The sequence below is a fragment of the Salvelinus alpinus genome, chromosome 5, assembly GCF_045679555.1.
Source record: "Salvelinus alpinus chromosome 5, SLU_Salpinus.1, whole genome shotgun sequence".
Classification (NCBI taxonomy): Eukaryota; Metazoa; Chordata; class Actinopteri; order Salmoniformes; family Salmonidae; genus Salvelinus; species Salvelinus alpinus.
The window spans coordinates 2538863-2660758 of record NC_092090.1 but is presented as its reverse complement, the minus strand read 5'-3'; the positions used below and the strand labels follow the sequence as shown (position 1 = coordinate 2660758).

The following is a 121896-nucleotide window of genomic DNA, read 5'->3' as shown; positions in this document are numbered from 1 at the left end:
CCTTTACCCTATGGGCCCTGGTCAACAGTAGTGCACCCTTTACCCTATGGGCCCTGGTCAACAGTAGTGTACCCTTTACCCTATAGGCCCTGGTCAATAGTAGTGTACCCTTTACCCTATGGGCCCTGGTCAATAGTAGTGTACCCTTTACCCTATGGGCCCTGGTCAATAGTAGTGCACGAAAGAGGGAATAGGATGCTGTTTGAGACACTGGCCTGATGGTCATGTATGTGCCTCCTTTAGTAAACGCTAAAGTTAAAAAACGTCATATTGTACAAGAACAACAATTCATGTTGATTGTAAATATGTTTATTCCGCTACCTGAGCTGGTTGTTTTGACTGTGATAATGATGGTGTGTTTTGTCAGGTTGTTTTTCTATTGTGTTGACGTCCACAACGTCCCTACAGTACAAGGGTCCTGTTATAGCTGCTAGCTGGTAACATTGGATAGAGAAGTGGGTCTGTGTCCGTCATAAATGCCTCCCTATTGAACTGCACTACTTTTGACCAGGGCCCTATGGGGTAGTGGTCAAAAGGTAGTGCACTATGTAGGTAACAAGGTGCATGTTGGGATGCATCCTCAATCTGTCCTGCTCCACAGAGGTCAGAGGTCAGTCGGGATCCATTCCAACTGAAGGTCAATTCAGGAAATAAACTGAAATTCCAATTCAATAATTTAAATTATTTCTAAAATAAACTGAAAATGAGAACCTTATTTATTTCCATCTTTTAATTAGGAATCAGATGGTGTTAGAGTGGAGGGAGGTTTCCCCATCTTTTAATTAGGAATCAGATGGTGTTAGAGTGGAGGGAGGTTTCCCCATCTTTTAATTAGGAATCAGATGGTGTTAGAGTGGAGGGAGGTTTCCCCATCTTTTAATTAGGAATCAGATGGTGTTAGAGTGGAGGGAGGTTTCCCCATCTTTTAATTAGGAATCAGATGGTGTTAGAGTGGAGGGAGGTTTCCCCATCTTTTAATTAGGAATCAGATGGTGTTAGAGTGGAGGGAGGTTTCCCCATCTTTTAATTAGGAATCAGATGGTGTTAGAGTGGAGGGAGGTTTCCCCATCTTTTAATTAGGAATCAGATGGTGTTAGAGTGGAGGGAGGTTTCCCCATCTTTTAATTAGGAATCAGATGGTGTTAGAGTGGAGGGAGGTTTCCCCATCTTTTAATTAGGAATCAGATGGTGTTAGAGTGGAGGGAGGTTTCCCCATCTTTTAATTAGGAATCAGATGGTGTTAGAGTGGAGGGAGGTTTCCCCATCTTTTAATTAGGAATCAGATGGTGTTAGAGTGGAGGGAGGTTTCCCCATCTTTTAATTAGGAATCAGATGGTGTTAGAGTGGAGGGAGGTTTCCCCATCTTTTAATTAGGAATCAGATGGTGTTAGAGTGGAGGGAGGTTTCCCCATCTTTTAATTAGGAATCAGATGGTGTTAGAGTGGAGGGAGGTTTCCCCATCTTTTAATTAGGAATCAGATGGTGTTAGAGTGGAGGGAGGTTTCCCCATATTTTAATTAGGAATCAGATGGTGTTAGAGTGGAGGGAGGTTTCCCCATCTTTTAATTAGGAATCAGATGGTGTTAGAGTGGAGGGAGGTTTCCCCATCTTTTAATTAGGAATCAGATGGTGTTAGAGTGGAGGGAGGTTTCCCCATCTTTTAATTAGGAATCAGATGGTGTTAGAGTGAAGGGAGGTTTCCCCATCTTTTAATTAGGAATCAGATGGTGTTAGAGTGGAGGGAGGTTTCCCCATCTTTTAATTAGGAATCAGATGGTGTTAGAGTGGAGGGGGTTTCCCCATCTTTTAATTAGGAATCAGATGGTGTTAGAGTGGAGGGGGTTTCCCCATCTTTTAATTAGGAATCAGATGGTGTTAGAGTGGAGGGAGGTTTCCCCATCTTTTAATTAGGAATCAGATGGTGTTAGAGTGGAGGGAGGTTTCCCCATCTTTTAATTAGGAATCAGATGGTGTTAGAGTGGAGGGGGGTTTCCCCATCTTTTAATTAGGAATCAGATGGTGTTAGAGTGGAGGGAGGTTTCCCCATCTTTTAATTAGGAATCAGATGGTGTTAGAGTGGAGGGAGGTTTCCCCATCTTTTAATTAGGAATCAGATTGTGTTAGAGTGGAGGGAGGTTTCCCCATCTTTTAATTAGGAATCAGATGGTGTTAGAGTGGAGGGAGGTTTCCCCATCTTTTAATTAGGAATCAGATGGTGTTAGAGTGGAGGGAGGTTTCCCCATCTTTTAATTAGGAATCAGATGGTGTTAGAGTGGAGGGAGGTTTCCCCATCTTTTAATTAGGAATCAGATGGTGTTAGAGTGGAGGGAGGTTTCCCCATCTTTTAATTAGGAATCAGATGGTGTTAGAGTGGAGGGAGGTTTCCCCATCTTTTAATTAGGAATCAGATGGTGTTAGAGTGGAGGGAGGTTTCCCCATCTTTTAATTAGGAATCAGATGGTGTTAGAGTGGAGGGAGGTTTCCCCACCTTTTAATTAGGAATCAGATGGTGTTAGAGTGGAGGGAGGTTTCCCCATCTTTTAATTAGGAATCAGATGGTGTTAGAGTGGAGGGAGGTTTCCCCATCTTTTAATTAGGAATCAGATGCTGTTAGAGTGGAGGGAGGTTTCCCCATCTTTTAATTAGGAATCAGATGGTGTTAGAGTGGAGGGAGGTTTCCCCATCTTTTAATTAGGAATCAGATGGTGTTAGAGTGGAGGGAGGTTTCCCCATATTTTAATTAGGAATCAGATGGTGTTAGAGTGGAGGGAGGTTTCCCCATCTTTTAATTAGGAATCAGATGGTGTTAGAGTGGAGGAGGTGTCCCCATCTTTTAATTAGGAATCAGATGGTGTTAGAGTGGAGGGAGGTTTCCCCATCTTTTAATTAGGAATCAGATGGTGTTAGAGTGGAGGAGGTGTCCCCATCTTTTAATTAGGAATCAGATGGTGTTAGGGTGGAGGGAGGTTTCCCCATCTTTTAATTAGGAATCAGATGGTGTTAGAGTGGAGGGAGGTTTCCCCATCTTTTAATTAGGAATCAGATGGTGTTAGAGTGGAGGAGGTTTCCCCATCTTTTAATTAGGAATCCGATGGTGTTAGAGTGGAGGAGGTTTCCCCATCTTTTAATTAGGAATCAGATGGTGTTAGAGTGGAGGAGGTTTCCCCATCTTTTAATTAGGAATCAGATGGTGTTAGAGTGGAGGAGGTTTCCCCATCTTTTAATTAGGGATCAGATGGTGTTAGAGTGGAGGGAGGTGTCCCCATCTTTTAATTAGGAATCAGATGGTGTTAGAGTGGAGGAGGTTTCCCCATCTTTTAATTAGGAATCAGATGGTGTTAGAGTGGAGGGAGGTTTCCCCATCTTTTAATTAGGAATCAGATGGTGTTAGAGTGGAGGGAGGTTTCCCCATCTTTTAATTAGGAATCAGATGGTGTTAGAGTGGAGGGAGGTTTCCCCATCTTTTAATTAGGAATCAGATGGTGTTAGAGTGGAGGGAGGTTTCCCCATCTTTTAATTAGGAATCAGATGGTGTTAGAGTGGAGGGAGGTTTCCCCATCTTTTAATTAGGAATCAGATGGTGTTAGAGTGGAGGGGGGTTTCCCCATCTTTTAATTAGGAATCAGATGGTGTTAGAGTGGAGGGAGGTTTCCCCATCTTTTAATTAGGAATCAGATGGTGTTAGAGTGGAGGGAGGTTTCCCCATCTTTTAATTAGGAATCAGATGGTGTTAGAGTGGAGGGAGGTTTCCCCATCTTTTAATTAGGAATCAGATGGTGTTAGAGTGGAGGGAGGTTTCCCCATCTTTTAATTAGGAATCAGATGGTGTTAGAGTGGAGGGGGTTTCCCCATCTTTTAATTAGGAATCAGATGGTGTTAGAGTGGAGGAGGTTTCCCCATCTTTTAATTAGGAATCAGATGGTGTTAGAGTGGAGGGAGATTTCCCCATCTTTTAATTAGGAATCAGATGGTGTTAGAGTGGAGGGAGGTTTCCCCATCTTTTAATTAGGAATCAGATGGTGTTAGAGTGGAGGGAGGTTTCCCCATCTTTTAATTAGGAATCAGATGGTGTTAGAGTGGAGGGAGGTTTCCCCATCTTTTAATTAGGAATCAGATGGTGTTAGAGTGGAGGGAGGTTTCCCCATCTTTTAATTAGGAATCAGATGGTGTTAGAGTGGAGGAGGTTTCCCCATCTTTTAATTAGGAATCAGATGGTGTTAGAGTGGAGGAGGTTTCCCCATCTTTTAATTAGGAATCAGATGGTGTTAGAGTGGAGGGAGGTTTCCCCATCTTTTAATTAGGAATCAGATGGTGTTAGAGTGGAGGGGGTTTCCCCATCTTTTAATTAGGAATCAGATGGTGTTAGAGTGGAGGAGGTTTCCCCATCTTTTAATTAGGAATCAGATGGTGTTAGAGTGGAGGGAGGTTTCCCCATCTTTTAATTAGGAATCAGATGGTGTTAGAGTGGAGGGAGGTTTCCCCATCTTTTAATTAGGAATCAGATGGTGTTAGAGTGGAGGTGGTGTCCCCATCTTTTAATTAGGAATCAGATGGTGTTAGAGTGGAGGGAGGTTTCCCCATCTTTTAATTAGGAATCAGATGGTGTTAGAGTGGAGGAGGTGTCCCCATCTTTTAATTAGGAATCAGATGGTGTTAGAGTGGAGGGAGGTTTCCCCATCTTTTAATTAGGAATCAGATGGTGTTAGAGTGGAGGAGGTGTCCCCATCTTTTAATTAGGAATCAGATGGTGTTAGAGTGGAGGGAGGTTTCCCCATCTTTTAATTAGGAATCAGATGGTGTTAGAGTGGAGGAGGTTTCCCCATATTTTAATTAGGAATCAGATGGTGTTAGAGTGGAGGGGGTTTCCCCATCTTTTAATTAGGAATCAGATGGTGTTAGAGTGGAGGAGGTTTCCCCATCTTTTAATTAGGAATCAGATGGTGTTAGAGTGGAGGGAGGTTTCCCCATCTTTTAATTAGGAATCAGATGGTGTTAGAGTGGAGGGAGGTTTCCCCATCTTTTAATTAGGAATCAGATGGTGTTAGAGTGGAGGAGGTGTCCCCATCTTTTAATTAGGAATCAGATGGTGTTAGAGTGGAGGGAGGTTTCCCCATCTTTTAATTAGGAATCAGATGGTGTTAGAGTGGAGGAGGTGTCCCCATCTTTTAATTAGGAATCAGATGGTGTTAGAGTGGAGGGAGGTTTCCCCATCTTTTAATTAGGAATCAGATGGTGTTAGAGTGGAGGAGGTGTCCCCATCTTTTAATTAGGAATCAGATGGTGTTAGAGTGGAGGGAGGTTTCCCCATCTTTTAATTAGGAATCAGATGGTGTTAGAGTGGAGGAGGTTTCCCCATCTTTTAATTAGGAATCAGATGGTGTTAGAGTGGAGGAGGTTTCCCCATATTTTAATTAGGAATCAGATGGTGTTAGAGTGGAGGAGGTTTCCCCATCTTTTAATTAGGAATCAGATGGTGTTAGAGTGGAGGAGGTTTCCCCATCTTTTAATTAGGAATCAGATGGTGTTAGAGTGGAGGGAGGTGTCCCCATCTTTTAATTAGGAATCAGATGGTGTTAGAGTGGAGGGAGGTTTCCCCATCTTTTAATTAGGAATCAGATGGTGTTAGAGTGGAGGGAGGTTTCCCCATCTTTTAATTAGGAATCAGATGGTGTTAGAGTGGAGGAGGTTTCCCCATCTTTTAATTAGGAATCAGATGGTGTTAGAGTGGAGGGAGGTTTCCCCATCTTTTAATTAGGAATCAGATGGTGTTAGAGTGGAGGAGGTGTCCCCATCTTTTAATTAGGAATCAGATGGTGTTAGGGTGGAGGGAGGTTTCCCCATCTTTTAATTAGGAATCAGATGGTGTTAGAGTGGAGGGAGGTTTCCCCATCTTTTAATTAGGAATCAGATGGTGTTAGAGTGGAGGAGGTTTCCCCATCTTTTAATTAGGAATCAGATGGTGTTAGAGTGGAGGAGGTTTCCCCATCTTTTAATTAGGAATCAGATGGTGTTAGAGTGGAGGAGGTTTCCCCATCTTTTAATTAGGAATCAGATGGTGTTAGAGTGGAGGAGGTTTCCCCATCTTTTAATTAGGAATCAGATGGTGTTAGAGTGGAGGGAGGTGTCCCCATCTTTTAATTAGGAATCAGATGGTGTTAGAGTGGAGGGAGGTTTCCCCATCTTTTAATTAGGAATCAGATGGTGTTAGTGGAGGGAGGTTTCCCCATCTTTTAATTAGGAATCAGATGGTGTTAGAGTGGAGGGAGGTTTCCCCATCTTTTAATTAGGAATCAGATGGTGTTAGAGTGGAGGAGGTTTCCCCATCTTTTAATTAGGAATCAGATGGTGTTAGAGTGGAGGGAGGTTTCCCCATCTTTTAATTAGGAATCAGATGGTGTTAGAGTGGAGGGAGGTTTCCCCATCTTTTAATTAGGAATCAGATGGTGTTAGAGTGGAGGGAGGTTTCCCCATCTTTTAATTAGGAATCAGATGGTGTTAGAGTGGAGGGAGGTTTCCCCATCTTTTAATTAGGAATCAGATGGTGTTAGAGTGGAGGGAGGTTTCCCCATCTTTTAATTAGGAATCAGATGGTGTTAGAGTGGAGGGGGGTTTCCCCATCTTTTAATTAGGAATCAGATGGTGTTAGAGTGGAGGGAGGTTTCCCCATCTTTTAATTAGGAATCAGATGGTGTTAGAGTGGAGGGAGGTTTCCCCATCTTTTAATTAGGAATCAGATGGTGTTAGAGTGGAGGGAGGTTTCCCCATCTTTTAATTAGGAATCAGATGGTGTTAGAGTGGAGGGGGTTTCCCCATCTTTTAATTAGGAATCAGATGGTGTTAGAGTGGAGGAGGTTTCCCCATATTTTAATTAGGAATCAGATGGTGTTAGAGTGGAGGGAGATTTCCCCATCTTTTAATTAGGAATCAGATGGTGTTAGAGTGGAGGGAGGTTTCCCCATCTTTTAATTAGGAATCAGATGGTGTTAGAGTGGAAGAGGTTTCCCCATCTTTTAATTAGGAATCAGATGGTGTTAGAGTGGAGGGAGGTTTCCCCATCTTTTAATTAGGAATCAGATGGTGCTAGAGTGGAGGGAGGTTTCCCCATCTTTTAATTAGGAATCAGATGGTGTTAGAGTGGAGGGAGGTTTCCCCATCTTTTAATTAGGAATCAGATGGTGTTAGAGTGGAGGGAGGTTTCCCCATCTTTTAATTAGGAATCAGATGGTGTTAGAGTGGAGGGAGGTTTCCCCATCTTTTAATTAGGAATCAGATGGTGTTAGAGTGGAGGAGGTTTCCCCATCTTTTAATTAGGAATCAGATGGTGTTAGAGTGGAGGAGGTTTCCCCATCTTTTAATTAGGAATCAGATGGTGTTAGAGTGGAGGGAGGTTTCCCCATCTTTTAATTAGGAATCAGATGGTGTTAGAGTGGAGGGAGGTTCCCCCATCTTTTAATTAGGAATCAGATGGTGTTAGAGTGGAGGGAGGTTTCCCCATCTTTTAATTAGGAATCAGATGGTGTTAGAGTGGAGGGGGTTTCCCCATCTTTTAATTAGGAATCAGATGGTGTTAGAGTGGAGGAGGTTTCCCCATCTTTTAATTAGGAATCAGATGGTGTTAGAGTGGAGGGAGGTTTCCCCATCTTTTAATTAGGAATCAGATGGTGTTAGAGTGGAGGGAGGTTTCTCCATCTTTTAATTAGGAATCAGATGGTGTTAGAGTGGAGGAGGTGTCCCCATCTTTTAATTAGGAATCAGATGGTGTTAGAGTGGAGGGAGGTTTCCCCATCTTTTAATTAGGAATCAGATGGTGTTAGAGTGGAGGAGGTGTCCCCATCTTTTAATTAGGAATCAGATGGTGTTAGAGTGGAGGGAGGTTTCCCCATCTTTTAATTAGGAATCAGATGGTGTTAGAGTGGAGGAGGTGTCCCCATCTTTTAATTAGGAATCAGATGGTGTTAGAGTGGAGGGAGGTTTCCCCATCTTTTAATTAGGAATCAGATGGTGTTAGAGTGGAGGAGGTGTCCCCATCTTTTAATTAGGAATCAGATGGTGTTAGAGTGGAGGGAGGTGTCCCCATCTTTTAATTAGGAATCAGATGGTGTTAGAGTGGAGGGAGGTTTCCCCATCTTTTAATTAGGAATCAGATGGTGTTAGAGTGGAGGGAGGTTTCCCCATCTTTTAATTAGGAATCAGATGGTGTTAGAGTGGAGGGAGGTTTCCCCATCTTTTAATTAGGAATCAGATGGTGTTAGAGTGGAGGAGGTTTCCCCATCTTTTAATTAGGAATCAGATGGTGTTAGAGTGGAGGGAGGTTTCCCCATCTTTTAATTAGGAATCAGATGGTGTTAGAGTGGAGGGAGGTTTCCCCATCTTTTAATTAGGAATCAGATGGTGTTAGAGTGGAGGGAGGTTTCCCCATCTTTTAATTAGGAATCAGATGGTGTTAGAGTGGAGGAGGTTTCCCCATCTTTTAATTAGGAATCAGATGGTGTTAGAGTGGAGGGAGGTTTCCCCATCTTTTAATTAGGAATCAGATGGTGTTAGAGTGGAGGGAGGTTTCCCCATCTTTTAATTAGGAATCAGATGGTGTTAGAGTGGAGGGAGGTTTCCCCATCTTTTAATTAGGAATCAGATGGTGTTAGAGTGGAGGGGGGTTTCCCCATCTTTTAATTAGGAATCAGATGGTGTTAGAGTGGAGGGAGGTTTCCCCATCTTTTAATTAGGAATCAGATGGTGTTAGAGTGGAGGGAGGTTTCCCCATATTTTAATTAGGAATCAGATGGTGTTAGAGTGGAGGGAGGTTTCCCCATCTTTTAATTAGGAATCAGATGGTGTTAGAGTGGAGGGAGGTTTCCCCATCTTTTAATTAGGAATCAGATGGTGTTAGAGTGGAGGGGGTTTCCCCATCTTTTAATTAGGAATCAGATGGTGTTAGAGTGGAGGGAAGTTCCCCCATCTTTTAATTAGGAATCAGATGGTGTTAGAGTGGAGGGGGTTTCCCCATCTTTTAATTAGGAATCAGATGGTGTTAGAGTGGAGGAGGTTTCCCCATCTTTTAATTAGGAATCAGATGGTGTTAGAGTGGAGGGAGGTTTCCCCATCTTTTAATTAGGAATCAGATGGTGTTAGAGTGGAGGGAGGTTTCCCCATCTTTTAATTAGGAATCAGATGGTGTTAGAGTGGAGGGAGGTTTCCCCATCTTTTAATTAGGAATCAGATGGTGTTAGAGTGGAGGAGGTTTCCCCATCTTTTAATTAGGAATCAGATGGTGTTAGAGTGGAGGGAGGTTTCCCCATCTTTTAATTAGGAATCAGATGGTGTTAGAGTGGAGGGAGGTTCCCCCATCTTTTAATTAGGAATCAGATGGTGTTAGAGTGGAGGGAGGTTTCCCCATCTTTTAATTAGGAATCAGATGGTGTTAGAGTGGAGGAGGTTTCCCCATCTTTTAATTAGGAATCAGATGGTGTTAGAGTGGAGGGAGGTTTCCCCATCTTTTAATTAGGAATCAGATGGTGTTAGAGTGGAGGAGGTTTCCCCATCTTTTAATTAGGAATCAGATGGTGTTAGAGTGGAGGGAGTTTTCCCCATCTTTTAATTAGGAATCAGATGGTGTTAGAGTGGAGGGGGGTTTCCCCATCTTTTAATTAGGAATCAGATGGTGTTAGAGTGGAGGGAGGTTTCCCCATCTTTTAATTAGGAATCAGATGGTGTTAGAGTGGAGGGAGGTTTCCCCATCTTTTAATTAGGAATCAGATGGTGTTAGAGTGGAGGGAGGTTTCCCCATCTTTTAATTAGGAATCAGATGGTGTTAGAGTGGAGGGAGGTTTCCCCATCTTTTAATTAGGAATCAGATGGTGTTAGAGTGGAGGAGGTTTCCCCATCTTTTAATTAGGAATCAGATGGTGTTAGAGTGGAGGGAGGTTTCCCCATCTTTTAATTAGGAATCAGATGGTGTTAGAGTGGAGGAGGTTTCCCCATCTTTTAATTAGGAATCAGATGGTGTTAGAGTGGAGGGAGGTTTCCCCATCTTTTAATTAGGAATCAGATGGTGTTAGAGTGGAGGGAGGTTTCCCCATCTTTTAATTAGGAATCAGATGGTGTTAGAGTGGAGGGAGGTTTCCCCATCTTTTAATTAGGAATCAGATGGTGTTAGAGTGGAGGGAGGTTTCCCCATCTTTTAATTAGGAATCAGATGGTGTTAGAGTGGAGGAGGTTTCCCCATCTTTTAATTAGGAATCAGATGGTGTTAGAGTGGAGGGAGGTTTCCCCATCTTTTAATTAGGAATCAGATGGTGTTAGAGTGGAGGGAGGTTTCCCCATCTTTTAATTAGGAATCAGATGGTGTTAGAGTGGAGGGAGGTTCCCCCATCTTTTAATTAGGAATCAGAAGGTGTTAGAGTGGAGGGAGGTTCCCCCATCTTTTAATTAGGAATCAGATGGTGTTAGAGTGGAGGGAGGTTTCCCCATCTTTTAATTAGGAATCAGATGGTGTTAGAGTGGAGGGAGGTTTCCCCATCTTTTAATTAGGAATCAGATGGTGTTAGAGTGGAGGGAGGTTTCCCCATCTTTTAATTAGGAATCAGATGGTGTTAGAGTGGAGGGAGGTTTCCCCATCTTTTAATTAGGAATCAGATGGTGTTAGAGTGGAGGGAGGTTCCCCCATCTTTTAATTAGGAATCAGATGGTGTTAGAGTGGAGGGAGGTTCCCCCATCTTTTAATTAGGAATCAGATGGTGTTAGAGTGGAGGGAGGTTTCCCCATCTTTTAATTAGGAATCAGATGGTGTTAGAGTGGAGGGAGGTTCCCCCATCTTTTAATTAGGAATCAGATGGTGTTAGAGTGGAGGGAGGTTTCCCCATCTTTTAATTAGGAATCAGATGGTGTTAGAGTGGAGGGAGGTTTCCCCATCTTTTAATTAGGAATCAGATGGTGTTAGAGTGGAGGGAGGTTTCCCCATCTTTTAATTAGGAATCAGATGGTGTTAGAGTGGAGGGAGGTTTCCCCATCTTTTAATTAGGAATCAGATGGTGTTAGAGTGGAGGAGGTTTCCCCATCTTTTAATTAGGAATCAGATGGTGTTAGAGTGGAGGGGGGTTTCCCCATCTTTTAATTAGGAATCAGATGGTGTTAGAGTGGAGGGAGGTTTCCCCATCTTTTAATTAGGAATCAGATGGTGTTAGAGTGGAGGAGGTTTCCCCATCTTTTAATTAGGAATCAGATGGTGTTAGAGTGGAGGGAGGTTTCCCCATCTTTTAATTAGGAATCAGATGGTGTTAGAGTGGAGGAGGTTTCCCCATCTTTTAATTAGGAATCAGATGGTGTTAGAGTGGAGGAGGTTTCCCCATCTTTTAATTAGGAATCAGATGGTGTTAGACTGGAGGGGGGTTTCAGAAAGGTTTTTCCATCTTTTAATTAGGAATCAGATGGTGTTAGACTGGAGGGGGTTTTCAGAAAGGTTTTTCCATCTTTTAATTAGGAATCAGATGGTGTTAGAGTGGAGGGAGGTTTCCCCATCTTTTAATTAGGAATCAGATGGTGTTAGAGTGGAGGGAGAATTTCCCCATCTTTTAATTAGGAATCAGATGGTGTTAGAGTGGAGGAGGTTTTCAGAGAGGTTTTTCCATCTTTTAATTAGGAATCAGATGGTGTTAGACTGGAGGGGGTTTTCAGAAAGGTTTTTCCATCTTTTAATTAGGAATCAGATGGTGTTAGAGTGGAGGGAGGTTTCCCCATCTTTTAATTAGGAATCAGATGGTGTTAGAGTGGAGGGAGGTTTCCCCATCTTTTAATTAGGAATCAGATGGTGTTAGAGTGGAGGGAGGTTTCCCCATCTTTTAATTAGGAATCAGATGGTGTTAGAGTGGAGGGAGGTTTCCCCATCTTTTAATTAGGAATCAGATGGTGTTAGAGTGGAGGGAGTTTTCAGAAAGGTTTTTCCATCTTTTAATTAGGAATCAGATGGTGTTAGAGTGGAGGGGGTTTTCAGAAAGGTTTCCCCATCTTTTAATTAGGAATCAGATGGTGTTAGAGTGGAGGGAGGTTTCAGAAATGTTTTTCCATCTTTTAATTAGGAATCAGATGGTGTTAGAGTGGAGGGAGTTTTCAGAAAGGTTTTTCCATCTTTTAATTAGGAATCAGATGGTGTTAGAGTGGAGGGGGTTTTCAGAAAGGTTTCCCCATCTTTTAATTAGGAATCAGATGGTGTTAGAGTGGAGGGAGGTGTTTTCTCTGTTGATGCTGTCGTCTAGATGATCTGCTGTATCCAGTTTAAATGAATCCATGTTACAGCGCATGTTGACGGACCACCGAGACACCACCTGTGCTAATTAGATATCTAGCATGCGCCTAACACCTGTGTGTAATGGAAGCAGGCCGCCAGAAAACATGTTGTCACTGAAATATACTGTCGGCTGCAACTGGGATAGAGCTGCTCAAAGCAGTGTACAGCAGTAGTGTAAAAAGTACTCAATTGTCATACTTGAGTAAAAGTAAAGATGCCTTAATAGAAAATGACTCAAGTAAAAGTGAAAGTCACACAGTGAAATACTACTTGAGTAAAAGTATTTGGTTTTAAATATACATAAGTATAAAAAGTAAATATAATTGCTAAAATATACTTAAGTATCAAAAGTAAAAGTATAAATCATTTTAAATTATTTCATTTTAAGCAAACCAGACGGCAGCATTTTCTTGTTTTTTAAATTTATTTTACAGACATAATTTACAAACTAAGCATGTGTGTTTAGTGAGTCCACCAGATCAGAGGCAGTAGGGAGGACCATGTTCTCTTGATAAGTGTGTAAATTAGTCCATTTTTCCTGTCCTGCTAAGCATTCAAAATGTACTTGTGGGTGTCAAGGAAAATGTATGGTGTAAAAATTACATTTTCTTTCGGGAATGTAGTGACGTAAAAGTTGTAAAAATATAAATAAAGTACAGATGCCCTGAAATGTTTTCCTGAAGCTCTTTACACCACTGGTGTACAGGAAATGTGTATTTTGGATTTGTGAAATTATTTCGATGTGATTTGAAAGTAAAGGGGTTTATGTTTCTAGAACTGTATCGCATTTGAGAATCTGATTCATGTTTAGGGGGAGTTTTGTTTTCCAGAGCCAGTCTACCTCTGAACATAACATAAGGGCCTTGGACACTAAAGAGTAACATTAGGCCCCTTAAGAGGTCATCTTGGCCTAGAACTGGCCCTGTTGTCAATCTGGCACCACCGTCCTCCACATCTCAACCCTGGAACAGCGTGAAACGAGGGGAGAGTCTGGACACAGAGGACACACACCTCTCATGGAGGGCCCGTGTGAGACCGTTTGGACAGCATGAGAGGGACACCAAGCACCCCTGCTCTCCGGGAGCCAGAGGACCTTCCTACTGCGTCAGCAACACTTGGACGCCCCGCTCTATTCATTGAAAACTAACGTTTGTCCTTCCTCCTGTCTGTTTTTGTCGCTTTGAAGTGAGACTTCTTTGAAACAGACTGATGATGATGATGATGACCAGTTTTTGTAATTTTCTTTGTGTATAAAGTTATGGATCTGCTGTTATAGTTTTTGTTCAGATTATGCCACGATGTAATATTGAGATTTTACATCGTGCTTTTTTTTTGCTGTACAGATGAACATTTGTCAATTTAATAAAATTGTCTGCAGATTTTTACATCGTGGTGTGTCCTCATGTTGGGTATTTCAGAATGACTGTTGGTGTCATGCGATAGAAAAGCAATGTATTTCCAACAGATGTTTTTTTATTGAAGACAAATGGATAAGAGCAGTCTCTCCTTTCCTCATAACTGGCACAATATTGATGTATCGAAACAAATAACAAATGTGGACATTTTATGACATGTTACTAGTACAGTAATGACCAGTGACGTTTCGTGAAGATCCTGTTCACGCAGCGGCGATGGGATCGTAAACATTACCTCCGTTCCGCCAGCAAGAATAAGTGAGACCTTGCAAGAATAATGCCCTGACCTTGGCAATTTTCCTTCAAAATAAATGTCCCGCAATGAAGATGCTGACAATTATAAAAAGGTCGAAATTAGTTACTGTTTATGGAGAAATGTCAGCAGATTTAAAATGTTGTTTAACAATATAAAAAAAGAGCATATGGCAAAACTAATATAGCACTGACTTTATTGTTAGCAGCATTAAAAGTAATGATTACTAAATAGTTATCATGGTAACAGTAAAACCAAAAATATTTAATGCTACAATTAGTAATAATATAATATTATTGGTATAATTGTAATGAACTTTAGGTAACACTTTGAAATCCCATTGGTAATTAGCCTATTTGCATTGCACCATGTTCAGTACGTTTTTCATATTGGATATTTAATTTATTTTTATTTAACTAGACAAGTCAGTTTTAAGAACAAATTCTTATTTACAATGATGGCCTACCCCAACATTGCAAAACAGTTTGTTTTAATCAATTATTTGGTGACGTGAATATATTTAGTGTAGTTTTATCTAAAAAGAATAACTTTTTAAATGTTTTATAAATTCACTGAGGAGGTCCTCCTCTTCCTCATCTGAGGGGCCTCCACTGTTGGATCGACATGTACGACAGTGTGTTCCAGTTCCTGCCAATATCCAGCGACTTCACACAGCCATTGAAGAGGAGTGGCACAACATTCCACAGGTCTCAATCAACAGCCTTATTAACTCTATGCAGTGGAGATGTGTTGCGGTGCTCGAGGCAAACGGTGGTCACACCAGATACTGACTGGTTTTCACACCAGATACTGACTGGTTTTCATGAGGTAAACGGTGGTCACACCAGATACTGACTGGTTTTCACGAGGCAAACGGTGGTCACACCAGATACTGACTGGTTTTCACGAGGCAAACGGTGGTCACACCAGATACTGACTGGTTTTCACGAGGCAAACGGTGGTCACACCAGATACTGACTGGTTTTCACGAGGTAAACGGTGGTCACACCAGATACTGACTGGTTTTAGACAGTGGTGATTTTAACATGTAGATCTTGGTGGGGCAAAATCAACATTGTTTTTAATGAATGCCAGCAAAGCTGCTACACAACACTAAACAATACATGCCAGCAAAGCTGCTACACAACACTAAACAATACATGCCAGCAAAGCTGCTACACAACACTAAACAATACATGCCAGCAAAGCTACTACACAACACTAAACAATACATGCCAGCAAAGCTACTACACAACACTAAACAATACATGCCAGCAAAGCTACTACACAACACTAAACAATACATGCCAGCAAAGCTACTACACAACACTAAACAATACATGCATTTCACTATAACAGTGACAAACGGTGCCCACAAACTGTTAGTGCCTACATAAAGCTGTCCCAACAGCAGAGCTTTCTTTTCAGCCCCATGCAGTGAATCCTTACCACCTCTACACCTGGCTATCAGCGGAGCTTTGTCTGGCAGCGAAACAGTTCATTCAGCCTCATTTACTGACTTTTTAAAAAACATAGCTGATATGGCTGACTTGCTTAAACAAATGTGGTTTCTACTGACAATTCATATGTACAAACTATGGCATAAGGGTACGATGAGCGGATAAGAGGCCATCCGTAATTTCGATTAAGACAATGAGCGAGCTAGGACGGACGTAGTCAATATAGCTATTTGTTCAGCACTTTTGAAATGTACAGGGACAGAATTCAGAACATGGGCCGTTCTTACAGTATTCTCCCTGTACACCGAGTCAGAATAGTAGGATAAATAAAGGGGGCATATAAGTAGACAATGAAAGCTCTTACAATACTCGATGATGACATTTCTCTAAACAGGCTACGTGTGCACCACCAAGTCAGAACAGTAGGCTAACTTATGAGTGGGAAGGGACATATCTCCCTGGCATATTACATAAATTTATGCAGCAGAATAGAATATATTTTTGGACTCATCTTGTTGTGCTGTGCTCACTTGAACAGGAAGGTGGCGCAGCGGTTCTTCTTGTGGGCAAATTTTGTCATCAAAGTCGGGCCTGCTCCAGATTTATGGTGCTTTCAAAACAACTGGGAACTAAACAAATATAAAAGGTGGAATCATGACGTCAGTGATCTTCAGGTCGGAGCTCTAGAAAGAGGCCCAAGTTCCCGAATTAGAATTCCGAGTTGAATTCAAAGCGTATTTTCCTAGTCGGAGCTCCGACCTGGCTGACCCACCACCACAGAAAGCACTAAGCTAGGCTGAAAGACCTGCATTTTGGAGATGCCTTACTCAAGAAGCAACCGTGTTTGTATGCGGCTTTATTAACTCACATTTTTTTTATTTATTTTTTTACATTGTTTGCAAACTGATATGTGACATGTATTAATGTAAAAAATAACATGAAAAAGAGACAATAATTATTTTATTTTTTTGCTAAACAGGTGGGTCTCAAAACAGGTGAGGCTCACCTGCTCTGAATGACAGGCCGCCACAGGGTATATGTGACCAATAGATGCATATCTGTATTCCCAGTCATGTGAAATCCATAGATTAGGGTCTAATGAATTTATTTCAATTGACTGATTTCCTTACATGAACTGTAACTCAGTAGAATGGTTTAAATTGTTCCGTTTATATTTTTGTTCAGTGTATATTCATAATTGTGCACATTTTCGTCATAATTATTAATTTACAAAGTATACTGGACGAAACTATTATTCTGAACGATTAAAAAAAATCCGCGACACGGAAGTAGTTCGTTTTTCTTGCCGGTGTCACGGCGGTGTAAATAAACAATGCCGTTTGTTTGGCCGTAGAGGGTCTGGCTGGAACATTCTGCTGTCATCGAAGCGCAGGACTGAAATCTGCTGCAAGACAAATAGAGATATCATTACTTTTTGAGTGGAGTGAGTCGGTGAGTTTGCTACCTAGAGTATGGGACAAATGTCACAGAAAAACAGTTAGCCAGTGCGCAGCTAGCTAGCCAACAACGACAATGCTAACAAGCATTATCATTAGCTAGACGAATGTCAGAAGAAGCAGGCCGCTAGCGTATTACCAATGCAAAGACGTTTGGATCGGGGTGTTCTCCTTGGGGCCAAGGTCGAACACAAGCAAACTTCAGATTTACATTTTGGCATTAGCAAGAAGTGATAGGAGTTCAAGTTGTCATTGAGCCAGCTGATCAACTAACGTTAGCTAAAGTTCGCTAGCTAGCTGTAGCTTGTTTGAAAGACAGTACGAAAGTTAACTGTGGTAGCTGGTACCCAAGTCTGCATGCTTGCTAATGTGATCCTCCAGACCTGTTGTCTTGTGATCCTCCAGGCCTGTTGTGTTGTGATCCTCCAGGCCTGTTGTGTTGTGATCCTCCAGGCCTGTTGTGTTGTGATCCTCCAGGCCTGTTGTGTTGTGATCCTCCAGGCCTGTTGTGTTGTGATCCTCCAGGCCTGTTGTGTTGTGATCCTCCAGACCTGTTGTGTTGTGATCCTCCAGGCCTGTTGTGTTGTGATCCTCCTGGCCTGTTGTGTTGTGACCCTCCAGGCCTGTTGTGTTGTGATCCTCCAGGCCTGTTGTGTTGTGATCCTCCAGGCCTGTTGTGTTGTGATCCTCCAGACCTGTTGTGTTGTGATCCTCCAGGCCTGTTGTGTTGTGATCCTCCTGGCCTGTTGTGTTGTGACCCTCCAGGCCTGTTGTGTTGTGATCCTCCAGGCCTGTTGTGTTGTGATCCTCCAGGCCTGTTGTGATCCTCCTGGCCTGTTGTGTTGTGATCCTCCTGGCCTGTTGTGTTGTGATCCTCCTGGCCTGTTGTGTTGTGATCCTCCTGGCCTGTTGTGTTGTGATCCTCCTGGCCTGTTGTGTTGTGATCCTCCTGGCCTGTTGTGTTCTGACCCTCCAGTCCTGTTGTGTTCTGATTCTCCAGGTTCCTCCAAGCCATGCACTGCAGCTGCGTATGGAGCTCCAGGACTCTGTCCCCTGCCCTGCTCCCTAGGCTACTGTCCCATGCAGGATGCTGGGCTCCGGGGACCAGGCCTAGGGGTATCTGGAGCTCCCCCCGGAGCCTGGCCTCGGCTGTAGAGACCACGCAGCCCATCCCCCTGCCCAGCCAAGCCCGCGTGGTGATCTGTGGAGGGGGCATCGTAGGGACGTCTGTGGCCTATCACCTGGCCAAGCTGGGCTGGACTGAGATCGTACTATTGGAGCAGGGAAGGTAGGAGAGGCTAAATGATGTGGTCTGTGGACAAGAGGGGGGGTGCATGTTTCCATAACACTTTATTTGTGGGTAGGTGGACAATATGTCATGATTTGATGAGGTCATTGTTTTACTGGGCTTGTCAGGTGATGGGAGACCAATACAGTAAAAGACTAGCCTACGAGGCCTTATTGTAATCAATGATGACATCTAGGAAGCAGAAGGAAGCACAGTCTTATGTCTCGTTATTCACCCTGCTGGGTTGTGATCCTCTGTCTGTGTTAGGCAGGGGGGAAAGTAGATGGTATTTAGTCTCAAATAAATAATGAAACATGTTCCACTTGGTTTAAATAATGCAAAAACACAGTGTTGGAGAAGAAAATAAAAGTGCAATATGTGCCATGTAAAAAAGCTAACGTTTCAGTTCCTTGCTCAGAACATGAGAACATATGAAAGCTGGTGGTTCCTTTTAACATGAGTCTTCAATATTCCCAGGTAAGAAGTTTTAGGTTATAGTTATTATAGGAATTAAAGGACTATTTCTCTCTCTAAAGCTTTTGTATTTCATATACCTTTGACTATTGGATGTTCTTATAGGCACTATAGTATTGCCAGCCTAATCTCGGGAGTTGATAGGCTTGAAGTCATAAACAGCGCTGTGCTTGCGAAAAGCTGCTGGCAAATGCAGGAACGTGCTGTTTGAATGAATGCTTACGAGCCTGCTGGTGCCTACCACCGCTCAGTCAGACTGCTCTATCAAATCATAGACTTAATTATAACATAATAACACACAGAAATACGAGCCTTAGGTCATTAATATGGTCGAATCCGGAAACTATCATCTCGAAAACAAAACGTTTATTCTTTCAGTGAAATACGGAACCGTTCCGTATTTTATCCAACGGGTGGCATCCATAAGTCTAAATATTCCTGTTACATTGCACAACCTTCAATGTTATGTCATAATTATGTACAATTCTGGTAAATTAATTACGGTCTTTGTTAGGAAGAAATGGTCATCACATATTTCACAACGAGCCAGGCGGCCCAAACTGCTGCATATACCCTGACACTGCTTGCACTGAACGCAAGAGAAGTGACACATTTTTCCTAGTTAAAAGAAATTCATGTTAGCAGGCAATATTAACTAAATATGCAGGTTTAAAAATATATACTTGTGTATTGATTTTAAGAAAGGCATTGATGTTTATGGTTAGGTAGACATTGGTGCAACGATTGTGCTTTTTTCACAAATGCGCTTTTTAAATCACCCATTTGGCGAAGTAGGCTGTGATTCGATGATAAATTAACAGGCACCGCATCGATTATATGCTACGCAGGACAAGCTAGATAAACTCTAATATCATCAACCATGTGTAGTTAACTAGTGATTATGTTAAGATTGATTGTTTTTTTTATAAGTTTAATGCTAGCTAGCAACTTACCTTGGCTCCTTGCACCACTCGCGTAACAGGTGGTCAGCCTGCCACGCAGTCTCCTCGTGGAGTGCAATGTAATCGGCGTCCAAAAATGCAGATTACTGATTTGTTATGAAAACTTGAAATTGACCCTAATTAATCGGCCATGCCGACCTCTAGTGTGTATAAACTGGACTTTCCGGTGGTAATTTAGTTGTGTACCTAACCATGTTGTCATCTCTCTGTGTGCTAGGCTAGGTGCTGTACCTAACCATGTTGTCATGTCTCTGTGTGCTAGGCTAGGTGCTGTACCTAACCATGTTGTCCTCATCTCTCTGTGTGCTAGGCTAGGTGCTGTACCTAACCATGTTGTCATGTCTCTGTGTGCTAGGCTAGGTGCTGTACCTAACCATGTTGTCATGTCTCTGTGTGCTAGGCTAGGTGCTGTACCTAACCATGTTGTCATGTCTCTGTGTGCTAGGCTGTGTGCTGTACCTAACCATGTTGTCATGTCTCTGTGTGCTAGGCTAGGTGCTGTACCTAACCATGTTGTCCTCATCTCTCTGTGTGCTAGGCTAGGTGCTGTACCTAACCATGTTGTCATGTCTCTGTGTGCTAGGCTGTGTGCTGTACCTAACCATGTTGTCATGTCTCTGTGTGCTAGGCTAGGTGCTGTACCTAACCATGTTGTCATGTCTCTGTGTGCTAGGCTAGTTGTGTACCTAACCATGTTGTCATGTCTCTGTGTGCTAGGCTAGGTGCTGTACCTAACCATGTTGTCATGTCTCTGTGTGCTAGGCTAGTTGTGTACCTAACCATGTTGTCATGTCTCTGTGTGCTAGGCTAGGTGCTGTACCTAACCATGTTGTCATGTCTCTGTGTGCTAGGCTAGTTGTGTACCTAACCATGTCCTCATGTCTCTGTGTGCTAGGCTAGGTGCTGTACCTAACCATGTTGTCATGTCTCTGTGTGCTAGGCTAGGTGCTGTACCTAACCATGTTGTCCTCATCTCTCTGTGTGCTAGGCTAGGTGCTGTACCTAACCATGTTGTCATGTCTCTGTGTGCTAGGCTAGGTGCTGTACCTAACCATGTTGTCATGTCTCTGTGTGCTAGGCTAGGTGCTGTACCTAACCATGTTGTCCTCATGTCTCTGTGTGCTAGGCTAGGTGCTGTACCTAACCATGTTGTCCTCATGTCTCTGTGTGCTAGGCTAGGTGCTGTACCTAACCATGTTGTCATGTCTCTGTGTGCTAGGCTAGGTGCTGTACCTAACCATGTTGTCCTCATGTCTCTGTGTGCTAGGCTAGGTGCTGTACCTAACCATGTTGTCATGTCTCTCTGTGCTAGGCTAGGTGCTGTACCTAACCATGTTGTCATGTCTCTGTGTGCTAGGCTAGGTGCTGTACCTAACCATGTTGTCATGTCTCTGTGTGCTAGGCTAGGTGCTGTACCTAACCATGTTGTCATGTCTCTGTGTGCTAGGCTAGGTGCTGTACCTAACCATGTTGTCCTCATGTCTCTGTGTGCTAGGCTAGGTGCTGTACCTAACCATGTTGTCATGTCTCTGTGTGCTAGGCTAGGTGCTGTACCTAACCATGTTGTCATGTCTCTGTGTGCTAGGCTAGGTGCTGTACCTAACCATGTTGTCCTCATGTCTCTGTGTGCTAGGCTAGGTGCTGTACCTAACCATGTTGTCATGTCTCTGTGTGCTAGGCTAGGTGCTGTACCTAACCATGTTGTCCTCATGTCTCTGTGTGCTAGGCTAGGTGCTGTACCTAACCATGTTGTCATGTCTCTGTGTGCTAGGCTAGGTGCTGTACCTAACCATGTTGTCATGTCTCTGTGTGCTAGGCTAGGTGCTGTACCTAACCATGTCCTCATGTCTCTGTGTGCTAGGCTAGGTGCTGTACCTAACCATGTTGTCATCTCTCTGTGTGCTAGGCTAGGTGCTGTACCTAACCATGTTGTCCTCATGTCTCTGTGTGCTAGGCTAGGTGCTGTACCTAACCATGTTGTCATGTCTCTGTGTGCTAGGCTAGGTGCTGTACCTAACCATGTTGTCATGTCTCTGTGTGCTAGGCTAGGTGCTGTACCTAACCATGTTGTCATGTCTCTGTGTGCTAGGCTAGGTGCTGTACCTAACCATGTTGTCCTCATCTCTCTGTGTGCTAGGCTAGGTGCTGTACCTAACCATGTTGTCATGTCTCTGTGTGCTAGGCTGTGTGCTGTACCTAACCATGTTGTCATGTCTCTGTGTGCTAGGCTAGGTGCTGTACCTAACCATGTTGTCATGTCTCTGTGTGCTAGGCTAGGTGCTGTACCTAACCATGTTGTCCTCATCTCTCTGTGTGCTAGGCTAGGTGCTGTACCTAACCATGTTGTCATGTCTCTGTGTGCTAGGCTAGGTGCTGTACCTAACCATGTCCTCATGTCTCTGTGTGCTAGGCTAGGTGCTGTACCTAACCATGTTGTCATGTCTCTGTGTGCTAGGCTAGGTGCTGTACCTAACCATGTTGTCATGTCTCTGTGTGCTAGGCTAGGTGCTGTACCTAACCATGTTGTCCTCATCTCTCTGTGTGCTAGGCTAGGTGCTGTACCTAACCATGTTGTCATCTCTCTGTGTGCTAGGCTAGGTGCTGTACCTAACCATGTTGTCATGTCTCTGTGTGCTAGGCTAGGTGCTGTACCTAACCATGTTGTCCTCTCTGTGTGCTAGGCTAGGTGCTGTACCTAACCATGTTGTCATGTCTCTGTGTGCTAGGCTAGGTGCTGTACCTAACCATGTTGTCATGTCTCTGTGTGCTAGGCTAGGTGCTGTACCTAACCATGTCCTCATGTCTCTGTGTGCTAGGCTAGGTGCTGGCACCACCAGGCTGTGTGCTGGGATCGTCAGCGTGGCCAAGCCCATCTCCATTGAGTGTAAAATGGCTGACTACTCCAACTCCCTGTATGAACACCTGGAGGAGGAGACTGGGGTCAAGACAGGTGGGATGAACTTCTACACTATGACTAGCCTGAGTTCCACTCCCTTTGTGCTAACATGCCTACAGTATGACTCTAGCCTGGTTTCCAATCCATTTGTGCTAACATGCCTACAGTATGACTCTAGCCTGGTTTCCACTCCATGTGTGCTAACATGCCTACAGTATGACTCTAGCCTGGTTTCCGCTCCATGTGTGCTAACATGCCTACAGTATGACTCTAGCCTGGTTTCCGCTCCATTTGTGCTAACATGCCTACAGTATGACTCTAGCCTGGTTTCCGCTCCATTTGTGCTAACATGCCTACAGTATGACTCTAGCCTGGTTTCCACTCCATGTGTGCTAACATGCCTACAGTATGACTCTAGCCTGGTTTCCGCTCCATGTGTGCTAACATGCCTACAGTATGACTCTAGCCTGGTTTCCACTCCATTTGTGCTAACATGCCTACAGTATGACTCTAGCCTGGTTTCCACTCCATTTGTGCTGACATGCCTACAGTATGACTCTAGCCTGGTTTCCGCTCCATTTGTGCTAACATGCCTACAGTATGACTCTAGCCTGAGTTCCACTCCATTTGTGCTAACATGCTAACTCGTTATCAGTGAATGTCTCTGGAAGCAGGTTAGTATGACTACTGCTCCCTGCAATACAGGTCCACTCTGTTTCAACGTACCTAAGAAACAGATTTACCAGTGGTATTTAGCCTTGTGTGAGAACAGATTTACCAGTGGTATTTAGTCTGGTGTAGAAACAGATTTACCAGTGGTATTTAGTCTGGTGTAGAAAACAGATTTACCAGTGGTATTTAGTCTGGTGTAGAAAACAGATTTACCAGTGGTATTTAGTCTGGTGTAGAAACAGATTGACCAGTGGTATTTAGTCTGGTGTAGAAACAGATTGACCAGTGGTATTTAGTCTGGTGTGAAAAAACAGATTTACCAGTGGTATTTAGTCTGGTGTAGAAAACAGATTTACCAGTGGTATTTAGTCTGGTGTAGAAAACAGATTTACCAGTGGTATTTAGTCTGGTGTAGAAACAGATTGACCAGTGGTATTTAGTCTGGTGTAGAAACAGATTGACCAGTGGTATTTAGTCTGGTGAAGAAACAGATTGACCAGTGGTATTTAGTCTGGTGAGAAAACAGATTGACCAGTGGTATTTAGTCTGGTGAAAACAGATTGACCAGTGGTATTTAGTCTGGTGAAGAAACAGATTGACCAGTGGTATTTAGTCTGGTGAAAAAACAGATTTACCAGTGGTATTTAGTCTGGTGTAGAAACAGATTGACCAGTGGTATTTAGTCTGGTGTAGAAACAGATTGACCAGTGGTATTTAGTCTGGTGTGAAAAAACAGATTTACCAGTGGTATTTAGTCTGGTGTAGAAACAGATTGACCAGTGGTATTTAGTCTGGTGTAGAAAACAGATTGACCAGTGGTATTTAGTCTGGTGTAGAAACAGATTGACCAGTGGTATTTAGTCTGGTGTGAAAAAACAGATTTACCAGTGGTATTTAGTCTGGTGTGAAAAAACAGATTTACCAGTGGTATTTAGTCTGGTGTAGAAAACAGATTTACCAGTGGTATTTAGTCTGGTGTAGAAACAGATTTACCAGTGGTATTTAGTCTGGTGTAGAAAACAGATTGACCAGTGGTATTTAGTCTGGTGAGAAAACAGATTGACCAGTGGTATTTAGTCTGGTGAGAAAACAGATTGACCAGTGGTATTTAGTCTGGTGAGAAAACAGATTGACCAGTGGTATTTAGTCTGGTGAGAAAACAGATTGACCAGTGGTATTTAGTCTGGTGAGAAAACAGATTTACCAGTGGTATTTAGTCTGGTGTAGAAAACAGATTTACCAGTGGTATTTAGTCTGGTGAGAAAACAACAGATTTACCAGTGGTATTTAGTCTTGTGTAGAAAACAGATTGACCAGTGGTATTTAGTCTTGTGAGAAAACAGATTTACCAGTGGTATTTAGTCTGGTGAGAAAACAACAGATTGACCAGTGGTATTTAGTCTTGTGCCAACGTCCAGAGAGTATGGCAGGGCGTTGCCTTGTGTGGTTTAACATGAGATGACTCGTGACCTGGCAGTCCTGATGTGTGTGTGTTCCAGGCTACGTGAAAACAGGCTCTCTATGCCTGGCCCAGAATCAGGACCGTTTCCTCTCCCTGAAGCGCCTGGCATCCAGGCTGAAGTAAGTCCCTCCATTCTCTTCCCTTCCCTCCCTGACCCTGCCTCCCCTCTGGTCTGAATTATAGCTCAGTACTCTCTGGTCCAGTCTCTCCCTGACCTCTCCTCCCTTCCTTCCTCCTATCTCTCCTCTCTCTCCTCCCTCCCTTCCTCCTCTCTCCTCCCTCCCTTCCTCTCTCTCCTCCCTCCCTTCCTCTCTCTCCTCTCTCCCTTCATCTCTCTCCTCCCTCCCTTCCTCTCTCCTCCCTCCCTTCCTCTCTCCTCCCTCCCTTCCTCTCTCCTCCCTCCCTTCCTCCTCTCTCTCCTCCCTCCCTCCCTTCCTCTCTCTCCTCTCCTTCCTCCTCTCTCTCCTTCCTCCTCTCTCTCCTTCCTCCCTTCCTCTCTCTCCTCTCACCTCCTCTCTCTCCTTCCTCCTCTCTCTCCTCCTCCCTCCCTTCCCCCTCTCTCCTCCTCCTCTCTCTCAGTGTGATGGGGATCCCCTGTAACGTGATCAAACCCAAAGAGGTGTCCAAGCTCCACCCCCTGGTGAATATTCATGACCTGGTGGGGGCGCTCCACCTGCCGGGGGATGCCGTGGTGTCACCGCCTGACGTTAACCACGCCCTCGCCACGGCGGCAGCCGCACACGGTGAGACAGTAAAACCAGGGATGGACTATTGTTAGGCCCTCGCCACGGCAGCAGCCGGACACGGTGAGACAGTAAAACCAGGGATGAACTATTGTTAGGCCCTCGCCACGGCAGCAGCCGGACACGGTGAGACAGTAAAACCAGGGATGGACTATTGTTAGACTTGTAAACCAAAAATTCCCAGGTTTCCCAGAAATCCTGATTGGATGATTCCAGATTTCCTGCTTGTTCCGTCCTGATTGGGGGATTTTCCAACCAGGATTTCTGGAAAAACTGTGAATTTGAGGAAAAATCCTGCAGTTTCTGCAAGCCGAACTGTAGTGGAGGTTTCAATAGGAAGTTACAACCATGTGGTATCGCCATCAGCTAGGATTTAATGAAACCAGAAAGCAAGGCTTCTGGAGGGAAGGGCCAAGGTGTGTCCTGCCAAGGTGTGGCCTGCCAAGGTGTGGCCTGCCAAGGTGTGGCCTGCCAAGGGCCAAGGTGTGGCCTGCCAAGGGCCAAGGTGTGGCCTGCCAAGGGCCAAGGTGTGGCCTGCCAAGGTGTGGCCTGCCAGGGTGTGGCCTGCCAGGGTGTGGCCTGCCAGGGTGTGGCCTGCCAGGGTGTGGCCTGCCAAGGTGTGGCCTGCCAAGGTGTGGCCTGCCAAGGGCCAAGGTGTGGCCTGCCAAGGGCCAAGGTGTGGCCTGCCAAGGGCCAAGGTGTGGCCTGCCAAGGTGTGGCCTGCCAAGGGCCAAGGTGTGGCCTGCCAAGGTGTGGCCTGCCAAGGTGTGGCCTGCCAAGGGCCAAGGTGTGGCCTGCCAAGGTGTGGCCTGCCAAGGTGTGGCCTGCCAAGGGCCAAGGTGTGGCCTGCCAAGGTGTGGCCTGCCAAGGGCCAAGGTGTGGCCTGCCAAGGTGTGGCCTGCCAAGGTGTGGCCTGCCAAGGGCCAAGGTGTGGCCTGCCAAGGTGTGGCCTGCCAAGGTGTGGCCTGCCAAGGGCCAAGGTGTGGCCTGCCAAGGGCCAAGGTGTGGCCTGCCAAGGGCCAAGGTGTGGCCTGCCAAGGGCCAAGGTGTGGCCTGCCAAGGTGTGGCCTGCCAAGGGCCAAGGTGTGGCCTGCCAAGGTGTGGCCTGCCAAGGGCCAAGGTGTGGCCTGCCAAGGGCCAAGGTGTGGCCTGCCAAGGTGTGGCCTGCCAAGGTGTGGCCTGCCAAGGTGTGTCCTGCCAAGGGCCAAGGTGTGGCCTGCCAAGGTGTGGCCTGCCAAGGTGTGGCCTGCCAAGGGCCAAGGTGTGGCCTGCCAAGGTGTGGCCTGCCAAGGTGTGGCCTGCCAAGGGCCAAGGTGTGGCCTGCCAAGGGCCAAGGTGTGGCCTGCCAAGGGCCAAGGTGTGGCCTGCCAAGGTGTGGCCTGCCAAGGGCCAAGGTGTGGCCTGCCAAGGTGTGGCCTGCCAAGGGCCAAGGTGTGGCCTGCCAAGGGCCAAGGTGTGGCCTGCCAAGGTGTGGCCTGCCAAGGGCCAAGGTGTGGCCTGCCAAGGTGTGGCCTGCCAAGGTGTGGCCTGCCAAGGTGTGGCCTGCCAAGGTGTGGCCTGCCAAGGGCCAAGGTGTGGCCTGCCAAGGTTTGCCTGCCAAGGTGTGGCCTGCCAAGCAGAGTGAGGTAGTCTCTTTGGCTAATTTGACATCCTGCTCCTCTAATCAAACTGGCGGTGAACTGATGATAGTGTTTGTAATGTCTGATCACATTGTGCCGTTCTACATGAATACAGGTACAGTTGAAGTCGGAAGTTTACATACACTCAGGTTGGAGTCATTAAAACTCGTTTTTCAACCACTCCACAAATGTCTTGTTAACATTGGCAAGTCGGTTAGGACATCTACTTTGTACATGACACAAGTAATTTTTCCAACAATTGTTTACAGACAGATTATTTCATTTATAATTCACTGTATCACAATTCCAGTGGGTCAGAAGTTTACACACACTAAGTTGACTGTGCCTTTAAACAGCTTGGAAAAATCCAGAAAATGATGTCATGGCTTTAGAAGCTTCTGAAAGGCTAATTGACATTGTTTGAGTCAATTGGAGGTGTAGCTGTGGATGTATTTCAAGGCCTACATTTAAACTCAGTGCCTCTTTGCTTGACATCATTGGACATTCAAATGAAATCAGCCAAGACCTCAGGAAAAAAAATTGTAGACATCCACAAGTCTGGTTCATTATTGGGAGCAATTTACAAATGCCTTAAGGTACCACGTTCATCTGTACAAACAATAGTACGCAAGTATAAACACCATGGGACCACGCAGCCGTCATACCACTCAGGAAGGAGACGCGTTCTGTCTCCTAGAGTACGTACTAGTGCAAATCAATCCCAGAACAACAGCAAAGGACCTTGTGATGACGCTGGAGGAAACAGGTACAAAAGTATCTATATCCACAGTAAAACGAGTCCTATATTGACATAACCTGAAAGGCCGCTCAGCAAGGAAGAAGCCACTGCTCCAAAACCACCATAAAAAAGCCAGACTACGGTTTGCAACTGCACATGGGGACAAAGATAGTACTTTTTGGGGAAATGTCCTCTGGTCTGATGAAACAAAAATAGAACTGTTTGGCCATAATGACCAACGTTATGTTTGGAGGAAAAAGGGGGATGCTTGCAAGCCGAAGAACACCATCCCAACCGTGAAGCACGGGGGTGGCAGCATCATGTTGTAGGGGTGCTTTGCTGCAGGAGGGACTGGTGCACTTTACAAAATAGATGGCATCATGAGGCAGGAAAATTATGTGGATATATTGAAGCAACATCTCAAGACATCAGTCAGGTAGTTAAAGCTTGGTCGTAAATGGGTCTTCCAAATGGACAATGACCTCAAGCATACTTCCAAAGTTGTGGCAAAATGGCTTAAGGACAACAAAGTCATGGTATTGGAGTGGCCATCACAAAGCCCTGACCTCAATCCTATAGAACATTTGTGGGCAGAACTGAAAAAGCGTGAGCGATCAAGGAGGCCTACAAACCTGACTCAGTTACACCAGCTCTGTCAGGAGGAATGGGCCAAAATTCACCCAACTTATTGTGGGAAGCTTGTGGAAGGCTCCCTGAAACGTTTGACCCAAGTTAAACTATTTAAAGGCAATGCTACCAAATACTAATTGAGTGAATGTAAACTTCTGACCCACTGGGAATGTGCTGAAATAAATCATTCTCTCTACTATTATTCTGACATTTCACATTCTTAAAATAAAGTGGTGATCCTAACTGACCTAAAACAGGGACCTTTTACTAGGATTAAATGTCAGGAATTGTGAAAAACTTAGTTTAAATGTATTTGGTTAAGGTGTATGTAAACTTCCCTCTCCAACTGTCTGCCATGTTCCCCAGGAGTCCAGATCCACGAGCGCACCACAGTTAACCATGTGATGATGGAGAAGGGACACGTGACCGCGGTGGAGACGGACAGAGGAGCCATCGAGTGTGAATACTTTGTCAACTGTGCAGGACAGGTGTGTGTGTGTGTGTGTGTGTGTGTGTGTGTGTGTGTGTGTGTGTGTGTGTGTGTGTGTGTGTGTGTGTGTGTAAATGACATGGGGTCTCTCCCTCCACTAGTCTATAGGCAGTTAACACTGTACTAGACAGCTCTCTTCAGTCCAACTGATCTAGGTCAGCGGAGTCAATCACCACCTTCCGGAGACACCTGAAACCCCACCTCTTTAAGGAATACCTAGGATAGGATAAAGTAATCCTTCTAACCCCCCCCCCCCTTAGAGTTAGATGCACTATTGTATAGTGGTTGTTCCACTGGATATCATAAGGTGAATGCACCAATTTGTAAGTCGCTCTGGATAAGAGCGTCTGCTAAATGACTTAAATGTAAATGTAAATCTATAAGGTTTCATGACGTGTTATGAATGATAGGATGTGTCCTATTTAGTGCACTAGAATATGGAACCATTTGGGATGGACACATTCTGTATATGAAGTGTTGTAACTATCTGTCTCTGAGGTTACTAATCTACAGACTCTAGAAGTGTTCATATCATAGTGGGTTATGAATGCTATATGATGTGTTATAACTGTCCTATGTATGTTCTACAGTGGGCGTATGAGCTGGGCCAGGCCAGTGAGACCAAGGTTTCTGTTCCTCTACATGGATGTGAACACTTCTACCTGCTGTCCAAACCTCTAGCAGAACCTCTACAGCCCAGAACCCCAGGTGAGACTACCTCCTCTCAGAGCCTCTACAGCCCAGCACCCCAGGTGAGACTACCTCCTCTACAGCCCAGCACCCCAGGTGAGACTACCTCTATAGCCCAGCACCCCAGGTGAGACTACCTCCTCTACCGCCCAGCACCCCAGGTGAGACTACCTCCTCTACCGCCCAGCACCCCAGGTGAGACTACCTCCTCTACCGCCCAGCACCCCAGGTGAGACTACCTCCTCTAGCAGAGCCTCTACAGCCCAGCACCCCAGGTGAGACTACCTCCTCTCAGAGCCTCTACAGCCCAGCACCCCAGGTGAGACTACCTCCTCTCAGAGCCTCTACAGCCCAGCACCCCAGGTGAGACTACCTCCTCTCAGAGCCTCTACAGCCCAGAACCCCAGGTGAGACTACCTCCTCTCAGCCCAGCACCCCAGGTGAGACTACCTCCTCTCAGAGCCTCTACAGCCCAGCACCCCAGGTGAGACTACCTCCTCTCAGATCCTCTACCGCCCAGCACCCCAGGTGAGACTACCTCCTCTCAGAGCCTCTACAGCCCAGCACCCCAGGTGAGACTACCTCCTCTACCGCCCAGCACCCCAGGTGAGACTACCTCCTCTACCGCCCAGCACCCCAGGTGAGACTACCTCCTCTCAGAACCTCTACAGCCCAGAACCCCAGGTGAGACTACCTCCTCTCAGAACCTCTACAGCCCAGCACCCCAGGTGAGACTACCTCTATAGCCCAGAACCCCAGGTGAGACTACCTCCTCTCAGAGCCTCTACAGCCCAGCACCCCAGGTGAGACTACCTCCTCTCAGAGCCTCTACAGCCCAGCACCCCAGGTGAGAGTACCTCCTCTCAGAGCCTCTACAGCCCAGAACCCCAGGTGAGACTACCTCCTCTCAGAGCCTCTACAGCCCAGCACCCCAGGTGAGACTACCTCCTCTCAGCCCAGCACCCCAGGTGAGACTACCTCCTCTCAGAGCCTCTACAGCCCAGCACCCCAGGTGAGACTACCTCCTCTCAGAGCCTCTACAGCCCAGCACCCCAGGTGAGACTACCTCCTCTACCGCCCAGCACCCCAGGTGAGACTACCTCCTCTACAGCCCAGCACCCCAGGTGAGACTACCTCCTCTACCGCCCAGCACCCCAGGTGAGACTACCTCCTCTACCGCCCAGCACCCCAGGTGAGACTACCTCCTCTCAGAGCCTCTACAGCCCAGCACCCCAGGTGAGACTACCTCCTCTCAGAGCCTCTACAGCCCAGCACCCCAGGTGAGACTACCTCCTCTCAGAGCCTCTACAGCCCAGCACCCCAGGTGAGACTACCTCCTCTCAGAGCCTCTACAGCCCAGAACCCCAGGTGAGACTACCTCCTCTCAGGCCAGCACCCCAGGTGAGACTACCTCCTCTCAGAGCCTCTACAGCCCAGCACCCCAGGTGAGACTACCTCCTCTCAGAGCCTCTACAGCCCAGCACCCCAGGTGAGACTACCTCCTCTCAGAACCTCTACAGCCCAGCACCCCAGGTGAGACTACCTCCTCTCAGAGCCTCTACAGCCCAGCACCCCAGGTGAGACTACCTCCTCTCAGAACCTCTACAGCCCAGAACCCCAGGTGAGACTACCTCCTCTCAGAACCTCTACAGCCCAGCACCCCAGGTGAGACTACCTCCTCTCAGAACCTCTACAGCCCAGAACCCCAGGTGAGACTACCTCCTCTCAGAGCCTCTACAGCCCAGCACGCCAGGTGAGACTACCTCCTCTCAGAGCCTCTACAGCCCAGCACCCCAGGTGAGACTACCTCCTCTCAGAACCTCTACAGCCCAGAACCCCAGGTGAGACTACCTCCTCTCAGATCCTCTACAGCCCAGCACCCCAGGTGAGACTACCTCCTCTCAGAGCCTCTACAGCCCAGCACCCCAGGTGAGACTACCTCTATAGCCCAGAACCCCAGGTGAGACTACCTCTATAGCCCAGAACCCCAGGTGAGACTACCTCCTCTCAGAACCTCTACAGCCCAGCACCCCAGGTGAGACTACCTCTTCTCAGCCCAGCATGCGGCTGTCGCTGTCAGGCGAAAAAACCTTTCCAAGCCAAACCTTCATATCATAACCGCTACACACAGCCTACATCGTTGTCACCATATTAGCTAACGTCATAGCTAGTAAACATAGCTACTAGAACTAACGCGTTTAGTAAAACCGCTACAATCATGCAGTACAGTCAGTAAGCAGTTTAGCAGTTACACCGGCAGGCCCCAGTGGCAATACATTAATACAACCAAAAGCTTACCTTGACTTGGTGTTGGATAGTTCGTGTTGGATAGCCATAGACAGCTAGCTAACATAGTATCCCTCTTTGTTTGAGTAGGCTAATCTAGCTAGCTGCATTCGCTAGCTGTGAACGTGAAAAAAATACAGCAAAATATAGCTAGCTCTCTCTTGCTTTTCCTTCATTTTTGAAGAAATTTATTTGAAAACTGTTTAACTATTGTCTTTCTCTCTTTTGAGTCAACTACTCACCACATTTTATGCACTGCAGTGCTAGCTAGCTGTAGCTTATGCTTTCAGTACTAGATTCATTCTCTAATCCTTTGATTGGATGGACATCATGTCAGGTAAGGCTGCAAAAGCTCTGATAGGTTGGAGAACGTCCCCCGGAAGTTGTCATAATTACTGTGTAAGTCTATGGAAGGGGGTGAGAACCATGAGCCTCCTAGGTTTTGTATTGAAGTCAATGTGCCCAGAGGAGGACGGAAACTAGCTGTCCTCCGGCTACACCATGGTGCTGCTGAGGCTACTGTAGACCTTCATTGAAAAACAGTGTGTTTTAATCAATGATTTGGTAACATGCAAATATTTTTGTGTCGTTTTATCTAAACGGGATAACCATTTTTAATGTTTTACTATTTTATTTTTTATAAAATTCACTGAGGAGGGTGGTCCTCCCGTTCCTCCTCTGAGGAGACTCCAGTGGCCTGAACTCTGTCCTGTCTGGTGGTCAGGGTTAGACTGTGTTGTAGTCAGGGCTCTAACCAACCATATCCATGTGAGGTCAGGGGTCAGGGTTAGACTGTGTTGTAGTCAGGGCCCTAACCAACCATATCCATGTGAGGTCAGGGGTCAGGGTAAGACTGTGTTGTAGTCAGGGCTCTAACCAACCATATCCATGTGAGGTCAGGGTTAGACTGTGTTGTAGTCAGGGCCCTATCCAACCATATCCATGTGAGGTCAGGGGTCAGGGTTAGACTGTGTTGTAGTCAGGGCTCTAACCAACCATATCCATGTGAGGTCAGGGGTCAGGGTTAGACTGTGTTGTAGTCAGGGCCCTAACCAACCATATCCATGTGAGGTCAGGGGTCAGGGTTAGACTGTGTTGTAGTCAGGGCCCTATCCAACCATATCCATGTGAGGTCAGGGGTCAGGGTTAGACTGTGTTGTAGTCAGGGCCCTATCCAACCATATCCATGTGAGGTCAGGGGTCAGGGTTAGACTGTGTTGTAGTCAGGGCTCTAACCAACCATATCCATGTGAGGTCAGGAGTCAGGGTTAGACTGTGTTGTAGTCAGGGCCCTAACCAACCATATCCATGTGAGGTCATGGGTCAGGGTAAGACTGTGTTGTAGTCAGGGCTCTAACCAACCATATCCATGTGAGGTCAGGGGTCAGGGTTAGACTGTGTTGTAGTCAGGGCCCTATCCAACCATATCCATGTGAGGTCAGGAGTCAGGGTTAGACTGTGTTGTAGTTAGGGCTCTAACCAACCATATCCATGTGAGGTCAGGGGTCAGGGTTAGACTGTGTTGTAGTCAGGGCTCTAACCAACCATATCCATGTGAGGTCAGGGGTCAGGGTTAGACTGTGTTGTAGTCAGAGCTCTAACCAACCATATCCATGTGAGGTCAGGGGTCAGGGTTAGACTGTGTTGTAGTCAGAGCTCTAACCAACCATATCCATGTGAGGTCAGGGGTCAGGGTTAGACTGTGTTGTAGTCAGAGCTCTAACCAACCATATCCATGTGAGGTCAGGGGTCAGGGTTAGAATGTGTTGTAGTCAGGGCCCTATCCAACCATATCCATGTGAGGTCAGGGGTCAGGGTTATACTGTGTTGTAGTCAGGGCTCTAACCAACCATATCCATGTGAGGTCAGGAGTCAGGGTTAGACTGTGTTGTAGTCAGGGCTCTAACCAACCATATCCATGTGAGGTCAGGGGTCAGGGTTAGACTGTTGTAGTCAGAGCTCTAACCAACCATATCCATGTGAGGTCAGGGGTCAGGGTTAGACTGTGTTGTAGTCAGGGCCCTATCCAACCATATCCATGTGAGGTCAGGGGTCAGGCTTAGACTGTGTTGTAGTCAGGGCTCTAACCAACCATATCCATGTGAGGTCAGGGGTCAGGGTTAGACTGTGTTGTAGTCAGAGCTCTAACCAACCATATCCATGTGAGGTCAGGGGTCAGGGTCAGACTGTGTTGTAGTCAGAGCTCTAACCAACCATATCCATGTGAGGTCAGGAGTCAGGGTTAGACTGTGTTGTAGTCAGGACTCTAACTATCCATGTGAGGTCAGGGGTCAGGGTTAGACTGTGTTGTAGTCAGGGCTCTAACCAACCATATCCATGTGAGGTCAGGGGTCAGGGTTAGACTGTGTTGTAGTCAGAGCTCTAACCAACCATATCCATGTGAGGTCAGGGGTCAGGGTTAGACTGTGTTGTAGTCAGAGCTCTAACCAACCATATCCATGTGAGGTCAGGGGTCAGGGTTAGACTGTGTTGTAGTCAGGGCTCTAACCAACCATATCCATGTGAGGTCAGGGGTCAGGGTTAGACTGTGTTGAGGTCAGGGGTCAGGGTTAGACTGTGTTGTAACTGTGTATCTCTGTGTGTTCTCTCTAGTGGTGATAGATATGGACGGGAGGATCCATGTGAGGTCAGGGGTTAGACTGTGTTGTAACTGTGTGTCTCTGTGTGTTCTCTCTAGTGGTGATAGATATGGACGGGAGGATCCATGTGAGGTCAGGGGTCAGGGGTTAGACTGTGTTGTAACTGTGTATCTCTGTGTGTTCTCTCTAGTGGTGATAGATATGGACGGGAGGATCTATGTGAGGTCAGGGGTTAGACTGTGTTGTAACTGTGTATCTCTGTGTGTTCTCTCTAGTGGTGATAGATATGGACGGGAGGATCTATGTGAGGTCAGGGGTCAGGGGTTAGACTGTGTTGTAACTGTGTATCTCTGTGTGTTCTCTCTAGTGGTGATAGATATGGACGGGAGGATCAATGTGAGGTCAGGGGTCAGGGGTTAGACTGTGTTGTAACTGTGTCTCTAGTGGTGATAGATATGGACGGGAGGATCTATGTGAGGTCAGGGGTCAGGGGTTAGACTGTGTTGTAACTGTGTATCTCTGTGTGTTCTCTCTAGTGGTGATAGATATGGACGGGAGGATCTATGTGAGGTCAGGGGTTAGACTGTGTTGTAACTGTGTATCTCTGTGTGTTCTCTCTAGTGGTGATAGATATGGACGGGAGGATCTATGTGAGGTCAGGGGTCAGGGGTTAGACTGTGTTGTAACTGTGTGTCTCTGTGTTCTCTCTAGTGGTGATAGATATGGACGGGAGGATCTATGTGAGGTCAGGGGTCAGGGGTTAGACTGTGTTGTAACTGTGTATCTCTGTGTGTTCTCTCTAGTGGTGATAGATATGGACGGGAGGATCTATGTGAGGTCAGGGGTCAGGGGTTAGACTGTGTTGTAACTGTGTATCTCTGTGTTCTCTCTAGTGGTGATAGATATGGACGGGAGGATCTATGTGAGAGCTTGGCAGGGAGGGGTCCTGTCCGGAGGATTTGAGAAGAACCCTAAACCCATCTTCACCGAGGGACGGAACCAGCTGGAGATTCAGAACATGCAGGAGGACTGGGACCACTTCGGTAAGAGACGGGGGGATTTTTCTAGAATGGCACCCTATTCCGTTTATGTTGCCACGGCTACTGTAAAACATGGAGTCCATTTTAGCAGACGTTTTGTTTTCCAAAGCGACTTTGTGCTGTGAGTGCACACATTTGGGGCGGCAGCGTAGCCTCGTGGTTAGAGCGTTGGACTAGTAACCGAAAGGTTGTTAGATCGAATCCCCGAGCTGACAAGGTACAAATCTGTCGTTCTGCACCTGAACAAGGCAGTTTACCCACTGTTCCTAGGCTGTCATTGAAAATAAGAATTTGTTCTTAACTGACTTGCCTGGTTAAATGTTTCAATGTTTTTCCTGGTTAAATAAAGGCCCCAGTGGGAATCGAACCCATGATATTGGCACCACACTCTTACCAACTGAGACAGTATGGGGTGTCCACAGTGGGAATCGAACCCATGATGTTGGCACCACACTCTTACCAACTGAGACAGTATGGGTTGTCCCCAGTAGGAATCGAACCCATGATGTTGGCACCACACTCTCACCAACTGAGACAGTATGGGTTGTCCCCAGTGGGAATCAAACCCATGATGTTGGCGCCACACTCTTACCACTTGAGCCACACTTTTTAGTGTGGGTTGTCCACAGTGGGAATCGGACCCATGATGTTGGCACCACACTCTTACCAACTGAGACAGTATGGGGTGTCCACAGTGGGAATCGAACCCATGATGTTGGCACCACACTCTTACCAACTGAGACAGTATGGGTTGTCCCCAGTGGGAATCGAACCCATGATGTTGGCGCCACACTCTTACCAACTGAGACAGTATGGGTTGTCCCCAGTGGGAATCGAACCCATGATGTTGGCGCCACACTCTTACCAACTGAGACAGTATGGGTTGTCCCCAGTGGGAATCGAACCCATGATGTTGGCGGGTTGGAACCCATGATATTGGCACCACACTCTTACCATCTGAGACAGTATGGGTTGTCCCCAGTGGGAATCGAACACATGATGTTGGCGCCACACTCTTACCATCTGAGACAGTATGGGTTGTCCCCAGTGGGAATCGAACCCATGATGTTGGCGTCACACTCTTACCAACTGAGACAGTATGGGTTGTCCCCAGTGGGAATCAAACCCATGATGTTGGCAGGTTGTCCACAGTGGGAATCGGACCCATGATGTTGGCACCACACTCTTACCAACTGAGACAGTATGGGTTGTCCGCAGTGGGAATCGAACCCATGATGTTGGCACCACACTCTTACCAACTGAGACAGTATGGGTTGTCCCCAGTGGGAATCGAACCCATGATGTTAGCACCACACTCTCACCAACTGAGACAGTATGGGTTGTCCCCAATGGGAATCGAACCCAAGATGTTGGCGTCACACTCTTACCAACTGAGACAGTATGGGTTGTCCCCAGTGGGAATCGAACCCATGATGTTGGCGGGTTGGTGGGAATCGGACCCATGATGTTGGTGCCACACTCTTACCAACTGAGACAGTATGGGTTGTCCACAGTGGGAATCGAACCCATGATGTTGGCGCCACACAGGACCACGACTAGGGAATTAAGTGCCACTTCAGACTGAGCCCCTGAAGGACCAAATGAATCATGTAACTAGAGGAAGCATGTTGTTCTCTGGCTGGCGTCATGTTGGTGAGAAACAACCGCAGGGTCAAACACGGTTACATTTCAGCCATTCAGCAGACGCTCTTCTCCAGAGCCACTTACAGGAGCAGTCAGGATTAAGTGCCTTGCTTAAGGGCATGTCGGCATATTTTTGACCTGAGTCAGCTCAGGGATTCAAACCAGCAACCTTTTGATTACTGGCCCAACCTCTTAACCGCTAGGCTACCTGCCTCCCTTCAGATGTCACTGCTGTTTTCTGTTTATCGCTACTGTTTATACTGTGTTTATACTGGTTATGTACTGTGTTTATACTGGTTATGTACTGGTTATATACTGGTTATATACTGTGTTTATACTGGTTATGTACTGTGTTTATACTGTGTTTATACTGTGTTTATACTGTGTTTATACTGGTTATACTGTGTTTATACTGGTTATACTGTGTTTATACTGTGTTTATACTGGTTATACTGTGTTTATACTGGTTATACTGTGTTTATACTGTGTTTATACTGGTTATACTGTGTTTATACTGGTTATATACTGTGTTTATACTGGTTATACTGTGTTTATACTGGTTATATACTGTTTATACTGTGTTTATACTGGTTATATACTGTGTTTATACTGGTTATGTACTGTGTTTATACTGTGTTTATACTGGTTATGTACTGGTTATATACTGTGTTTATACTGGTTATATACTGGTTATGTACTGGTTATATACTGTGTTTATACTGGTTATATACTGTGTATATACTGGTTATATACTGTGTTTATACTGGTTATGTACTGGTTATATACTGGTTATGTACTGTGTTTATACTGTGTTTATACTGGTTATACTGTGTTTATACTGGTTATACTGGTTACATACTGTGTTTATACTGGTTATATACTGTGTTTATACTGGTTATGTACTGGTTATATACTGTGTTTATACTGGTTATGTACTGGTTATATACTGGTTATATACTGGTTATATACTGGTTATATACTGGTTATATACTGTGTATATACTGGTTATATACTGTGTTTATACTGGTTATGTACTGGTTATATACTGTGTTTATACTGGTTATATACTGGTTATGTACTGGTTATATACTGTGTTTATACTGGTTATATACTGTGTTTATACTGGTTATATACTGGTTATATACTGGTTATATACTGTGTTTATACTGGTTATGTACTGGTTATATACTGGTTATGTACTGTGTTTATACTGTGTTTATACTGGTTATACTGTGTTTATACTGGTTATACTGGTTACATACTGTGTTTATACTGGTTATATACTGTGTTTATACTGGTTATATACTGTGTTTATACTGGTTATATACTGGTTATATACTGTGTTTATACTGGTTATATACTGGTTATATACTGTGTTTATACTGGTTATGTACTGGTTATATACTGTGTTTATACTGGTTATATACTGGTTATGTACTGTGTTTATACTGTGTTTATACTGGTTATGTACTGGTTATATACTGTGTTTATACTGGTTATGTACTGGTTATATACTGTGTTTATACTGGTTACATACTGGTTACATACTGTGTTTATACTGGTTATATACTGTGTTTATACTGGTTATACTGTGTTTATACTGGTTATACTGTGTTTATACTGGTTATGTACTGGTTATATACTGTGTTTATACTGGTTATACTGTGTTTATACTGGTTATGTACTGTGTATATACTGTGTTTATACTGGTTACATACTGTGTTTATACTGGTTATATACTGGTTATATACTGTGTTTATACTGGTTATATACTGTGGTTATATACTGTGGTTATATACTGGTTATATACTGTGTTTATACGTGGTGGTTATATACTGTATTTATACTGGTTATATACTGTGTTTATACTAGGTGATTATTAACCATAGTAACTGACCGGTCCATAGTGTCTCTACCTAACCCCCCCTCTCTCACCCCCCCTCTCTCTTACCCCCCCTGTAGAACCCATGCTGTCAGCCCTGTTGAGGAGGATGCCAGAGCTAGAGGTGTTTCTCTCCCTAACCCCCCCCTCTCTCACCCCCCCTGTAGAACCCATGCTGTCAGCCCTGTTGAGGAGGATGCCAGAGCTAGAGGTGTTTCTCTCCCTAACCCCCCCCTCTCTCACCCCCCCTGTAGAACCCATGCTGTCAGCCCTGTTGAGGAGGATGCCAGAGCTAGAGGTGTTTCTCTCCCTAACCCCCCCTCTCTCACCCCCCCCTGTAGAACCCATGCTGTCAGCCCTGTTGAGGAGGATGCCAGAGCTAGAGGTGTTTCTCTCCCTAACCCCCCCTCTCTCACCCCCCCTGTAGAACCCATGCTGTCAGCCCTGTTGAGGAGGATGCCAGAGCTAGAGGTGTTTCTCTCCCTAACCCCCCCTCTCTCAACCCCCCCTGTAGAACCCATGCTGTCAGCCCTGTTGAGGAGGATGCCAGAGCTAGAGGTGTTTCTCTACCTAACCCCCCCCTCTCACCCTCCCCCCTGTAGAACCCATGCTGTCAGCCCTGTTGAGTAGGATGCCAGAGCTAGAGGTGTTTCTCTCCCTAACCCCCCCTCTCCCCCCCCCCCTATAGAACCCATGCTGTCAGCCCTGTTGAGGAGGATGCCAGAGATAGAGGTGTTTCTCTACCTAACCCCCCCTCTCTTACCCTCCCCCTGTAGAACCCATGCTGTCAGCCCTGTTGAGGAGGAGGCCAGAGCTAGAGGTGTTTCTCTCCCTAACCCCCCCTCTCTCACCCCCCCCTGTAGAACCCATGCTGTCAGCCCTGTTGAGGAGGATGCCAGAGCTAGAGGTGTTTCTCTCCCTAACCCCCCCTCTCTGACCCCCCCTGTAGAACCCATGCTGTCAGCCCTGTTGAGGAGGATGCCAGAGCTAGAGGTGTGTGAGATCCAGCAGCTGGTCAACTGTCCTGAGTCGTTCACCCCAGACATGCGCTGTCTGATGGGGGAGACACCGGGGGTGCACGGATACTTCGTCCTGGCTGGAATGAACGCCTCTGGCCTGGCCTTCGCTGGCGGAGCAGGAAAGTAAGAACGACATTACCAGTACATCTACTTTAGGGTTGACAGTGAGAACAGGACATTACCAGTACATCTACTTTAGGGTTGACAGTGAGAACAGGACATTACCAGTACATCTACTTTAGGGTTGACAGTGACAACAGGACATTACCAGTACATCTACTTTAGGGTTGACAGTGACAACAGGACATTACCAGTACATCTACTTTAGGGGTGACAGTGAGAACAGGACATTACCAGTACATCTACTTTAGGGTTGACAGTGAGAACAGGACATTACCAGTACATCTACTTTAGGGTTGACAGTGAGAACAGGACATTACCAGTACATCTACTTTAGGGTTGACAGTGAGAACAGGACATTACCAGTACATCTACTTTAGGGGTGACAGTGAGAACATGACATTACCAGTACATCTACTTTAGGGTTGACAGTGAGAACATGACATTACCAGTACATCTACTTTAGGGTTGACAGTGAGAACATGACATTACCAGTACATCTACTTTAGGGGTGACAGTGAGAACAGGACATTACCAGTACATCTACTTTAGGGTTGACAGTGAGAACAGGACATTACCAGTACATCTACTTTAGGGGTGACAGTGAGAACAGGACATTACCAGTACATCTACTTTAGGGTTGACAGTGAGAACAGGACATTACCAGTACATCTACTTTAGGGTTGACAGTGAGAACAGGACATTACCAGTACATCTACTTTAGGGGTGACAGTGAGAACATGACATTACCAGTACATCTACTTTAGGGTTGACAGTGAGAACATGACATTACCAGTACATCTACTTTAGGGGTGACAGTGAGAACAGGACATTACCAGTACATCTACTTTAGGGGTGACAGTGAGCACAGGACATTACCAGTACATCTACTTTAGGGTTGACAGTGAGAACAGGACATTACCAGTACATCTACTTTAGGGTTGACAGTGAGAACATGACATTACCAGTACATCTACTTTAGGGGTGACAGTGAGAACAGGACATTACCAGTACATCTACTTTAGGGGTGACAGTGAGAACAGGACATTACCAGTACATCTACTTTAGGGGTGACAGTGAGAACAGGACATTACCAGTACATCTACTTTAGGGTTGACAGTGAGAACAGGACATTACCAGTACATCTACTTTAGGGGTGACAGTGAGAACAGGACATTACCAGTACATCTACTTTAGGGGTGACAGTGAGAACAGGACATTACCAGTACATCTACTTTAGGGTTGACAGTGAGAACAGGACATTACCAGTACATCTACTTTAGGGGTGACAGTGAGAACATGACATTACCAGTACATCTACTTTAGGGTTGACAGTGAGAACAGGACATTACCAGTACATCTACTTTAGGGTTGACAGTGAGAACAGGACATTACCAGTACATCTACTTTAGGGGTGACAGTGAGAACATGACATTACCAGTACATCTACTTTAGGGTTGACAGTGAGAACATGACATTACCAGTACATCTACTTTAGGGGTGACAGTGAGAACAGGACATTACCAGTACATCTACTTTAGGGGTGACAGTGAGCACAGGACATTACCAGTACATCTACTTTAGGGTTGACAGTGAGAACAGGACATTACCAGTACATCTACTTTAGGGTTGACAGTGAGAACATGACATTACCAGTACATCTACTTTAGGGGTGACAGTGAGAACAGGACATTACCAGTACATCTACTTTAGGGGTGACAGTGAGAACAGGACATTACCAGTACATCTACTTTAGGGGTGACAGTGAGAACAGGACATTACCAGTACATCTACTTTAGGGGTGACAGTGAGAACAGGACATTACCAGTACATCTACTTTAGGGTTGACAGTGAGAACAGGACATTACCAGTACATCTACTTTAGGGGTGACAGTGAGAACAGGACATTACCAGTACATCTACTTTAGGGGTGACAGTGAGAACAGGACATTACCAGTACATCTACTTTAGGGTTGACAGTGAGAACAGGACATTACCAGTACATCTACTTTAGGGGTGACAGTGAGAACAGGACATTACCAGTACATCTACTTTAGGGGTGACAGTGAGAACAGGACATTACCAGTACATCTACTTTAGGGTTGACAGTGAGAACAGGACATTACCAGTACATCTACTTTAGGGTTGACAGTTATTAAACCACTGTTCTGACTGTCTTCAGGCAGAGTGGATGACCCACGGCTAACGTGTCTGTTAGGGTTAGAGGTTACAGTTCAGGGGTTAGGGTTAGAGGTTACCACTGTCCTGTCTGTTAGGGTTAGAGGTTACAGTTCAGGGGTTAGGGTTAGAGGTTACAACTGTCCTGTCTGTTAGGGTTAGAGGTTACAGTTCAGGGGTTAGGGGTTAGAGGTTACAGTTCAGGGGTTAGGGGTTAGAGGTTACACTGTCCTGTCTGTTAGGGTTAGAGGTTACAGTTCAGGGGTTAGAGGTTACAACTGTCCAGGTTACAGTTAGAGGTTACAGTTCAGGGGTTAGGGTTAGAGGTTACCACTGTCCTGTCTGTTAGGGTTAGAGGTTACAGTTCAGGGGTTAGGGTTAGTGTTGGGCTAAATGAACTGGATCAAACCAGTGTTTTCTGTCTTCAGGTACCTGGCAGAGTGGATGACGTATGGTTACCCCACGGCTAACGTGTGGCCGCTGGACATCAAACGCTTCGGAAACCTTCAGAGCAGCCGGACCTTCCTCCGACACAGGGTCATGGAGGTCATGCGTGAGTCCAGAGCAGAGCAACACAATCACACTTCCTGTTAGTAATGCTCCGACACAGGGTCATGGAGGTCATGCGTGAGTCCTGACCAGAGCAACACAATCACACTTCCTGTTAGTAATGCTCCGACACAGGGTCATGGAGGTCATGCGTGAGTCCTGACCAGAGCAACACAATCACACTTCCTGTTAGTAATGCTCCGACACAGGGTCATGGAGGTCATGCGTGAGTCCTGACCAGAGCAACACAATCACACTTCCTGTTAGTAATGCTCCGACACAGGGTCATGGAGGTCATGCGTGAGTCCTGAGCAGAGCAACACAATCACACTTCCTGTTAGTAATGCTCCGACACAGGGTCATGGAGGTCATGCGTGAGTCCAGACCAGAGCAACACAATCACACTTCCTGTTAGTAATGCTCCGACACAGGGTCATGGAGGTCATGCGTGAGTCCTGAGCAGAGCAACACAATCACACTTCCTGTTAGTAATGCTCCGACACAGGGTCATGGAGGTCATGCGTGAGTCCTGACCAGAGCAACACAATCACACTTCCTGTTAGTAATGCTCCGACACAGGGTCATGGAGGTCATGCGTGAGTCCTGACCAGAGCAACACAATCACACTTCCTGTTAGTAATGCTCCGACACAGGGTCATGGAGGTCATGCGTGAGTCCTGAGCAGAGCAACACAATCACACTTCCTGTTAGTAATGCTCCGACACAGGGTCATGGAGGTCATGCGTGAGTCCAGACCAGAGCAACACAATCACACTTCCTGTTAGTAATGCTCCGACACAGGGTCATGGAGGTCATGCGTGAGTCCAGACCAGAGCAACACAATCACACTTCCTGTTAGTAATGCTCCGACACAGGGTCATGGAGGTCATGCGTGAGTCCTGACCAGAGCAACACAATCACACTTCCTGTTAGTAATGCTCCGACACAGGGTCATGGAGGTCATGCGTGAGTCCTGACCAGAGCAACACAATCACACTTCCTGTTAGTAATGCACAGACTGAATGCTCAACTTCCTGCTTCGATCATATGGGTACACTCAAAATGGCCGCCAGTCCAGCCATTTACAGCAACATAGACTTGAATGTCCATTCTAGTAATTATATTTCTGTGATACTGACCACATGGGAGAACAGAGGTACAGACCAGGCTTGAATGATGACTCAAAGGGTTCTATGTCGTATAACATGTCTGACTGTCTGTCTGTCTGTCCCTCTGTCTGTCTGTCCCTCTCTCTGTGTCTGTCCCTCTGTCTGTCTGTCCCTCTCTCTGTGTCTGCCTGTCCCTCTCTCTCTCGGTTTCTGACTGTCTTTCTCTCGGTTTCTGACTGTCTCTCTCTCGGTTTCTGACTGTCTGTCTCTCTGTTTCTGACTGTCTGTCTCTCTGTGTCTGACTGTCTGTCTCTCTCTCTCGGTCTCTGACTGTCTGTCTCTCTCTCTTGGTTTCTGTCTCTCTCTCTCGGTTTCTGACTGTCTGTCTCTCTCTCTTGGTTTCTGACTGTCTCTCTCTGTGTCTGACTGTCTGCCCCTCTCCAGCCCTGCTGTATAACCTAAAGGTTCCTCGTTGGGACTTCCAGACGGGCAGGCAGCTGAGGACTTCTCCCCTGTACGACCGTCTGGACACACAGGGAGCCAGATGGATGGAGAAACACGGCTTTGAGAGGGCCAAGTACTTCATCCCCGCAGGGAAGGGTGAGGCGGACCACCCACACACACCACCCACACACACACACCACCCACACACACCACACACACACACCACACACACACACCACACACACACACCACACCACACACACCACACCACACACACACCACACACACCACACCACACCACACACACCACACACACCACACCACACCACACCACACACACACCACACCACACACCACCACACCACACACACCACACACACCACCACACCACACACACCACCACACCACACACACACCACACACACACCACACACACACCACACCACACACCACCACACCACACACCACACACCACACCACACCACACACCACCACACCACACCACACCACACACACCACACCACACCACACCACACCACACCACACACACCACACCACACACACCACACCACACACCACCACACCACACACACCACACACACCACCACACCACACACACCACCACACCACACACACACCACACACACACCACACCACACACCACCACACCACACACACCACCACACCACACCACACACCACACACCACACACCACCACACCACACCACACCACACACACCACACCACACCACACCACACCACACCACACCACACACACCACACCACACACACCACCCACACAGACTGTCTCTTAGCACTGTGTCTGTCTGGTTAGTTAAACAGTTATATCCTCTGTTCTCAGACCTGCTGTCTCTTAGCACTGTGTCTGTCTGGTTAGTTAAACAGTTATATCCTCTGTTCTCAGACCTGCTGTCTCTTAGCACTGTGTCTGTCTGTTAGTTAAACAGTTATATCCTCTGTTCTCAGACCTGCTGTCTCTTAGCACTGTGTCTGTCTGTTAGTTAAACAGTTATATCATCTGTTCTCAGACCTGCTGTCTCTTAGCACTGTGTCTGTCTGTTAGTTAAACAGTTATATCATCTGTTCTCAGACCTGCTGTCTCTTAGCACTGTGTCTGTCTGTTAGTTAAACAGTTATATCCTCTGTTCTCAGACCTGCTGTCTCTTAGCACTGTGTCTGTCTGTTAGTTAAACAGTTTTATAATCTGTTCTCAGACCTGCTGTCTCTTAGCACTGTGTCTGTCTGTTAGTTAAACAGTTATATCATCTGTTCTCAGACCTGCTGTCTCTTAGCACTGTGTCTGTCTGTTAGTTAAACAGTTATATCATCTGTTCTCAGACCTGCTGTCTCTTAGCACTGTGTCTGTCTGTTAGTTAAACAGTTCTATCATCTGTTCTCAGACCTGCTGTCTCTGGATGCCAGTAAGACGTTCTATAAGCCTGACTGGTTTGACATCGTGGGGTCGGAGGTGAAATGCTGCAAGGAGGCCGTCTGTGTCATCGACATGTCCTCCTTCACCAAGTTTGAGCTCACTGTGAGTGACCCCTGGAGAGGGGAGGGAGAGGAGGGGAAGTGAGGTATCAACTTCCTCCTATGATGGAAGCTGTAGGTGTCTGACCCCTGGAGAGGGGAGGGAGGGGAGGGGAGGGGAGTGAGGTATCAACTTCCTCCTATGATGGAAGCTGTAGGTGGCTGACCCCTGGAGAGGGGAGGGAGGGGAGGGGAAGTGAGGTATCAACTTCCTCCTATGATGGAAGCTGTAGGTGGCTGACCCCTGGAGAGGGGAGGGAGGGGAGGGGAAGTGAGGTAACAACTGACCCCTGGACCACAGAATGAAATAGAAAAAGGAATGTTATCTCTATGGCTAGACCACCCTCGGTCACAACTATAATGTGAATTACATTATCTCTATGGCTGGACCACCCTCGGTCACAGCTATAATGTGAATTACATTATCTCTATGGCTGGACCACCCTCGGTCACAGCTATAATGTGAATTACATTATCTCTATGGCTGGACCACCCTCGGTCACAGCTATAATGTGAATTACATTATCTCTATGGCTAGACCACCCTCGGTCACAGCTATAATGTGAATTACATTATCTCTATGGCTGGACCACCCTCGGTCACAGCTATAATGTGAATTACATTATCTCTATGGCTGGACCACCCTCGGTCACAGCTATAATGTGAATTACATTATCTCTATGGCTGGACCACCCTCGGTCACAGCTATAATGTGAATTACATTATCTCTATGGCTGGACCACCCTCGGTCACAGCTATAATGTGAATTACATTATCTCTATGGCTGGACCACCCTCGGTCACAGCTATAATGTGAATTACATTATCTCTATGGCTGGACCACCCTCGGTCACAGCTATAATGTGAATTACATTATCTCTATGGCTGGACCACCCTCGGTCACAGCTATAATGTGAATTACATTATCTCTATGGCTGGACCACCCTCGGTCACAGCTATAATGTGAATTACATTATCTCTATGGCTGGACCACCCTCGGTCACAGCTATAATGTGAATTACATTATCTCTATGGCTGGACCACCCTCGGTCACAGCTATAATGTGAATTACATTATCTCTATGGCTGGACCACCCTCGGTCACAGCTATAATGTGAATTACATTATCTCTATGGCTGGACCACCCTCGGTCACAGCTATAATGTGAATTACATTATCTCTATGGCTAGACCACCCTCGGTCACAGCTATAATGTGAATTACATTATCTCTATGGCTGGACCACCCTCGGTCACAGCTATAATGTGAATTACATTATCTCTATGGCTGGACCACCCTCGGTCACAGCTATAATGTGAATTACATTATCTCTATGGCTGGACCACCCTCGGTCACAGCTATAATGTGAATTACATTATCTCTATGGCTGGACCACCCTCGGTCACAGCTATAATGTGAATTACATTATCTCTATGGCTGGACCACCCTCGGTCACAGCTATAATGTGAATTACATTATCTCTATGGCTGGACCACCCTCGGTCACAGCTATAATGTGAATTACATTATCTCTATGGCTGGACCACCCTCGGTCACAGCTATAATGTGAATTACATTATCTCTATGGCTGGACCACCCTCGGTCACAGCTATAATGTGAATTACATTATCTCTATGGCTGGACCACCCTCGGTCACAGCTATAATGTGAATTACATTATCTCTCTGGCTGGACCACCCTCGGTCACAGCTATAATGTGAATTACATTATCTCTATGGCTGGACCACCCTCGGTCACAGCTATAATGTGAATTACATTATCTCTATGGCTGGACCACCCTCGGTCACAGCTATAATGTGAATTACATTATCTCTATGGCTGGACCACCCTCGGTCACTACTATAATGCGAATGCCATTATCTCTATGGCTGGACCACCCTCGGTCACAGCTATAATGTGAATTCCATTATCTCTATGGCTGGACCACCCTCGGTCACAGCTATAATGTGAATGCCATTATCTCTATGGCTGGACCACCCTCGGTCACTACTATAATGTGAATTCCATTATCTCTATGGCTGGACCACCCTCGGTCACTACTATAATGTGAATTCCATTATCTCTATGGCTGGACCACCCTCGGTCACAGCTATAATGTGAATTCCATTATCTCTATGGCCGGACCACCCTCGGTCACTACTTTTCTTTCTGTGCCAGTCTACAGACGACCAGGCGTTGGAGTTGCTGCAGCACCTCTGTGCCAATGACCTGGACGTGCCAGTGGGTCACATCGTTCATACGGGCATGCTGAACGAGAGGGGCGGATATGAGAACGACTGCAGCGTGGTCAGAGTCAAGAAGAACAGGTGAGAGATTAACCATTAACCTCTACGGACCCCCCTCCCGGATCCGGGATCATCCTCATCAGAAACGCTGACTAGCATAGCCTAGCCTAGCGCCACAGGGATATCATATAATATAATTTCATGAAATCACAAGTCCAATACAGCAAATGAAAGATAAACATCTTGTGAATCCAGCCAACATTTCCGATTTTTAAAATGTTTTACAGCGAAAACACAATATATATTTATGTTAGCTCACCACAATAGCCAAACACACAACGCCATTTTTTCACCGCAACGATAGCTTTCACAAAACCCACAAATAGAGATAAAATTAATCACTAACCTTTGAACAACTTCATCAGATGACAGTCTTATAACATCATGTTATACAATACATTTATGTTTTGTTCGAAAATGTGCATTTTTATAGCTACAAATCTGGGTTTTACAACGCAGCCATCATCACAAATAGGACCAAAAAATACATGTTGTTGCTGAAAAATACATGTTGTACAGCAAATGAAAGATACACTGGTTCTTAATGCAACCGCTGTGTTAGATTTAAAAAAATAACTTTAGTACAAAGCACAGCATGCAATAATCTGAGACAGCGCTCAGCCATTCTCCACCATGTTGGAGTCCAAAGAGTCCACAAAAATTCGAAATAACATCATAAATATTCTCTTACCTTTGATGAACTTTCATCAGAATGCAGTGCCAGGAATCCTAGTCCCACAATAAATCGTTGTTTTGTTTTAGAATGTCCATTACGTCTGTCGAATTAGCAACTTTGGCTAGCATAGTGGAGCTCACGTGTCCATGAAGAATTTACGCATGAACGAAAAATTCAAAAAGTCAAAATAAAAGTCGAATAAACTGGTCAAACTCAGTTGAGAATCCATCTTTAGGATGTTTTTAAGAAATACATCCAATAACGTCCCAGACGGAGCAAAACCTCGTGTCTACCAAACGAATTGCAACCACCCATATGACAAATCCTCGTGCGTCACCAGGTACTTCCAATATGGCTGACCTCTCACTCCAACGAGTCCCATCCGGTCCCAGAAAAGGCTAGAGACTTCATTCCACGTTCTACTGCTTGATGACATCTAGTGGAAGGCGTGTGAAGTGCATACAGATCCATAAATATAAGCCAATTGAATAGGCAAGGCCTTACACAGACCCATTTTCAGAATTTTCACTTCTTGTTTGGAAGTTTGCTGCCAAATGAGTTCTGTTTTACTCACAGATATAATTCAAACAGTTTTAGAAACTTCAGAGTGTTTTCTATCCAATAGTAATAATAATATGCATATCATATGATCTAGGACAGAGTACGAGGCCGTTTAAATTGGGAACGATTTTATCCAGAAGTGAAAATAGCGCCTCCTATTTCCTAGAGGTTTAAGGAGAACGACTGCAGAGTGGTCAGAGTCCAGAAGAACAGGTGAGAGCTTAGCCAGCTGTTCATAACTCCACCTGGGGGTAACTCCACCTGGGGGTGACTCCACCTGGGGGTGACTCCACCTGGGCGTGACTCCACCTGGGGGTAACTCCACCTGGGGGTGACTCCACCTCGGGTAACTCGTGTGATAACTCGTGTGAATGTCCTCTAAAAGAACAGGATAGAGACTAAACCACCTTGTCTTATGTCAGACACCTCCACATTCGTCTGCACTGTCTGTTGAGGGACGAGCGTCACGTAGGAGTGACGCCACCTGTCGCAAGACAACGTCTGGGGAGGCGACGGGTTAGTTCCTCATCTAAATGTTTTCATCTCTCTCCCTTCCTCTCTCTCCATCTCTCTCTTCCTCTCTCTCCATCTCTCTCTCTCTCTCTCTCTCCCTCTCTCTTCCTCTCCCTCTTCCTCTCTCCTCTCTCTCTCTCTCTCCCTCCCTCTCTCCCTTCCTCTCTCTCTCTCTCTCTCCCTTCCTCTCTCTCCATCTCTCCCTTCCTCTCTCTCCATCTCTCTCTCTCTCTCTCTCTCTCTCTCTCATCTCTCTCTCTCCATCTCTCTCCCTTCCTCTCCCTCTCTGTAGCTTCTTCATCATCTCTCCTACAGATCAGCAGGTCCACTGCTGGTCGTGGTTGAAGAAGCACATGCCCGACGACCCACAGCTCCACCTAGAGGACGTCAGCTGGAAGTACACTGGTGAGAACGATCGCTGCAGAACCTCAATCTTCCCCTCACTTCTATTTCTGTTCTGAACCCTTTTCCCCGCCTCCCTTCTACAGCGCTGAATCTTATTGGTCCGCGGGCGATGGACGTCCTAGGAGAACTATCGTATGTCTCCATGACTCCCGAACACTTCCCGTCCCTCTTCTGTAAGGTGAGGAACCGGTCCATCTTTAGACATGTTATGTAATAGTGAAGTGACCCCGTCTCATCACAAGGCTGGTCCATCTTTAGACATGTTATGTAATAGTGAAGTGGCCCCGTCTCATCACAAGGCCGGTCCATCTTTAGACATGTTATGTAATAGTGAAGTGGCCCCCGTCTCATCACAAGGCTGGTCCATCTTTAGACATGTTATGTAATAGTGAAGTGGCCCCGTCTCATCACAAGGCTGGTCCATCTTTAGACATGTTATGTAATAGTGAAGTGGCCCCGTCTCATCACAAGGCTGGTCCATCTTTAGACATGTTATGTAATAGTGAAGTGGCCCCGTCTCATCACAAGGCTGGTCCATCTTTAGACATGTTATGTAATAGTGAAGTGGTCCCGTCTCATCACAAGGCTGGTCCATCTTTAGACATGTTATGTAATAGTGAAGTGGCCCCGTCTCATCACAAGGCTGGTCCATCTTTAGACATGTTATGTAATAGTGAAGTGGTCCCGTCTCATCACAAGGCTGGTCCATCTTTAGACATGTTATGTAATAGTGAAGTGGCCCCCGTCTCATCACAAGGCTGGTCCATCTTTAGACATGTTATGTAATAGTGAAGTGGCCCCGTCTCATCACAAGGCTGGTCCATCTTTAGACATGTTATGTAATAGTGAAGTGGCCCAGTCTCATCACAAGGCTGGTCCATCTTTAGACATGTTATGTAATAGTGAAGTGGCCCCCGTCTCATCACAAGGCTGGTCCGTCTTTAGACATGTTATGTAATAGTGAAGTGGCCCCGTCTCATCACAAGGCTGGTCCATCTTTAGACATGTTATGTAATAGTGAAGTGGCCCCGTCTCATCACAAGGCTGGTCCATCTTTAGACATGTTATGTAATAGTGAAGTGGCCCCGTCTCATCACAAGGCTGGTCCATCTTTAGACATGTTATGTAATAGTGAAGTGGCCCCCGTCTCATCACAAGGCTGGTCCATCTTTAGACATGTTATGTAATAGTGAAGTGGCCCCGTCTCATCACAAGGCTGGTCCATCTTTAGACATGTTATGTAATAGTGAAGTGGCCCCGTCTCATCACAAGGCTGGTCCATCTTTAGACATGTTATGTAATAGTGAAGTGGCCCCGTCTCATCACAAGGCTGGTCCATCTTTAGACATGTTATGTAATAGTGAAGTGGTCCCCGTCTCATCACAAGGCTGGTCCATCTTTAGACATGTTATGTACTAGTGAAGTGGCCCCGTCTCATCACAAGGCTGGTCCATCTTTAGACATGTTATGTAATAGTGAAGTGGCCCCGTCTCATCACAAGGCTGGTCCATCTTTAGACATGTTATGTAATAGTGAAGTGGCCCCGTCTCATCACAAGGCTGGTCCATCTTTAGACATGTTATGTAATAGTGAAGTGGCCCCCGTCTCATCACAAGGCTGGTTCATCTTTAGACATGTTATGTAATAGTGAAGTGGCCCCGTCTCATCACAAGGCTGGTCCATCTTTAGACATGTTATGTAATAGTGAAGTGGCCCCGTCTCATCACAAGGCTGGTCCGTCTTTAGACATGTTATGTAATAGTGAAGTGGCCCCCGTCTCATCACAAGGCTGGTCCATCTTTAGACATGTTATGTAATAGTGAAGTGGCCCCCGTCTCATCACAAGGCTGGTCCATCTTTAGACATGTTATGTAATAGTGAAGTGGCCCCGTCTCATCACAAGGCTGGTCCATCTTTAGACATGTTATGTAATAGTGAAGTGGCCCCCGTCTCATCACAAGGCTGGTCCATCTTTAGACATGTTATGTAATAGTGAAGTGGCCCCCGTCTCATCACAAGGCTGGTCCATCTTTAGACATGTTGTGTAATAGTGAAGTGGCCCCCGTCTCATCACAAGGCTGGTCCATCTTTAGACATGTTATGTAATAGTGAAGTGGTCCCGTCTCATCACAAGGCTGGTCCATCTTTAGACATGTTATGTAATAGTGAAGTGGCCCCGTCTCATCACAAGGCTGGTCCATCTTTAGACATGTTATGTGATAGTGAAGTGGCCCCGTCTCATCACAAGGCTGGTCCATCTTTAGACATGTTATGTAATAGTGAAGTGGCCCCCGTCTCATCACAAGGCTGGTCCATCTTTAGACATGTTATGTAATAGTGAAGTGGCCCCCGTCTCATCACAAGGCTGGTCCATCTTTAGACATGTTATGTAATAGTGAAGTGGCCCCGTCTCATCACAAGGCTGGTCCATCTTTAGACATGTTATGTAATAGTGAAGTGGCCCCCGTCTCATCACAAGGCTGGTCCATCTTTAGACATGTTATGTACTAGTGAAGTGGCCCCCGTCTCATCACAAGGCTGGTCCATCTTTAGACATGTTATGTAATAGTGAAGTGGCCCCCGTCTCATCACAAGGCTGGTCCATCTTTAGACATGTTATGTGATAGTGAAGTGGCCCCAGTCTCATCACAAGGCTGGTCCATCTTTAGACATGTTATGTAATAGTGAAGTGGCCCCGTCTCATCACAAGGCTGGTCCATCTTTAGACATGTTATGTGATAGTGAAGTGGCCCCGTCTCATCACAAGGCTGGTCCATCTTTAGACATGTTATGTAATAGTGAAGTGGTCCCGTCTCATCACAAGGCTGGTCCATCTTTAGACATGTTATGTACTAGTGAAGTGGCCCCGTCTCATCACAAGGCTGGTCCATCTTTAGACATGTTATGTAATAGTGAAGTGGTCCCGTCTCATCACAAGGCCGGTCCATCTTTAGACATGTTATGTAATAGTGAAGTGGTCCCGTCTCATCACAAGGCTGGTCCATCTTTAGACATGTTATGTAATAGTGAAGTGGCCCCCGTCTCATCACAAGGCTGGTCCATCTTTAGACATGTTATGTAATAGTGAAGTGGTCCCGTCTCATCACAAGGCTGGTCCATCTTTAGACATGTTATGTAATAGTGAAGTGGCCCCGTCTCATCACAAGGCTGGTCCATCTTTAGACATGTTATGTAATAGTGAAGTGGCCCCGTCTCATCACAAGGCTGGTCCATCTTTAGACATGTTATGTAATAGTGAAGTGGCCCCGTCTCATCACAAGGCTGGTCCATCTTTAGACATGTTATGTAATAGTGAAGTGGCCCCCGTCTCATCACAAGGCTGGTCCATCTTTAGACATGTTATGTAATAGTGAAGTGGCCCCGTCTCATCACAAGGCTGGTCCATCTTTAGACATGTTATGTGATAGTGAAGTGGCCCCGTCTCATCACAAGGCTGGTCCATCTTTAGACATGTTATGTGATAGTGAAGTGGCCCCCGTCTCATCACAAGGCTGGTCCATCTTTAGACATGTTATGTAATAGTGAAGTGGCCCCGTCTCATCACAAGGCTGGTCCATCTTTAGACATGTTATGTAATAGTGAAGTGGCCCCGTCTCATCACAAGGCTGGTCCATCTTTAGACATGTTATGTAATAGTGAAGTGGCCCCCGTCTCATCACAAGGCTGGTCCATCTTTAGACATGTTATGTGATAGTGAAGTCGCCCCGTCTCATCACAAGGCTAAAGGTTGTGTATTGTTGTATTTCTGACCCTTGGTGTGTGTCAACAGGAAATGAGTGTGGGCTATGCCAATGGGATCCGAGTAATGAGTATGACCCATACAGGAGAGCCGGGCTTCATGCTTTACATACCTATAGAGGTGAGATACACACTATACTATATACTACTGGTTATATACTACTAGTCTACTATACACTACTAGTCTACTATACACTACTGGTTATATACTACTGGAATACACTATACTATATACTATACACTACTGGTTATACACTACTAGTCTACTACAGACTACTGGTCTACTATATACTACTAGTCTACTATACACTACCTGTTATATACTACTAGTCTACTATACACTACTAGTATGTCTCTGGACACAATCACACGCTGTATGTCTCTGAACACAATCACACGCTGTATGTCTCTGAACACAATCACACGCTGTATGTCTCTGGACACAATCACACGCTGTATGTCTCTGAACACAATCACACGCTGTATGTCTCTGAACACAATCACACGCTGTATGTCTCTGGACACAATCACACGCTGTATGTCTCTGGACACAATCACACGCTGTATGTCTCTGGACACAATCACACGCTGTATGTCTCTGAACACAATCACACGCTGTATGTCTCTGGACACAATCACACGCTGTATGTCTCTGAACACAATCACACGCTGTATGTCTCTGAACACAATCACACGCTGTATGTCTCTGGACACAATCACACGCTGTATGTCTCTGGACACAATCACACGCTGTATGTCTCTGGACACAATCACACGCTGTATGTCTCTGAACACAATCACACGCTGTATGTCTCTGGACACAATCACACGCTGTATGTCTCTGGACACAATCACACGCTGTATGTCTCTGAACACAATCACACGCTGTATGTCTCTGAACACAATCACACGCTGTATGTCTCTGAACACAATCACACGCTGTATGTCTCTGGACACAATCACACGCTGTATGTCTCTGGACACAATCACACGCTGTATGTCTCTGAACACAATCACACGCTGTATGTCTCTGAACACAATCACACGCTGTATGTCTCTGAACACAATCACACGCTGTATGTCTCTGAACACAATCACACGCTGTATGTCTCTGAACACAATCACACGCTGTATGTCTCTGAACACAATCACACGCTGTATGTCTCTGAACACAATCACACGCTGTATGTCTCTGAACACAATCACACGCTGTATGTCTCTGAACACAATCACACGCTGTATGTCTCTGAACACAATCACACGCTGTATGTCTCTGAACACAATCACACGCTGTATGTCTCTGAACACAATCACACGCTGTATGTCTCTGGACACAATCACACGCTGTATGTCTCTGAACACAATCACACGCTGTATGTCTCTGGACACAATCACACGCTGTATGTCTCTGAACACAATCACACGCTGTATGTCTCTGAACACAATCACACGCTGTATGTCTCTGAACACAATCACACGCTGTATGTCTCTGAACACAATCACACGCTGTATGTCTCTGAACACAATCACACGCTGTATGAGCTTCATCAGTAAATAGGATGTGTGTCTGAGTGGACATTTTGTTATCATATACAGTGTTATTGATACCTCCTCTCTCCCACCTCTCTCTGTTCCTCCCCCCTCCTGCCTTCTCTCCTTCTCTCACCCTCCTTTCTCCTCTCTCTCTCCCTTCTCTCTCCTTCCCCTCGCTCTTTCCCTCCCCCTCCCCCCTTCTCTCTCACCTCACCCTCCTCCCTCTCTCCCTCCCCCCACTTTTCTACTTCTCTCTCCCTCCCCCCTCACTCTCCCTCCCCCCCTCTCCCCTTGCTCTTTCCCTCCCCCTCCCCCTCTCCCCTTCTCTCTCCCTCCCTCCCTCCCCCCTCCCTCTCCTCTCTTCCTTCTCCTCTCTCCTTCCCCTCGCTCTTTCCCTCCCCCTTTCTCTCCCCTTCTCTCTCCCTCCCCCCTCCCTCTCCTCTCTTCCTCCCCCCTCCCTCTCCTCTCTCCCTTCTCCTCGCTCTTTCCCTCCCCCTTTCTCTCCCCTTCTCTCTCCCTCCCCCCTCCCTCTCCTCTCTCCCTCTCTCCCTCCCCCCTCCCTATCCTCTCTCCCTTCTCCTCTCTCCTTCCCCTCGCTCTTTCCCTCCCCTTCTCTCTCCCTCCCCCCTCCCTCTCCTCTCTCCCTCCCCCCTCCCTCTCCTCTCTCCTCTCTCCTTCCCCTCACTCTCTTTCCCCTCTCTCTCCCTCCCCCCTCCCTCTCCTCTCTCCCTCCCCCCTCCCTCTCCTCTCTCCCTCTCCTCTCTCCTTCCCCTCACTCTCTTTCCCCTCTCTCTCCCTCCCCTCCCCCCTCTCCTCTCCTCCTCCAGTATGCGCTCCATGTCTACAACGAGGTGATGTCAGTGGGTCAGAAGTACGGGATCCGTAACGCTGGGTACTACGCCCTGCGTTCTCTCCGAATAGAGAAGTTCTTTGCCTTCTGGGGTCAGGACCTGGATCCCTTCACCACTCCCCTGGAGTGTGGACGAGAGTTCAGGGTCAAGTTTGACACGGTACGACCCACAGACCCCAACATTTAGTCTGGTCTGAACAGGTCCTTAGTCCTGTACTGTGTTACTGATGAGGTCTGAACAGGTCCTTAGTCCTGTACTGTGTTACTGATGAGGTCTGGACAGGTCCTTAGTCCTGTACTGTGTTACTGATGAGGTCTGGACAGGTCCGTAGTCCTGTACTGTGTTACTGATGAGGTCTGAACAGGTCCTTAGTCCTGTACTGTGTTACTGATGAGGTCTGGACAGGTCCTTAGTCCTGTACTGTGTTACTGATGAGGTCTGAACAGGTTTTTAGTCCTGTACTGTGTTACTGATGAGGTCTGGACAGGTCCTTAGTCCTGTACTGTGTTACTGATGAGGTCTGAACAGGTCCTTAGTCCTGTACTGTGTTACTGATGAGGTCTGGACAGGTCCTTAGTCCTGTACTGTGTTACTGATGAGGTCTGGACAGGTCCTTAGTCCTGTACTGTGTTACTGATGAGGTCTGAACAGGTCCTTAGTCCTGTACTGTGTTACTGATGAGGTCTGGTTTATGTTTGGTCCTATCCCCTCCTCATCCTCTCTCTATCCCTTCCTCCTCTCTCTGTCCCCTCCTCCTCCTCCTCTCTCTCTCTCTCCTCCTCCTCCTCCTCCTCTCTCTCTATCCCCTCCTCCTCTCTATCTATCCCCTCCTCCTCTCTCTATCCCCTCCTCCTCTCTCTATCCCCTCCTCCTCCTCTCTCTGTCCCCTCCTCCTCCTCTCTCTGTCCCCTCCTCCTCCTCTCTCTGTCCCCTCCTCCTCTCTCTCTCTGTCCCCTCCTCCTCCTCTCTCTGTCCCCTCCTCCTCTCTCTCTCTGTCCCCTCCTCCTCTCTCTCGCTGTCCCCTCCTCCTCTCTCTCGCTGTCCCCTCCTCCTCTCTCTCGCTGTCCCCTCCTCCTCTCTCTCTCTATCCCCTCCTCCTCTCTCTCTCTGTCCCCTCCTCCTCTCTCTCTCTGTCCCCTCCTCCTCTCTCTCTCTGTCCCCTCCTCCTCTCTCTCTCTGTCCCCTCCTCCTCTCTCTCTCTGTCCCCTCCTCCTCTCTCTCTCTGTCCCCTCCTCCTCTCTCTCTGTCCCCTCCTCCAGGACATAGACTTCCTGGGTCGAGCGTCTCTGTTGCAGCAGCGTCAGGAGGGGGTGAGCCGTCGCTTCATCATGTTGGTCCTGGAGGATCACGACACAGAGCTGGACCTGTGGCCCTGGTGGGGAGAACCCATCTACAGGTTAGACAAGCAACCAGGCCAGCAACCGACCCGAAGGTTGCCTGTTCAAATCCCATGTCCGAGAGGGAAATATCTGGTCGGGACGGGGTGGGCCAGCAAGGGTTGCTGGCATCAGTAGCCTACATACCATTCATTACCTGTTGTTGTGCTCTTGAGCAAGGCACTTACCCCCTAAATGGTCTACTTCCCAGGGCTCTAAACCCCTAAATGGTCTACTTCCCAAGGCTCTTACCCCCTAAATGGTTTACTTCCCAAGGCTCTGAACCCCTAAATGGTCTACTTCCCAAGGCTCTTACCCCCTAAATGGTCTACTTCCCAAGGCTCTGAACCCCTAAACTACCCTAGCCTCTGTACCCCTAAACTACCCTAGCCTCTGTACCCCTAAACTACCCTAGCCTCTGTACCCCTAAACTGCCCTAGCCTCTGTACCCCTAAACTGCCCTAGCCTCTGTACCCCTAAACTACCCTAGCCTCTGTACCCCTAGACTACCCTAGCCTCTGTACCCCTAAACTACCCTAGCCTCTGTACCCCTAAACTACCCTAGCCTCTGTACCCCTAAACTACCCTAGCCTCTGTACCCCTAAACTACCCTAGCCTCTGTACCCCTAAACTACCCTAGCCTCTGAACCCCTAAACTACCCTAGCCTCTGTACCCCTAAACTACCCTAGCCTCTGTACCCCTAAACTACCCTCTGTACCCCTAAACTACCCTAGCCTCTGTACCCCTAAACTACCCTCTGTACCCCTAAACTACCCTAGCCTCTGTACCCCTAAACTACCCTCTGTACCCCTAAACTACCCTAGCCTCTGTACCCCTAAACTACCCTAGCCTCTGTACCCCTAAACTACCCTAGCCTCTGTACCCCTAAACTACCCTAGCCTCTGTACCCCTAAACTACCCTAGCCTCTGTACCCCTAAACTACCCTAGCCTCTGTACCCCTAAACTACCCTAGCCTCTGTACCCCTAAACTACCCTAGCCTCTGTACCCCTAAACTACCCTAGCCTCTGTACCCCTAAACTACCCTAGCCTCTGTACCCCTAAACTACCCTAGCCTCTGTACCCCTAAACTACCCTAGCCTCTGTACCCCTAAACTACCCTAGCCTCTGTACCCCTAAACTACCCTAGCCTCTGTACCCCTAAACTACCCTAGCCTCTGTACCCCTAAACTACCCTAGCCTCTGTACCCCTAAACTACCCTAGCCTCTGTACCCCTAAACTACCCTAGCCTCTGTACCCCTAAACTACCCTAGCCTCTGTACCCCTAAACTACCCTAGCCTCTGTACCCCTAAACTACCCTAGCCTCTGTACCCCTAAACTACCCTAGCCTCTGTACCCCTAAACTACCCTAGCCTCTGTACCCCTAAACTACCCTAGCCTCTGTACCCCTAAACTACCCTAGCCTCTGTACCCCTAAACTACCCTAGCCTCTGTACCCCTAAACTACCCTAGCCTCTGTACCCCTAAACTACCCTAGCCTCTGTACCCCTAAACTACCCTAGCCTCTGTACCCCTAAACTACCCTAGCCTCTGTACCCCTAAACTACCCTAGCCTCTGTACCCCTAAACTACCCTAGCCTCTGAAACCCTAAACTACCCTAGCCTCTGTACCCCTAAACTACCCTAGCCTCTGTACCCCTAAACTACCCTAGCCTCTGTACCCCTAAACTACCCTAGCCTCTGTACCCCTAAACTACCCTAGCCTCTGTACCCCTAAACTACCCTAGCCTCTGTACCCCTAAACTACCCTCTGTACCCCTAAACTACCCTCTGTACCCCTAAACTACCCTCTGTACCCCTAAACTACCCTCTGTACCCCTAAACTACCCTCTGTACCCCTAAACTACCCTAGCCTCTGTACCCCTAAACTACCCTCTGCACCCCTAAACTACCCTAGCCTCGGTACACCTAAACTACCCTAGCCTCGGTACACCTAAACTACCCTAGCCTCTGAACCCCTAAACTACCCTAGCCTCTGAACCCCTAAACTACCCTAGCCTCTGTACCCCTAAACTACCCTAGCCTCTGTACCCCCTAAACTACCCTAGCCTCGTAACCCCTAAACTACCCTAGCCTCGTAACCCCTAAACTACCCTAGCCTCTGTACCCCTAAACTACCCTAGCCTCTGTACCCCTAAACTACCCTAGCCTCTGTACCCCTAAACTACCCTAGCCTCTGTACACCTAAACTACCCTAGCCTCTGAACCCCTAGACTACCCTAGCCTCTGTACCCCTAGACTACCCTAGCCTCTGTACCCCTAGACTACCCTAGCCTCTGTACCCCTAGACTACCCTAGCCTCTGTACCCCTAAACTACCCTAGCCTCTGTACCCCTAAACTACCCTAGCCTCTGTACCCCTAAACTACCCTAGCCTCTGTACCCCTAAACTACACTACCCTCTGTACCCCTAAACTACCCTCTGTACCCCTAAACTACCCTCTGTACCCCTAAACTACCCTAGCCTCTGTACCCCTAAACTACCCTCTGCACCCCTAAACTACCCTAGCCTCGGTACACCTAAACTACCCTAGCCTCTGAACCCCTAAACTACCCTAGCCTCTGAACCCCTAAACTACCCTAGCCTCTGTACCCCTAAACTACCCTAGCCTCGTAACCCCTAAACTACCCTAGCCTCGTAACCCCTAAACTACCCTAGCCTCGTAACCCCTAAACTACCCTAGCCTCTGTACCCCTAAACTACCCTAGCCTCTGTACCCCTAAACTACCCTAGCCTCTGTACCCCTAAACTACCCTAGCCTCTGTACCCCTAAACTACCCTAGCCTCTGTACACCTAAACTACCCTAGCCTCTGAACCCCTAGACTACCCTAGCCTCTGTACCCCTAGACTACCCTAGCCTCTGTACCCCTAGACTACCCTAGCCTCTGTACCCCTAGACTACCCTAGCCTCTGTACCCCTAAACTACCCTAGCCTCTGTACCCCTAAACTACCCTAGCCTCTGTACCCCTAAACTACCCTAGCCTCTGTACCCCTAAACTACCCTAGCCTCTAAACCCCTAAACTACCCTAGCCTCTGCACCCCTAAACTACCCTCTAAACCCCTAAACTACCCTAGCCTCTGTACCCCTAAACTACCCTAGCCTCTTAACCCCTAAACTACCCTAGCCTCTGTACCCCTAAACTACCCTAGCCTCTGTACCCCTAAACTACCCTAGCCTCTGCACCCGTAAACTACCATCTAAACCCCTAAACTACCCTAGCCTCTGTACCCCTAAACTACCCTAGCCTCTGTACCCCTAAACTACCCTCTAAACCCCTAAACTACCCTAGCCTCTGTACCCCTAAACTACCCTAGCCTCTTAACCCCTAAACTACCCTCTAAACCCCTAAACTACCCTAGCCTCTAAACCCCTAAACCACCCTACCCTCTAAACCCCTAAACTACCCTAGCCTCTAAACCCCTAAACTACCCTAGCCTCTTAACCCCTAAACTACCCTAGCTTCTGTACCCCTAAACTACCCTAGCCTCTGTACCCCTAAACTACCCTAGCCTCTGTACCCCTAAACTACCCTAGCCTCTGTACCCCTAAACTACCCTAGCCTCTGTACCCCTAAACTACCCTAGCCTCTGTACCCCTAAACTACCCTAGCCTCTGTACCCCTAAACTACCCTAGCCTCTGTACCCCTAAACTACCCTAGCCTCTGTACCCCTAAACTACCCTAGCCTCTGTACCCCTAAACTACCCTAGCCTCTGTACCCCTAAACTACCCTAGCCTCTAAACCCCTAAACTACCCTAGCCTCTGTACCCCTAAACTACCCTAGCCTCTAAACCCCTAAACTACCCTAGCCTCTGTACCCCTAAACTACCCTAGCCTCTTAACCCCTAAACTACCCTCTGTACCCCTAAACTACCCTAGCCTCGTAACCCCTAAACTACCCTAGCCTCGTAACCCCTAAACTACCCTAGCCTCGTAACCCCTAAACTACCCTCTGTACCCCTAAACTACCCTCTGTACCCCTAAACTACCCTAGCCTCTGTACCCCCTAAACTACCCTAGCCTCGTAACCCCTAAACCCGCCCTAGCCTCGTAACCCCTAAACCCGCCCTAGCCTCGTAACCCCTAAACCCGCCCTAGCCTCGTAACCCCTAACCCCGCCCTAGCCTCGTAACCCCTAAACCCGCCCTAGCCTCGTAACCCCTAACCCCGCCCTAGCCTCGTAACCCCTAAACCCGCCCTAGCCTCTGTAACCCCTAAACCCGCCCTAGACTCGTAACCCCTAAACCCGCCCTAGCCTCGTAACCCCTAAACCCGCCCTGGCCTCGTAACCCCTAAACCCGCCCTAGCCTCGTAAACCCTAAACCCGTCCAGAGTGTGTCAGAGGGTTACAGGATCAATAAAGTTTTCTTTTCACCATCTAATGTCTCTCTCTCTCTCTCTCTCTCTCTCTCTCTCTCTCTCTCTCTCTCTCTCTCTCTCTCTCTCTCTCTGTCTCTCTCTCTGTCTCTCTCTCTGTCTCTCTCTCTCTCTCTCTCTCTGTCTCTCTGTGTCTCTCTCTCTCTCTCTCTCTGTGTCTCTCTCTCTCTCTCTCTCTCTCTCTCTCTCTCTCTCTCTCTCTCTCTCTCTCTCTCTGTGTCTCTCTCTCTCTCTCTGTGTCTCTCTCTCTCTCTCTGTGTCTCTCTCTCTCTCTCTGTGTCTCTCTCTCTGTGTCTCTCTCTCTCTCTCTCTCTCTCTCTCTCTGTCTCTCTCTCTCTCTCTCTGTGTCTCTCTCTCTCTCTCTGTGTCTCTCTCTCTGTGTCTCTCTCTCTCTCTCTGTGTCTCTCTCTCTGTGTCTCTCTCTCTCTCTCTCTCTGTGTCTCTCTCTCTCTCTCTGTGTCTCTCTCTCTGTGTCTCTCTCTCTCTCTCTGTGTCTCTCTCTCTCTTTCTTTTTCTCTCTTTTTCTCTCTGTCTGTCTCTTCAGGAATGGGGAGCTGTGTGGTACCACTACCTCCTCTGCCTACTCCTACACCCTGGAGAGACACGTGTGTCTGGGCTTTGTCTCGCCGCCCTCCCTGGACGGCTCCCCTGCCGCTGTGACCCCAGACTTCATCAACAGGGGAGACTACGAGGTGGATATAGCAGGGCAGAGATACCCAGCCAAGGCCAAGCTGTACCCCTTCAGCTCTCTGTTCGCCCAGCAGAGACGACGCAAAGATGAGATGGAGCTCAGTAACTTTCAGGGCAAATGAGGAGGAGGAAGATGGAGGAATCTAAGAAGAAGAGGGGTCTGTGTGAAGGGTGAACTCTCCAGAGATGACCCTTTAACCTTCTCTCGCTCCACTCTTCTGTTGCCGACCTGTTCTGGGCCTCTCGCTCCCACGCTGAGGTGGCGTACCGTGTTACGCACAATCCCCTGCCCCCCCATCTCTCTCCCCTTCTCTTTCAAAGTGCAATATCTACAAGATACCAAAAACTCCAGTTGTCTGTCTATCAGGACTGCCCCCCCCCCCCCCCCCCCCAAGGTCCAGAGTTGTCTGTCTATCAGGACTGCCCCCCCCCCCCCCCAAGGTCCAGAGTTGTCTGTCTATCAGGACTGCCCCCCCCCCCCCCCCCCCCCCCCCCAAGGTCCAGAGTTGTCTGTCTGTCAGGACTGCCCCCCCCCCCGAGGTCCAGAGTTGTCTGTCTATCAGGACTGCCCCCCCCCCCCGAGGTCCAGAGTTGTCTGTCTGTCAGGACTGCCCCCCCCCCCCCCCCGAGGTCCAGAGTTGTCTGTCTGTCAGGACTGCCCCCCCAAGGTCCAGAGTTGTCTGTCTGTCAGGACTGCCCCCCCAAGGTCCAGAGTTGTCTGTCTGTCAGGACTGCCCCCCCCCCCCGAGGTCCAGAGTTGTCTGTCTATCAGGACTGCCCCCCCCCCCCCCCCCCCCCGAGGTCCAGAGTTGTCTGTCTGTCAGGACTGCCCCCCCCCCCCGAGGTCCAGAGTTGTCTGTCTATCAGGACTGCCCCCCCCCCCCCCCGAGGTCCAGAGTTGTCTGTCTATCAGGACTGCCCCCCCCCCCCCCCCCCCAAGGTCCAGAGTTGTCTGTCTGTCAGGACTGCCCCCCCCCCCCCCCGAGGTCCAGAGTTGTCTGTCTATCAGGACTACCCCCCCCCCCGAGGTCCAGAGTTGTCTGTCTATCAGGACTGCCCCCCACCCCCCGAGGTCCAGAGTTGTCTGTCTGTCAGGACTGCCCCCCCCGAGGTCCAGAGTTGTCTGTCTGTCAGGACTGCCCCCCCAAGGTCCAGAGTTGTCTGTCTGTCAGGACTGCCCCCCCCCCCCCCCCGAGGTCCAGAGTTGTCTGTCTATCAGGACTACCCCCCCCCCCCGAGGTCCAGAGTTGTCTGTCTATCAGGACTGCCCCCCACCCCCCGAGGTCCAGAGTTGTCTGTCTGTCAGGACTGCCCCCCCCGAGGTCCAGAGTTGTCTGTCTGTCAGGACTGCCCCCCCAAGGTCCAGAGTTGTCTGTCTATCAGGACTGCCCCCCCCCCCCCCCCCCCCCGAGGTCCAGAGTTGTCTGTCTATCAGGACTGCCCCCCCCGAGGTCCAGAGTTCTGCCTCTCCGTGCGCCCCTCCCTCTACATATCACCCTACAGTACATGATAACCACATATTAACTGTCTATCTGAACCTTTTCAAGTGGTGTCCTGCGGTCTGAGTGAGTACGGTGGGGAGGACGCTAGTGGTTGAGGGGGATGGCGTGACGGAGACGGGAACATCCATGTTAAATACGGTGGGGAGGACGCTAGTGGTTGAGGGGGATGGCGTGACGGAGACGGGAACATCCATGTTAAATACGGTGGGGAGGACGCTAGTGGTTGAGGGGGATGGCGTGACGGAGACGGGAACATCCATGTTAAATACGGTGGGGAGGACGCTAGTGGTTGAGGGGGATGGCGTGACGGAGAAGGGAACATCCATGTTAAATACGGTGGGGAGGACGCTAGTGGTTGAGGGGGATGGCGTGACGGAGAAGGGAACATCCATGTTAAATACGGTGGGGAGGACGCTAGTGGTTGAGGGGGATGGCGTGACGGAGAAGGGAACATCCATGTTAAATACGGTGGGGAGGACGCTAGTGGTTGAGGGGGATGGCGTGACGGAGACGGGAACATCCATGTTAAATACGGTGGGGAGGACGCTAGTGGTTGAGGGGGATGGCGTGACGGAGAAGGGAACATCCATGTTAAATACGGTGGGGAGGACGCTAGTGGTTGAGGGGGATGGCGTGACGGAGACGGGAACATCCATGTTAAATTCCCTCTTATTGGTGGAAACCCGCTGCACTTTTGTCCAATGGGAGGCCTCGTTGTTGGTGGGTGATTTCCTATCCATCTCCCTCTGTGTAAAGAAAGGAGAAATGTTCAAAGGTTTTAAATAAACTGATGTATTTTTGTATAAGAGTGAACTTGTAAATATGTTGAAGCAGCCAAGAATAAAACTATCCAGCTATGATATGGACCCACATCTGATGAGTTGTACCACGTTTATCAGACTGAAACACTACAGAATAAAACTACCCAGCTATGATATGGACCCACATCTGATGAGTTGTACCACGTTTATCAGACTGAAACACTACAGAATAAAACTACCCAGCTATGATATGGACCCACATCTGATGAGTTGTACCACGTTTATCAGACTGAAACACTACAGAATAAAACTACCCAGCTATGATCTGGACCCACATCTGATGAGTTGTACCACGTTTATCAGACTGAAACACTACAGAATAAAACTACCCAGCTATGATATGGACCCACATCTGATGAGTTGTACCACGTTTATCAGACTGAAACACTACAGAATAAAACTATCCAGCTATGATATGGACCCACATCTGATGAGTTGTACCACGTTTATCAGACTGAAACACTACAGAATAAAACTACCCAGCTATGATATGGACCCACATCTGATGAGTTGTACCACGTTTATCAGACTGAAACACTACAGAATAAAACTACCCAGCTATGATATGGACCCACATCTGATGAGTTGTACCACGTTTATCAGACTGAAACACTACAGAATAAAACTATCCAGCTATGATATGGACCCACATCTGATGAGTTGTACCACGTTTATCAGACTGAAACACTACAGAATAAAACTACCCAGCTATGATCTGGACCCACATCTGATGAGTTGTACCACGTTTATCAGACTGAAACACTTTGTAGAGAATAAAACTATCCAGCTATGATATGGACCCACATCTGATGAGTTGTACCACGTTTATCAGACTGAAACACTACAGAATAAAACTATCCAGCTATGATATGGACCCACATCTGATGAGTTGTACCACGTTTATCAGACCGGAGAAACGTTGTTTAGTCTCTATGAGAGTTCCACATGTTATATCTGAAGGTGGTGACATAATGGTGTTAACCGGATAAACGTTCTTTGCTATTCGTACTTTGTTTTATTTTCCTAATGGGTATAATCTAATCTTTGAGTCTCCTGTTGTTCTAAAATCTCAAACTATTGAAACTCCGTATGATTTTAAATGCAGAAAAGGTTTGACATTTTTAAATCTTAATATTTGTAGTTTATTACCTAAAAAATGTCAAGATCTGTGCCTCAGGCAGACCCTGATATTTCTTATTGTATCTGAGACCTGGTTAACTGATAAAACCCTGGACTCTGATGTTGCTGGTCAGGAGTTTTCCTTTCAGAAACTCCCTGATAAAGAAGTCCTGGATGCTTTGTTAACATTAGACGTGATTAAATCCGCAGGGGCTGACCATCTGGATCCTGGTCTGCTGAAGTGTTCAGCTCCCCTTATTGCTGGATCAGTAGCCCACATTATTCATTTAACGTTGTTATCAGGAAGTTTTCCAAAAGCATGGAAACCTGCGTATGTGGGCTCCACTGCCCAAATTGAGTTTGTTTCTCAATATAAGTACCTGGATTGATGACAAGTTGTCCTTCGAGCGGATATAAAACATCTGACTAAGAAGCTAAGATCCAATATTGTTTTTTATATCTAAATAAATCAGGCCTTAGTATTAAAAATAGGACAAAGATTGTTGAAGCTTCTCCCTGATTTGGATTTTGGTGATATTGTTTACATGCGGCACCCTCTGCTTGAAAACCCTTGGATGCAGTCTACCATTCAGCGTTTCATCACAGGGGACCATTTTAGGACTCCTCATTGTAGACTGTATATAAATGTGGGGTTGAACCTCTCTGTCTGTAAGAAGAGAGCCGTATTCTCTTTGATTTATTTACACAGCAATCTGACAGAAACTCCCTCCTATATGTAACATCATTAAGTATAATACGTTACCAAACCCGTTCACAGGAATGGATAACACTAGAGATCCCTTCAGTCTCCACAGATTTAGGAAAATCAGCGTTTAGTTATTTTTGCCCCTAATTTGTGGACCAATCTGCAGAGTTCCCTGCAGTCAGATGTGCTGGTGCCACTCAGGCAGTTAACATTACTGGTTGAGGACGTCTATGTAGTTGAATGGGATTGCTTTTGTTAATTGTGTGCTGAATTATATTGTTTTATACACGTGTATATTTTAATTTTATGTTTTTATTGTAATGTGTACAGGGCTCTCTTGTAAAATTGATTTTTAATCTCATTGTGACTCCCTGTTTAAATAAAGGTTAAATAAATACAATTAAATGAGCGAGCTAGGAGAGATGTAGTCAAAAACTATTTGTACATAATTCAGAACATGGGCCGTTCTTACAGTATTCTCCCTGTACACCAAGTCAGAACCGTAGGATAAATAAAGGGGGCATTTAAGCAGACAATGAAAGCTCTTACAATATTTGATGATTACATTTCTCTAAAACAGGTTATAGGCTACATGTGCATCACCAAGTCAAACCACGAGGTGAAAATAGACCAAATGATTAGGGTGAGGCACATTGGCTACTATTACTTTCTTAGCCACAGTATACATATCTCCCTGGCATGTTACATCATTTATACAGCAGCATACAAGACACTTTTTGGACTCACCTTGTTTTGCTGTGCTCACTTGAACAGGAAGGTGGCGCAGCGGTTCTTCGTGGGAAAATATTGTCATCAAAGTCTGACATTCTCTGGATTTATGTTGCTTTCAAGACAACTGGGTTGAATCATGACGTCAGTGATCTTCAGGTCGGAGCACTAGAAAGAGACCCGAGTTCCCGAATGTACAATTCCGAGTTCCCAGTTGTCTTGAACTCACTAAAGTCCGATGTTGCAGTTCCCGAGTTCCCAGTTGTCTTGAACTCACTAAAGTCAGATGTTGCAGTTCCGAGTCAAGTTGTTTTGAGCGAGGCACAAATCGTGCTTCATTGACAGCTTTGCCAATGTTGAATGTTTATCGTTTTAAACTTGGAAGAGACACTTAAACCCAGACTTGGGACCTCACAGCCACTGAATAGCAGGCTAATACTTGCAGTTAGTCACTGATTCCTTCCAAACCACTCATTGTTGAATTTGCGATTTCCAACTTGTTGTGTAATGTTTATGTCCAATGAGCACCGATACGTTTTATCTATCATTTCTCGTCATATGCCAAGGATTATAAAGGATTTGCCACTAGATTGTCGACTTGATTCATGATGACCCCTAGCTACAATTTTGAATGTATAATGCTAACAAGATCAGTCCAATCAAATCTACTGTAGATATAATGTGATTTGACGTCATTTTATCTGTGGCCAATAACCTTGAGCTTTCTTGGATGGGAACTTCTAATGTAACTCTATGGCATCATCCAAGGGGGCTTGAATTTTCTAGCTCTACTCTTAGACTTGGCGGTGACGTAGTGTCCCCATGAGTGACCGAACACTGAGCCAATCATGGCCCAACGCCATCAGGAAGTCGGCATGGTCTGTAATGTTTGACTCCTCATATCAGAACACATTGATGGAACCAGGAAGTCAGCATGGTCTGTAACGTTTGACTCCTCATATCAGGAAGTCAACATGGTCTGTAACGTTTGACTCCTTATATCAGGAAGTCAGCATGGTCTGTAACGTTTGACTCCTCATATCAGGAAGTCAGCATGGTCTGTAACGTTTGACTCCTCATATCAGGAAGTCAGCATGGTCTGTAACGTTTGACTCCTCATATCAGGAAGTCAGCATGGTCTGTAACGTTTGACCCCTCATATCAGGAAGTCAGCATGGTCTGTAACGTTTGACCCCTCATATCAGGAAGTCAGCATGGTCTGTAACGTTTGACTCCTCATATCAGGAAGTCAGCATGGTCTGTAACGTTTGACTCATATCAGGAAGTCAGCATGGTCTGTAACGTTTGACCCCTCATATCAGGAAGTCAGCATGGTCTGTAACGTTTGACTCATATCAGGAAGTCAGCATGGTCTGTAACGTTTGACCCCTCATATCAGGAAGTCAACATGGTCTGTAACGTTTGACTTCAATCAGGTAGTCAGCATGGTCTGTAACGTTTGACCCCTCATATCAGGAAGTCAACATGGTCTGTAACGTTTGACCCCTCATATCAGGAAGTCAACATGGTCTGTAACGTTTGACCCCTCATATCAGGAAGTCAGCATGGTCTGTAACGTTTGACTCATATCAGGAAGTCAGCATGGTCTGTAACGTTTGACTCATACCAGGAAGTCAACATGGTCTGTAACGTTTGACTCCTCATATCAGGAAGTCAGCATGGTCTGTAACGTTTGACCCCTCATATCAGGAAGTCAGCATGGTCTGTAACGTTTGACCCCTCATATCAGGAAGTCAGCATGGTCTGTAACGTTTGACCCCTCATATCAGGAAGTCAGCATGGTCTGTAACGTTTGACTCATATCAGGAAGTCAGCATGGTCTGTAACGTTTGACTCCTCATATCAGCACACCTTGATGGAACCAGGAAGTCAACATGGTCTGTAACGTTTGACTCATATCAGGAAGTCAGCATGGTCTGTAACGTTTGACCCCTCATATCAGGAAGTCAGCATGGTCTGTAACGTTTGACCCCTCATATCAGGAAGTCAGCATGGTCTGTAACGTTTGACCCCTCATATCAGGAAGTCAGCATGGTCTGTAACGTTTGACCCCTCATATCAGGAAGTCAGCATGGTCTGTAACGTTTGACCCCTCATATCAGGAAGTCAGCATGGTCTGTAACGTTTGACCCCTCATATCAGGAAGTCAACATGGTCTGTAACGTTTGACTCATATCAGGAAGTCAGCATGGTCTGTAACGTTTGACTCCTCATATCAGCACACCTTGATGGAACCAGGAAGTCAGCATGTATGTATTGATCTGACCAGGTGACAACCCTGATGTATTGATCTGACAACCCTGATGTATTGATCTGACCAGGTGACAACCCTGATGTATTGATCTGACCAGGCGACAACCCTGATCAGGTGACAACCCTGATGTATTGATCTGACCAGGTGACAACCCTGATGTATTGATCTGACCAGGTGACAACCCTGATGTATTGATCTGACAACCCTGATGTATTGATCTGACCAGGTGACAACCTTGATGTATTGATCTGACCAGGTGACAACCCTGATGTATTGACCTGACCAGGTTCTCCTGCTGGAAGCCTTGTAATACATGTTGTACAGGGGTTTGGGTGTATATGGATTTAATAAACATAGAAAATGATGGACACTTTAAAACAGCCTCGTTCCAGATTTATCTATCTGTTACTAGATATGCACGAAGGGCCAGTGTCCCAGATAAAGCCTAGTCCTGGACTGAATTAGTTTGCATGGAGATTCTACATTGAACTTGTTTTTCAGTCCAAGCTTAGTCTGTGTCTGGGAAACAGGCCCTGAATGTTATACCAACATCACTTCATGTACAAGTATTTTCCAAAATGCTTAAATACCAGTAAAAAATACTCTTCATACTACAACAACAACATGAAGCATGTCACAAGACAGATGGACCCCTGCAGTCCACGATGGTACGGTCCTGTTCATATTCTTCTAGCCTTGCGAGGGCGACAACCATTGTGTGGTACGGGGGTGTTGTCTGTGATGGACACCACCTTCAATCCTCCCATGGTCAGACCCTTGATGGCAGACTGCACAGAGAGAGAAACGCATCAGGACCAAATCAACGATAACGAGTCTAACATATTTTCCTCGTCTCTACAAGATTCTGACTGAACAGATTCAAAACCAGATTTTTATTTTACCAGGTAACTTGACTAAGAACACGTTCTAATGTAAAGCAATGACCTGGGGAATAGTTACAGGGGAGAGGAGGGGGATGAATGAGCCAATTGGAAGCTGGGGATGATCAGGTGACTGATGGTATGAGGGCCAGATTCTGAACTTAGCCAGGACACCGGGGTTAACGCCCCTACTCTTACGATAAGTGCCAAGGGATCTTTAGTGACCACAGAGAGTCAGGACACCCATTTAACATCCCATCCGAAAGATGGCACCCTACACAGGGCAGTGTCCCCAATCACTGCCCTGGGGCATTGGGAACTAGTTTTAGACCAGAGGAAAGAGTGCCTCCTACTGGCCCTCCAACACCACTTCCAGCAGCATCTGGTCTCCCATCCAGGGATGCATCATGTCCTGTATCATGTGAACACTTTATCTCTACGGTATGACTTCTGCATTTCTTCAGTTTGTCAACTGTGATGAAGTCATCAAAATGTTCTCACCAGGCGTCCAGGACCCAGACCTTTCACCAACACACGGACAAACGTCACCCCCACCACCGTGGCCTTCTGCACGGGACAACAATACATTATCATTCATCAGGAAACACAAATACATATTTTTGCCAGTTTGTTTGAGGCTGTAGTGCCATCTAGTGGAGAAGACATGTCTGTAGCAGCCAGACGACAACTATTAACTATCTATACTTCCATATGGTCTCATCTTACCGCTGCAGCTGAGATGCCTGCTGTCTGAGCAGCGATGGGAGTGGACTTCATCTTACCGCTGCAGCTGAGATGCCTGCTGTCTGAGCAGCGATGGGAGTGGACTTCATCTTACCGCTGCAGCTGAGATGCCTGCTGTCTGAGCAGCGATGGGAGTGGACTTCATCTTACCGCTGCAGCTGAGATGCCTGCTGTCTGAGCAGCGATGGGAGTGGACTTCATCTTACCGCTGCAGCTGAGATGCCTGCTGTCTGAGCAGCGATGGGAGTGGACTTCATCTTACCGCTGCAGCTGAGATGCCTGCTGTCTGAGCAGCGATGGGAGTGGACTTCATCTTACCGCTGCAGCTGAGATGCCTGCTGTCTGAGCAGCGATGGGAGTGGACTTCATCTTACCGCTGCAGCTGAGATGCCTGCTGTCTGAGCAGCGATGGGAGTGGACTTCATCTTACCGCTGCAGCTGAGATGCCTGCTGTCTGAGCAGCGATGGGAGTGGACTTCATCTTACCGCTGCAGCTGAGATGCCTGCTGTCTGAGCAGCGATGGGAGTGGACTTCATCTTACCGCTGCAGCTGAGATGCCTGCTGTCTGAGCAGCGATGGGAGTGGACTTCATCTTACCGCTGCAGCTGAGATGCCTGCTGTCTGAGCAGCGATGGGAGTGGACTTCATCTTACCGCTGCAGCTGAGATGCCTGCTGTCTGAGCAGCGATGGGAGTGGACTTCATCTTACCGCTGCAGCTGAGATGCCTGCTGTCTGAGCAGCGATGGGAGTGGACTTCATCTTACCGCTGCAGCTGAGATGCCTGCTGTCTGAGCAGCGATGGGAGTGGACTTCATCTTACCGCTGCAGCTGAGATGCCTGCTGTCTGAGCAGCGATGGGAGTGGACTTCTTGACGTTCTTGAACCCCTCTGTTCCACATGATGTTCTGACCATGAACTGGCCCTCGCAGTCTGTCACCTGGACATGTGTACTGGACGGAGACATTAAAATATATCACCTGGACATTAAATATATCAGCTATTCACATCACAGTCTGTCAGCTGGACATTACAATATACCAGCTATTCACATCACTGTCTGTCAGCTTACTTGTTATATGTGGCTTTGATATGTGCTATTGGCAACTCCTCGTACTTCTTCCCAGCCCATCTCAGCACACTGTCCTGGCCAGGCATCGGAGGGAGGTGACTTAGGGAGGAGGAAGAAACATGGGCAAACTGTTGGAAACGTGACAATATTGACTGTTACAAAAATCACATTTCAAACAAGCATACTAAGAATAGAAGGAATATGCTGGTTTCTAGCCTTTAACTCGGTGAGGATGTTGCCTGTAAACCAGGGCTTCTGGTTGGGATATGTACGTACAGTCACTGTGTGGGAATGACGTCGTCAATGCACTTATTAATGAAGCCGGTGACTGCGGTGATATACTCCTTAATACCATTGGATGAATCCCTGAACTTATTCCAGTCTGTGCTAGCAAAACAGTCCTGTAGCGTAGCATCCGCGTCATCTGACCACTTCTGTATTGAGCGAATCACTGGTACTTCCTGCTTTAGTTTTTGCTTGTTAGCAGGAATCAGGAGGATAGAGTTATGGACAGATTTTCCAAATGGAGGATGAGGGAGAGCTTTGTACGCGTCTCTGTGTGGAGTAAAGGTGGTCTAGGATTTTTTTCCCTCTGGTTGCACGTGACATGCTGGTAGAAATGAGGTCAAACTGATTTATGTTTCCCTGCATTAAAGTCCCCGGCCACTAGGAGCGCCGCCTCTGGATGAGCATTTTCTTGTTTGCTTATGGCCTTATACAGCTGGTTGAGTGGCCTTATACAGCTGGTTGAGTGGCCTTATACAGCTGGTTGAGTGGCCTTATACAGCTGGTTGAGTGGCCTTATACAGCTGGTTGAGTGGCCTTATACAGCTGGTTGAGTGGCCTTATACAGCTGGTTGAGTGGCCTTATACAGCTGGTTGAGTGGCCTTATACAGCTGGTTGAGTGGCCTTATACAGCTGGTTGAGTGGCCTTATACAGCTGGTTGAGTGGCCTTATACAGCTGGTTGAGTGGCCTTATACAGCTGGTTGAGTGGCCTTATACAGCTGGTTGAGTGGCCTTATACAGCTGGTTGAGTGGCCTTATACAGCTCGTTGAGTGGCCTTATACAGCTCGTTGAGTGGCCTTATACAGCTCGTTGAGTGGCCTTATACAGCTCGTTGAGTGGCCTTATACAGCTTGTAGACACCTTTATAGGGTAGTGTTCCCACACAGCCATATCTCCATGTTTCATTGGTTGTTTATGAAGACAGAGTGGACTACCTGTGTTAATCAGCTATCTATTGCTTCTGAAGCTCAGCAGGGTTGGTCCTGGTCGGTCCCTGGATGGGAGACCAGATGCTGCTGGAAGTGGTGTTGGAGGGCCAGTAGGAGGCACTCTTTCCTCTGGTCTAAAACTAGTTCCCAATGCCCCAGGGCAGTGATTGGGGACACTGCCCTGTGTAGGGTGCCGTCTTTCGGATGGGACGTTAAACAGGTGTCCTGACTCTCTGAGGTCATTAAAGATCCCATGGTACTTGGTCCCATGGTCAATTCCCAATCTGGCCCTCAAACCATCATGGTCACCTAATAATCCCCAGTTTACAATTGGCTCATTCACCCCCCTCCTGTCCCCTGTAACTATTCCCCAGGTCGTTGCTGTAAATGAGAACGTGTTCTCAGTCAACTGATCTGTTAAAACAACGGATAAATAAAATAAATCTAGCATGCTCCGTACACCTGTGTCAGCGAAACTGAGGAAGTGTAGCTGAATTATAGTTTTGCTGGATGGATCTGGGCAAAATGGACTATTGTTTTATTTGAAGGGTTGTTGACACAGCGGTGGGATTGTAGTTCACATGAGCCAGTTGTGGGCGAAGTCAGAATGGCTGGGAGCTGTAGGAAGAAGGCAGCATGGCTGAGAACTGTAGGGAGAAGTCAGAATGGCTGAGAACTGTAGGGAGAAGTCAGAATGGCTGAGAACTGTAGGGAGAAGGCAGCATGGCTGAGAGCTGTAGGGAGAAGGCAGCATGGCTGAGAGCTGTAGGGAGAAGTCAGAATGGCTGAGAACTGTAGGGAGAAGTCAGAATGGCTGAGAACTGTAGGGAGAAGTCAGAATGGCTGAGAACTGTAGGGAGAAGTCAGAATGGCTGAGAACTGTAGGGAGAAGTCAGAATGGCTGAGAACTGTAGGGAGAAGTCAGCATGGCTGAGAGCTGTAGGGAGAAGTCAGCATGGCTGAGAGCTGTAGGGAGAAGTCAGAATGGCTGAGAACTGTAGGGAGAAGTCAGCATGGCTGAGAGCTGTAGGGAGAAGTCAGCATGGCTGAGAGCTGTAGGGAGAAGGCAGCATGGCTGAGAACTGTAGGGAGAAGTCAGAATGGCTGAGAACTGTAGGGAGAAGTCAGAATGGCTGAGAACTGTAGGGAGAAGTCAGCATGGCTGAGAGCTGTAGGGAGAAGTCAGCATGGCTGAGAGCTGTAGGGAGAAGTCAGAATGGCTGAGAACTGTAGGGAGAAGTCAGCATGGCTGAGAGCTGTAGGGAGAAGTCAGCATGGCTGAGAGCTGTAGGGAGAAGGCAGCATGGCTGAGAGCTGTAGGGAGAAGGCAGAATGACAGAGCTGTAGGGAGAAGTCAGCATGGCTGAGAACTGTAGGGAGAAGTCAGCATGGCTGAGAGCTGTAGGGAGAAGTCAGCATGGTTGAGAGCTGTAGGGAGAAGTCAGAATGGCTGAGAGCTGTAGGGAGAAGTCAGAATGGCTGAGAACTGTAGGGAGAAGTCAGCATGTCTGAGAACTGTAGGGAGAAGGCAGAATGGCTGAGAACTGTAGGGAGAAGTCAGAATCCCGCCTAGAGTCTGAGAGCTAGTGTTACCTGAACTCTTTGGATATTTTCCCAGGTGTGGCTGAGGCACTGGCATCCTCTTGCAACCTGACAGCACTGGAGCACACTGCTCTCTGTAGACCACACCTACAACAGAGAATAAACCAATCAACACACTGCTCTCTGTAGACCACACCTACAACAGAGAATAAACCAATCAACACACTGCTCTCTGTAGACCACACCTACAACAGAGAATAAACCAATCAACACACTGCTCTCTGCTAACCGCTGGTTCCTCAACTACAACAGAGAATAAAACAATCAAAATCAACACAGCAACTTCAAAAACAGGCAGACAGAAGCTGCAAGTAGCAATGTGATCATTGTTCACAAACTGGCTAGCAAGTGTTGATGAATCAAACTGTTCATTATCAGATAGTCCAGTAACTGCCCCGGTCATAAATCTATCAGATAGTCCAGTAACTGCCCCGATCATTAATCTATCAGATAGTCCAGTAACTGCCCCGGTCATTAATCTATCAGATAGTCCAGTAACTGATCATTAATCTATCAGATAGTCCAGTAACTGCCCCGGTCATTAATCTATCAGATAGTCCAGTAACTGATCATTAATCTATCAGATAGTCCAGTAACTGCCCCGGTCATTAATCTATCAGATAGTCCAGTAACTGCCCCGGTCATTAATCTATCAGATAGTCCAGTAACTGCCCCGATCATTAATCTATCAGATAGTCCAGTAACTGCCCCGGTCATTAATCTATCAGATAGTCCAGTAACTGCCCCGATCATTAATCTATCAGATAGTCCAGTAACTGCCCCGGTCATTAATCTATCAGATAGTCCAGTAACTGCCCCGGTCATTAATCTATCAGATAGTCCAGTAACTGCCCAGATCATAAATCTCTGAACACAAATATAAACGCCACATGTAAAGGTGTTGGTTTCATGAGCTGAAATAAAAAATCTCAGAAATATCTTATTTCTGACATTTTCTCCACAAATGTGTTTACGTCCCTGTTCGTGAGCATTTCTTCTTTGCCAAGATAATCCATCCACCTGACAGGTGTGGCATATCAAGAAGCTGATTGAGTTGGAGGCGTGCATGGCCACGCAGTCATGGGTGAACAGGGAGTACAGGAGAGGGCTGAGAACGCGGCCTTGTGGGGCCCCAGAGTTGAGGATCAGCGGGGTGGAGATGTTGTTTCCTACCTTCACCACCTGGGGGCGGCCCGTCAGGAAGTCCAGGACCCAGTTGCACAGGGTGGGGTCCAGGACCCAGTTGCACAGGGTGGGGTCTAGGACCCAGTTGCACAGGGTGGGGTTCAGACCCAGGGCACCGAGCTTAGTGATGAGCTTTGAGGGCACTATGGTGTTGAATACTGAGCTGTAGTCAATGAACAGCATTCTTCCATAGGTATTCCTCTTGTCCAGATGGGACAGTGTGCAGTGAAAACACAGGAGGGCGATTGCACTGCACAACCAGCAGTGATTGGGAGACCCATAGGGCGACGCACAATTTGCCCAGCGTAGTCCGGGTTTGGCCGTCATTGTAAACAAGATTTTGTTCTTAACTGACTTGCCTAGTTAAATAAAGATTTAAGAAAAAGGCCCACCCATGGCTGCACCCCCACCCAGTCATGTGAAATCCATAGATTAGGGAATAATACATTTATTTCAATTGACTCTTTTCCTTATATGAACTGTAACTCAGTAAAATCTTTGAAACTGTTACATGTTGCGTTTATAATTTTGTTCAGTGTAGATAGATAACTAACAAGGTAGCTGATCGGTTGAATGAAGTGTAGCAAGCTGGCAGTATAATTACATCGGCAAAGGTCTTTGTCTAGTTTAAAGTACCAGACTACCAGCTCTCAAACTAGCATCATAAATAACGTTATCTAGCTAGCTAGCTGTCAATTGCATGCATGGGATTTCGTATAAAAAACGAGATACTTACATTGAGCCTCCTGCATTGAAGGAACCAGCAACCTGTTTGCAGGCACTCCTGACAGAATTAAATAATATACAGTTTAATTTATACATGATTAGCTAATATAATTTAGCTCCTAGAAACCAACAAGTCAGCTAGCGTTACACAACAACATGTGTGACATTGAGGAGGTTTCCACTAGATAGCACAGTCACAAAGTCAAAATTTGCCATTTAGTATGACGCTTTTCCTGGAATATCACATTATTAAAACTGTGGGGGAGCGATACAAATTATTAGAAAATATTTAGTTCTAAAATATTATGCATAAACTTTTTTATTTCTACACTAAATGTATCTAAGATCAACTTCAACAAATATGTTTCAATGAAGTACATCTTAATGTTATATATTTTCTATTTCAAACTAAATGTATCTTAATTTCCTCCCCCTGTTTCTTTAGCGTAATCTCGCCCTTCTTCGCAGAGGATTGTGGGTGGAAACTGGAGAATCAAGATGGCAGCGCCCTGCTCGAGGATGGCGAGTCGTCCTTTATGGCAATTTATTACAAATGTCAGACGAACGGGGCTAAAACATACAGGAGTTCGTCAAATTTCTCTCAGTTATGGTTGTCGAGCTGCAACTCAGACCAGCAGTAAAACGGAAAGCGTCGCGTCTCCATGGAAGCTGTACGGGGCGGTGTGTCTCCAGAGGCTGCCTGTCATATCACAGGAGCGGAACCCGATCGAAGACCAATTCGCTGAGCTCATGCATCAGGTAAAGGTGTTTTCATTCATTTGTCAATGGCTGTAGTCACTAGTGAATAATCTGAGAGGGTTTGTCAATGGCTGTAGTCACTAGTGAATACTCTGAGATGGTTTGTCAATGGCTGTAGTCACTAGTGAATACTCTGAGATGGTTTGTCAATGGCTGTAGTCACTAGTGAATACTCTGAGAGGGTTTGTCAATGGCTGTAGTCACTAGTGAATACTCTGAGATGGTTTGTCAATGGCTGTAGTCGCTAGTGAATACTCTGAGATGGTTTGTCAATGGCTGTAGTCGCTAGTGAATACTCTGAGATGGTTTGTCAATGGCTGTAGTCACTAGTGAATACTCTGAGAGGGTTTGTCAATGGCTGTAGTCACTAGTGAGTACTCTGAGAGGGTTTGCTGACTGTGGTCCTGAAGAGGATGTGCAGGCCAATGCAGGTCTTTGCTTCAGCTTTGCACTAACACATATTCAACCAATCAACTTCAAGACTTCATTGAGTCGAATCAGTAGTGTAAGGCTAGAATAAAACCCTGCGCCCTGTTGCTCTCCATTGCTCTGACTACCGGCAGTACTGTAGTCCTAGTGGAGGGTAGACTACCGGCAGTACTGTAGTCCTAGTGGAGGGTAGACTACCAGCAGTACTGTAGTCCTAGTGGAGGGTAGACTACCGGCAGTACTGTAGTCCTAGTGGAGGGTAGACTACCAGCAGTACTGTAGTCCTAGTGGAGGGTAGACTACCGGCAGTACTGTAGTCCTAGTGGAGGGTAGACTACCAGCAGTACTGTAGTCCTAGTGGAGGGTAGACTACCAGCAGTACTGTAGTCCTAGCGGAGGGTAGACTACCAGCAGTACTGTAGTCCTAGCGGAGGGTAGACTACCAGTAGTACTGTAGTCCTAGTGGAGGGTAGACTACCAGTAGTACTGTAGTCCTAGTGGAGGGTAGACTACCGGCAGTACTGTAGTCCTAGTGGAGGGTAGACTACCAGCAGTACTGTAGTCCTAGTGGAGGGTAGACTACCAGCAGTACTGTAGTCCTAGCGGAGGGTAGACTACCAGCAGTACTGTAGTCCTAGTGGAGGGTAGACTACCGGCAGTACTGTAGTCCTAGTGGAGGGTAGACTACCGGCAGTACTGTAGTCCTAGCGGAGGGTAGACTACCGGCAGTACTGTAGTCCTAGCGGAGGGTAGACTACCGGCAGTACTGTAGTCCTAGTGGAGGGGAAACTACCGGCAGTACTGAAGACCTAGATTGAGGGTAGACTACCGGCAGTACTGTAGTCCTAGTGGAGGGTAGACTACCGGCAGTACTGAAGACCTAGTGGAGGGTAGACTACCGGCAGTACTGTAGTCCTAGTGGAGGGTAGACTACCGGCAGTACTGAAGACCTAGTGGAGGGTAGACTACCGGCAGTACTGTAGTCCTAGTGGAGGGTAGACTACCGGCAGTACTGAAGACCTAGTGGAGGGTAGACTACCGGCAGTACTGTAGTCCTAGTGGAGGGTAGACTACCGGCAGTACTGAAGACCTAGTGGAGGGTAGACTACCGGCAGTACTGTAGTCCTAGTGGAGGGTAGACTATTTCCACGTACCAACTCACACCAGTATACATGCTGTTTGGAAGCTGGAAATGATCTCCAATAGGCCCCCTCTCCTCAGGGAAGGTGTATTACTAGTGTGTGATAGAAATGAGAGGCTGACGTCTGTTGTGATATCCTAGGAATGAGAGGCTGACGTCTTTGTGATATCCTAGGAATGAGAGGATGACGTCTTTGTGATATCCTAGGAATGAGAGGCTGACGTCTTTGTGATATCCTAGGAATGAGAGGCTGACGTCTTTGTGATATCCTAGGAATGAGAGGCTGACGTCTTTGTGATATCCTAGGAATGAGAGGCTGACGTCTTTGTGATATCCTAGGAATGAGAGGCTGACGTCTTTGTGATATCCTAGGAATGAGAGGCTGACGTCTTTGTGATATCCTAGGAATGAGAGGCTGACATCTTTGTGATATCCTAGGAATGAGAGGCTGACGTCTGTTGTGATATCCTAGGAATGAGAGGCTGACGTCTTTGTGATATCCTAGGAATGAGAGGCTGACGTCTTTGTGATATCCTAGGAATGAGAGGCTGACGTCTGTTGTGATATCCTAATCCCAGATGGAGCTGGAGAGAAGCCTGCTGTCGGAACACGAGCAGAGGCTCCTAGAGGACGCGGAGCGTATGACTCGTAAACAGGCAGACAACTACGATTCAGATGAGGAGGAGGCGGACTACGGTGGCCAGGAGACCATCACAGCTCAGGACCAGGACGACACCTGGGAACAGAATCTCAAACGCTTCCAACCTGCTCTCAGAGACAGAGGTAGGAATCAGAGAGGTTGTCCTAAATGGCACCCTATTCCCTAGACACTGACTATACAAAACACTTCACAGGTTATTGGTCACGTGCTTCATGACCAACAGGTGGAGACTAACAGTGAAATGCTTCATGAACAACAGGTGGAGACTAACAGTGAAATGCTTCATGACCAACAGGTGGAGACTAACAGTGAAATGCTTCATGACCAACAGGTGGAGACTAACAGTGAAATGCTTCATGACCAACAGGTGGAGACTAACAGTGAAATGCTTCATGACCAACAGGTGGAGACTAACAGTGAAATGCTTCATGACCAACAGGTGGAGACTAACAGTGAAATGCTTCATGACCAACAGGTGGAGACTAACAGTGAAATGCTTCATGACCAACAGGTGGAGACTAACAGTGACATGCTTCATGAACAGTGACATGTTAGTCGTTCAGCAGACGGTCTTATCCAGAGACGCCTGCAGTTAGTGCAGTCATCTCAAGATAGCTAGGTGGGACAACAGCTCAGTCGTAGTAACAACATTTCCCCTCAAAGTAGTTCGTAAACAAAGTCGGTGATAGTAGGAAAATACATTGACATTCAAGCTGACGTGTAACTCTGTGTTTCAGATGTAGCTGGGACACCGCTGGGCTCAGTGGAGAGGTGTCTAGGAGACAGTCTGGTCCTGCTGGTTCAGCAGACTGTCGGTAAAGAGAACGTCTGGCTGCTCCCTCAGGCCCCGTGGGAGGCAGGGGAGACTCTCCGACAGACTGCAGAGAGAGTCCTCAGCAGCCTGCCAGGTCAGATGAATCCCTATCTAGTGCACTACTTCATAGGCCCTGAGTCAAAAAGTAGTGCTCTGAATTAGGTGGCCAATTTGGGGGGGGGGGTGCAGTGTTTCCTCTGTCAGACATTTCCATCAGGTGTCCAACACCTTCTGTAGTGCTGGCACTCTGGACATGTGGAAGATTCCAGAAATATCTAGATGGCACATGCTTGAGCAGGAGATGTATGCACCTGAAACACTGTACTGGTATATCAGATGATCAGTATGATCAGGGCTCTATATCTAACTATACTAGTTCTGTATCATGACCTTCACCTGAAACACTGTACTGGTATATCAGATGATCAGGACTCTATATCTAACTATACTAGTTCTGTATCGTGACCGAGCCCTTCACCTGAAACACTGTACTGGTATATAAGATGATCAGTATGATCAGGACTCTATATCTAACTATACTAGTTCTGTATCATGACCTTCACCTGAAACACTGTACTGCTATATAAGATGATCAGTATGATCAGGACTCTATATCTAACTATACTAGTTCTGTATCATGACCTTCACCTGAAACACTGTACTGGTATATAAGATGATCAGTATGATCAGGACTCTATATCTAACTATACTAGTTTTGTATCAGTTAAGACTCTTGTCCTTTTAGCTTATCCTGTGTTCTCCAACTCTGGTATATCAGATGATCAGTATGCTCAGGTTCTGTATCAGTTAAGACTCTTGTCGTTTATCCTGTGTTCTCCAACTCTGTTCTAACGCCCACGTTTGTTATTCGTTCCAGAGGCTGATTTCAAGGCTACGTTCCTTGGCAACACCCCCTGTGGAGTGTACAGGTACAAGTTCCCCAAAGATGTCCGGACAGAGAGCTGCGTGGGAGCCAAGGTCTTCTTTTTCAAAGCTTTACTGTCCGCTGGTTCAGCCAGTCAGAAAGAACCTTTCCTGTGGGTGAAGAAGACTGAACTGCAGGGTTACCTGAAGCCAGGTTACCTGGAGAAGGTTAACCGCTTCATACTCAACCTGTGATCTGATGAGAGCTGATGGAGTAGATCTGATGAGAGCTGATGGAGTAGATCTGATGAGAGCTGATGGAGTAGATCTGATGAGAGCTGATGGAGTAGATGTGATGAGAGGTTACAGATGTCTTGTTAGAACGTCCTCGTTGACGTCATTTTTCTGTCACAGCACCTGTTGTCTTCTCCTGCCCATCCACTTTGTGTGCAAGATGATTAAAGTGTATCAGTTGTTCCAACATATAAACCATTCAGAGTGTTGTCTGTAGGCCTGTATCCCAGAGGATAGAAAGTCAGTCTCTTTGCTTGTGTGTTGTTCTATGCAGACGGTGTATTGTCCTGTCCACTAGATGGCAGTAGTGAGACTGGTCAGAACAGTGTATTGTCCTGTCCACTAGATGGCAGTAGTGAGACAGAGGCTGGTCAGAACAGTGTATTGTCCTGTCCACTAGATGGCAGTAGTGAGACTGGTCAGAACAGTGTATTGTCCTGTCCACTAGATGGCAGTAGTGAGACAGAGGCTGGTCAGAACAGTGTATTGTCATGTCCACTAGATGGCAGTAGTGAGACAGAGGCTGGTCAGAACAGTGTATTGTCCTGTCCACTAGATGGCAGTAGTGAGACAGGAGAGGCTGGTCAGAACAGTGTATTGTCCTGTGTATATATATAGTATATATAACAGTATTCCTCTACAGTATATATAGTATATATATCAGTATTCCTCTACAGTATATATATAGGCTGGTCAGAACAGTGTATCGTCCTGTCCACTAGATGGCAGTAGTGAGACAGAGGCTGGTCAGACAGTGCCTCTATATTCGGCCCAGAGAACATAGTGATGCTCACAGACCCTCTCAGATTTAACTGTCCCTTCACTAATGATAGAAATATCACCTTTTCCACTGGTGTAAAGTACTTCAGTAAAAATACTTTAAAGTTCTACCTAAGTAGTTTTTTAGGGGTATCTGTACTTTACTTTAATATACATATTTTTGACAACTTTTACTTCACTATATTGCTAAATAAAATAATATACTTTTTACTCCATGCATTTTCCCTGACACCTAAAAGTACTCGTTACATTTTGAACGTTTAGCAGGACAGGAAATGGTCCAATTCACACTTATCAAGAGAACATCCCTGGTCATCCTTTCTGGCCGACTCACTAAACAGAGAACATCCCTGGTCATCCCTACTGCCTCTGATCTGGAGGACTCACTAAACAGAGAACATCCCTGGTCATCCCTACTGCCTCTGATCTGGAGGACTCACTAAACAGAGAACATCCCTGGTCATCCCTACTGCCTCTGATCTGGAGGACTCACTAAACAGAGAACATCCCTGGTCATCCCTACTGCCTCTGATCTGGAGGACTCACTAAACAGAGAACATCCCTGGTCATCCCTACTGCCTCTGATCTGGAGGACTCACTAAACAGAGAACATCCCTGGTCATCCCTACTGCCTCTGATCTGGAGGACTCACTAAACAAAGAACATCCCTGGTCATCCCTACTGCCTCTGATCTGGAGGACTCACTAAACACAGAACATCCCTGGTCATCCTTTCTGGCCGACTCACTAAACAGAGAACATCCCTGGTCATCCCTACTGCCTCTGATCTGGAGGACTCACTAAACAGAGAACATCCCTGGTCATCCCTACGGCCTCTGTTCTGGAGGACTCACTAAACAGAGAACATCCCTGGTCATCCCTACTGCCTCTGATCTGGAGGACTCACTAAACAGAGAACATCCCTGGTCATCCCTACTGCCTCTGATCTGGAGGACTCACTAAACACAGAACATCCCTGGTCATCCCTACTGCCTCTGATCTGGAGGACTCACTAGACACATGCTTCGTTTGTAAATTATGTCTGAATTTTGGAGTGTTCCCCTGGCTATCTGTAAAGGAAGAATGAGTGAGAGAGGGCGGACAAACTCTCCAACAGAAACTAACTTCCCAACAGAGATCACGATGACACACTGAGCGTAAATATATATATTGATGGCAATTATTCCCGAATGAGTGAGCGTTCATGTGCAAAGGATTAGCATTTCAATTGTTATAATGATCAACTTTGTAGTGTCTTATCTTTCGCACGCTCCTCAGTCCCTTTGTCTAACAAGCCGCCATGCCAGTTTAGCCCACTAGGGCACATTCCCCTATCATTTCCTTGTAACTATATCTACTGTTTGTTTCTGTGATTATTTAGTTAGTTAATAAATAAATGATTGAGACAAGTGATGTATGGATGACTCATAGTGAAGACTGGGTTTGTGCAGATAACCAACAATTTACAACGTTTGGAATGAGACTAACGTGAGGTAAATAATTCATTAATGAGAAGACTAAGTGATCAGATATTAAAATATCTGAAGAGTTATATTAGGAAAATGATAACTTCGTAATCTGAATTTTTTCCTTGGTGCCCCGACTTCCTAGTTAATTACATTTACATGATTAGTTTAATCACGTAATAATAATTAGAGAATTTATTTGATAAAAATAAGTCTTTACCTTTAATGAAGCCAGACACAACAGCAGTATATTTCTTAATAACACAAATGTCCAAATGCTCCTGAAGCTCTATTCAGGTAGGATGATATTTAAAACCAACTTTTTTTAAACAATTTTTATAATTTGTTTTATCATTAGTATTATTGTATATTATTGTAGACCTATTCATTAATCTAAACCAGTTCTTTAAATAACATGTTTTGTTTCATTATGTTGAGACGTTTTTCCTTGAATTAAGATCTGTCTTTTTACTTGTTCGCCCCGTCCTGCTGCAGCACCCCTACTTCCTGCTCTAAGAGTATAACAGGTGGGGTCTTGTTCGCTCCGTCCTGCTGCAGCACCCCTACTTCCTGCTCTGAGTATAACAGGTGGGGACTTGTTCGCTCCGTCCTGCTGCAGCAACCCCTACTTCCTGCTCTAAGAGTATAACAGGTGGGGTCTTGTTCGCTCCGTCCTGCTGCAGCACCCCTACTTCCTGCTCTGAGTATAACAGGTGGGGACTTGTTCGCTCCGTCCTGCTGCAGCACCCCCTACTTCCTGCTCTAAGAGTATAACAGGTGGGGTCTTGTTCGCTCCGTCCTGCTGCAGCACCCCTACTTCCTGCTCTAAGAGTATAACAGGTGGGGACTTGTTCGCTCCGTCCTGCTGCAGCACCCCTACTTCCTGCTCTGAGTATAACAGGTGGGGACTTGTTCGCTCCGTCCTGCTGCAGCACCCCTACTTCCTGCTCTGAGTATAACAGGTGGGGACTTGTTCGCTCCGTCCTGCTGCAGCACCCCTACTTCCTGCTCTGAGTATAACAGGTGGGGTCTTGTTCGCTCCGTCCTGCTGCAGCACCCCTACTTCCTGCTCTGAGTATAACAGGTGGGGACTTGTTCGCTCCGTCCTGCTGCAGCACCCCCTACTTCCTGCTCTAAGAGTATAACAGGTGGGGTCTTGTTCGCTCCGTCCTGCTGCAGCAACCCCTACTTCCTGCTCTAAGAGTATAACAGGTGGGGTCTTGTTCGCTCCGTCCTGCTGCAGCACCCCTACTTCCTGCTCTGAGTATAACAGGTGGGGTCTTGTTCGCTCCGTCCTGCTGCAGCACCCCTACTTCCTGCTCTGAGTATAACAGGTGGGGACTTGTTCGCTCCGTCCTGCTGCAGCACCCCCTACTTCCTGCTCTAAGAGTATAACAGGTGGGGTCTTGTTCGCTCCGTCCTGCTGCAGCACCCCTACTTCCTGCTCTAAGAGTATAACAGGTGGGGTCTTGTTCGCTCTGCCCTGCTGCAGCACCCCTACTTCCTGCTCTAAGAGTATAACAGGTGGGGACTTGTTCGCTCCGTCCTGCTGCAGCACCCCTACTTCCTGCTGCAGCAACCCCTACTTCCTGCTGCAGCAACCCCTACTTCCTCCTGCAGCACCCCTACTTCCTGCTGCAGCACCCCTACTTCCTGCTGCAGCACCCCTACTTCCTGCTCTAAGAGTATAACAGGTGGGGACTTGTTCCTCCACTGCCGAAACACTTCCACTCTGAAATGAGTCAACTTCCAGGTAAGTGCATTTTGATGTCAACTTCCCCTCCAGTCTCCTGGAATCAGCTTGTCGTCTCTCTTTGTGTCTTCGGGGACAAGTGGATGAAGAGGACAAGTGGATGAAGAGGACAAGTGGATGAAGAGGACAAGTGGATGAAGAGGACAAGTGGATGAAGAGGACGTTGTCATAAATGTTGAAGTTATATGGCGGCGTTCCAAATGGCACCGTATTCCACTATGTAGTGAACTACTTTAGAGCTCGACCCATAGGCTCTGGTGTACACTATAACTACCCTAACTAAATGATTATACACCATAACTATCCTAACTAAATGATTATACACCATAACTACCCCAACTAAATGATTATATACCATAACTATCCTAACCTAACTAAATGATTATATACCATAACTACCCTAACTAAATGATTATATACCATAACTACCCTAACTAAATGATTATATACCATAACTACCCTAACTAAATGATTATATACCATAACTACCCTAACTAAATGATTATATACCATAACTATCCTAACTAAATGATTATATACCATAACTACCCCAACTAAATGATTATATACCATAACTACCCTAACCTAACTAAATGATTATATACCATAACTACCCCAACTAAATGATTATATACCATAACTACCCTAACCTAACTAAATGATTATATACCATAACTACCCTAACTAAATGATTATATACCATAACTACCCTAACTAAATGATTATATACCATAACTACCCTAACTAAATGATTATATACCATAACTACCCTAACTAAATGATTATATACCATAACTATCCTAACTAAATGATTATATACCATAACTACCCCAACTAAATGATTATATACCATAAATACCCTAACCTAACTAAATGATTATATACCATAACTACCCTAACTAAATGATTATATACCATAACTACCCTAACTAAATGATTATATACCATAACTACCCTAACTAAATGATTATATACCATAACTACCCTAACTAAATGATTATATACCATAACTATCCTAACTAAATGATTATATACCATAACTACCCCAACTAAATGATTATATACCATAACTACCCTAACTAAATGATTATATACCATAACTACCCCAACTAAATGATTATATACCATAACTACCCTAACTAAATGATTATATACCATAACTACCCTAACTAAATGATTATATACCATAACTACCCTAACTAAATGATTATATACCATAACTATCCTAACTAAATGATTATATACCATAACTACCCCAACTAAATGATTATATACCATAACTACCCCAACTAAATGATTATATACCATAACTACCCCAACTAAATGATTATATACCATAACTACCCTAACTAAATGATTATATACCATAACTACCCCAACTAAATGATTATATACCATAACTACCCTAACTAAATGATTATATACCATAACTACCCCAACTAAATGATTATATACCATAAATACCCTAACCTAACTAAATGATTATATACCATAACTACCCTAACTAAATGATTATATACCATAACTACCCTAACTAAATGATTATATACCATAACTACCCTAACTAAATGATTATATACCATAACTACCCTAACTAAATGATTATATACCATAACTACCCTAACTAAATGATTATATACCATAACTATCCTAACTAAATGATTATATACCATAACTACCCCAACTAAATGATTATATACCATAACTACCCTAACTAAATGATTATATACCATAACTACCCTAACTAAATGATTATATACCATAACTACCCTAACTAAATGATTATATACCATAACTATCCTAACTAAATGATTATATACCATAACTACCCCAACTAAATGATTATATACCATAACTACCCCAACTAAATGATTATATACCATAACTACCCCAACTAAATGATTATATACCATAACTACCCCAACTAAATGATTATATACCATAACTACCCCAACTAAATGATTATATACCATAACTACCCCAACTAAATGATTATATACCATAACTACCCTAACTAAATGATTATATACCATAACTACCCTAACTAAATGATTATATACCATAACTACCCTAACTAAATGATTATATACCATAACTATCCTAACTAAATGATTATATACCATAACTACCCCAACTAAATGATTATATACCATAAATACCCTAACCTAACTAAATGATTATATACCATAACTACCCTAACTAAATGATTATATACCATAACTACCCCAACTAAATGATTATATACCATAACTACCCTAACTAAATGATTATATACCATAACTACCCCAACTAAATGATTATATACCATAAATACCCTAACCTAACTAAATGATTATATACCATAACTACCCTAACTAAATGATTATATACCATAACTACCCTAACTAAATGATTATATACCATAACTACCCTAACTAAATGATTATATACCATAACTACCCTAACTAAATGATTATATACCATAACTACCCTAACTAAATGATTATATACCATAACTATCCTAACTAAATGATTATATACCATAACTACCCTAACTAAATGATTATATACCATAACTACCCTAACTAAATGATTATATACCATAACTACCCTAACTAAATGATTATATACCATAACTACCCTAACTAAATGATTATATACCATAACTATCCTAACTAAATGATTATATACCATAACTACCCCAACTAAATGATTATATACCATAACTACCCCAACTAAATGATTATATACCATAACTACCCCAACTAAATGATTATATACCATAACTACCCTAACTAAATGATTATATACCATAACTACCCCAACTAAATGATTATATACCATAACTACCCTAACTAAATGATTATATACCATAACTACCCCAACTAAATGATTATATACCATAAATACCCTAACCTAACTAAATGATTATATACCATAACTACCCTAACTAAATGATTATATACCATAACTACCCTAACTAAATGATTATATACCATAACTACCCTAACTAAATGATTATATACCATAACTACCCTAACTAAATGATTATATACCATAACTACCCTAACTAAATGATTATATACCATAACTATCCTAACTAAATGATTATATACCATAACTACCCTAACTAAATGATTATATACCATAACTACCCTAACTAAATGATTATATACCATAACTACCCTAACTAAATGATTATATACCATAACTACCCTAACTAAATGATTATATACCATAACTATCCTAACTAAATGATTATATACCATAACTACCCCAACTAAATGATTATATACCATAACTACCCCAACTAAATGATTATATACCATAACTACCCCAACTAAATGATTATATACCATAACTACCCCAACTAAATGATTATATACCATAACTACCCCAACTAAATGATTATATACCATAACTACCCCAACTAAATGATTATATACCATAACTACCCCAACTAAATGATTATATACCATAACTACCCCAACTAAATGATTATATACCATAACTACCCCAACTAAATGATTATATACTATAACTACCCCAACTAAATGATTATATACCATAACTACCCTAACTAAATTATTATATACCATAACTACCCTAACTAAATGATTATATACCATAACTACCCTAACTAAATGATTATATACCATAACTACCCTAACTAAATGATTATATACCATAACTATCCTAACTAAATGATTATATACCATAACTATCCTAACTAAATGATTATATACCATAACTACCCCAACTAAATGATTATATACCATAACTACCCCAACTAAATGATTATATACCATAACTACCCTAACTAAATGATTATATACCATAACTACCCCAACTAAATGATTATATACCATAACTACCCTAACTAAATGATTATATACCATAACTACCCCAACTAAATGATTATATACCATAACTACCCCAACTAAATTATTATATACCATAACTACCCCAACTAAATGATTATATACCATAACTACCCCAACTAAATGATTATATACCATAACTACCCCAACTAAATGATTATATACCATAACTACCCCGACTAAATGATTATATACCATAACTACCCTGACTAAATGATTATATACCATAACTACCCTAACTAAATGATTATATACCATAACTACCCTAACTAAATGATTATATACCATAACTATCCCAACTAAATGATTATATACCATAACTACCCCAACTAAATGATTATATACCATAACTACCCCAACTAAATGATTATATACCATAACTACCCTAACTAAATGATTATATACCATAACTACCCCAACTAAATGATTATATACCATAACTACCCCAACTAAATGATTATATACCATAACTACCCCAACTAAATGATTATATACCATAACTACCCCAACTAAATGATTATATACCATAACTACCCCAACTAAATGATTATATACCATAACTACCCCAACTAAATGATTATATACCATAACTACCCCAACTAAATGATTATATACCATAACTACCCCAACTAAATGATTATATACCATAACTACCCCAACTAAATGATTATATACCATAACTACCCTAACTAAATGATTATATACCATAACTACCCTAACTAAATGATTATATACCATAACTACCCTAACTAAATGATTATATACCATAACTACCCTAACCTAACTAAATGATTATATACCATAACTACCCTAACTAAATGATTATATACCATAACTACCCCCAACTAAATGATTATATACCATAACTACCCTAACCTAACTAAATGATTATATACCATAACTACCCCAACTAAATGATTATATACCATAACTACCCCAACTAAATGATTATATACCATAACTACCCCAACTAAATGATTATATACCATAACTACCCCAACTAAATGATTATATACCATAACTACCCTAACCTAACTAAATGATTATATACCATAACTACCCCAACTAAATGATTATATACCATAACTACCCTAACCTAACTAAATGATTATATACCATAACTACCCTAACTAAATGATTATATACCATAACTACCCTAACTAAATGATTATATACCATAACTACCCTAACTAAATGATTATATACCATAACTACCCTAACTAAATGATTATATACCATAACTACCCTAACTAAATGATTATATACCATAACTACCCTAACTAAATGATTATATACCATAACTACCCTAACTAAATGATTATATACCATAACTACCCTAACCTAACTAAATGATTATATACCATAACTACCCCAACTAAATGATTATATACCATAACTACCCTACCCCAACTAAATGATTATATACCATAACTACCCTAACCTAACTAAATGATTATATACCATAACTACCCCAACTAAATGATTATATACCATAACTACCCCAACTAAATGATTATATACCATAACTACCCCAACTAAATGATTATATACCATAACTACCCTAACCTAACTAAATGATTATATACCATAACTACCCCAACTAAATGATTATATACCATAACTACCCTAACCTAACTAAATGATTATATACCATAACTACCCTAACTAAATGATTATATACCATAACTACCCTAACTAAATGATTATATACCATAACTACCCTAACTAAATGATTATATACCATAACTACCCTAACTAAATGATTATATACCATAACTATCCTAACTAAATTATTATATACCATAACTACCCCAACTAAATGATTATATACCATAAATACCCTAACCTAACTAAATGATTATATACCATAACTACCCTAACTAAATGATTATATACCATAACTACATGATTATATACCATAACTACCCTAACTAAATGATTATATACCATAACTACCCTAACTAAATGATTATATACTATAACTACCCTAACTAAATGATTATATACCATAACTACCCTAACTAAATGATTATATACCATAACTACCCTAACTAAATGATTATATACCATAACTACCCTAACTAAATGATTATATACCATAACTACCCTAACTAAATGATTATATACCATAACTACCCTAACTAAATGATTATATACCATAACTACCCTAACTAAATGATTATATACCATAACTACCCTAACTAAATGATTATATACCATAACTACCCTAACTAAATGATTATATACCATAACTACCCTAACCTAACTAAATGATTATATACCATAACTACCCTAACTAAATGATTATATACCATAACTACCCCAACTAAATGATTATATACCATAACTACCCTAACCTAACTAAATGATTATATACCATAACTACCCCAACTAAATGATTATATACCATAACTACCCCAACTAAATGATTATATACCATAACTACCCCAACTAAATGATTATATACCATAACTACCCTAACCTAACTAAATGATTATATACCATAACTACCCCAACTAAATGATTATATACCATAACTACCCTAACCTAACTAAATGATTATATACCATAACTACCCTAACTAAATGATTATATACCATAACTACCCTAACTAAATGATTATATACCATAACTACCCTAACTAAATGATTATATACCATAACTACCCTAACTAAATGATTATATACCATAACTATCCTAACTAAATTATTATATACCATAACTACCCCAACTAAATGATTATATACCATAAATACCCTAACCTAACTAAATGATTATATACCATAACTACCCTAACTAAATGATTATATACCATAACTACATGATTATATACCATAACTACCCTAACTAAATGATTATATACCATAACTACCCTAACTAAATGATTATATACCATAACTATCCTAACTAAATGATTATATACCATAACTACCCCAACTAAATGATTATATACCATAACTACCCCAACTAAATGATTATATACTATAACTACCCTAACTAAATGATTATATACCATAACTACCCTAACTAAATGATTATATACCATAACTACCCTAACTAAATGATTATATACCATAACTACCCTAACTAAATGATTATATACCATAACTATCCTAACTAAATGATTATATACCATAACTACCCCAACTAAATGATTATATACCATAACTACCCCAACTAAATGATTATATACCATAACTACCCTAACTAAATGATTATATACCATAACTACCCCAACTAAATGATTATATACCATAACTACCCTAACTAAATGATTATATACCATAACTACCCCAACTAAATGATTATATACCATAACTACCCCAACTAAATGATTATATACCATAACTACCCCAACTAAATGATTATATACCATAACTACCCTAACTAAATGATTATATACCATAACTACCCTAACTAAATGATTATATACCATAACTACCCTAACTAAATGATTATATACCATAACTACCCTAACTAAATGATTATATACCATAACTACCCTAACCTAACTAAATGATTATATACCATAACTACCCTAACTAAATGATTATATACCATAACTACCCTAACTAAATGATTATATACCATAACTACCCCAACTAAATGATTATATACCATAACTATCCTAACTAAATGATTATATACCATAACTACCCCAACTAAATGATTATATACCATAACTACCCCAACTAAATGATTATATACCATAACTACCCCAACTAAATGATTATATACCATAACTACCCCAACTAAATGATTATATACCATAACTACCCCAGCTAAATGATTATATACCATAACTACCCCAACTAAATGATTATATACCATAACTACCCTAACTAAATGATTATATACCATAACTACCCCAACTAAATGATTATATACCATAACTACCCTAACTAAATGATTATATACCATAAATACCCTAACCTAACTAAATGATTATATACCATAACTACCCCAACTAAATGATTATATACCATAACTACCCTAACCTAACTAAATGATTATATACCATAACTACCCTAACTAAATGATTATATACCATAACTACCCTAACTAAATGATTATATACCATAACTACCCTAACTAAATGATTATATACCATAACTACCCTAACTAAATGATTATATACCATAACTATCCTAACTAAATGATTATATACCATAACTACCCCAACTAAATGATTATATACCATAAATACCCTAACCTAACTAAATGATTATATACCATAACTACCCTAACTAAATGATTATATACCATAACTACCCTAACTAAATGATTATATACCATAACTACCCTAACTAAATGATTATATACCATAACTACCCCAACTAAATGATTATATACCATAACTACCCCAACTAAATGATTATATACCATAACTACCCTAACTAAATGATTATATACCATAACTACCCTAACTAAATGATTATATACCATAACTACCCTAACTAAATGATTATATACCATAACTACCCTAACTAAATGATTATATACCATAACTACCCCAACTAAATGATTATATACCATAACTACCCCAACTAAATTATTATATACCATAACTACCCCAACTAAATGATTATATACCATAACTACCCTAACTAAATGATTATATACCATAACTACCCTAACTAAATGATTATATACCATAACTATCCTAACTAAATGATTATATACCATAACTACCCCAACTAAATGATTATATACCATAACTACCCCAACTAAATGATTATATACCATAACTACCCCAACTAAATGATTATATACCATAACTACCCTAACTAAATGATTATATACCATAACTACCCCAACTAAATGATTATATACCATAACTACCCCAACTAAATGATTATATACCATAACTACCCCAACTAAATGATTATATACCATAACTACCCCAACTAAATGATTATATACCATAACTACCCTAACTAAATGATTATATACCATAACTACCCTAACTAAATGATTATATACCATAACTACCCTAACTAAATGATTATATACCATAACTACCCTAACTAAATGATTATATACCATAACTACCCTAACTAAATGATTATATACCATAACTATCCTAACTAAATGATGATATACCATAACTACCCCAACTAAATGATTATATACCATAACTACCCTAACTAAATGATTATATACCATAACTACCCCAACTAAATGATTATATACCATAACTACCCTAACTAAATGATTATATACCATAACTACCCCAACTAAATGATTATATACCATAACTACCCCAACTAAATGATTATATACCATAACTACCCCAACTAAATGATTATATACCATAACTACCCTAACTAAATGATTATATACCATAACTACCCCAACTAAATGATTATATACCATAACTACCCCAACTAAATGATTATATACCATAACTACCCCAACTAAATGATTATATACCATAACTACCCCAACTAAATGATTATATACCATAACTACCCCAACTAAATGATTATATACCATAACTACCCCAACTAAATGATTATATACCATAACTACCCTAACTAAATGATTATATACCATAACTACCCTAACTAAATGATTATATACCATAACTACCCTAACTAAATGATTATATACCATAACTACCCTAACTAAATGATTATATACCATAACTATCCTAACTAAATGATGATATACCATAACTACCCCAACTAAATGATTATATACCATAACTACCCCAACTAAATGATTATATACCATAACTACCCTAACTAAATGATTATATACCATAACTACCCCAACTAAATGATTATATACCATAACTACCCTAACTAAATGATTATATACCATAACTACCCCAACTAAATGATTATATACCATAACTACCCCAACTAAATGATTATATACCATAACTACCCCAACTAAATGATTATATACCATAACTACCCCAACTAAATGATTATATACCATAACTACCCCAACTAAATGATTATATACCATAACTACCCCAACTAAATGATTATATACCATAACTACCCTAACTAAATGATTATATACCATAACTACCCTAACTAAATGATTATATACCATAACTACCCTAACTAAATGATTATATACCATAACTACCCTAACCTAACTAAATTATTATATACCATAACTACCCTAACTAAATGATTATATACCATAACTACCCTAACTAAATGATTATATACCATAACTACCCCAACTAAATGATTATATACCATAACTATCCTAACTAAATGATTATATACCATAACTACCCCAACTAAATGATTATATACCATAACTACCCCAACTAAATGATTATATACCATAACTACCCCAACTAAATGATTATATACCATAACTACCCCAACTAAATGATTATATACCATAACTACCCCAACTAAATGATTATATACCATAACTACCCCAACTAAATGATTATATACCATAACTATCCTAACTAAATGATTATATACCATAACTACCCCAACTAAATGATTATATACCATAACTACCCCAACTAAATGATTATATACCATAACTACCCCAACTAAATGATTATATACCATAACTACCCCAACTAAATGATTATATACCATAACTACCCCAACTAAATGATTATATACCATAACTACCCCAACTAAATGATTATATACCATAACTACCCCAACTAAATGATTATATACCATAACTACCCCAACTAAATGATTATATACCATAACTACCCCAACTAAATGATTATATACCATAACTACCCCAACTAAATGATTATATACCATAACTACCCCAACTAAATGATTATATACCATAACTACCCCAACTAAATGATTATATACCATAACTACCCCAACTAAATGATTATATACCATAACTACCCCAACTAAATGATTATATACCATAACTACCCCAACTAAATGATTATATACCATAACTACCCCAACTAAATGATTATATACCATAACTACCCCAACTAAATGATTATATACCATAACTACCCCAACTAAATGATTATATACCATAACTACCCCAACTAAATGATTATATACCATAACTATCCTAACTAAATGATTATATACCATAACTACCCCAACTAAATGATTATATACCATAACTACCCCAACTAAATGATTATATACCATAACTACCCCAACTAAATGATTATATACCATAACTACCCCAACTAAATGATTATATACCATAACTACCCCAACTAAATGATTATATACCATAACTACCCCAACTAAATGATTATATACCATAACTACCCCAACTAAATGATTATATACCATAACTACCCCAACTAAATGATTATATACCATAACTACCCCAACTAAATGATTATATACCATAACTACCCTAACTAAATGATTATATACCATAACTACCCCAACTAAATGATTATATACCATAACTACCCCAACTAAATGATTATATACCATAACTACCCTAACTAAATGATTATATACCATAACTACCCTAACTAAATGATTATATACCATAACTACCCTAACTAAATGATTATATACCATAACTACCCTAACCTAACTAAATTATTATATACCATAACTACCCTAACTAAATGATTATATACCATAACTACCCTAACTAAATGATTATATACCATAACTACCCCAACTAAATGATTATATACCATAACTACCCTAACTAAATGATTATATACCATAACTACCCTAACTAAATGATTATATACCATAACTACACTAACCTAACTAAATTATTATATACCATAACTACCCTAACTAAATGATTATATACCATAACTACCCTAACTAAATGATTATATACCATAACTACCCCAACTAAATGATTATATACTATAACTACCCTAACTAAATGATTATATACCATAACTACCCCAACTAAATGATTATATACTATAACTACCCTAACTAAATGATTATATACCATAACTACCCCAACTAAATGATTATATACCATAACTACCCTAACCTAACTAAATGATTATATACCATAACTACCCTAACTAAATGATTATATACCATAACTACCCTAACCTAACTAAATGATTATATACCATAACTACCCTAACCTAACTAAATGATTATATACCATAACTATCCTAACCTAACTAAATGATTATATACCATAACTACCCTAACTAAATGATTATATACCATAACTACCCTAACCTAACTAAATGATTATATACCATAACTACCCCAACTAAATGATTATATACCATAACTACCCTAACTAAATGATTATATACCATAACTACCCCAACTAAATGATTATATACCATAACTACCCCAACTAAATGATTATATACTATAACTACCCCAACTAAATGATTATATACCATAACTACCCTAACTAAATGATTATATACCATAACTACCCTAACTAAATGATTATATACCATAACTACCCTAACTAAATGATTATATACCATAACTATCCTAACTAAATGATTATATACCATAACTACCCCAACTAAATGATTATATACCATAACTACCCCAACTAAATTATTATATACCATAACTACCCTAACTAAATGATTATATACCATAACTACCCCAACTAAATGATTATATACCATAACTACCCTAACTAAATGATTATATACCATAACTACCCTAACCTAACTAAATGATTATATACCATAACTACCCTAACTAAATGATTATATACCATAACTACCCCAACTAAATGATTATATACTATAACTACCCTAACTAAATGATTATATACCATAACTACCCCAACTAAATGATTATATACTATAACTATCCTAACTAAATGATTATATACCATAACTACCCCAACTAAATGATTATATACTATAACTACCCTAACTAAATGATTATATACCATAACTACCCCAACTAAATGATTATATACCATAACTACCCTAACATAACTAAATGATTATATACCATAACTACCCCAACTAAATGATTATATACCATAACTACCCTAACCTAACTAAATGATTATATACCATAACTACCCCAACTAAATGATTATATACCATAACTACCCTAACCTAACTAAATGATTATATACCATAACTACCCTAACTAAATGATTATATACCATAATATACCATAACTACCCTAACCTAACTAAATGATTATATACCATAACTATCCTAACCTAACTAAATGATTATATACCATAACTACCCTAACTAAATGATTATATACCATAACTACCCTAACCTAACTAAATGATTATATACCATAACTACCCCCAACTAAATGATTATATACCATAACTACCCTAACTAAATGATTATATACCATAACTACCCCAACTAAATGATTATATACCATAACTACCCCAACTAAATGATTATATACTATAACTACCCCAACTAAATGATTATATACCATAACTACCCTAACTAAATGATTATATACCATAACTACCCTAACTAAATGATTATATACCATAACTACCCTAACTAAATGATTATATACCATAACTATCCTAACCTAACTAAATGATTATATACCATAACTACCCTAACTAAATGATTATATACCATAACTACCCCAACTAAATGATTATATACCATAACTACCCTAACCTAACTAAATGATTATATACCATAACTACCCTAACTAAATGATTATATACCATAACTACCCTAACTAAATGATTATATACCATAACTACCCCAACTAAATGATTATATACCATAACTACCCTAACTAAATGATTATATACCATAACTACCCTAACTAAATGATTATATACCATAACTACCCTAACCTAACTAAATGATTATATACCATAACTACCCTAACTAAATGATTATATACCATAACTACCCTAACTAAATGATTATATACCATAACTACCCCAACTAAATGATTATATACTATAACTACCCTAACTAAATGATTATATACCATAACTACCCCAACTAAATGATTATATACCATAACTACCCTAACTAAATGATTATATACCATAACTACCCCAACTAAATGATTATATACCATAACTACCCTAACCTAACTAAATGATTATATACCATAACTACCCTAACTAAATGATTATATACCATAACTACCCTAACCTAACTAAATGATTATATACCATAACTACCCTAACCTAACTAAATGATTATATACCATAACTATCCTAACCTAACTAAATGATTATATACCATAACTACCCTAACTAAATGATTATATACCATAACTACCCTAACCTAACTAAATGATTATATACCATAACTACCCCAACTAAATGATTATATACCATAACTACCCTAACTAAATGATTATATACCATAACTACCCCAACTAAATGATTATATACCATAACTACCCCAACTAAATGATTATATACTATAACTACCCCAACTAAATGATTATATACCATAACTACCCTAACTAAATGATTATATACCATAACTACCCTAACTAAATGATTATATACCATAACTACCCTAACTAAATGATTATATACCATAACTATCCTAACTAAATGATTATATACCATAACTACCCCAACTAAATGATTATATACCATAACTACCCCAACTAAATTATTATATACCATAACTACCCTAACTAAATGATTATATACCATAACTACCCCAACTAAATGATTATATACCATAACTACCCTAACTAAATGATTATATACCATAACTACCCTAACCTAACTAAATGATTATATACCATAACTACCCTAACTAAATGATTATATACCATAACTACCCTAACTAAATGATTATATACTATAACTACCCTAACTAAATGATTATATACCATAACTACCCCAACTAAATGATTATATACTATAACTATCCTAACTAAATGATTATATACCATAACTACCCCAACTAAATGATTATATACTATAACTACCCTAACTAAATGATTATATACCATAACTACCCCAACTAAATGATTATATACCATAACTACCCCAACTAAATGATTATATACCATAACTACCCTAACATAACTAAATGATTATATACCATAACTACCCCAACTAAATGATTATATACCATAACTACCCTAACCTAACTAAATGATTATATACCATAACTACCCCAACTAAATGATTATATACCATAACTACCCTAACCTAACTAAATGATTATATACCATAACTACCCTAACTAAATGATTATATACCATAACTACCCTAACCTAACTAAATGATTATATACCATAACTACCCTAACCTAACTAAATGATTATATACCATAACTATCCTAACCTAACTAAATGATTATATACCATAACTACCCTAACTAAATGATTATATACCATAACTACCCTAACCTAACTAAATGATTATATACCATAACTACCCTAACCCAACTAAATGATTATATACCATAACTACCCTAACTAAATGATTATATACCATAACTACCCCAACTAAATGATTATATACCATAACTACCCCAACTAAATGATTATATACTATAACTACCCCAACTAAATGATTATATACCATAACTACCCTAACTAAATGATTATATACCATAACTACCCTAACTAAATGATTATATACCATAACTACCCTAACTAAATGATTATATACCATAACTATCCTAACTAAATGATTATATACCATAACTACCCCAACTAAATGATTATATACCATAACTACCCCAACTAAATGATTATATACCATAACTACCCTAACTAAATGATTATATACCATAACTACCCCAACTAAATGATTATATACCATAACTACCCTAACTAAATGATTATATACCATAACTACCCCAACTAAATGATTATATACCATAACTACCCCAACTAAATGATTATATACCATAACTACCCCAACTAAATGATTATATACCATAACTACCCCAACTAAATGATTATATACCATAACTACCCCAACTAAATGATTATATACCATAACTACCCCAACTAAATGATTATATACCATAACTACCCCAACTAAATGATTATATACCATAACTACCCTAACTAAATGATTATATACCATAACTACCCTAACTAAATGATTATATACCATAACTACCCTAACTAAATGATTATATACCATAACTATCCTAACTAAATGATTATATACCATAACTACCCCAACTAAATGATTATATACCATAACTACCCCAACTAAATGATTATATACCATAACTACCCTAACTAAATGATTATATACCATAACTACCCCAACTAAATGATTATATACCATAACTACCCTAACTAAATGATTATATACCATAACTACCCCAACTAAATGATTATATACCATAACTACCCCAACTAAATGATTATATACCATAACTACCCCAACTAAATGATTATATACCATAACTACCCCAACTAAATGATTATATACCATAACTACCCCAACTAAATGATTATATACCATAACTACCCCAACTAAATGATTATATACCATAACTACCCCAACTAAATGATTATATACCATAACTACCCTAACTAAATGATTATATACCATAACTACCCTAACTAAATGATTATATACCATAACTATCCTAACTAAATGATGATATACCATAACTACCCCAACTAAATGATTATATACCATAACTACCCCAACTAAATGATTATATACCATAACTACCCTAACTAAATGATTATATACCATAACTACCCTAACTAAATGATTATATACCATAACTACCCCAACTAAATGATTATATACCATAACTACCCCAACTAAATGATTATATACCATAACTACCCCAACTAAATGATTATATACCATAACTACCCCAACTAAATGATTATATACCATAACTACCCCAACTAAATGATTATATACCATAACTACCCTAACTAAATGATTATATACCATAACTACCCTAACTAAATGATTATATACCATAACTACCCTAACCTAACTAAATTATTATATACCATAACTACCCTAACTAAATGATTATATACCATAACTACCCTAACTAAATGATTATATACCATAACTACCCCAACTAAATGATTATATACCATAACTACCCTAACTAAATGATTATATACCATAACTACCCCAACTAAATGATTATATACCATAACTACCCCAACTAAATGATTATATACCATAACTACCCCAACTAAATGATTATATACCATAACTACCCTAACTAAATGATTATATACCATAACTACCCCAACTAAATGATTATATACCATAACTACCCCAACTAAATGATTATATACTATAACTATCCTAACTAAATGATTATATACCATAACTACCCCAACTAAATGATTATATACTATAACTACCCTAACTAAATGATTATATACCATAACTACCCCAACTAAATGATTATATACCATAACTACCCTAACATAACTAAATGATTATATACCATAACTACCCCAACTAAATGATTATATACCATAACTACCCTAACCTAACTAAATGATTATATACCATAACTACCCCAACTAAATGATTATATACCATAACTACCCTAACCTAACTAAATGATTATATACCATAACTACCCTAACTAAATGATTATATACCATAACTACCCTAACCTAACTAAATGATTATATACCATAACTACCCTAACCTAACTAAATGATTATATACCATAACTATCCTAACCTAACTAAATGATTATATACCATAACTACCCTAACTAAATGATTATATACCATAACTACCCTAACCTAACTAAATGATTATATACCATAACTACCCCAACTAAATGATTATATACCATAACTACCCTAACTAAATGATTATATACCATAACTACCCCAACTAAATGATTATATACCATAACTACCCCAACTAAATGATTATATACTATAACTACCCCAACTAAATGATTATATACCATAACTACCCTAACTAAATGATTATATACCATAACTACCCTAACTAAATGATTATATACCATAACTACCCTAACTAAATGATTATATACCATAACTATCCTAACTAAATGATTATATACCATAACTACCCCAACTAAATGATTATATACCATAACTACCCCAACTAAATGATTATATACCATAACTACCCTAACTAAATGATTATATACCATAACTACCCCAACTAAATGATTATATACCATAACTACCCTAACTAAATGATTATATACCATAACTACCCCAACTAAATGATTATATACCATAACTACCCCAACTAAATGATTATATACCATAACTACCCCAACTAAATGATTATATACCATAACTACCCCAACTAAATGATTATATACCATAACTACCCCAACTAAATGATTATATACCATAACTACCCCAACTAAATGATTATATACCATAACTACCCCAACTAAATGATTATATACCATAACTACCCTAACTAAATGATTATATACCATAACTACCCTAACTAAATGATTATATACCATAACTACCCTAACTAAATGATTATATACCATAACTATCCTAACTAAATGATTATATACCATAACTACCCCAACTAAATGATTATATACCATAACTACCCCAACTAAATGATTATATACCATAACTACCCTAACTAAATGATTATATACCATAACTACCCCAACTAAATGATTATATACCATAACTACCCTAACTAAATGATTATATACCATAACTACCCCAACTAAATGATTATATACCATAACTACCCCAACTAAATGATTATATACCATAACTACCCCAACTAAATGATTATATACCATAACTACCCCAACTAAATGATTATATACCATAACTACCCCAACTAAATGATTATATACCATAACTACCCCAACTAAATGATTATATACCATAACTACCCCAACTAAATGATTATATACCATAACTACCCTAACTAAATGATTATATACCATAACTACCCTAACTAAATGATTATATACCATAACTATCCTAACTAAATGATGATATACCATAACTACCCCAACTAAATGATTATATACCATAACTACCCCAACTAAATGATTATATACCATAACTACCCTAACTAAATGATTATATACCATAACTACCCTAACTAAATGATTATATACCATAACTACCCCAACTAAATGATTATATACCATAACTACCCCAACTAAATGATTATATACCATAACTACCCCAACTAAATGATTATATACCATAACTACCCCAACTAAATGATTATATACCATAACTACCCCAACTAAATGATTATATACCATAACTACCCTAACTAAATGATTATATACCATAACTACCCTAACTAAATGATTATATACCATAACTACCCTAACCTAACTAAATTATTATATACCATAACTACCCTAACTAAATGATTATATACCATAACTACCCTAACTAAATGATTATATACCATAACTACCCCAACTAAATGATTATATACCATAACTATCCTAACTAAATGATTATATACCATAACTACCCCAACTAAATGATTATATACCATAACTACCCCAACTAAATGATTATATACCATAACTACCCCAACTAAATGATTATATACCATAACTACCCCAACTAAATGATTATATACCATAACTACCCCAACTAAATGATTATATACCATAACTACCCCAACTAAATGATTATATACCATAACTATCCTAACTAAATGATTATATACCATAACTACCCCAACTAAATGATTATATACCATAACTACCCCAACTAAATGATTATATACCATAACTACCCCAACTAAATGATTATATACCATAACTACCCCAACTAAATGATTATATACCATAACTACCCCAACTAAATGATTATATACCATAACTACCCCAACTAAATGATTATATACCATAACTATCCTAACTAAATGATTATATACCATAACTACCCCAACTAAATGATTATATACCATAACTATCCTAACTAAATGATTATATACCATAACTACCCCAACTAAATGATTATATACCATAACTACCCCAACTAAATGATTATATACCATAACTACCCCAACTAAATGATTATATACCATAACTACCCCAACTAAATGATTATATACCATAACTACCCCAACTAAATGATTATATACCATAACTACCCCAACTAAATGATTATATACCATAACTACCCCAACTAAATGATTATATACCATAACTACCCCAACTAAATGATTATATACCATAACTATCCTAACTAAATGATTATATACCATAACTACCCCAACTAAATGATTATATACCATAACTACCCCAACTAAATGATTATATACCATAACTACCCCAACTAAATGATTATATATCATAACTACCCCAACTAAATGATTATATACCATAACTACCCCAACTAAATGATTATATACCATAACTACCCCAACTAAATGATTATATACCATAACTACCCCAACTAAATGATTATATACCATAACTACCCCAACTAAATGATTATATACCATAACTACCCTAACTAAATGATTATATACCATAACTACCCTAACTAAATGATTATATACCATAACTACCCTAACTAAATGATTATATACCATAACTACCCTAACCTAACTAAATTATTATATACCATAACTACCCTAACTAAATGATTATATACCATAACTACCCTAACTAAATGATTATATACCATAACTACCCCAACTAAATGATTATATACCATAACTACCCTAACTAAATGATTATATACCATAACTACCCTAACTAAATGATTATATACCATAACTACCCCAACTAAATGATTATATACCATAACTACCCTAACTAAATGATTATATACCATAACTACCCTAACTAAATGATTATATACCATAACTACCCTAACCTAACTAAATGATTATATACCATAACTACCCCAACTAAATGATTATATACCATAACTACCCCAACTAAATGATTATATACCATAACTACCCTAACTAAATGATTATATACCATAACTACCCTAACTAAATGATTATATACCATAACTACCCTAACCTAACTAAATGATTATATACCATAACTACCCCAACTAAATGATTATATACTATAACTACCCTAACTAAATGATTATATACCATAACTACCCCAACTAAATGATTATATACTATAACTACCCTAACTAAATGATTATATACCTTAACTACCCCAACTAAATGATTATATACCATAACTACCCTAACTAAATGATTATATACCATAACTACCCCAACTAAATGATTATATACCATAACTACCCCAACTAAATGATTATATACCATAACTACCCCAACTAAATGATTATATACCATAACTACCCCAACTAAATGATTATATACCATAACTACCCTAACTAAATGATTATATACCATAACTACCCTAACTAAATGATTATATACCATAACTACCCTAACCTAACTAAATGATTATATACCATAACTACCCTAACTAAATGATTATATACCATAACTACCCCAACTAAATGATTATATACTATAACTACCCTAACTAAATGATTATATACCATAACTACCCTAACTAAATGATTATATACCATAACTATCCTAACTAAATGATTATATACCATAACTACCCCAACTAAATGATTATATACCATAACTACCCCAACTAAATGATTATATACTATAACTACCCTAACTAAATGATTATATACCATAACTACCCTAACTAAATGATTATATACCATAACTACCCTAACTAAATGATTATATACCATAACTACCCTAACTAAATGATTATATACCATAACTATCCTAACTAAATGATTATATACCATAACTACCCCAACTAAATGATTATATACCATAACTACCCCAACTAAAAGATTATATACCATAACTACCCTAACTAAATGATTATATACCATAACTACCCCAACTAAATGATTATATACCATAACTACCCTAACTAAATGATTATATACCATAACTACCCCAACTAAATGATTATATACCATAACTACCCCAACTAAATGATTATATACCATAACTACCCCAACTAAATGATTATATACCATAACTACCCCAACTAAATTATTATATACCATAACTACCCCAACTAAATGATTATATACCATAACTACCCTAACTAAATGATTATATACCATAACTACCCTAACTAAATGATTATATACCATAACTACCCTAACTAAATGATTATATACCATAACTACCCTAACTAAATGATTATATACCATAACTACCCTAACCTAACTAAATTATTATATACCATAACTACCCTAACTAAATGATTATATACCATAACTACCCTAACTAAATGATTATATACCATAACTACCCCAACTAAATGATTATATACCATAACTATCCTAACTAAATGATTATATACCATAACTACCCCAACTAAATGATTATATACCATAACTACCCCAACTAAATGATTATATACCATAACTACCCCAACTAAATGATTATATACCATAACTACCCCAACTAAATGATTATATACCATAACTACCCCAACTAAATGATTATATACCATAACTACCCCAACTAAATGATTATATACCATAACTACCCCAACTAAATGATTATATACCATAACTATCCTAACTAAATGATTATATACCATAACTACCCCAACTAAATGATTATATACCATAACTACCCCAACTAAATGATTATATACCATAACTATCCTAACTAAATGATTATATACCATAACTACCCCAACTAAATGATTATATACCATAACTACCCTAACCTAACTAAATGATTATATACCATAACTACCCCAACTAAATGATTATATACCATAACTACCCTAACCTAACTAAATGATTATATACCATAACTACCCTAACTAAATGATTATATACCATAACTACCCTAACTAAATGATTATATACCATAACTACCCTAACTAAATGATTATATACCATAACTACCCTAACTAAATGATTATATACCATAACTATCCTAACTAAATGATTATATACCATAACTACCCCAACTAAATGATTATATACCATAAATACCCTAACCTAACTAAATGATTATATACCATAACTACCCTAACTAAATGATTATATACCATAACTACCCTAACTAAATGATTATATACCATAACTACCCTAACTAAATGATTATATACCATAACTACCCCAACTAAATGATTATATACCATAACTACCCCAACTAAATGATTATATACCATAACTACCCTAACTAAATGATTATATACCATAACTACCCTAACTAAATGATTATATACCATAACTACCCTAACTAAATGATTATATACCATAACTACCCTAACTAAATGATTATATACCATAACTACCCCAACTAAATGATTATATACCATAACTACCCCAACTAAATGATTATATACCATAACTACCCCAACTAAATGATTATATACCATAACTACCCTAACTAAATGATTATATACCATAACTACCCTAACTAAATGATTATATACCATAACTATCCTAACTAAATGATTATATACCATAACTACCCCAACTAAATGATTATATACCATAACTACCCCAACTAAATGATTATATACCATAACTACCCCAACTAAATGATTATATACCATAACTACCCCAACTAAATGATTATATACCATAACTACCCTAACTAAATGATTATATACCATAACTACCCCAACTAAATGATTATATACCATAACTACCCCAACTAAATTATTATATACCATAACTACCCCAACTAAATGATTATATACCATAACTACCCCAACTAAATGATTATATACCATAACTACCCCAACTAAATGATTATATACCATAACTACCCTAACTAAATGATTATATACCATAACTACCCTAACTAAATGATTATATACCATAACTACCCTAACTAAATGATTATATACCATAACTACCCTAACTAAATGATTATATACCATAACTATCCTAACTAAATGATGATATACCATAACTACCCCAACTAAATGATTATATACCATAACTACCCCAACTAAATGATTATATACCATAACTACCCTAACTAAATGATTATATACCATAACTACCCCAACTAAATGATTATATACCATAACTACCCTAACTAAATGATTATATACCATAACTACCCCAACTAAATGATTATATACCATAACTACCCCAACTAAATGATTATATACCATAACTACCCCAACTAAATGATTATATACCATAACTACCCCAACTAAATGATTATATACCATAACTACCCCAACTAAATGATTATATACCATAACTACCCCAACTAAATGATTATATACCATAACTACCCCAACTAAATGATTATATACCATAACTACCCCAACTAAATGATTATATACCATAACTACCCCAACTAAATGATTATATACCATAACTACCCCAACTAAATGATTATATACCATAACTACCCTAACTAAATGATTATATACCATAACTACCCTAACTAAATGATTATATACCATAACTACCCTAACCTAACTAAATTATTATATACCATAACTACCCTAACTAAATGATTATATACCATAACTACCCTAACTAAATGATTATATACCATAACTACCCCAACTAAATGATTATATACCATAACTATCCTAACTAAATGATTATATACCATAACTACCCCAACTAAATGATTATATACCATAACTACCCCAACTAAATTATTATATACCATAACTACCCCAACTAAATGATTATATACCATAACTACCCCAACTAAATGATTATATACCATAACTACCCCAACTAAATGATTATATACCATAACTACCCCAACTAAATGATTATATACCATAACTATCCTAACTAAATGATTATATACCATAACTACCCCAACTAAATGATTATATACCATAACTACCCCAACTAAATGATTATATACCATAACTACCCCAACTAAATGATTATATACCATAACTACCCCAACTAAATGATTATATACCATAACTACCCCAACTAAATGATTATATACCATAACTACCCCAACTAAATGATTATATACCATAACTACCCCAACTAAATGATTATATACCATAACTACCCTAACTAAATGATTATATACCATAACTACCCCAACTAAATGATTATATACCATAACTATCCTAACTAAATGATTATATACCATAACTACCCCAACTAAATGATTATATACCATAACTACCCCAACTAAATGATTATATACCATAACTACCCCAACTAAATGATTATATACCATAACTACCCCAACTAAATGATTATATACCATAACTACCCCAACTAAATGATTATATACCATAACTACCCCAACTAAATGATTATATACCATAACTATCCTAACTAAATGATTATATACCATAACTACCCCAACTAAATGATTATATACCATAACTACCCCAACTAAATGATTATATACCATAACTACCCCAACTAAATGATTATATACCATAACTACCCCAACTAAATGATTATATACCATAACTACCCCAACTAAATGATTATATACCATAACTACCCCAACTAAATGATTATATACCATAACTACCCCAACTAAATGATTATATACCATAACTACCCCAACTAAATGATTATATACCATAACTACCCCAACTAAATGATTATATACCATAACTACCCCAACTAAATGATTATATACCATAACTACCCCAACTAAATGATTATATACCATAACTACCCTAACTAAATGATTATATACCATAACTACCCTAACTAAATGATTATATACCATAACTACCCTAACTAAATGATTATATACCATAACTACCCTAACTAAATGATTATATACCATAACTACCCTAACCTAACTAAATTATTATATACCATAACTACCCTAACTAAATGATTATATACCATAACTACCCTAACTAAATGATTATATACCATAACTACCCCAACTAAATGATTATATACCATAACTATCCTAACTAAATGATTATATACCATAACTACCCCAACTAAATGATTATATACCATAACTACCCCAACTAAATGATTATATACCATAACTACCCCAACTAAATGATTATATACCATAACTACCCCAACTAAATGATTATATACCATAACTACCCCAGCTAAATGATTATATACCATAACTACCCCAACTAAATGATTATATACCATAACTATCCTAACTAAATGATTATATACCATAACTACCCCAACTAAATGATTATATACCATAACTATCCCAACTAAATGATTATATACCATAACTACCCTAACCTAACTAAATGATTATATACCATAACTACCCCAACTAAATGATTATATACCATAACTACCCTAACTAAATGATTATATACCATAACTACCCTAACTAAATGATTATATACCATAACTACCCTAACTAAATGATTATATACCATAACTATCCTAACTAAATGATTATATACCATAACTACCCCAACTAAATGATTATATACCATAACTACCCCAACTAAATGATTATATACCATAACTACCCCAACTAAATGATTATATACCATAACTACCCCAACTAAATGATTATATACCATAACTACCCCAACTAAATGATTATATACCATAACTACCCCAACTAAATGATTATATACCATAACTACCCTAACTAAATGATTATATACCATAACTACCCTAACTAAATGATTATATACCATAACTATCCTAACTAAATGATTATATACCATAACTATCCTAACTAAATGATTATATACCATAACTACCCCAACTAAATGATTATATACCATAAATACCCTAACCTAACTAAATGATTATATACCATAACTACCCTAACTAAATGATTATATACCATAACTACCCCAACTAAATGATTATATACCATAACTACCCTAACTAAATGATTATATACCATAACTACCCCAACTAAATGATTATATACCATAAATACCCTAACCTAACTAAATGATTATATACCATAACTACCCTAACTAAATGATTATATACCATAACTACCCTAACTAAATGATTATATACCATAACTACCCTAACTAAATGATTATATACCATAACTACCCTAACTAAATGATTATATACCATAACTACCCTAACTAAATGATTATATACCATAACTATCCTAACTAAATGATTATATACCATAACTACCCTAACTAAATGATTATATACCATAACTACCCTAACTAAATGATTATATACCATAACTACCCTAACTAAATGATTATATACCATAACTACCCTAACTAAATGATTATATACCATAACTATCCTAACTAAATGATTATATACCATAACTACCCCAACTAAATGATTATATACCATAACTACCCCAACTAAATGATTATATACCATAACTACCCCAACTAAATGATTATATACCATAACTACCCTAACTAAATGATTATATACCATAACTACCCCAACTAAATGATTATATACCATAACTACCCTAACTAAATGATTATATACCATAACTACCCCAACTAAATGATTATATACCATAAATACCCTAACCTAACTAAATGATTATATACCATAACTACCCTAACTAAATGATTATATACCATAACTACCCTAACTAAATGATTATATACCATAACTACCCTAACTAAATGATTATATACCATAACTACCCTAACTAAATGATTATATACCATAACTACCCTAACTAAATGATTATATACCATAACTATCCTAACTAAATGATTATATACCATAACTACCCTAACTAAATGATTATATACCATAACTACCCTAACTAAATGATTATATACCATAACTACCCTAACTAAATGATTATATACCATAACTACCCTAACTAAATGATTATATACCATAACTATCCTAACTAAATGATTATATACCATAACTACCCCAACTAAATGATTATATACCATAACTACCCCAACTAAATGATTATATACCATAACTACCCCAACTAAATGATTATATACCATAACTACCCCAACTAAATGATTATATACCATAACTACCCCAACTAAATGATTATATACCATAACTACCCCAACTAAATGATTATATACCATAACTACCCCAACTAAATGATTATATACCATAACTACCCCAACTAAATGATTATATACTATAACTACCCCAACTAAATGATTATATACCATAACTACCCTAACTAAATTATTATATACCATAACTACCCTAACTAAATGATTATATACCATAACTACCCTAACTAAATGATTATATACCATAACTATCCTAACTAAATGATTATATACCATAACTATCCTAACTAAATGATTATATACCATAACTACCCCAACTAAATGATTATATACCATAACTACCCCAACTAAATGATTATATACCATAACTACCCTAACTAAATGATTATATACCATAACTACCCCAACTAAATGATTATATACCATAACTACCCTAACTAAATGATTATATACCATAACTACCCCAACTAAATGATTATATACCATAACTACCCCAACTAAATTATTATATACCATAACTACCCCAACTAAATGATTATATACCATAACTACCCCAACTAAATGATTATATACCATAACTACCCCAACTAAATGATTATATACCATAACTACCCCGACTAAATGATTATATACCATAACTACCCTGACTAAATGATTATATACCATAACTACCCTAACTAAATGATTATATACCATAACTACCCTAACTAAATGATTATATACCATAACTATCCCAACTAAATGATTATATACCATAACTACCCCAACTAAATGATTATATACCATAACTACCCCAACTAAATGATTATATACCATAACTACCCTAACTAAATGATTATATACCATAACTACCCCAACTAAATGATTATATACCATAACTACCCCAACTAAATGATTATATACCATAACTACCCCAACTAAATGATTATATACCATAACTACCCCAACTAAATGATTATATACCATAACTACCCCAACTAAATGATTATATACCATAACTACCCCAACTAAATGATTATATACCATAACTACCCCAACTAAATGATTATATACCATAACTACCCCAACTAAATGATTATATACCATAACTACCCCAACTAAATGATTATATACCATAACTACCCCAACTAAATGATTATATACCATAACTACCCTAACTAAATGATTATATACCATAACTACCCTAACTAAATGATTATATACCATAACTACCCTAACTAAATGATTATATACCATAACTACCCTAACCTAACTAAATGATTATATACCATAACTACCCTAACTAAATGATTATATACCATAACTACCCCAACTAAATGATTATATACCATAACTACCCTAACCTAACTAAATGATTATATACCATAACTACCCCAACTAAATGATTATATACCATAACTACCCCAACTAAATGATTATATACCATAACTACCCCAACTAAATGATTATATACCATAACTACCCCAACTAAATGATTATATACCATAACTACCCTAACCTAACTAAATGATTATATACCATAACTACCCCAACTAAATGATTATATACCATAACTACCCTAACCTAACTAAATGATTATATACCATAACTACCCTAACTAAATGATTATATACCATAACTACCCTAACTAAATGATTATATACCATAACTACCCTAACTAAATGATTATATACCATAACTACCCTAACTAAATGATTATATACCATAACTACCCTAACTAAATGATTATATACCATAACTACCCTAACTAAATGATTATATACCATAACTACCCTAACTAAATGATTATATACCATAACTACCCTAACCTAACTAAATGATTATATACCTTAACTACCCCAACTAAATGATTATATACCATAACTACCCTACCCCAACTAAATGATTATATACCATAACTACCCTAACCTAACTAAATGATTATATACCATAACTACCCCAACTAAATGATTATATACCATAACTACCCCAACTAAATGATTATATACCATAACTACCCCAACTAAATGATTATATACCATAACTACCCTAACCTAACTAAATGATTATATACCATAACTACCCCAACTAAATGATTATATACCATAACTACCCTAACCTAACTAAATGATTATATACCATAACTACCCTAACTAAATGATTATATACCATAACTACCCTAACTAAATGATTATATACCATAACTACCCTAACTAAATGATTATATACCATAACTACCCTAACTAAATGATTATATACCATAACTATCCTAACTAAATTATTATATACCATAACTACCCCAACTAAATGATTATATACCATAAATACCCTAACCTAACTAAATGATTATATACCATAACTACCCTAACTAAATGATTATATACCATAACTACATGATTATATACCATAACTACCCTAACTAAATGATTATATACCATAACTACCCTAACTAAATGATTATATACTATAACTACCCTAACTAAATGATTATATACCATAACTACCCTAACTAAATGATTATATACCATAACTACCCTAACTAAATGATTATATACCATAACTACCCTAACTAAATGATTATATACCATAACTACCCTAACTAAATGATTATATACCATAACTACCCTAACTAAATGATTATATACCATAACTACCCTAACTAAATGATTATATACCATAACTACCCTAACTAAATGATTATATACCATAACTACCCTAACTAAATGATTATATACCATAACTACCCTAACCTAACTAAATGATTATATACCATAACTACCCTAACTAAATGATTATATACCATAACTACCCCAACTAAATGATTATATACCATAACTACCCTAACCTAACTAAATGATTATATACCATAACTACCCCAACTAAATGATTATATACCATAACTACCCCAACTAAATGATTATATACCATAACTACCCCAACTAAATGATTATATACCATAACTACCCTAACCTAACTAAATGATTATATACCATAACTACCCCAACTAAATGATTATATACCATAACTACCCTAACCTAACTAAATGATTATATACCATAACTACCCTAACTAAATGATTATATACCATAACTACCCTAACTAAATGATTATATACCATAACTACCCTAACTAAATGATTATATACCATAACTACCCTAACTAAATGATTATATACCATAACTATCCTAACTAAATTATTATATACCATAACTACCCCAACTAAATGATTATATACCATAAATACCCTAACCTAACTAAATGATTATATACCATAACTACCCTAACTAAATGATTATATACCATAACTACATGATTATATACCATAACTACCCTAACTAAATGATTATATACCATAACTACCCTAACTAAATGATTATATACCATAACTATCCTAACTAAATGATTATATACCATAACTACCCCAACTAAATGATTATATACCATAACTACCCCAACTAAATGATTATATACTATAACTACCCTAACTAAATGATTATATACCATAACTACCCTAACTAAATGATTATATACCATAACTACCCTAACTAAATGATTATATACCATAACTACCCTAACTAAATGATTATATACCATAACTATCCTAACTAAATGATTATATACCATAACTACCCCAACTAAATGATTATATACCATAACTACCCCAACTAAATGATTATATACCATAACTACCCTAACTAAATGATTATATACCATAACTACCCCAACTAAATGATTATATACCATAACTACCCTAACTAAATGATTATATACCATAACTACCCCAACTAAATGATTATATACCATAACTACCCCAACTAAATGATTATATACCATAACTACCCCAACTAAATGATTATATACCATAACTACCCTAACTAAATGATTATATACCATAACTACCCTAACTAAATGATTATATACCATAACTACCCTAACTAAATGATTATATACCATAACTACCCTAACTAAATGATTATATACCATAACTACCCTAACCTAACTAAATGATTATATACCATAACTACCCTAACTAAATGATTATATACCATAACTACCCTAACTAAATGATTATATACCATAACTACCCCAACTAAATGATTATATACCATAACTATCCTAACTAAATGATTATATACCATAACTACCCCAACTAAATGATTATATACCATAACTACCCCAACTAAATGATTATATACCATAACTACCCCAACTAAATGATTATATACCATAACTACCCCAACTAAATGATTATATACCATAACTACCCCAGCTAAATGATTATATACCATAACTACCCCAACTAAATGATTATATACCATAACTATCCTAACTAAATGATTATATACCATAACTACCCCAACTAAATGATTATATACCATAACTATCCCAACTAAATGATTATATACCATAACTACCCTAACCTAACTAAATGATTATATACCATAACTACCCCAACTAAATGATTATATACCATAACTACCCTAACCTAACTAAATGATTATATACCATAACTACCCTAACTAAATGATTATATACCATAACTACCCTAACTAAATGATTATATACCATAACTACCCTAACTAAATGATTATATACCATAACTACCCTAACTAAATGATTATATACCATAACTATCCTAACTAAATGATTATATACCATAACTACCCCAACTAAATGATTATATACCATAAATACCCTAACCTAACTAAATGATTATATACCATAACTACCCTAACTAAATGATTATATACCATAACTACCCTAACTAAATGATTATATACCATAACTACCCTAACTAAATGATTATATACCATAACTACCCCAACTAAATGATTATATACCATAACTACCCCAACTAAATGATTATATACCATAACTACCCTAACTAAATGATTATATACCATAACTACCCTAACTAAATGATTATATACCATAACTACCCTAACTAAATGATTATATACCATAACTACCCTAACTAAATGATTATATACCATAACTACCCCAACTAAATGATTATATACCATAACTACCCCAACTAAATGATTATATACCATAACTACCCCAACTAAATGATTATATACCATAACTACCCTAACTAAATGATTATATACCATAACTACCCTAACTAAATGATTATATACCATAACTATCCTAACTAAATGATTATATACCATAACTACCCCAACTAAATGATTATATACCATAACTACCCCAACTAAATGATTATATACCATAACTACCCCAACTAAATGATTATATACCATAACTACCCTAACTAAATGATTATATACCATAACTACCCCAACTAAATGATTATATACCATAACTACCCCAACTAAATGATTATATACCATAACTACCCCAACTAAATGATTATATACCATAACTACCCCAACTAAATGATTATATACCATAACTACCCCAACTAAATGATTATATACCATAACTACCCTAACTAAATGATTATATACCATAACTACCCTAACTAAATGATTATATACCATAACTACCCTAACTAAATGATTATATACCATAACTACCCTAACTAAATGATTATATACCATAACTATCCTAACTAAATGATGATATACCATAACTACCCCAACTAAATGATTATATACCATAACTACCCCAACTAAATGATTATATACCATAACTACCCTAACTAAATGATTATATACCATAACTACCCCAACTAAATGATTATATACCATAACTACCCTAACTAAATGATTATATACCATAACTACCCCAACTAAATGATTATATACCATAACTACCCCAACTAAATGATTATATACCATAACTACCCCAACTAAATGATTATATACCATAACTACCCTAACTAAATGATTATATACCATAACTACCCCAACTAAATGATTATATACCATAACTACCCCAACTAAATGATTATATACCATAACTACCCCAACTAAATGATTATATACCATAACTACCCCAACTAAATGATTATATACCATAACTACCCCAACTAAATGATTATATACCATAACTACCCTAACTAAATGATTATATACCATAACTACCCTAACTAAATGATTATATACCATAACTACCCTAACTAAATGATTATATACCATAACTACCCTAACTAAATGATTATATACCATAACTACCCCAACTAAATGATTATATACCATAACTACCCCAACTAAATGATTATATACCATAACTACCCCAACTAAATGATTATATACCATAACTACCCCAACTAAATGATTATATACCATAACTACCCCAACTAAATGATTATATACCATAACTACCCCAACTAAATGATTATATACCATAACTACCCTAACTAAATGATTATATACCATAACTACCCTAACTAAATGATTATATACCATAACTACCCTAACTAAATGATTATATACCATAACTACCCTAACCTAACTAAATTATTATATACCATAACTACCCTAACTAAATGATTATATACCATAACTACCCTAACTAAATGATTATATACCATAACTACCCCAACTAAATGATTATATACCATAACTATCCTAACTAAATGATTATATACCATAACTACCCCAACTAAATGATTATATACCATAACTACCCCAACTAAATGATTATATACCATAACTACCCCAACTAAATGATTATATACCATAACTACCCCAACTAAATGATTATATACCATAACTACCCCAACTAAATGATTATATACCATAACTACCCCAACTAAATGATTATATACCATAACTATCCTAACTAAATGATTATATACCATAACTACCCCAACTAAATGATTATATACCATAACTACCCCAACTAAATGATTATATACCATAACTACCCCAACTAAATGATTATATACCATAACTACCCCAACTAAATGATTATATACCATAACTACCCCAACTAAATGATTATATACCATAACTACCCCAACTAAATGATTATATACCATAACTACCCCAACTAAATGATTATATACCATAACTACCCCAACTAAATGATTATATACCATAACTACCCCAACTAAATGATTATATACCATAACTACCCCAACTAAATGATTATATACCATAACTACCCCAACTAAATGATTATATACCATAACTACCCCAACTAAATGATTATATACCATAACTACCCCAACTAAATGATTATATACCATAACTACCCCAACTAAATGATTATATACCATAACTACCCCAACTAAATGATTATATACCATAACTACCCCAACTAAATGATTATATACCATAACTACCCCAACTAAATGATTATATACCATAACTACCCCAACTAAATGATTATATACCATAACTACCCCAACTAAATGATTATATACCATAACTATCCTAACTAAATGATTATATACCATAACTACCCCAACTAAATGATTATATACCATAACTACCCCAACTAAATGATTATATACCATAACTACCCCAACTAAATGATTATATACCATAACTACCCCAACTAAATGATTATATACCATAACTACCCCAACTAAATGATTATATACCATAACTACCCCAACTAAATGATTATATACCATAACTACCCCAACTAAATGATTATATACCATAACTACCCCAACTAAATGATTATATACCATAACTACCCCAACTAAATGATTATATACCATAACTACCCTAACTAAATGATTATATACCATAACTACCCCAACTAAATGATTATATACCATAACTACCCCAACTAAATGATTA

General features: G+C 41.4%; 3 protein-coding genes and 1 long non-coding RNA gene across 9 annotated transcripts; 3 read left to right on the top strand and 1 right to left on the bottom strand.

Moving 5' to 3' along the window:
- Window positions 1–6462: 6462 nt before the first annotated feature.
- Window positions 6463–13665, top strand: LOC139575411 (uncharacterized). Its single transcript, XR_011674944.1, has 2 exons — window positions 6463–8849; window positions 11931–13665. It is a non-coding gene; the product is annotated as an uncharacterized lncRNA (long non-coding RNA).
- A 3043-nt stretch (window positions 13666–16708) lies between these two features.
- Window positions 16709–63406, top strand: pdpr (pyruvate dehydrogenase phosphatase regulatory subunit). Of its 6 annotated transcripts, XM_071400346.1 has the most exons (19): window positions 16709–16860; window positions 17866–18153; window positions 22406–22539; window positions 24657–24738; window positions 25199–25362; window positions 28717–28838; window positions 29431–29548; window positions 35310–35459; window positions 39932–40124; window positions 42728–42852; window positions 44402–44557; window positions 45823–45956; window positions 48126–48274; window positions 50296–50408; window positions 50492–50586; window positions 54199–54288; window positions 56528–56710; window positions 57811–57947; window positions 62876–63406. In XM_071400346.1, exons 2-19 carry the CDS (start codon window positions 17879–17881, stop codon window positions 63141–63143), a joined length of 2688 nt encoding a protein of 895 aa, XP_071256447.1. In that variant the 5' UTR covers window positions 16709–16860; window positions 17866–17878; the 3' UTR covers window positions 63144–63406. The 6 variants fall into 6 exon arrangements, with proteins under 6 accessions (XP_071256447.1, XP_071256448.1, XP_071256449.1 ...); XM_071400347.1 differs by lacking the exons at window positions 54199–54288; window positions 56528–56710; XM_071400348.1 differs by lacking the exons at window positions 16709–16860; window positions 17866–18153; window positions 22406–22539; window positions 24657–24738; window positions 25199–25362 and adding an exon at window positions 25467–25488.
- A 7094-nt stretch (window positions 63407–70500) lies between these two features.
- On the bottom strand, window positions 70501–77826 carry mrps11 (mitochondrial ribosomal protein S11). Its single transcript, XM_071400345.1, has 6 exons — window positions 77611–77826; window positions 75681–75776; window positions 72870–72968; window positions 72621–72750; window positions 71556–71621; window positions 70501–70961 (listed from the first exon to the last, which is right to left on the bottom strand). The coding sequence occupies exons 1-6, from the start codon at window positions 77694–77696 to the stop codon at window positions 70854–70856; spliced, it is 585 nt and encodes a 194-aa protein (XP_071256446.1). The 5' UTR covers window positions 77697–77826; the 3' UTR covers window positions 70501–70853.
- Window positions 77827–78018: 192 nt separating this feature from the next.
- Window positions 78019–83552, top strand: mrpl46 (mitochondrial ribosomal protein L46). The gene is made up of 4 exons (XM_071400344.1): window positions 78019–78359; window positions 80508–80712; window positions 81328–81498; window positions 82282–83552. Exons 1-4 carry the CDS (start codon window positions 78099–78101, stop codon window positions 82521–82523), a joined length of 879 nt encoding a protein of 292 aa, XP_071256445.1. The 5' UTR covers window positions 78019–78098; the 3' UTR covers window positions 82524–83552.
- Window positions 83553–121896: the final 38344 nt, after the last annotated feature.

Coding starts and splice junctions, on each gene's coding strand:
- pdpr (XM_071400346.1), top strand. CDS start 17,879: ATGCACTGCAGCTGCGTATGGAGCTCCAGGACTCTGTCCCCTGCCCTG. Junction 35,460..39,931: donor GGAGGACTGGGACCACTTCG/GTAAGAGACGGG, acceptor CCCCCCCTGTAG/AACCCATGCTGTCAGCCCTG. Junction 50,409..50,491: donor CGTCAGCTGGAAGTACACTG/GTGAGAACGATC, acceptor TCCCTTCTACAG/CGCTGAATCTTATTGGTCCG.
- mrps11 (XM_071400345.1), bottom strand. CDS start 77,696: ATGTATAAATTAAACTGTATATTATTTAATTCTGTCAGGAGTGCCTGC. Junction 75,777..77,610: donor TTCAATGCAGGAGGCTCAAT/GTAAGTATCTCG, acceptor TCTCTGTTGTAG/GTGTGGTCTACAGAGAGCAG. Junction 72,751..72,869: donor ATCAAAGCCACATATAACAA/GTAAGCTGACAG, acceptor GTCTCCGTCCAG/TACACATGTCCAGGTGACAG.
- mrpl46 (XM_071400344.1), top strand. CDS start 78,099: ATGGCAGCGCCCTGCTCGAGGATGGCGAGTCGTCCTTTATGGCAATTT. Junction 80,713..81,327: donor ACCTGCTCTCAGAGACAGAG/GTAGGAATCAGA, acceptor TCTGTGTTTCAG/ATGTAGCTGGGACACCGCTG. Junction 81,499..82,281: donor AGTCCTCAGCAGCCTGCCAG/GTCAGATGAATC, acceptor TATTCGTTCCAG/AGGCTGATTTCAAGGCTACG.